Genomic DNA, 113,637 nt, shown 5'->3' with positions numbered 1-113,637 from the left:
AAGTCCGAAATTCAAACTCCAGATATAAGGTGTGATCTACAGGGTGTAACAATAAAATTTGTACAATTTTGAAAATAGAATGACACAAGTATGCCGCTTATTTTTTGGTTTGATATTTATATGGCTATCAAGATAATTTCTTTAGCCACCAGATAAGCTTTGCTCCAATAAAATCGATGGTATATAAGTGAAGATATGTCCAATTATGTAACGTAGTCTTAAAACCGCTTGGGCCACTTTTGTCTAAGTGTTACAAAAGTGACTGAATAGAGTTGAACCATGGACCAGTTGGACGGTGTTCTTATGATAGGTAGTTTTAAACAATGGGGTATTCGAAGTGGTAGAAATGATTACCTAATAGAATATCTCCTTGAGTTTTTGAAAGTCACAACTAAGCACTGACATAACAACCTCATTAGAAATCGTGGCTGCAGTTCACCAACTTCAACCCCAATTCACGTTGGAAGAGCGTATTTTCGCCAGCCCATTCGGGGCTGGTACCTGTTTCAGGTTTGGGGTCAGTTTACTCAAGAGATTATATTTTAGTGGTATTGGAATGATTTTTTTTTTTACTTTTTGTGGTTAAATTTTTTTTAAATATTTTAATTCGATTTGTTAGGAAAAGTAAGTATGTTTTGCCGTTTCAACGAACGAAAACGAGTGAGTATTACCAAAGTTATGTTTGAACTAATTAATTATGACTTTAAAAGTTTAAAGGCCTAAATGTAACAATAATAGTTAATATATATAGCATCATATGGTCAGCAGAAGAAAATCTGACATCACCTATGATGTCATATCAGTGTCCTTGACCGGGGGTCCTTACTCCTTGACCACTGAACAGCGTGATATCATGTTGATAACAGATCTATAGAATCAAAATCTTCATCATATCCCCGGATCATATCATAGATTCTCAACAATCTGTGATCATATGGACCATATTGATGTGAAAGTAGTTATCTATCATATCCTGTGTCGTTTTATGGATAAAAATGACTCAAAATGTTATTGATGAAATGGTTGCTATCATAAACATCAGTTTTGTCTTTTCAACGGGAAAAATCCGATGCAAAATAAAGTTTTTAGGGCCTAGCTATAATATGGGCATAATTTATGCATATAGTATTGAACAATGTACCCCATTTGACATGCACTTATAGATAAATAAATTGTCTTACTTTATTAATTTAATAACTTCTTTATTATAAATAAAATGACACATAACTATTTGATTCATAAAATTACATTCAACAAAATGATTGAAGAGAAAACACACAAGGCACTAGGCAGACTGTTATAGAATGGAGTATGTAAGATGCCATGTCCATAGCTTCGCAGGAGTTTCCGACTAGCAATCAACATGATCAGCACATTCAGAAAAACACAGTTTAAGAGTGAAGATTGTAGTGAGTAACCAGTCCTTTATAAATGTGCTGGCCACTATCTATTATAATATAGTAGGCTTAAACTATACATTGCGAATTAATTAAGTTATTTTAAAATAAAATGTACATGTAAGTTAACTCAAACCGGCAGTGTATATATCGAAAGCAGTGAAATCGGACATTCCTAAGCGAAGATATTGAGTTCGTAAGTTCTGGTATTACAAAATTGGAAATTGAGATATCGTGGGTAAAAAGCTGAAAAGACAAAAACCCAACGACAACAACAACAACAACAACAACAAAACAAACAGACCAGAACAATTTGGAGTACATGTAATGAATTAAAAGAGTTGACATGAGATTAGGAATTAATGTTTTCTGCTGTTTCAGTGTGCATGTTCTCATCGTTGATGGTTTGGTGGACTGTCATGTAGATGTAAGCGTGATCCTAAAAATGCCTTTCACATTGACCAAAACTAATTACAAGACCTCTTCTACATTGAGGCTGGCTTTCCCTTTTAAAGGGAATTTTTATTATGGTTGTTACATGGAGTCAAGCAGAAACCATAAGATTGTTAATAGCTCATTTTCCAAACTCACGTCTTCCATCAAGGCATACAATTACATATAACTATGAGAAGTATGTAGAATCTGTAAACAGAAATGCTGGCAATAGTGGTCGCCCCAGAACAGCTAGAAGCCCAGCTGAACTTAATTTCAAAATGTTATTGTTTTGTACTTATGGATGCAAAAACTGTTCTCAGTTTTACCAATGACATCTCAGGGATATGAGAAATTACTTTATTTATAAGATAATTTGAAAGAAATTTCATGAATTCAGTTATAGATTTTAAAGAAATATCATATTATTATTAAGTTCATGTAAATTATATGAAGACACACCACTTATAATTCTTTTGTGTCAGTTCTTTGATGTTTAATGCACGATAAGCATATCTACGCGGTTCAAACTTAATATGCGCAAACATGGCAAAAGTGGCCCAACACGTTTTCTGTACGATTTAATTAATCGGCCATAACTTTTGAACCCAAGCTCGTAAAGAAACCAACTAAACGTCTTCTTTTAGCTAAGATATTACTGATTGTATTGCATATACCATTTTTGCCATAACTCTTTTAGTTTTTCCATGAGAAGTCAAAATGCAATTGTATAAATTTTATTGTTACACCCTGTATTTTCTGGACTAGCCATAAAAGTGAAGAGAGGGTGCATGAAGAGGGGGTAAACAATGGAGCGTAGATGTGGACCGCTGATAAAACTACTTGTAGCCTATCTATTTTGGTCCATTTTCAACTCTGTCTATACATGACATTACCAATTAGGGCTTTGAACATCAAAAACACGATGACTGGCATATAATATTGACAGAGAAATTAATAATAATTGTCTGGGTCTATTAGTCTGTAATAAATTGCTTGCCACATGCCAGATTTCGTGACATAACAATGGGTCAACTACTGACAAGTTCAGGATAAGAAAAATATATCGGATAGTCACGACTGTATGTCCGGGGGAGATAATATGAATTTTGTTGGGTAACGAAAGGTTATAAAAGTGACCGTAGGCCATGCATATTGAGCTAATCCATTTTAAGTTCACATTCCCCCTGTGAAAGATATCTTCCACAGAGGGAGTGTGAATATCGAATGGAATTAGCACATTAACTATAGGCCTACTCTTTGAATAGTTCCCTCTGAAAAAGTTGAATCTTCAGCTCTCAGAGGGTGTATGAAATTAAAATGAAACCAGTAAAGGGAGACCCACAGAGTCCACATTTTCGTGTCATACCGTTTTGAAGCGGCTTTTTATCCCGGAGGGGGTTCTCCCTGGTTGAAGGTATACGGGGATGTGCCACGGTTTTGGGGTACCTTTTCAGCAATTTTGGTATATCAATGGGTGGTTTTTCAGTGGAGACCAATGCGCCCAATTGGGCGCATTTGGGCAAAATTGCCCCTAAAAGCGCCCAATTAATTAGGGAAAATTTGGGTGTTTTTTTTAAATAAAAATTGGTATACTGATGGGTGGCAAAAACAGCAAAAAGTAGGTATAGAGAAAGTCAGCATCCGAAAGTCTGCGTGGCACATCCCCGTAAAAATGTTTTCGAACCCCCCCCCGGGCTTTTTACAAGTCTTTAAGCTGTGAAACGCTGTGATCAGCAATTTTTGATTTTGAAAAACTTTGGCCTCTTTCATTTTTGAGACAATTCAGATTTACATGATTGCCCATTCCTCCTGTTTACCATGCAGCGCATGCTTCCAGTCGAGCTGATGTGCCGCTACCGGTACCCACCAAAATGCCAAGAACCCACCCCCGGATCAATGGTGTTGACCCGTTGCTATGAGACGAGGACATGAAAAGTGAAAATATTGACTCAAATAATGAGTGTGATCGTTTATAATATCACATCTCGTGTCATATAATAGGTCCTGTCAGAACAAATTGATCAGACAAATTTTGAGGAGAAAAGGCGCTAAAAATCATTTTGAGGGAAATGCATGGTGGATTTTGACTTTAAAACGAGTTGATGTTGACAGAATGATGGCGGTATACAGGTTTGGTGAATGGCTGGCGTCTGGATGGATGTCAGAGCTTGGATGCATAGCGAAGGATGAGTAATCAATCAATCAATCAATCAATCAATCAATCAATCAATCAATCAATCAATCAATCAATCAATCAATCAATCATTCAATCAATCAATCAAGCAAGCAAGCAAGCAATCAAGCAATCAAGCGAGCAATCAAGCAAGCAAACAAAGACAGACTGAAAGAAAGAGATAAATAAATGAAAGAAGAAAAGAAAGCAAGCAAGAAAGAAAGAAAGAAAGAAAGAAAGAAAGAAAGAAAGAAAGAACGAAAGAAAGAAAGAAAGAAAGGATATAAAGGAAAGAAAGGACGAAAGCAGACCCTGATGAGAAAGAGGGAGAGAAATAATGAATAAATGAATAAATTGTTGTTGTTGTCGTTCGAGTTGTTGCTTTGTTTTGTTGATATTTTTAACTTTTAATTCAGTTTCTCATTTTATGAAAGAAATTGAAAAATGTTTTGTACCCTTGAAATATGGAGAACGGTTTGCATGAATTTAATTTTATAAAGGGCTATGTGTGTTCATAACTGTTTATTGTTGCTGTTGTTGTTGATGTTCGTTCTGCTGTTATTATTATTGTTTAAATTAATAATTAGTTATCTCTATTTTCACCAATACAAAGTCGTGATAATCATGATAATACGAGTGACGAGATAGGCCTATCATAGGTAAAAAAATATCGTGTTTTTTTTTTCAATCACTTTTTTATAAGAAACCTTAAAATTTGGACAGTATCAAGGACACTTTATATTTTTTATTCACTCATTTTATTTATCAAATGCATATTTGATTGAAAACAAGAAGTATTTCCATTTAAATTCAGTCCAAAAATGCACATGATTTTTTCAAAATGTAGGAAAAGTGGAGGAACAGCCCATGAAAAAAAAAAGGATCGACGTACCGTCTTGGAAGGGCAACCAAACAATTTTTGACTTTTTTTGTAAATCATGATGATTCAAAACCTATTTGGAAAAATCTTCTTCTTTTTTTTATCTTCATGTACTTTTATTATCAAAACAAAGAAATCACATAGAAATCACAAGAAATCACATGGAAAAAGCAAAAAAAAAGCAGCATACAAAAATAGATTACAGTGGTACAACTAAAACATTATACAGTGTACAAGTGAAAAGTTATAGAGAGTTACAATTCAAATCTCCATTTTTTAAAATGCACAGATAATTTACCTTTCCTCTTAGCAATATAATATTCAGTATCTTTAAGAACATTCAGAAAAGTTTTAAATGAAACGAAAGTAGGTTTTTTGTCTTGAAATTTACACAGATAGATATGATATTTCAAACTATTTGGAAAAATCTTGACGCAACGCACAAGGAATAACGTGATGCATAAAACTCATTGGAAATAAATTGCTTTGGACTTTGAGCCTCTTTCCGAAAGAAATGAAAACACATTTTGTAGTATATTATTAATTTCGTTGACGTCTGAATGACGACGTGAAGTACATTTCAGCAAAGAGAAGAAAATAAATTAGTTCCGTATCTACTTCATCAAATGTCGTCAATATTACCAGAAACATACATCAAAAGCACGTTTTGAACAGTCACAAAGCATGCAAAGGCAGATGTACGGTACTGCCCCACCGCGACAATTTTTTGAAACTGCTTTTTTGGCTAAACTTCTTTTTCTTTAAATGTCTTATTGGATTTTTATTAAAAGAAAAAAACAATTATCAACAAATCACAAAAGAATCAACAACAACAGCTAGACATTTAACTTTCGAAACACCAATCTGTCCACGATTTCTAAACACTGTTTTTGCAGACTTCCTTTTGTGGTGGGTTTTCCTCAAATAATTTCAGCCAAAAAAGCAGTTTCAAAGCTGTACAATTTGACAAATTGTTATTTTATAAGGTGCACTGAATACCAGAACACCAAATAGTGTGAGTGTTGAGGTTTTACTAAAACCTTAAATATATCATGCAAAATCGTGTTTGCGCCATTATAATATAAAATAAGGGACCTTTCACAAACACTTGTTGGGGGGCTGATGAAAAAGGGTGGGGGCCTGAAAAATTTTGATCCTCCTGGGGGGGCTGAAAAAAATGACCACAAATTTTCCTGGAAAATTAAGTTTATATGCTTTTCTATGGGGTTGACACATAATTTTCATGTCAAAAAGGGGGGCTAAAATTTTTAAGATCTGCAAAGGGGGGCTCCGAAAAATTTTCGCGATGAATTTTTTTTGCATCAGCCCCCCCTTTACAAGTGTTTGTGAACGGTCCCCAACATCAATGTGTCTCATACTTCCTTTGTCGTGGCGTGTGACCGCGTGTCATTGTAAAGGGACATTCATAGATGTCATTTTGAAAGATAGGGTTGGTATAAAGAGGGAGAGGGGTTACTTCAGTTGATCATACACCCCTATGGAAGACACGACCTTAATCTTCCACACAGGCATGACAGAGGTGTATATTCTAAATGGATTCACCCATTCAGGAAATTAACACTCTCTGCATGCGTGGACGATTTAAGGTCATGTCTTCCATGGAACTCACCGGAATACCCATGATATGTACTCTGGAATAATTCCCTTCACGAATGAATATAAATTAATATCATTCTTGTAAACCTCTTATATTTAATTTCGCTTTTTTCCTTCTCACCACAATATATACAAATATAGAAATATTGACATAACTTAACAAAGGCATAGACTTTAGACTAATATACTTAATATTAACTCAACAATTCATTGCCCAATATATCATACCTGTTACAATATTGACTTACTCTCCCTCAATCGTGTGTTTTATGCTATAGTATTATCACTATTATGTCTATTTGAATATTTTGAAGTCAAACTTGGAAGTGTTCTCTATACTACTTAATGCTCTGCGTGCTAGCCATGCGCTTCAACTGAAAAAGTTCAAGTTTTGACATATTTTCTCAAAATATCAAGAGCTATCTTAAGAACTACTGAACCAATACTAGGATTGTTTGTACTCATTTTAATGCATCTTTCATACTGATTCCATATATGGTCATGAAAATATACATTTCTGAAATTTTTGAATTTGAAAAAAAAATTTGAAACATGTCGTCTGCAGTCGACACCCGCGTGAAGAGAATTAAGCTTACTTACCGTGATTTGCTATATCCTGGTTACACTGAACTATCCTTGGAATTTAAGCATCAGTATGGTGTCAAATAAATGGAGAAATTATGAATTTAACAGAAATCGAATAACAACAACAACAACAACAACAACCATTGACAACATAAATCATTATCGTCATTGTCATCACCCTCCTCCTTTTTCTCCTCCTCCTCCCCTTAACCATGGGCGTCAATCCCGGGGGGACAGGGGACGTGTCCCCTGCACCATTTCGCAAAATGCCACTTTTAAAATAATTTTGGCCGGTTGCCCCCCCACACACACACACATTTCAAGCCAGATTGGCGGTAATGCCCTTAACTCTCCTCCTCCTCCGCTCTTCTTCCTCATCTTCCTAATCATCATTAATCATCATCATTATCATCATCATCATCATCATCATCATCATCATCGTCATCATCATCGTCATCATCATCATCGTCATCATCATTGTCATCGTCATTGTCATCATCATCGTCATCATCATCTAACAAAAACATGATACTCAAATCCTGTGACTGATGTACAATAATCGAACGACGACAACATGCAACAACATTCCTCATCGTCGTCATCGTTCTCCTCCTCCTTTTCCTCCTCCTCATCATCTTTAATATCGCCATCTAAAAACATAATAGGTCTACTTAAACCACACTCTAAGAAATAAAGGTTCTAGATAGAATCCATTTTGTCCTCTCAGGAGAACCCTCCCTCTTGAACCTCTAAAAAGGTTCTTTACTTTTGGAGAACCCTTATAGATTCTCTAAAGAACCGAAAATGGTTCTGTAGCACATTTTTGGGGCCATTTTCGATGGTTTTGGAACCATTTGGTTAACCTCTAACCTCTGAGAGGAACCTTTTTAGAACTTTGTGATTGGATTTATTATCAATTATTGACTAATCAATTATGGACTGATTGATTGGTTACACGTTTGATTGCTTTCTTTTAAGAAACCGTACAAGAAAGCAATTAAAATTGCTTTCTTGTACGGTTGCTTACTTGCTTGTCGCGAAGTCCATGAAGCACGCATCCAACTTGAACTTATCGGCGCGACAAGCCCCATCTGGAGCAACTATACTTCCCAGCAGCATGTAATATGCAGTCTTGATATGCTTGTTTGTACAGTCATAATGATATCATTTATCATATTTCTACAATGTGTATATTTATCCAATGTCAAATGGCATGTCATAGATGAGGTGGGTATGATATGATAGTAGCTGATAGTATTTACATAGCGGGAAAGTAAACGACTTGTCTGTCTTGAACAGAAGACATGGGGTCATGCACATCCCCAGGGTGGGGCATGTAAATGTAAGTCACTTTTGTCTGGACGCTTCTATAATGCGGATGGTTTGATCGAATTTTGCCCGGGAAATTTTGTTGCTGTATAGGCCTACAGATGGACGAGAACTGGGAAAAGATAAATCAATGTTGTTCAATAGGCCTACAAACTAGAATAGGAAATTTAGACCAAGTTGGAATGTCTACAATTTTGATTTAGATACTAAGAGTAACTTTTCAGCTCTTTTACGCCTGGTCTAACTGTAGTCCAAATTACATTCAAAATCGCCTCCTGTGACGATTATGGAAAGCCATTGAGGTCATTACGTATGCAATTTAGATTTCCAGAAAATCCCTAAGTTTTCCGCCCATATAGCCGCTGAAAATTGGCTCAAGATCCAAAAATATCATCATAATCCACCCAATTTCGTGCGGCCTCGTAAATGCAGGATAAATCGTCACCCATTTCGGTGTTTAATATCTATGTCTCTCTTATTTTCATCGTTTATACTGGGTACATTTCAGGCCTGATTACTCGTGTACTGATAGATAGATGCAAAGGAATGCTATGCTTTTTGATGGAGGTGTTGATGGGACATGTTAGACACTTATAATGTCAATGTTACACGATACGATTTGTAATTCCACTGAACATGCTGAACTACACTGTAGTTTTGTCTTTGCAGTCTTTTTGGACTAGGCCTACTTCCAGGGCCTACTTGTGATAACCATGATCATGGGCGTGGCAATCTCGAGTGGGTGGGCAGGATCGGAGGGACGTGTCCCCCACCCACCTTTCGGTAAAATGACCCATTGTTTGTTCTTTTCAGTCACGATTGTTCCCCAACCAACGTTTAGTGCCAAAAGGGTTCTAATTTGTCCAGGTGAAACTTCCGCACTCAAAACAGGGTTCTTGAAAACTTTTTAAGGCAGAACCTTTCACGGATCACAAAATTATAATCACACCAATTATCTGTGCAGCTCCCCAAATTCCATTGGGTGAAGGAAGTTTTTGATAACCAAACAACTAATTACCGATTTTTTTTAAAGCAGGCGGAAACCGGAGATCCCGGAGAAAACCTGCGAGAGCGAGCATGGAATCGGGATAAACCAAGTGCACATGAGTCCTTGGGCCGCGCCGGGGCTTGAACCCGGGACCTCAGTGGTGCAAAGCGAGGGAACTATCGCTGCGCTAACTCGCCCTCCCCAAATATTTGAAAACATGATAAATCGAATGGGCTATTTCAGACACTCCAGTTCAAATCCACACACCCCGTATGAAAGACATGGTCTTAAAGGAGTATTTCGTGATCCTAGCCGTCCTCTTTTTATGACATTCTTCAGTAGATATCCACGAAAAAACCTTGTTCCCAAAATTTCAGTTAATTCCGATTTTGCGTTTAAGAGTTATTCCATGATTATGTGTATTACACTGCTCCATAGACAATGTGTTGTAATTTAGAAACGAAATTCAAATTTCACGATATCTTTGCTGAACGAATTAATCTGCAAGAATTTTTTTTGTACATAAACATTATGTAGCCAGAGGTTTCCAGTGATATAAAAATCTCAACTTTTTTAGCAAAAAGTGTTGGGATGATGCTGTGGATCACAAAATGCCCTTTTAACACGGATATTGGAACGCAATAATGTTCCAATATCTGTGGTCTTATCTTAATCTTCCACAGTACAATATGAATGGGTATATGAATGGGCGACTCCATTTGAAATCTACACCCTTCGGCCTCTTTATGGGAGATTAAGATCATGGCTTCCATAGGGCCTATGGATTTCAACTAGAATAGCCCAATATTTGTTATGATTTGAAAAGATTGGCCCATTTTATTTACACAAATGTGAAATTATCGCATTTTAGAGCAGCGTTGCTGATAAAAATGCAAATGAATGACATATCTACTCAACAGCTTTCTCCAAAGAAGTTCAGCTTTTTAGAGGGCGCTTAACCACATTTGTGTCTAGGCCGGCATAGTCCCCAACCACACCACTCTTCGTCATACATACATTCTCCCAGCCACATTTCCCTAACATAAAGGGAAATTTAGTTTGGCAGAGGTGGGGTTCGAACTCACGCCGCACCGCTATCGTGAATTCTGAATGAGCCTAGCGCCTTAGACCGCTCGGCCACATGAATAATTGTTGGTATCCATCTTGAAACTTTTTTGAAGATATAATCGCAACTTCAACAAAGGCTTACCACGTGACAAGCAAAGACAGAAAACGTACCATATTTTGGAATTTTATTTGCTTAGGGACTGTTCACAAACACTTGTTAGGGGGCCTGATGCAAAAAAGGGGGGTCTGAAATTTTTGACCCTTCTAAGGGGGGCCTGAAAAATGACCAAATTTTCCTGGGAAAATTGAGTTTATATGCTTTTCTATGGGGTTGACCCATAATTTTCATGTCAAAAGGGGACCCTGAAATTGTTGAGGTCTGTAAAGGGGGCGACACATTTTGCGATGAAATTATTTTGCATCAGGCCCCCCCTACAAGTGTTTGTGAACGGTCTCTTAAAAACATTAATGCGTATTAATAGCGCTAAATTGTTGATAACTGCGTGTTCTATATACAGAAATCCGACAATAAATGGGCCTCTCATACATGCACAATACAATTATTGATTTTGACTCGCCGGGCTAGCTGCACGTGCTACTCCTATATTATATACAGTATATGGAGCCTACCATTTTTCGTGTATACACGGTCTGGATTTTTGATTTATAGGAGAAGTCGACGTAGGTCCCCAAAAGTTTCTTACAGATATTGGAGATTAGATTCCCATAAAGACGAAACAGCAATTTTTAGTGGGGACCTACGTAAAATTTACATAAAATTTTCACCATCAATCCACTGTTCATTTCCACTAAATTCAGAAAATAATTTGGGGTGTATAAAATTGAAATAAAATTCTCTGCTTTCTAAACCACATAAACTGTAGCACCACTGGGTATCACGAATCGTCAAATATTTTTTTTATACATATGATGCTTCAGTTTTTAGACAAAAAATATTTCTTTGAAAACCCTCCCACTCGGCTATTTTGAAAAGGTAATCAGGCTTCCTCAGCATGTGCAAGAAAATAGCATTACAATTTTTCTTATTCTAGCAGCCTTTTAGAAATACTGGTGAACCGCGTCCACTGCTGGTCCCCAACCGGATCTCCCGTCCCCGGCTCCCGTCTTACCTACAGCAGTACTCGCCATACGCCAAGTGTTTCTAGAATGCTGCTAAGTGCTTAGTGCTAAAATAACTTACATTTTTAATGCTAATGTATTGCACATTCTAGGGAAGCGTGGTTACCTTTTTGAAATCGCCGAGTGGGAGGGTTTTCAATGAAATATTTTTGTGTTAAAACTGAAGCATCCTATGTATAAAAGAACATATGAATATTAACTGCACATCATATATAACGATTCATGATACACAATCGTGCTAAAATCTATGTGGTTTAGGAGGCATATGACAATCGGATCGATAAAATGGGTTTTTCGATTTGATAAACCTGGGTTTTTACAATAAAAAAAAACGTGTTTTTCGAATATGATTGTCATAGTTTTTGATAAACCAAGTTTATCGACCAAGAAACCTACTGTCAATTCGATTGTCACAGCTTTTTGTTGTTGATAAACCTGTTTTTTCAATCGAAAAACCATGTTTTTCGAATTTGATTGTCATAGTTTTTGATAAACCAAGTTTATCGACTTGTTATAGGCCTACTCTCTGAACCTTTTTGTAAATTGGCTGTGCGCTTATTCATGAGTGATGAGGTCGCCATCCATTTTTGAACTGGGTAATAAGAAGTTTATGAAGTGCACTCACTCCTAGTTCGTCCATCATTTTATTGTCTAAAGAGACAAAAGTGTATCCATCTATATTGTATTCTCTGAACTTCTTCACCACGGCATCGGGAATGTTCAATTTCTGAAGTATTTCGGCTATATCTTCTATACTCAAGTGACACAACTCGGTCGGGTATGCCTGTGAGAAAGGAAGTAGAAACAGAAGTGCTAGTCTCCTCAGCAGCCAGTTTGGTTCCGCTCTCTCCACTGGCTGCTGAAGATACTACAGAAGTGGTTACTTTCTTGGGACCAGGCTCGGCGCAAGGGTCAGGTAGGGGTATTAGGCAAACTTGGCCTTATCGTGCTTATAGCTACACTCATAGAAAAAAGAACCTTTTTCTTGGCTACAAATGCAAAACTTTTTTTGGTTCTACAAAGAACCCCATTGGCTTTCAATTGGGTTCTTTGTAGAACCAAAAAAAGTTCTGTAGCCAAGAAAAAGGTTCTTTGTAGAACCTTAAGCTTGAAGAACCTTTAAGGAATCTTTATGAAAGAACCCTCAAAAGTAGAACAGAAAAAAAAGTTCTTTATCCAAGAAAATGATTTTTAATACCAAAAAGGGTTAACACTACTTTTTACTTTTCTTAACTTTATGATGAGTCCCTGAATGAATAAATTAGAATGTCCCTAGGCCTATTTAAAGCTTTAAGGTTCTTTATAGAACTTTTTAAGGTTCTTTTTAGGACCTTACCACTGCTTAGGGTTCTACATATCAGGACAAAAAAATGTTCTAAGTTGAACCTTTTTTTCTAAGAGTGTAGGGCCTTCTTCTCCCCCAAATTAGTTAACGACAACCAGCAACATTGACCCGGGGAGATATACTCTAGCCTCAAGACCCCCTTAGTTTTGCCAACTTTTACGCAAACTTGCCGGTTGGATGGAACGCATTGTTTTTTTCAAAATAGAACTAGTCTAATACAGAACACACTTTGGGACTGTACAATTACAATTGAACCGCTCGGCAGTTTTTAAGGAAACGCATTTTTTCTGAGTCGAGTGCCCGAGAACAACTGCCTGACCCTCATACATTTTAACATTGAGCCGGTTGTGTATTCAAATAGTTAACGTCTGTACGGGATTTTAAATAGATATACGGGCGTACGATATGTAATGTAAATCGCAACCTCTTTATTTGATACAGAATGTCGCGGGTCTGGTAACACTTACCGGCGTCTTGGTATGTTGAACCATTGGCTGAACCACAAGTATTGGAGATGGTTGCTCTTTTTCAATGTTTGCAGACAGGTCAACGTGTGGGTTGCGATTAGAAGTATTTGGTCTAGTACGAGATACTGGTTTAAGTAGTGGCACGGGTGGTGGTCGATTACCAGATGGCCTTGGTATGTAAGGTTCAGTTGCACGAAGACTAGTGTGTGTTGTGGTGTCCGAAGTATTTTGTCTCATATGAGAGGGTGATTGAAACCCGGGTGGTGGTCGATTACCAGATGGTCTTGCGTTCTGAGGTTTAGTTGCAGGAAGACGAGTATGTGGTGTGTGATTCGAAGCATTTAGTCTCTTGGGAGAGGGTGGTTGGGGTGGTAGCTCGGGTGGTGGTCGATTAGATCTACCAGATGGCCTTGGGGTCTGAAAACTTGCTGCAGGATGACCAATCTGTAGTTTGGGATCGGAAACAGTTTGTTCAATAGATGGTAGTTGAGATGGTAACTTAGGTGGTGGTCGATTACCAGATGGCTTTGACTTAAAGAGAGGTCTTGCTGCAGGAGGAGCAGTGGATGCAATTGGAAAAGGAGTATTATGTCTGGTAGATGACGCTGATATGGGCGATGGAACAGGTGGTCGATTACCAGATGGCCTAGGATTTGGCGATGCGGTAGGCTGGTCTTGATGTTCATTTAAAGTTGGAGGCGGGTCATATTCATCGGAGTCGGAAGCAGAATTGTCAATATAAGTAGAAGGCGGGGGCAATTGTTTGCGGAGAGAAAAGGGCAACGGTGGCGTAGAAAAACTGATTCCAGGTCCTGTAGGTGTTGGAAGGCCTCCAGTTCGGTTTTGGCTGCGGTGTTGTGTGGAGGCTTCAACATCAGTGTCAGAGCCTTCGCTATCCGCGATTTCACCAGATAATATCATTTCCTTATTTGGCTTCGGTTTCTTTCCTTTCCAAGTCAGTCGACTTATGAGTGCCAATGACTCGTGTTTTATTTTCTGGACTGGAGTCAGAGGAGGCGTGTATGACTGAAAGTATTGACAAAAAATTAATACAAATTAATTTAGCAAGAAATTAGGCACATGACATGATTTGCGTTCGTCATCAAGCCGATGACATGTCGTTGGTGACATCATGAGGCTTCAATCCTCTTGATTCTTATAATATACCGTTCCGCCTATATTCCGACTTCCCCTGGAGCATAGCCTGAATATTAACTATATAGTAACAAACGCAGGGCGCATGCGCAAGCCGGGAAGTTCAAGCTTGCTGTAGACTCGGTCCTACACCACATTTCGCCAAACTGCATTTTAGAAACGCTTGCTGTTAGAATAAGAAAAATTTTAATTGTAATTATTGCACAGGTCACGGCGACCCTGTGACCTTTCCGGAAAAAGCCGAGTGGCAGGTTTTTCAAATAAATATTTTCTGTGTAAAAACTGTACCATCAGATAGGTAATGGAATATATGAATATTCAAGTTAACTGTACATCTAGCAGCATGTAGACTGATATTGGACTCTGTCATATTGACATAAGCTTAAAAAGTTACCTTTTCAGAGTCTGAGTTGAGCAAAGACGTAGCTTGCGACGCCATCACGGCGTCTTCATTCAGCGTAGTGATTACACTCCATCTATGACGATCTGCTGCCACTTGACCACCCAGCGGGTGGTCAGGTGACCGGAGGAGTGTAATCACTACGCTGAATGAAGACGCCGTGATGGCGTCGCAAGCTACGTCTTTGCTCAACTCAGACTCTGAAAAGGTAACTTTTTAAGCTTATATTATAACTGTACATCTATCACAACAATTTTTGATAACAACTTGCGTCACAATTGATCTAGTATAGAAGGTAGAGAATTTATTTCAATCTTATATAGCCTACGCCATTTTTTTTGGAATTAAGTGAAAATTAATTCTGTAAAAACTGTAATTTTTTTATGTAATTTTCACATTAGACCCGACAAAAGATTGCCGTTTTGTTGTTATGATAATCTAATCTTTTGATTTCGTAAATAAAATTAGGGGTCTAATGTGGATTTAGGATGCAAACTGGAACAATCCAATGCCTTGTCAAAAGCATTTGCTTCAAAATGGAGTTCGGATGCACTTCGTAATACAACTTCCGCCACTGCGGGAAACCACATGCACAGCAGAGCACGTGGCCGATATCAAAATCGATTTTATGTATTGTGTATGTAGGCCTATTCATAGGACCCTCGTATTAATTGTCTCTATGCGCTTGAGAATTCAACCGCAATATAAATAATGGTAGCTTTATTATAATACACATTAATGTTTTAAGCAGATAAAATTCCAAAATATGATGTAGTAATGAAGTTGCGATTTATTAATATTATATGTTTAAATTTTCACGATGACACTATGAAGTCCTTCGTGGTCGAGCGGTCTAAGGCGCTGGTTATATGGTATACATGATAGCGGCGCATTGCAGCGTGGGTTCGAGCCCCGCCTCTGCCTAATTAAATTTCCTTCTTTTTTTAAATTTCATATTATGTTAGGGAAATGTGGCTGGGAGAATGTATGTATGGCGAAGAGTGGTGTGACTCGGTCCTTACACATTGTACACACATACTCACCGTATATGATACGTTTGCAACGCCCCGACTCAGGTGTCAATTTGTGGATTAAATTAAATAAAATTAAATATCTTTTTTTCTATATGTCCGTCATTTGAATTTGGGGTTGGAAGATACCTTCCCCTAAATAACAGCTAATAACAGTATTGCGAACCATCAGCATCCATGGTTCGATGTAGAGAGTCTTTCCTATTCAGAGGAGATATTGCAATTACACACCTTATTACCTTTTAACATTAACCAATGACACTAGCACGTAATTCCAGTCAAGCACCAATCTTTAATCCTATTATTGAAGAGGATAATAAGCTTATACTTATGTATGTATAAGTCTTTGTTTGCTTTGGCTAAATCTTGTTCAAGAGAGGACATTCCTGAACCTCGTTCAGTTGGGGATGATTTGAAGTGACCGCCAATTATGACCATTTGATATTTAATACCATGTACCAGTAATGTGGAAAAAAGAAATAATGTAGTGCCAAAATAATGTACCCTTTTACGGAAGGAGCAAAGTTTAACAAGTTATAACTCCGCTTCTGCAGTACGAATGTCAGCGGCGAATGTCAAGTTATTATTTCCCAGTCTTTAAAAAAAAATGCAGGCAGCGGTGGGAATCGATCTCGGTACCTCGCGGTTAAAAAGCACTGTGCAAGACTACTAAGCTAACTAAATATCTGTTGTGCGATGCTTGACATTAATCTTTTAATTAGTAATAAAAGAAGTATATAGATTCTTATTTAGCGGTCAAATTGGATAAAAGGGGAAATATTTGTCCCTGCTCTAAAGAAAATATAGGTTAGAAAATTATCAAATAAATTTAAATTAAAAATTGAGATTTTATATTTCTTTCTTTCACGAGGCGGTATTATCACAGACAAACACTGTATAAGCTAAAAACTCGACCCTCATCACTAGATGCTGTCATGGCTCAATGGTAGAGCATCAGACTGCTAATGTCACTATCGTTGGTTCGAGTCCTCCTGCCAGCAATGGTGATATTTATGATTTTAATGTTACGCTGCAATTTGTTTTATTTTTTCGTTTATTTATTTATTTATTTATTTATTTATTTTTGTTTATTTATGTAAATAATTTGATATATTTGAAAGAGGTATTTGAGCAATTTTATAATCCTATGGGGTCATTTTGAACCCCCACCCCTCCCAACTTGCCAAACGCACAACACCTATGAGTTTGCATCATACATGTCATCATCATAAAAAAAAAAATTCTATCTATACACCAATCCGAGAAGCGTTTACTGTATTTGGCCCTCTATTGACGGCAACACAGATGTACCAGAGCGGGAGATTTAATTCGTAATTCAATACTCATGATTGTGTATTGAATATCACTATTGTGTACAATTCCGGGTACAATTCTGTATAGCACACAATAAATAATGGATGGAACCCCCGACCTCGGGACACCGCAGTTTTACATCGGGGACACCGCAGTAATGGCGAAGTCGGATAGGTGTATACCTGACGCCGGCAGCGTAATTTCTTTCTGCAACCATAATGGGCCGCAATATATCACTAACCGCATAGTCCGAGGCAAGGTTCATTATTGTCATGGTTAGGGTCTTAGGGTTAGGGTCTTATGGTTATGGTTAGGGGTTAGGGTTAGGGGTTATGGTTATGGTTAGGGTTTAGGGTTAGGAGTTAGGGTTAGTGTTAGGGTAAGGGTTAGGGTTAGGGATTAGGGTTAGGATTATATTCGTATTTATTATACTAGTAATAGTATATTGTGTGTATGCAGTTTTAACCAGTTTATTCCGTAATCAATAAGTATCATAAACAAACACCTTTCTGGCACAACGAATCATAGCATAGTCGTGTAGGCATTATACTATGGATACAAAGGTTGTGGGTTCGAACCCCAGGTAAACCGTTATAGAATTTTAATTATATCGATTTCTATATATTTTATTAAGTAAGAGGAAATAATAATGGTAATAAACTCGTGTTATATCTAGCCTCATAGGCCTATTAATTACATGTATGTACTATGTGTTATCGCATTGCGGCCCATTATGGTTGCAGAAAGAAATAACGCACGCCGGCAACTAGACTACTATACAAAAAAATAGTATCAACTCTTTCCTGCTCAATCAATATAATACTTGCAAATAGATCATAGTTTACTAATCTAATCCTGTAATATAGACCTGTTATATCACCTGTATTTGCATGTAGGGCCTAGAGTCTATACATGGTTTGTTATGGTAGGGATTAGTGTCCGATCTCTGTAATGTAATGTAAATGAAGCATATTGATATGCAGGAAGAATCGATCAGGGCGCTATCTATTAGGGAAAGATAAACACTATTCAAAATATCAATAGACAAGAAGAAAGGGATGTAGAGATTTGTAATTGAGTCATGCATGATTTAACAGAAGGTTCTTTCCAAAACCCAAACGTAATGGTTTCTCCGTCTCCCGGGGAATTGACTTGAAAACATTATGAGGATTACTGAGTTAATTTTTGAGGACAAAAATCATGAAATTGATGGTGTACGGGAATTTTGTTATGGCTAAGTTTTAGGCCAAAAAAATATGATTTTTTTCGAAATTTTTTTTGACCAAAAATTCGACCCTTTCTCGCTTATCTGATGAATTTTCAACTTCTTTTTGACATATGTGCTAGATATGACTTTGGTGTTTATATTCCCTGAAGTAATTGGTGTAATTTTGCTTAATTTTATAAAAAGAAGTGATTTTCTGCATGGAGTCGTTTTGATATTCGGCTTTGTTTACGTTTCATAACCAAAACTGAATTTCCCGGCTCGCGCATGAGCCGTGCGTTTGTTACTAGTTAACCTGAATATGGAAGTACCCCCTCTGTTTATTTGCTTTTGGGCTACTAGCTGCAATGAACCTTAAGGCTCATTGCAGCGAAAAAAATATGTCGGCCGTTGTTCTAGAATTTTAGAGCTAATTTTGTATGTTATGGCATGGCAGATTTAAAGGTCTGCAAACCTTGATTTTCAATGGAAAAACAACAATAACCGAGGTTTGCACACTTTCGGATCACACTTTCAAATAAATTGCTAAGTGGCATTTATATTAATCCAAAACAATAACCAGTAACAAATTAATATCAAATTAATTGTGTAAGGTTAATTTAAAGAATGTTAAAATGGTTTTCCTAGGGGGGGGGGGGAACAGACTATATATGACACACGGTATAGGTCTAATAATATCTCTTTATTATGTCTTGAACAGGTTGGATTAGCACAGATGGGTATAACGGGGGACATTCAGCATGTTAATGGGAAGTTAGCCCCGCAGCGCCGCTTTAAAAGACTACTGCACTGGGACAAATGCGCACATATGTTGCCAAAGTGATAATGAATTTTGTCAGCAATGCATGGGCATAACTTGAAAATCAAGATGCGTCAAACTTCTGCTTCATTTGTCCAGGTTTGGAGTCGGATGTGGAAAGCGCTACCCCCGTTATACGTCTGTACCCCCAAAGAGGGGAAGGCACTTAAAGTTAATTTTGGATGGGCTATTCCATTTAAAATCCACACTACCCCTGTGGAAGATTTTGAAAATATCTGCCACAGAGGGAGTATGGAATGAGCTCCATTTGGGAATAGGCAGCTCCATTTGAATTTCATATAGGGGAAGGTGGGGCATAACGGACCCCCGGGGCAAAACGGAACCACCTGGAAAAATAGGCCTTGGCAATACTGCCGTCTATGCAAATTATATTGAGGAACACAAGTATGGCTACGAGGATTTACAACAAAAATTTTATCTGAAACAATCCACTGACATTCGAGCAAGATCGAGTCAAAAAATTACTACCCGTCTGGTGTAAGATATGTAGATGTTTAATGCACTGAAAGTTTACTTCATTAATATCGGATTCCCAAATAATTGTGTATATTGTAAACACGAAGGTACTAGCCATGAGCTGTATTAAGTGCATGGCCTATATGCTACGATGTATTATGCATGCAACCAATTTCTAAAAAATCGGGTATGGGGCAAAACGGAACCCTAGGTGCGGGGCATAACAGGGTTCCGTATTGCCCCGGGCGTTTTGTCCCACAGATGGGTTCCGTTTTGCCCCAATTGGACATAACTTGTCTTCACTCAAGGAAATGTAGGCGTTATCTAGGGGCCTACTCGAACATGGTAAACACTTCGCTGAAACATAGACATACAGATAGAATTAATGATTAAAAGTTAACCACTTACTCCACAGAGATGGTAGGCCTACTGAATATTTCTTTCTAATCAAATATTGGTCATACATATTATAGGCCTACTAGGCCTATAAGAAGTTAACCACTCACTCCACAGAGATGGTAGGCCCACTTAATATTGTAACTGAATATAGGCCTACATTATAACTAGGACTAGGGCCTACCGATGGAACAACTAATATAAGTTTGCACCCAGGGTGCCGTTTTGCCCCATAGGGGGGTTCCGTTTTGCCCCGATAGTGGGGCAAAACGGATTTGTTTTTGTTGAAAATATTTCTTCATTTTTATAAAAAATTGTAAGATTCAAGTTATATTGGTTAATGGTATATTAGAGGTAAATACAAACTTCAACTGAATATATAATTTTTACAGTCATATTACTTATGGTGACGTCACAGAGCATCCTCAAAGTTAAGTGTTCCGTTATGCCCCACCTTCCCCTACCCTCTGAGAAAGAGTCAACCTGGATCTTCCCCTAAGGGAGAGTGAGAATGGAGCTGCTAATGCGTTAATTCCATTGGAAATTCATAAAGCCGGTAGAGTGTTTTTTAAATGGAATACCCCAATATGAATGCAATCCAAGACTTACCACGGGTTCATATTCATTACTGTCTGAGCTGTCTGAGTCGCTATCTTGGGGGAATGGATGAGGTCTTCGTGGTAGAAAAGGAGATGGAGGAGGGGAAAGGCGGATGCTGAAATCATTTCCATCTGTTCGTGAATTCAATGGTGTCGGCTTTGGTGGTCTTCTACTAGCATGACAAGGGCTATGCAACGCCCCACTACTTATGGTGTCCTCTGACGCCATCCATCGAATCAGTGGGGTTTTAACGTTTGCTACGAATATGTCGTACTTCAGATCATCCTTGTTAAAAAGAAGATGCTTCACATCATGGGTATTTACTTCCTTCGCGACAAAACTCATATTCACTTGCGTTGATAACAGCAGCACCGATCTTCCGTTCGGTGATTTTCCCAACAAATAATCATCTGTAACCTGTTCTGTAAGTGTTAAATTACAATCGCGTGTATGAAGTTTTTCTATCAAGTGCTTCCCGTGTAGATCAGGGTTACCAAGACGCACTTCGACTGGAAGATTATTGGATGATAGGATCTCTCTCAAAGTAAGCGCCTCTCCATTTGAAGTCTGTAAATTTGGCACTGGATAAAACTTTCCCTCATATTTGAGAGGAATCTTCAGATGGATTCGTTGATTTGGATCCTGAACTGTGCTTGCGATGACGCTTTTTATCTTAAGTCTATGTAGAATGTAGTATTCTTCATCGGGAGAAAAACATAGAGCTTCATCTTCATCGTAGTATCCTTCTACGGTTCTAACATGAAATGGCGGGTCAAAGGAGCGGTTAATTTCGGATACAGATAGTGCATGTTCTGCAGACTGGTCGTCTTCGGTGAAGTTGCAAGCCATGATGACGTACTATGATACTACATTGGACTTGGTGCGAAAGGCACAATTCCACCTATTGGTATTTTAAATCATTGAAAAACGTTGAGTTTGCATTGTCCGATTTCAAAATTCTTGAAGATTGAGTAGCTATTCATTGGTAGATCACCAGCGCTGTCACATTCGGAGCCTTTATGAAGAGCACTCCATTGTAATTTCCTCTTGTGAAGGTGGCTTGGGAAAAGTTCCTTGAACTGCGTTTTCTCTTTTTGCTTACTTAAAAAAATCAAAGCATATGAATCAGGCTTACACTAGCAAGTGCCACGCCGTTGCAACGGTCGACCCGTGGTGATAAGGCAACAGGCAGGACTAGTGCAAAACTATGAAGAGTGTCATCGAGGAATAGTTCAGTGGTAGAACATCAGCACTGTCACTATCAAAGCTTATTTTCACCTTACATTATGGATTATATCCAATTATTTTGGAAGAGTTAACTTAAGTCTACACGAGAACACTGGCACTTGACTTCATACGTGACTGCTTCCACTATGAGACAGGAATTTATTCTCATTCCCAGTGGCATAGTCTAATAACCTCCATTCAACAATCTTAATTCTCAGTTGACCTCAAGTTATGGAGTATGAGTTACCAACACATTCAAAGCTCATTCTATGAGTGAACAAATATATGTGACCAGCTCCAACAAAACCCGGAACAAGTCGCCACTAAGCATGTTTTTGAGTTATAGGCCTATGATATTCCCATAAAAAATGAAATTTTGGAATTCTTAATTTCATGGTATTTGACTGTGGACTTTCAAATCCTTGAAATTACTTATTGAAGGTCTATTTAATCACCCCTATTTAATCCTGTGTAAGGCAGGAAACTAATTGGCCCATTACTCAGAATAGCAATTTGGCAAAAATATCAAGATATAATTTACAAAATAATCCATATCTTGAAAAGTATTGATGCTATTAATTATATAATTTTGGTATCATTTTAAAGCTTATTGTCTACATGTAGTGCTTAAATTTTTATTCAAATCATGAAATGTCAAAAATCCGACTTGTTCTTGGTTTTGTCAGAGCGGGTCACATATTGGAGACGAAAGAAATCGTGTCCTGGCAGGCAATCGGAATGTCTGAATTCTGTAATTGTTATATTAATTCACGCATGGTTAGTTTTCATGTTTAGAACACATAACTTCCTCGTTGAACTTTGTATCTGTATCAAATGAGGCAAACATTTGTTTGTCATGAACTTGTTATTATTTCAGGCTTATTTACTACTTTAAAGGTGCAGTATCAAAGAAAAAAGTCCCCTTTGGAGTGTTACTAACTATATATTATCCGTATACATTCCACGAGCCAGTAAAGTAAAATCAAATTTGGGAAAAAGTGATCTACCTACAAAACATGGGGGGGCGAGGGCTAAGTGCAGGGACCTATCCATTGGTTAACTTGGTTTAGAATCTCTGCTGTCACCAACTACTCCATAAACAGATAGTGCTGATCATGGAACGGGGTCTGCTAACTTGCTTTTCGGGCAAACTTAATTGAAATAGTGTAGTGTCAGTAACAAAAATGTCATCCCGATAAACGACACGTCTGATATGCCCAGGTTTTTTTCTTTGGCAAAATGTCCCCATGCCTCCTGGTGCCATGCACCAATGGGGTAAGGGGCACCAGTGGAAAGCAATCTGACTAATTAGATCATGGCCACTATCCCTATGGTGCAATACCATGCAATTGTAGTTTAAAAGATTGTAAATTAAAAGCACTGGAACATTTTATTACATTTTAACCTTAATTCAACCTGATTTAATGGTGTTCAGTCACAACTAGTTGAAAATCACATTGGTGATGTGATATAGGCCTATAAACAATATTAAGTGTATATCTTTGTGATGTTTTTAAGGTGGTACTACACCCCTTGATAAATTTGTGACAATTTTTGCATTTTTCTCAAAAATGCGCGTCGGTCCTGTTGTTTGTCCCCTACAAGTTAAGTATATTGTAGGGGCAAGGAATCCAGTTACTACACTGTAATTTCCGTATCTCAAGACAAGCGGTACGTTATTTATGACAAGAAAAGAGGTACCGCTAGAATGTAACTCATTTCATAACACATAATTATAATGAACCACTTGTTTTGAATCACTGAAATTTCAGTGAAGTAATTGGATTCCTTGTCCCTATAATATACATAACTTTTGTTACCAGTGTGTAGTATTTTTTGAGAAAAATGCAAAATTAGTCACAAAATTTATCAGGTGTAGTACCACCTTAAAGCGAACAAATATGCAAATACACATATTTCATAAAATATATACTAGTGGGATTTTCCAGGTGGATTCCCTTCCCCCTATGGAAGACACAGGCTAAAACATATATAATCCAATAGATATATACTAAAATCTCAAGATAATACATTAGGTTTCACTACCTGAAGAGAGTTGATCAAAAATTAAATTCCCTCCTGAGGTTGGTATCTGTCAATGAGTTGACCAGATCATCAAGCTGTCATTATAGCTAGAGGCAGTGTATATAACACACATGGGTCAAGAGTTACAACAATGACCTTGTGTGGTATTTGGTTCTCAGGATGTGAGGTTTGCCGAGGCAATTTGTGGTTAAACTATAAGAGTTATTACCATCGATTTGGCTGAAAAAGTAGGCAAGACATGATCAATTCTGTTCGGGCAGTGAAACCTAATGAAAGGCTCAATTCCAGTAGGATTCCTGTTGAACATTCTGAAGGGTTTATCAATTCCCAATACCACAGATGTGTGTTGTTGTACCTAGCTCATTTCATGTAGCCTAGTACATACTGTGCCAGTGCATATAATCAACATTCTTAAGGGGTGGGGTATGAACGTTTGGACAGTATTTATTGTGGGACATTAGAGCACATCAGACATATCGAATTGCATTCTGATTTCTGAATATGAAGAATGTCCTTCTGATATCAAATAATTTTGGTTTTTTGAAATTCGCAATGTAATACACATTTTATGGCAAATGATTAAAAATTAATATTTTTGATATTTAACAGTACTCGAAGTAAACTTTATAAATCTGATGATTTATACTTAAAGTGTGTGTAGGTGGGATGAAAAGTCGACGATCAATTGAAAATTTTGACCTTTTGTCCCGGGCCTTTCGTATTGAATATAGGAATTTTTTTTCCCAAAACACCAACAAAAAAAAAAGGTCTTTTTGGGAAAAAGTCCATATCTTCAATATAAAAGGTCAAAATTTGCAATTGATCGTCAGCTTTTCCTCCCAGCTACATACACTTTAAGAATATATCATTACATTTATAGAATTTACTTCGAGGACTGTTATATATCAAAAATGTGAAAAATATCAAAATTTTAATAATTTGTCATCAAATTTGTATTATATTGTGAATTTCAAAAAATGACAATTATTTGATATCAGAAGTATATTCTTCGTACCGTATTCAGAATGCAATTCGATATGTCTGATGCTCTCATGTCCCACAAAAAATACTGTCGTAAACGCTCAAAACACTCATTCCAGATCCCTTAAGTTCTACAGACAGAAAAATATTTAAGCTACCAGTTATTTTCACCCCTGTATATCCTAAACAAAGACAGACATGTCAGACATAATTAGAACCAGCATCCAATAGCTGCATCTTTTAGCTCGGACTTGAGACCTCATTTGTTGCAATCGGTCAAGAAATAAAGACACTGTGGTCCAAAATCCCAAGGAAGATGCAAATTCAAAAGTTGTAGAGTGCTCCATTGGGCTATTCCATTTAAAATCCACACTACCCTGTGAAAGATTTTGGAAATATCTTCCACATGGGGAGTATGAATTTTAAATGGAATGAACACATTAGGCAGCTCCGTTTGAATTCCACACACCCTCTGAGAGATTCAACTTGAATCTTCCACAGAGGGAAGGTGGATTTCAAATAGAGCTGCAAATGTGTTCATTTCATTTGAAATTCATACTCCCTCTGTGTAAGATATTTCCAAAATCTTCTACAGGGGTAGTGTGGATTTTAAATGGAATAGCCCAATTTGAATGCCTTGTTGATTTGTACACAAAGTGTTCTCAAACAAAAGATCTAGCGCAATGCTTTCCATTAATTAGAATATTAAGGGTATACGATGTATTGTTGGTCGAAGCAGCAGAAAAAGGAGTTCACAGCATCTTGCGAATGGTAGTGAGCTTTAGCAAAAATTGCATTGCTCAATTCATAGCGAGCGTGTAGAAGAATTCAAATATCACAGATATACTTTTGTAGGTCCTGTGGTTCTTAAATTATGTTTAAAGAGGGCTGAAACAAAAACACTTTTGTAAAACGTACATAACTCATTAACAACAATAAATTAAGCAAGTTTTCAAAGTATATTATTTGTAGAATGAACTTTTGCAAAACACCAAAGTGTTATTTTTCAATAATATATTGATAATGAAAATCGATTATTTTGGCTGCTTCGACCAACAATACCTCGTATACCCTTAAAATGCAACTTTTGATTTTGTTCCTTCTTTTGATTTTTGATCACTGTTTCTTTAATTCTAAACCAATTTCAAAAAATGAGGTCTTAAATCAACCAAATTTCAACAAATGAGGTAATAAATCAGAGCTAAAGGGTACAGGTGGTTTTAATCTTTTGTTAAGGATATACAGAGGTGAACTTCATTGGTAGTTTAATTCTAAATTGCTCTCAATATATTGTATATTCAGTTGCCTTCCATGGGAGCAGGGAATATAAGGGAAGGCAATGAATTCACTTAGAAAAGACTATAAATTTTCTTTTTAAATATAGAATTCTTATCAACATGATCAAAGTAAAACAAAACTGTATTGCTTTTAAAAGCAAGCTTTCATCTAGTAATGAGTACAATATCATAAGATTAAAATCAAATTATGATTGTGGTCAGCAACAGCAAGTGAGATGCTGTGCATTCCTACCACACCTACTGTACATCCATCCATCCCACATGCCTAGTGAAACTATGATCAAAATATAAGTGAATTAAAATTAAAATTTCTTAAATCGTGTACATCATCTTCTTTCTTGTGATTGAATGAGAGTTGTATGCAAAGCTTTTTTTTTGGGGGGGGGGGGGGTCCCTCATGCCCTCTTTTCGTGATCAAGAGTACAAATTGAGCTGAAACTGTCGTCTCCACCCAGCACATGGATGCATTTTGGATTAACTCATGATAATAAGATTGTAAGAGTTACTTTGTGTTACAGCTGGCAAACATGTGTGACCAAGAGTACAAAATGTGCTGAAACTGTCATCAACCCATGATCAGGGAAGCAGTTCTGATTGATGGATGACATAAGATGGTAAGAGTTCCTTTGTGCTACTGCCAATTAACACATGTGACCAAGAGTACAAAATGTGCTGAAACGGTCATCTCAACCCATCACACAGAAGCAGTTCTGATAACCGATGACATAAGATGGCAGAGCTCCTTTGTGCTACCACCAGTAAACACATGTGACCAAGAGTACAAAATGTGCTGAAACGGTCATCTCAACCCATCACACAGAAGCAGTTCTGATAACTGATGACATAAGATGGCAGAGTTCCTTTGTGCTACCACCAGTAAACACATGTGACCAAGAGTACAAATTGTAAATTGTGCTGAAACTGTCATGTTGACCCAAACTGTTATGTTAACCCAACCACAACGGGAAGCATCTCTGATCAACTGATGATAGTTAGATGGTCAAAGAGCAACAGCCTTTGACCTCGATGGCTAATATTCATTCATAGCAGATGACAATGCAGTATTCCAGTTGAAATCCATACACCCCTATGGAAGACATGACCTTAATCTCCCACACAAGGGGTGTGAATTTCAAATGGGATAACCTGAATGGGTGACTCCACTTGAAATCTATACCCCCTGTGTGGGAGATTACAGGCATGTCTTCCACAGGGGTGTATGAATCTCAACTGGAATATCCCAAATGTTGAATATAATGTCTACAGATGTATGTACTGTACACATATCAAATGTGCATTAACAAAGTTTGTTTTCGTTATTGTTCAGTCCGCATGCGTAGTCTTCATAACGCCATATTGTTGCCTTGAGATCCGCCGTCTCTCTTGAGGTGGACCCATCTGCACACAGAAATAAAAAAAAAAAGAGATGACTTTTTAAAAGTAGTGTAGATGAGGATTTTGTGGCCCTAAGATGTGATATGATCAAGCAAAATCAGTCGGAAGTCGGAAATATTGAATTTGCGATATAAACCAAACAAAGGAAATATGTCCTTTTGTTGTCTATTGTTTTGGAAACACTTTAACTGCTTTATAATCTTTTGAACTGGTTGTCCAAATTCAAACGGGTTTCTGCAACATGTAGCTTTGCAAAATAATGCTGGTTAACAATCCTATAAGAAACTGAAAATTGAATATGTCCGACTTCAGACTGATTTTGCTTGATCACATCACACATTGTTGGGCAGGAAAAACCTTTTTTGTGTTTGTGGCCCCTGAACATGTTTAAAACAAAACTGCCAACTGGTTACATAGGAGGTTTTGCTTTAAACATGTTCAGGGGCCAATGACACATATGAAGTTTTTCCTGCCCAACGAAGATATGGTAAAAGTAGGGATGCCCACTCTCAATACAGTTTCCACTAGAACGATTTTTCATTTACTGTGTGCGTGCACTCACACACGTATTGTCTATGGAGAAACTGATCGATACAAGAAATCCCAGGCATGTTAAATGGCGTACATACTTGTTTTGATCCAAATGTAGGCCTATATCAGGGTGTTTCAAGAAATTCCTGATTCCACCAGAAAACATTCACCAAACTTTTTCCTGTTTGGTCAGTAAATAGAGAGGACCTTCCTGCATGAAGAGATCAACTTTTTTTAATGAAAAATTTAATGAGATGAGAACTACAACAGGTTGAAGTGACACCATTCCGTGCATCAGGTGTTCAAACGCAATTATCTCCAAATTTGGAGTGAATCAGACAAGCAAACTTACATACTCATAAAATTTAACTATTTATGAAGACAAAATGTGTAGGATGTTAAGAAATTTAAGAATGTTTAAGCCTACATGGCCCATCTCAAATCATGCACTTCCCGTGCACTTCTTACTACCATGTCCATTTCATAGGGAGTATAAAAACCGGGGACCATCATGGCTTCCATGCACACAGTGTATTGCTCAATGTAGTAAAGATAAACTTTGAGTTGGAGCAAATTTCTCAAAATTGGCAGTGATTAATGTTACCAAACTTATGCCATGATGAAATATAATAATTTTTGAAGATAAAATGTGCTGACCGTAAAAGATTGAACAATGTTTAAGACTACCGCCATTCATTTGAAATAATGCACTTATTGTTCATCTCCTCTATGGAGATATTTTCCATAATGCCATCTATGATCATGCTTATGGTTTCACCAAACAAACCATGGGTTTTGAGGTCTTATATTTTTGTTGTATGTCAACAAAATCGATTAAATTTTCAGGATGATCTTATTTTCATGTTGTTATAAGCAAATATAATGTTCCAGATAACGCTAGTTAATAAATACATTAAGAAAAAGTACCTTAAAATTGCATTTTCTGTTAGTAATCCTTTTTGGACTTTAACTTTTTAAAATGTTCTAGCAGCCCTATATAAAACCGTAACACTCAAAAGGCCATATCTCTGGAATGAAACGTCCGATTAAGATTATTTAAACGCCAAAATGTTTCTTTCATCAATTCCCAGCCAATAAGTTAGGTCTGAATCAATTTAAAAGTACTTCAATTTTTAGTGGACATGCCTAGTAAAAGGGTATGTTTTATATTTACTTTACTAACATGTTACTTCCTTTTTGCAACTTTGTGTCTGGAACCACCAGACTTCCATCGGGTAACTGACCTGCTGGACTAGTCACCTGACATACGGCTAGGTATCGTCTTGAATCTAATACAGAGATACCAGATACCAAGATTCTACCAATTTGCAACAGCTACATATGCAAGTACATTCTTATTTTTGACCTGCTCCCAGAAAATGAGTGTACAGTCGCAAGTTGGTAGTTTCGAGACCTTCTGGCTGCCGAGTTGATGTTCTTTGTTTATCTCGCACCTGTACAAGCCAATAGTATGTCCTTTGTGAATGCCCATATATTGTGCCCCATTCACAAAGCACATACTACTGGTTTGCAGAATGCCCCATTCACAGAGACATACTACTGGCTTGTACAGGTGTGCATCAATTAAAGAACATCAACTCAGCAGACAGGTCTCAAAATGATCAACTTGCAACTTTACACTCATTCCAAGGGAGCAAGTCACATTTACATGGTGCATTACCAGATGGACTTTTATTAGATAGTAAGGGAACAAACCAAAAATGTCATGACTTTGTATATAAACAAAAGTCCTGAAGTGGGGGGGTAATATATATTTTCTGAGGTTCAACATTCTAGGGCATGATATTAAGTAAAATATGCACAACTCAAATTTTTGGAAGGTCACTTCGGGGTCACCAGGAGTCATCTGAGGTCAAATTAGTAAAAACTGTCAGATGGACATGAAACTTGGTGGGTACAGTCACCATTTAGAGCCAAATTTTGGGAAGGTCATTTAGGGGACACCAGAGGTCATCTGAGGTCAAATTAGTAAAAACTGTCGAATGGGCATGAAACTTGGTGGGTAAATTCGCGTGACGGGTCGATATGCTGCTCAGCCCCTAAGGGCAGCACAAGTTCGACCTCAACGCTGAGTGTGACAGACAACAGGCCCGGGCTGATCCCCTGCACAACATACACAATGACCTGCAGTATGTTTTGATTGTTCAAGTTCAGTTTTCACATACATCCCCTCTTGTAAATGCTACCAAGTGTGGGGTGCACATCTATGCAGCAAAGGTTCCAAACTTTGATGCTTCAAAACATAAAATGAATTTAAGCATCCGAAGCTAAAATGTTGTATACAGATTGTAAGGCTTGTGAAGTTGATAAAAGCATATTTTTAAAATAGCATGCATGCTTGAATCAAGCAATTTCAACAAACATGACAAAATGTCAGTAAAATTCAATCAAGCAATTCATTCATACAAAAGTGGTGGAATCAGAGTTTTCTTTCAGGGGGAGATGGAGATAGAGGAGGAAGGGAGGTCAATTTGAATTTTTTTTGGGGGGGGGGCAAACATCTGAAAAATTGCCACAAAGAATATGAATATTTGCTGTTATTTGATTTAGCCTGTTATTGCAACAAAAGAATTGGTACAGTAACTACAAAATTCAACATTTAGTTTCCTGTCTCAGTAATATGCATGCATGCAATTCCATATCATACTAAGCATTTGCAACGAGTAGCATTTTTATTACGTTTTACCCCACTTGCTTGAACGGGAAAAGCAAAAAAGCAAATATCGATCAGAAATCGCTAGCATCCCTCAACATCAAATCACTGCTAGGTGACTACAAGGCAACTTTCTACCCCAGGGGGGTCACTCATATAAAAAGTTGTAAGCATGTGTGTGAACAAAAACACGGAATACACGGGCCCGCATTAAGGGTCTCAAAATCATTGATTATAGCAAATAAGGGTGTCATTTTTGACACCATGTGTCTGTGCTAAGGGTAGTTTAAAAATCTAATCACATTCCTATACCCCTACAATCGTCATAATAAAATATACTGCCCTAATAATAATAATGCAGGCGATAATTATGTTGAATAATGATAACTGAGTAGGTCTAAGCCTACCAAATCCAGTTAGGAAGTATCCAATTAGAGTATAATAATAAAGGAAATAAGAAACCTTGAAAGTTGATGTCTTTTACTTTTTTCTTCAAAATTGATCATGCATCCTTGCTAAGTGTTGGATTTAATCCACTTGTAACTTTGTCCTTGTTAAGGGTATGGTTAACAAACCATTATCCTTGTTAAGGGTCATTTTGAAGACACAATGGTTGTCCTTGTTATAGGGTGCTTTTCTGAAGTGTATTCACACGCATGCTTACAACTTTTATATATGAGTGGCCCCCCTGGGCTTTCTACCAATTCCCATGTAACGATTGAACACTGGTAGTATTGTACCGATGTCTGCTCACTAGCAATGTGCTATTCCAGTTGAACTCCATATACCCCCTATGTAGGTCATGACCTTATTCATCCACACAGGGAGTGTGAATTTCATATGGGATTGCAGGAAAGGGTGACTCCATTTGAAATCCACACCCTCTGTGTGGAAGATTTTAAAGGTCATGTCTTCAACTGGAACAGCCAGATGATTTCATCATTGCTTGTATGATATGGGGATAACAACTTGTGAAAGAAATGTTATGTCTGACAATAGATAAATGAACAAAGAAACTGAGAAAAAAGGAGAAACAATTATGTTTTTACACCACATGGCACATTTCACTATGTGAATGGTTCTTATGTCCTCATGCTATGACTTCATGCAATAAATTATCATAAGGCCCAAAAAAAATAATTGTTTGTTTCTCCTCCACAGCTTTGAAAGAGGATGTGTGGGCGGGCGGATTTTTTATTTTTTATTTTATTTTATTTTTTTTTGGATTTGGCACATTCCTGGACCTAGCTAGAGCTAAATGCTACAATCATTCATGGTGATTTAAAAAAAAAACCATGTTGTTTCTTTAATATGCAGTTAAAGCTATAATTTGTGTTCATGTCATAGTCTTTTACTGATTTCAAATCCAATGTATTTTGAAGTCACTAAAAATAATAGACTATGACATGAACACAAGTTATAACTTTGCATATTGAAGACACAAAATGTTTTTGGGTGGCTTTTTAAATTTTCAACCATGGAAGATCTTAGTATTTAGCTCTAACTAGGTCCAGAGATACTCCAAATCTGAAAAAAAAAAGTGAATTTTACTTATTTTTATTTAAAAAAAATGAAAAAAAAAAAAATATTGGTCAGGTCTTAATCTGAGGAGCGGGCGGTGGAGGACAAACAAGCTTTTTTTGGGGGGCCTAATCAGGGGCAGATCCTAGTGAGGCGCAGAGAGGGTGATCTACATCAAATCTACAAAATACGACTTCTCTGGGTACTAAACACCAATTTCAGGTTCTCAGCCCTTATAATAGATTCCATGTCGTCAGCCTGCTACGCTAAATGCCTAAGTCATTCTTACATGTTTCTCATTTGCAACTTTGATTTTCTGAGTAATAAACCCATCCAATGAAGAATGCGGCTGGAAATGTGAAGGATTATGGGTTCATTACTCAGAAAATCAAAATTGCAAATGAGAAACATGTAAAAATGACTTAGGCATTTAGCGTAGCAGGCTGACGATATAGTGTAAAAGTCAATATTTTCGCGATTTTGAAGATTTTGTCAATTGCGCGAGAATTAAATTTCGCGGTTTTGATATTGATACATGTTTCTCATTTGCAACTTTGATTTTCTGAGTAATAAACCCATCCAATGAAGAATGTGGCTGGAAATGTGAAGGATTATGGGTTCATTACTCAGAAAATCAAAATTGCAAATGAGAAACATGTAAAAATGACTTAGGCATTTAGCGTAGCAGGCTGACGATATAGTGTAAAAGTCAATATTTTCGCGATTTTGAAGATTTTGTCAATTGCGCGAGAATTAAATTTCGCGGTTTTGATATTGATACAATAGAAACCTAATGAAAAGGTTATTTTCGTGAGTTTTTATTTTCGCGATTTCGCGAAAATAAAAACCTCGTGAAAATTTCTACTTTTACAGTATTGGAGCATTGGGGAAAAGGTTAAAGCACATTATTGGACCTTGACCATTTTCCGAAAAAGGGTGCAACATTATTGATATCTTTCTAACTGCACAATAGAACTACAAGCATAGTTTATAGTCAATGAGAACCTCAATTGATAATTATACCTGTCAAAAATAGAGCTTACTCTAAATGAATTTATGAAATGTATCAGTAATTTTTGATATTTTGCAAATCTTGAATCTGCCCCTGAGAATAGCCACACCTTGACAAAGAAAAAATGAATAAATACACACACACAAAGGGCCAGAAAGTGGAAAGAATTTTTCAACATGATCAATGTGGCAATGAAATGGATGAAAGATGGTTCATGCATGCAAACAAAATCAATCATGAGATTGAGGGATCAGTGCAAGAAAGTTATATCGGCAATAGCTGCCCTATAGACATTTGACAATGTCTGCATTCTTCTATACTGTACACATCAACAGATGTGATCATGTGACACTTGGCAGCTATTGCAGTTAGGGCCTTCTTGGATTAACCACTCAATATACTTCAGGATACAAAGCAATAGTTCAATAGGTTTAGTTCTGAGCATTTCCTTTTTTGTATCTTGTTTATTTTCGATTTTACTGGTTTTAATGTTTTTTCCATGAGAATTTGTCACAGAATGTGTATTTGTTTTGGAGATAAGAACAGCAGAAAATACCTTTTGGATATATGAGTTAGATGATTTTTGCAAAATAGACAAAACCAAACAAAAGTTTTGTAGAAAAGGAAAATGTTCAAGACCCACTGAGATACCACATTGACCCTTGTATATTTCAACCATCCCAACATGCACAGGCAGTGAAAAGGGCTTTGCGTGTGCACTTACGCTACATGGCTACGGTACATGATAGAGGCGCCTCTCTTGTCACCAATTGGTAGAGTAGGGGTAATCGGCACACACCTGAGTTGAACCGCCGGCATCCCGAGCAAAGTAGCGCCTCTCAATCACCTGGCGAGAAAACAAACAAAGCAAAATAATTTGCAACATAATAATTATGACAAAGGGATAGGGTCGAAAAATGAATATATGGCATTAATACACAATATGGTGAGATGGAAAAACATCATACATCAGCAAACTATATATAGTAAATGATACTGATTAAACCAGTGGCATATCAGGGGTCTGTTGTCAAGGGGGTGGGGCAAGATAAAGAAGTTTCCCCCTGGGTCCCATTTGAAATTTAACATTGGGCTATTGCAGCAGTATTGCCATAACATTTCAGTGGCAAGGCACTGACCATTGGCTTGCCAGGCCACGGTAAAGGATTCTCAAGTAGCCCAATTTTTAAGCTTCCAAAAAAAGTGCCCAATACCATATATCTGGGCGGATTTATCACAATTTTGAACGCAAATCACTTGACTTGACTTAAAAACTTGCAGTATTTTAATGGGAAGTTACGGGCCGATCAATACATGGTCACAAAACCCATTGTAATTGTAATTTGGAGCTTCAGAGATCATAACCTTTATAAATCGGCTAAATTGAAAGGAAAAGTACTGCCTGGGTCTGACACTGGCAAAAGTAGCCCAATTTTAGGCAAGTAGCGGCATGCCTTTTTGAGTAGCGACAAGGGATCGCCAAGTAGTCCAATTATGTGCCTAATTGTGCGGTGTTAGCATCACTGTATTCCAGTTGAAATCCATACACCCCCTATGGTAGACATGAACTTAATCTTCCACTCAGGAAGTGTGAATTTTAAATGGGACCTAATATACCACTGAATCAGAAGTCTTATACAAGCAAGACATGATTGTATATAATGTTGGCAAGATAATATCATCTTAACCTCCGTTATAACATAAAACCTCGTCGACTTTGTAAAATTGTTGTAAATCTTTGCAACCTAATGAACATACCATACAACATGATCATGATGGTTTACACCAGTGTATGTTATATGCAAATATGTTATGGTAAATCTGCCACCTTGGTTAGTCACTCATGGAAGAAACTTATAATTTCACTATGGCCCCCCCCCCCATGGGATTCAAAGAGTATGGTTGTTTGCATTGTGTGTGTGACGCATTGTGCCAAAATGCATGCCAAGCGCTGTGTATAAAAACATTTACTAACACTCAAGCTTGTTATCATTCAATTAGCCTTTTCAAAATATGGTGTACACAGTAGGAGGGCAGTCTTCAATATGGGTAAAACCTGGCAAATTCAAAAGACTTTACCCATATCATGCAGCGCCATCCTATTGTGTCCGCCATATCTCAAAAAAGGCTAATTCAGGGCTCTTGCCCATGAATGCGGGAGGTACATTATTTGCCTTCCATGGGCAACAAACCAAGATGGTGGGTTTACCATATGTACGGTACCATTTTGAGTTGGTAATCTGTGGGTGTTATATCTTTGGTCAAGTCAGATATTGCGAGTCATCCAAGTAAGGGAGATCACTGGGCCTGACTGATGGAGCACTGAGTGCAAATGAACAGGGCCGGATTTACCTTTTTGGGGGCCCTGGGCCAGGCCAAATTTGGAGGCCCCAAACGCACCGTGAGGAAGGCATGTGCACTCAAGTAGCCAAGTTTTTAGATTTTACTGGGACATTTGCGTGCAAAGAGCGCAAAAAAATGTCAATTTTAGCCCGAATTGAAGCTCATTTTGCTATATAACAGGGCAGTGCGAGTGAAGCCCGCAACATTTTTATAGGCTATTTTGGCCCAAAACATGGTGTTTTTCGGCTAAAATGGAAGATGCACACTGTACAGAGCAATGGCTTTCCAAAACTTTGGGGGCCCCTATGGTAAATCCGGCCCTGCAAATGAATTAACACCTGGCACTGCGTTTTTTCCAACATACTACAAATCTGGTACATCGGAAGTACATAATACATCTTCAGACGACTTGCGTATTACTATCCGATTAAATATATTGAGGGCTCAGTGCCACACAGACTCATCTCCGTTTCTGGCAACAATGAGATTTTGGTGACAAACTGTTGAGAAAATGATTGGCTTTCCAGTAGCAACAAAGACTTATGTCCATTTTGAACCCCAATAGAGCTACAGACCAGTGAAGCATAGCCTTATAGACCACTTAACATCATTGTTTATCAACAAAGGTGAGGGACTGGTCTATCGATATGCTTGAACGAACTGCCACTGTTCAATGGCTTTCTTGTACTATATGAAATGTGGTGGGTAAATTAAAATCATGTGCCCTGAGCAAACTATGATGCGTATGCACACTGCAGGGCAAAGAACAATGGAAATTGCCATAATTCGCGCACATACTGCCGGGCAATGATGTCATATGTCAAGTGGTCTATAGTATAATAGGTCTATGAAGCCAAAATTCTCTTTAAATGCAATTTTCTCAAAATGGCCAAAAGTGGAGATGAAGTACTGTTACAGTCAGCCTTATGTTGTCAAACCCACGTTGGAATAATGTCTTTAAAGCTCTTCTAAAACTGACTCAGTCTTGGAAAGGGCTATTCCAGTTGACATCCATAAACCCCTATGGAAAACATGACCTTAATCTCCCACAGAGAGGGTGTAGATCTCAAATATGAAGTTGTTCATTCAGGTAACTCTGGACATTTGAAATTCAAACTCATTTAGGTAACTCCGTTTGAAATTCCTACTCCCTATGTGGAAGATTAAAGAAATGTCTTCTATAGGGCGTGTATGGATTTCAACTGGAATAGCCCAAATTCAGGGGAATTTGAAATATATATAATTATGTAGAGAAGTATTAGTATGGTGTTAGTAAATAATCACAATGCAAGAAAAAGTCATACATGTATCATGTCAACATGCTAAATATACACTCAACTGAAATGGAAGATATATTATATAAAATTATGATCCGAAATCATTTGGCACCAGATGACCATTGGGCATTTCCAGTAGTATTCATACACCCCCTATGGAAGACATTACCTTAATCTCCCACACAGGGAGAGCGAATTTCAAATGGGGTTACCTGAATAGGTAACTCCATTTGAAATCTATATCATAGGAGATTAAGTTCATGTCTTCCACACAGTGTGTCTACATGGATTTCAACTTAATAGCCCATTTACAACAAGAATGAATCATTAACCACAACATAACTGTATACTACAAAATACTAAGTGTCTCAACTCTCCTTTCAGTGGGTGGTGCGAGCAACACATACTCCCTATTCCAGAAAAATACAGCACTAATTTTTTGGGATTAAAAAAATATTATCAAGTTCTGCAAAATGAAACATAGTTCAATCCTAATCCTTTAGTTAGTCCTAACTGGCAATAAAAGAAAATAATCACTATTTTACTCATTTCTAGAAAAAAGAGCCAAAAACATGCATTTTCGGTGCATTTTCTGACAATTGAGTCAAAAAATCAAAGACTTGGAACAAGTCTAAGCATTCAAAATCTTGAGTATATGCTGAAATTTTGCTATAATTTTCACTTTTTTGTGTTTCTTTAATTAAATTATCGGTTATCAGAATGAAACATGTCTTTCCCAAAAATTAGACTGCATAAACTGAAATTAGTCTTGATACAAGTCTTTGTGCTTGATTGTTACAGCATACGAAAAGCACCCTAAAATGCATGTTTTTGGCCCTTATTTCAAAAAATTGACCAAACATTAAAATTTGACTTTTATTGCCAGTTAGGACTAACTAAAGGATTAGGATTTAGCTATGTTTCATTTGGCAAAACAGGATAATATTTTTTTAATCCCAGAAAATTAGTTCTGTATTTTTCTGGAATGGGAAGTAGGTCACCTCCGACCCAGAGGTGATATCTTACACTTCCACAATGCATTTCTTCCCTGTAATAACTTGTATTCAGTGCAACATGGGTCGATAGTGACAAAAAATACCTCTATTAACAGAGCTTATCCAGATCTTGCAATTAGGTATTTTTTGTTATATTGAGCCATGTTGCATTGAAGAGCAAATCAGTACAGGGAAGAAATGCATTGTGGGAAGTGCAAGATATCTCCTCTACCTCCAACCAAAGCACCCAGATGGCGTTACTAATGTTCCAATGCTGATATGACAGATCTGTTCTGATTGGACAAATTTCACTCCAGTTTTGCCTGCTTGTTCTAAAATAAAGCCACACAGTGAATAGTGCACATGACTTTTCCAGAGGAAGAACTTTTGAGCTAGTTCTAGTTCAGGTTAAATCACAGTATTGCGGTCAACTGTGCACAGCTGATCATGGGAGCTCATGGGGAGGGGTAAAAAGCCTAGTTGATGACAATTTTGTCCCAGTTGGGGAAAAACAGAGTCCAAAAAGGACTAAAGGACTTATATATTAACATCAACTTTCTTTTCTGTCCTGAGTTTGAATAGTTTTTGAGGGGTACCCCCTGGTTATGTCATTGACCTAGGTTCACTGTTGAAAAGAGGATTTCTCCCAAACAGGCCATAAATCTGGAATACCTTCTGCACCCTGTGATGGGGTTAGGATATGTTAGAGGCATCTTAGGGTAAGGATTATGGATTAGGGTTAGTATAGAGGCTTCTGGTTAGGATTAGGATAAGCTTGGTGTTCTTGATAGAGTGTGCAGTGTATCCCAGGGTTATTCCAAAAACTTCATTCTAAATTCACAATATTTTGCTTAAATACCATGAATATCCAAAAATGTTTGAAAAATGAATTATTAAGTCACAACATTTGGTTACTCCAATCACTAGATAGCTATAATCAAATTTTTCAACAAGTGTTTTCCAAGTGAATGAAAATAAAGTCTATATTGTTTGATCAGCTCGTAATTGTTAGGCTTTTAACAGTATGCCGAAAAGTGTGATCTAATTAACATATCGGATGTATGTTCTGCGTGTTAAAGAAAATAAACAATGTATAGGACTTCAATTGATTCATTTCATGATGCTTCTGTCCAGATGTCACAAGACAATTCTCGAAATAAAATATATAGATATTAATCCGCAATGTTATAAGGCCCGCCATTTATGAACTGATCAAACTATAGATAAAATTTTGTTTTGTGGATAAGCAGTTTCCAAAACTCCTCCTTTAACTATTTGAAAAAGTTTGGCAATATTCTATTTTGGGTGAAATGTTGCAAAAGTAAATCAAATAAAACAAAATGGCATTCCAATGTATGGTGCAAAATAAAATGCATTCTTTTAAGCAATCATCAAAATTCACGCCTGTAACGAACAGACAGACCAATAGACCAACCAACAGACCTTCTTGGGCGAATCTCTTGCGACGCCGGTATAGTATCTACGATAGATTACCTAAATGAAGAAGTTAAAGAAATTGGCTCTTCTTGTAAAAAAAATGTGAGTGAATTACTTGGACACATGAACATTATACCAAAAGGATTAAAATACCACTTATTTTCACCCCCTGTATGTCCTAAACAAAGACAGATATGTCATAATTAGAACCAGCACCCAATAGCTGCATCTTTTAGCTCGGATTTTATACTTCATTTGTTGAAATCGGTCAAGAAATAAAGACACAGTGATCCAAAATCCCAAGGAAGATGCAAATTCAAAAGTTGCAGATTGCTCCATTGGATACCCTATTGATTGTGCGTTCTTGAACAAGAGAACCAGCTTTTCCATTGATTAGAACATTAAAATAAAACTTTTGATTTTGTTCCTTCCTTGGGTTTTCAATAACCATGTCTTCAATTCTCAACCGATTTCAACAAATGAGGTATTGAATCAGAGCTAAAGGATACAGGTATTGGCTGCTGCATATTTGTCTTTGTAGGATATACAGGGGTGAACATAACTGGTACCTAATTATTTTGCTATCTGCATGTCACCGTCCACCACTAATGGGCTGAAATGTTGGTATTTTCACTTCTTGAGATATTAACCAGGTAAATCCTCCTTGAGTTAAGCTTTACAATGCTATATTACCTGTCCCTATTGCTTGTTAGCAAGGTAGTGAAAACTCAGTAAATTGGTTTTGAATTTCTTTCATTTTCTATGTTTTTTTGAGAAGTTCAATTTACCATATGTGACGTGTCATGTCAAAAGGAGACACTTTTGGGCAGTATCGTAAATGGAGAAATAGCCAAAAATCTGCCGGGTGTGATTTTTTCACAATTTGGGTTTGTTGCGAATTTGTGATGTTATCAATGTAAAAATATTGTCTGATAGTTTCAGACCGGAATATAACTGGCATCTTGTATTTTTTGAGACATTTCTCAAGGTAATTCCTACTCTCAACATTGTCAATAATATTTTTAAAGGTCGATATCTCAATTTCCAATTTTATAATACCATAACTTACGAACTCAATATCTTCGCTTAGGAATGTCCGATTTCATTGGGAGAAACGGCGCTGTGGAACAAAATATCTCTATATTTAAGATATGTAAAAACCTCAAAATTGATAACCTGCCCAAAAGTGTCTCCTTTTGACATGACACGTTACAAATATCTAAACATTATGGGCCATTTGTTGCGGATGGTGGATTTCACATTTCATGTTCCTGCACATACACCATGTGTTTCAAAATGCAAATACCTGCTGATGGTATCTCTTGAAATGCACTTCAGTTTCTAAAGAAGCAAAATTACCCCATAAATTTCTGTCACAGTTTGTCCACACTGAAGTACAAAGTGACAACTCGCACGTATACAGCGCGTAGCAGTGCGCAGTGCTGCATCTCTGCTGCAGGTATGCGTGCCTTCAAAGTCGGCACAATGTGTGCGTCCGCGTCGGTACTTTGTACCTCAGAGTATACTAACTGTAGGTAGTAGGTACCACCCTTTGACTTGTGTTGCATACTGGTGTTGATTATGACTGTGACGTCACGTCACAGGTCCACCATCTTGTGGGTATAGGTTGTTTTAGGTGCCTACAGCATTCGGTGCTTAACACACAAACACAAAACACTGCATCAACGCACGATCACAGTTAAGTGTGATGCCCTGTGTGTAGTGATTTGTACCCAAAAGTAGGGCACCCAAAAAAGGCCTATGAGTATGAATTTCAAATGGAATGAACACATTAGGCAACTCTCATTTGCAGTGATCAATTTTCGTATATTTTTTTGTGTAGCAAAAAATGCTACTCACTTTCAGATTTGAGTAGCAATTCTAAAATTGTGAGTAGCATTTTGCAATGCTAATCCAGGTAACTCAAACACTGTAACCATATACCAACTATTCAAAAAACACTTGGCCTGAATGTTCCATTTTTAGTTCAGGTTAGTGGCCAGTGATCAATTTTCATATATTTTTTTGTGTAGCAAAAAATGCTACTCACTTTCAGATTTGAGTAGCAATTAATTCCAAAATTGTGAGTAGCATTTTGCTATGCTAATCCAGGTAAATCGAACACTGCCCATTTGAATTTCATACACCCTCTGAGAAAGATTCAACCTGAATATTCCACAGGAGGGTGAGTTTCAAATAGAGCTGTTCAATGAGCTAATTCCATTTGAAATTCATACTCCCCCATGTGGAAGACATTTCCAAAATCTTGGGTATAGTATGGATTTTAAATGCAATCTGCCTGCTCTTACCTTGTCTAAAAATCTGCTAAGTTTGACTGCGTTTGTAGAGCCTGGTGCTAAATGCCTTGCTTGTGTGCAATCCTGAAATGAATACCAAGTAATATTAAAACAATGTATCAACTGTTTACATGTACCATATGTGGTGCCCCTAAAGTAACACAATGGTCCTCATTGGTAGTCAAGTTTGTGCAGTGTCACAGTGTCGACACCCTATACTATAAATATTAACTTAATACTCCGTTGGTGAGCGACGGGCGAAAGTGGTATAGTGTGTTGATATAGTACATTGTATAGACTTGTGCTTTAATATTCTGTACACGTGTTCCTTTATAGATCTCAAACAGTTTAATATATCACAATTTTGACGAACGATTTCAAAATCGTTACGGATATAATGCAGTAAAATATATCCACAGCAAACAGCAATCCCCCCTAATTAGTGTATTGCATTTCCAGTTAGTGTATTGGAAACAAAACCTGGGGTTTACCTGACAAAAATCGAATTTTCTTGTAATGGCAATATCATATGGGGTACTTGATCATGCGCAAATCGTAAAAACATAGAATAGAAACTCTGTTGCAGGCTATGTGGTATCTCATATCGTGTGCATATGGTATGCTTAGCCTGAGTCGCTCTGCCTATTTTGAACAAAATCGCCATGTGTAGCTTTTGAAAAATGAGAGGATTCACCGTACTATCACTGCAATTATTGACACGAAGATATAGGGATGATGACGCTGTGTGCAGTTGATAAGGCATCAGATTTCAGTGTGAGAGGTCTCGAGTACGAGCCCCGGTGTGGATGGAAAATGTTCTCATGAAAATATTTGCGCTAACTTGAAAATCCCCTAGCTGCCTAATTGTCTTGGTTTATATTCGGGGAGCTGCTCCTGGTTGTGACGGTTACATGTAGGTAGACTAGGAGACCGTGCCTATATTGAACTGCATCACTAAATGTTGCTTAATGATTTATAAGGTATATCTTTAATAATAGTCCACAGTGGTCAGCGAAAATCTGTAAAGTGTGCAGAGCCTGTGGGTTGATATTGTGCACTATAATCCCCGAATTTATTTATTTTATCTATTTATTTATTTATTGCAGAAGCTCTAAGAAATACAAATAAAGTGCTGTCAGCTCCAAAAGTCTTGTGGTTATCGAGATGTTACAAAATATGAAAAAATATGTTCACTTTGTTCTCATTAATAAAGGAACCACCAAACCTGCAGAAGTAAGAGAACTGTGAGTGTGATATTTAAAGTATACCATACGCAGAGTGTCATCTACAAACATTTACCTATTAAGATGCTTGGCCTCTTTCACTTTGTACCACATTCTTTCTTAGCCTTATTTTATCTAGCAAATATTTTACCCGTTATTGCTATGCCCCGCAAATATAGGTGACAGGAACCACCATAGAGGGCGTAATGAGTTGGTCAAAGATATTATTGACACCTTGGTCTGGGGCGGACATTTTAAAAATGAATTTAGAAGAGCAGCAACGACATCACTTGCATTACATTCCAGATGTTAAATCTACATCATATGCAAAATTTGAGGAAATTCACACGAGTCCGTTTTATTTTAGGGCCATTTGTCTATAGCTGGTCTTTACATGTAGCCCTATGGAGAGATTGCCCATTGAGGGCGCTAAATGTGATTTAAAAAAACGGACTCGTGCGAATTTTCTAAAATTTTCAGAGTATGTAGTATGAACATGTAGAAATATAATCAAGTAGTTACCCTACCTGCTCTTCTCCGAAAAAAATAAAAAGTCCTATACCTCAACGACAATGAAACCTAGGTGTTGACAGAAAAGGCCCCTCTTCCTTAGTCACATCACTCTCTCTAGGGTTCCTGTCGTCTATAAAACGAACACTAAGATGTAATGGGTTGCCAGTCTGATGAAACCACTAGTGCAGTGGTGAAATGTCATTAAATATGTGAGTCTAACACCTTCATTTTTCTTGGAATTGTACAAAAAGTTGAATCTAACATTCCAAATGAACTTGTTCAAGCACTTACTAAATTGATTTCATCAGCGCCGCATTCTTCTGCTATACTTGATATTTGTTTAATAGTTTGTCTGTTGCTGTCTAATTGGTCTTGTTTGGTTCCTATGACTAATACTGGTATATGACTTCCAGCAAATTGCTCAGGATCATAATCCCTGTAAAAATAACAAATGACAGAAGTTATGAGTGTGAAACAAAAAGAAGTTCTATTCTATTTAAAATCCACACTCCCCCTGTGGAAGATTTTGGAAATATCTTCCACAGGGGGAGTATGAATTTCAAATGGAATTAACACATTAGGCAGCTCCATTTAAATTTCATACACCCTCTGAAAAAGATTCAACTTGCATTGATATTGATCAAATTTTTGGACATTTTTAGTATTTTATTTGTTATAAAAAATAGCAGAAATTGCATGTATTCTGTGCTGTGTATGAAATAGGTTAAGAAATACAGATCCCTTGTTGCTTGAGAGATTGGCCACAAGAATGCACTTGTGCACCCCCCCAGCACTTGTGCATTGTACGCATCAACATCTCAGGGCGTGTGCATCATCAAGACCAGTGGCGTAGCCAGGATTTTGGAACTGAGGGGGCACAACTTTTAAATGTACCGACGGAAATATTTTTTGCCGACAGAAGTTGTGATTTGTTGACCCAAAATTTTTTTTTGCATGGTTTGAAAAAGTTAAGAGCAAAAAAAAAAAAGAAAAAAAAAAAGAAAAAAAAATGGGATTACAGGCACATAAAACACCAAATTTTTATGTAAAATTCAATTTCATTCACAATTTTCATCATTTTTTAAAATAATTTTCCCCATTTTTTCTTTCTCCCTGGGTATAAAATAGTCTATTGTTAACCCAATTTTTCTTTCACCAACGCCTTCCGTCTACCAATGGCCTTACATGAACCGACGGCCATGACGAGGGGGGGCACCAGCCCCCATGGTCCCCCCCCCACTGGCTATGCCACTGATCAAGACCCAATTTCTTTCTCAGCAAGCGATATGCATTTATTACCATATAAATATGTGGCAATCAAGCAACCACTTCTTTAATTCAAATTGTACTGGAAACATGGCAAAGTAATCCGGAGTAAAGACAAATAGGATGCATGGACTGCACTGGACAAGGGCCGCGGATGAGGACGCTATTTTGTTCTACTGTCCGTCCAGTGGGAATCCAGTAATGGGTTGGTAGGGTGAGGTTATTTTTTCTAAGTTGCGGAAAATTCAGTCTTGGTCCAGGGCAAAATCTCCCACCACCTGCTATAAAACAAACTTGCCTGAGTCTGTGAGGTACTTACCCAGAAGAATAATGCCTAGATGATCCGTTATTTGAATGGTCTTTGTTTAGTACTTCCCCTAGCCATCTCCTGAGATTACTATGTGATTTTCTATTGGTTAAATCATGAACTAAAATAATACCTGCAACAAGAAGAAGACAACAATAATCCATCAACAACTACATGCATCTAAAGAGTAATAAGCCAATTCTAATTGCAAAATAGTTCTCGTCTACACTGGGTTTCAGAGAAGAATGGCAGTCCCTTGCTCAGATTGACACTAAGCGCCCTGTTAATGAGCGACATACGCAGAGCTTTGTGTTCACTTCAAGGGTGCCGATCTGCGCCGACCAATGATTTCACACACAATTGGCCAATCAGATTATTGGTCTGTTGCTATGATTGTCCAACAATTGATTCAGCAAACAGAACCCCACTTCCCTGTATACGTTCCGCACGCTCTCAAAATGTAAAGTGCCGTTCTTCTCTGACAAAAACTGTACAAGTCCCCAATTGGTGCCCCTGGACATGTATGTACGTCATCCACCAGTGGAGCTCCTGCGCCCCTCCGCAGAACATCCGGTAGTGGATGTTCTGCGCCCGGGGCCGCAGAGAATCCACTGTCGGAGTTGCTGCGCTCGGAAGTAAAATAATAGATTTTCGTATTATAATAACGGTGGATCATTGCTGCGCTTGGGCGCAGAACATCCACTGTCGGAGTTGATGCGCCCGGCGCAGTCCCTTATATGTAATGGTGGATCATTGCTGCGCCGGGCGCAGAACATCCACTGTCGGAGTAACCGCGCCGGAAGTAAAATAATAGATTTTCGTATTATAATAACGGTGGATCATTTCTGCGCTCGGCGCAGAACATCCACTGTCGGAGTTCATGCGCCCGGGCGCAGTCCCTTATATGTAACGGTGGATCATTGCTGCGCCGGGCGCAGAGAATCCACTGTCGGAGTTGCTGCGCTCGGAAGTAAAATAATAGATTTTCGTATTATAATAACGGTGGATCATTTCTGCGCTCGGGCGCAGAACATCCACTGTTGGAGTAACTGCGCTCGGAAGTAAAATAATAGATTTTCTTATTATAATAACGGTGGATCATTGCTGCGCTTGGGCGCAGAACATCCACTGTCGGAGTTGATGCGCCCGGGCGCAGTCCCTTATATGTAATGGTGGATCATTGCTGCGCTCGGGCGCAGAACATCCACTGTCGGAGTAACTGCGCTCGGAAGTAAAATAATAGATTTTCGTATTATAATAACGGTGGATCATTTCTGCGCTCGGGCGCAGAACATCCACTGTCGGAGTTCATGCGCCCGGGCGCAGTCCCTTATATGTAACGGTGGATCATTGCTGCGCTCGGGCGCAGAGAATCCACTGTCGGAGTTGCTGCGCCCGGAATTAAAATAACAGATTTTCGTATTATAATAACGGTGGATCATTTCTGCGCTCGGGCGCAGAACATCCACTGTTGGAGTAGCTGCGCTCGGGCGCAGTCCCTTATATGTAACGGTGGATCATTGCTGCGCCAAGCGCAGAAAATCCATTACCGAGCTTCTGCCCTCGGAAGTCAAATAAATTATTTTATTATTTTATTAATAAAATACAATATGCATGCGTATAATAACTAATATTTTCTTATTATATTAATAAAAAATAATCAAAATAATAGATTTTCGTATTATAATAACGGTGGATCATTTCTGCGCTCGTATAATAACATCAGGCGCAGCAACTCCGGCAGTGGATTCTCTGCGCTCGAGCGCAAAAATGATCCACTGATATTATAATATTAAGAAAATATGTAATTTTATTTCGGATGCAGTTATTTCCAAAAACAACAACAACAAAATGGCTGACCCTACTTGAAAGGTCCGTCCGCCCGTAGAACAGGGTTTCTTTTTTCTGCCTTATCGGTTCCTTTTATCTATTAACCACAAAATGACACCTACTTATCTGGTGACTAACAAAGGCCGAATTGCAAGTGGTCATGTGTCAATCAGAATTAGGCTATATTTGAATAGGAATTATTTGCGGTTACATGAGAAGTACCGACAAGGAAAGCGTGAACGAAAAAAAAAAAGATGAAGAAAAAAGAATGAAGAAGAAAGAAAACAGTAAAGAAATGAAACTTGTAAGACCAATAGACCTAATAGTGCATGATAAACTTCTCCGTGGCGCTAATATAATAGTAAGTTTTATTATAATCTGAGCTTCTGAAAGCGCATTATATAGACCTAATAGTAAATATCAATAAACTTCTCTGAGTTATAGTTATTATTATACGCATGCATAGGCCTAATAGTAATAAACTTCTCCGTAGAGCTATTACAATAAAAAATATATTATTAATATAATAAGAAAATAATTTATTTAGCTTCCGAGCGCATCAACTCCGACAGTGGATTCTTTGCGCTCGAACGCATCAATAATCCACCGTTATTTTAATAAGAAAATCCATTATTTTGCTTTCGAGCGCAGACCTTATAGTAAATATCAATAGGGGCCTAAGCCTAAACTTCTCGGAGTTATAGTTATTATTATACGCATGCATAGGCCTAATAGAAATAATAAGAAAATACTTTATTTTGCTTCCGAGCGCATCAACTCCGACAGTGGATTATCTGCGCTCGAACGCAGAAATGATCCACCGTTATTTTAATAAGAAAATCCATTATTTTGCTTCCGAGCGCAGTTACTCCAACAGTGGATGTTCTGCGCCCGGCGCAGCAATGATCCACCGTTACATATAAGGGACTGCGCCGGCGCATCAACTCCGACAGTGGATGTTCTGCGCCCGGCGCAGCAATGATCCACCGTTATTATAATAAGAAAATCTATTATTTTGCTGTCAATTCGGTTATACTATAGCAATAAACTTCTCGGAGTTTAGTTATTATACGCATGCATAATTATATTTTATTAATAAAATAAGAAAATAATTTATTTGACTTCCGGCGCAGAAGCTCCGACAGTGGATTTTCTGCGCCCGAGCGCAGCAATGATCCGCCGTAATTTCAATAAGAAAATGTATTATTTTGCTTTCAATTTGGAGTTATAATAGGCCCAATACTAGTTATTATATGCATGTATATTTATTAATATAGGCCTAATAAGAAAATGTATTATTTTGCTTCGGCGCATCAACTCCGACAGTGGATGTTCTCGCCCCGAGCGCAGAAATGATCCACCGTTATTATAATAAGAAAATGTATTATATTGCTTCGGAAAGAAGTTACTCCGACAGTGGATGTTCTGCGCCGAGCGCAGCAATGATCCACCGTTATTATAATACGAAAATCTATTATTTTACTTCGGCGCAGCAACTCCGACAGTGGATTCTCTGCGCCCGGCGCAGCAATGATCCACCGTTATTATAATACGAAAATCTATTATTTTACTTCCGGCGCAGCAACTCCGACAGTGGATGTTCTGCGCCCGGCGCAGCAATGATCCACCGTTACATATAAGAGACTGCGCCCGGCGCAGCAACTCCAACAGTGGATGTTCTGCGCTGAGCGCAGCAATGATCCACCGTTATTATACGAAAATCTATTATTTTGCTTCCGGCGCAGCAACTCCGACAGTGGATTCTCTGCGCCCCGGCGCCAGAACATCCACTACCGGAAGTTCTGCGGAGGGGCGCAGGAGCTCCACTGGTGGATGACGTACATAACTCCCCTGGACTTCCAAGATCTTGGCTGTGCAAGGATCCACCTGTCTTATTATGAACTTGATGGACCTTAAACAAATGAAGTAGAGTTCTCATTTCTTTGCATAGGCCTGTATCTTGTATTTTCACTCTTTGATTGTGAAATGAGGCATGATAATTACCAGTATTTCTTTTCAGTTATTTACTCTCAACTCTTGTAATGCAGTCTTTCAATGAACAGGGTTTGCTCCAGAGCTTTTCAATTTAAAATTCCATACTCCAAGACATTTCAATGACCTAAATAATTATAGTATTCCAGACCGGCAGATATGCTAACATATTTAAAATCAGCTTCAAGCATATCCAAATCATCCAGTTATATATTATGCAGTTTATTTTCTTCAGTGTTTCCCTCTCACACATTTGCATAAGTTTGCACTATACGCTTTCTTCTTTCGGCAAACACTTCCATGATAATAGCAAATTTTTGATATACATGACTTTTAAAGACTCTACGGAAATCCTGATTTTTATTCCAAATAAACTATTTCTCTGTTGCGAATGCATTGAGCTATTTCAGTTGAAATCGATACACCCCCTATGGAAGACATGATCTTAATCTCCTACACAGGGAGTGTAGATTTCAAATGGAGTCAACCATTCAGGCAATCCCATTTGAAATTCACACTCCCTGTATGGATGATTAAGGTCATGTCTTTCATGGGATTTCAACTGGAATTGCCCATTGGAAACGGTTTGATTGCACACACATATGCATCTTGATGTCCATTATTTTGTGTTATGTGTGTGTATATGTCAGTAACTCACTTACCATGTACAGGATTATAGAATATATGCCTACTTGTAGCGTGGTCAACTGAACCTCCTATATCCCAAAACTCAGCAAAATAGCTTTTCTGTGATGGTGTACCCTCTTTGTAATCATGAATCTACAGTGGAAGAGAAGATTAGGATTTTGTGATATCAATCTGCTGTTACCATAGGATTCCTAGACTCATATCCTTTCGGAAAAAAAAATCAAGTTTTATATACTTAGGACATAAACTTTGAAAATATTGAAGTTATAAATAAAGTCCATACTCTCTTCCCTTGTGGTCATATCATATTAAACAATCGCTACAAGCGTAGCGTTTGTTTTTTATGATGTCACTTCCGTCGCTGTTCAGCAGAGCGACTGCCGATATTATCTAATCGACAAGTCGCAAACACCAGTTTACTTCAAGGCAACTTCGACATGACACTTGCAGCGATTGCACACTACCAGTGTTTGATGACTAGCGATTTTTGTATCACATGGTGTAACTGCTTGTATGCTATGCCCTTCTCTCCTTTTAAACATTATTGTAGAAATAACACTGTTCTGGTATCATAACCTTGGCTTACCTTAGGCCTGCTAAGAATACACAATTTTGGAGGCTAAAAAAACGCACCCGATTTTCCAAAAGCGCATAAAAATCTATGATTTCCGCCAAAAAGCATAAAACCAAAAAAGCGCCAAAAGCGCTACTAACCCTAACCTAACCCATACAGACTAAACGAATCAGCTCATTGCAGCATATGACGGCTTATTTGAATACTTGAAGAGATACCCGACAGGTATGAATAATTTCCAAATGTCATTTAATCTATTATTACAATGAACGATTTAAAAAAAATAGTAAACTTAAAATAATATGAAAAACAAATTATACTGCATGTATTATATTCATTTTACCAACAGAGTTCCGATTGGAGTTTGTTATCAGCTCCACCTTAAATGTGGAAATTAACATCGAAGCCCTGGTTAAAATGTGGGCAAAAGATAGAACCTTGCTTGAGTGTTCCCAGAAGGATGTTGACATTGACATTGCAGAAGCCATGCTCCATCTCTATAAGGACGACAGCCAATGCTTGCTCAGGAGATCGGCGGCAGAGGCTTATCTAGCCTATCATGTGGATGGTGGCGTCTTGCCGTGTTTGTACTCGCTTCTCAAAGTTGCACTTGGAAATAGGACACCGTATGAATGTTGGCAACAACCACCTTTCTACCAGGCTAGACCAAAGACAAATACTCTGGCCGAAATCAACCACAATGAAGTAGACGAAATATCACAGACAGATTACGGTAGTATTGCATACCACCTGGCTGTTCCAGATCATGTAGTGGAATGGTTTTTCAATTATCTTGACAGACATTGCTGCCAAGGAGACGCTAGCGACAGGGTTATCATCACCAATACCATCACCTTAATAATGCACATATACAATTAAGCGCTGGTACAACCTACGTAATGAAGCTCCTGGATGCTTTATGGACTGGCAAAACAAGAGCATTGTAGGAAGTATAGACAGCTCTCAATTAGTTAGCAGCCTGCGATACCTAGACCAGAAATCTCGTGGGTTTCACTCGCTTGCAAATATGATGTACGTGAATGCTCTTCCTCACATGGGGCAAAGGGAAAAGGACCAACTAGCTGAAGATGTTATCGTAGAGATGGCAATTCAAGTATGGCCATCTGTGGTTCCTTACGCCAAGAGAAATCGGAAGGATAGGTATTTCAGAGTGGTTCCTAAAGGCAGATCCCAGCGATTAGAAGACGCCATGGGCTTCCTTGCCACAGAATGTAAATTCAGTGCAAACAGATGGCCTTCCCTAGCTTATATCGGTCTCAATGACAGGGTGACCTTGAAAGTTATCGACTTGCTAGAGAGCATAGAAAGATCGGGAATTGGAGCTTTTCACGTTCGTTACATCCTTGTGGGCCGTGGCTATCTTGATCATAGTCACGTTAAAGGAGAGAATGAGATCCAACAGGCCTTTGTTATAGCATCCTTATTGCAGATGGAGTGATTTCCACCTCGCAATCGGATCTACTTACCTCTCAAGGATTCTGGAGCTTCTGCGCGCAAATGGATTACTAAGTAGAAATGAAGCGAATGTCCAGTTCTCTTTCGTTGGGGCACATGTAGTCCCCGAAGATATGAAGGCAAGGATAGACGAAATCTTGGCAGCTGAACAGAACCAAGAAGGGGAAGAACCGGATGATGACGAACTACAAGATGAACAGGAAGAGGAAGCCCAAGCGCAAGGTGAGGATCGGGATTTAGACAGTTGGAACATGCCAATTACAACACCAAGAACACGTCGAAGTGTCGATATACAAATAGCAATGCAAAACCCAGAGCATGAAGAACAAGGCGGTGTGCAAGTACAAAGCAGAAGTGGAAGAAAAAAACGTAAAGTGTCATACAAGGTATGACAACTGAAAAGCTCTGCAAAAAACTGTTTCAACTTCTTCAAGTTGAGCAATTGGAAAAGTGCATGTATTATGTAACAGGTACATTGTACACACCATACTAACTTAGACACCACATCTTATTTTGTCCTATAGCATTATCGGTGCCCGGTTAGGTACCGATGACTCTTTCTGTTATACGCTGGTGATGTAATAAATTGTATCAAGCATAATCATAAACATTTACATAGTGTTATTGTTTTTCATTTAGATAAAAAACAAAAACACTATGCAAATGTTCAGGGTACGATAGATAAGAGTCATCGGTACCTATTGGGGCTCCGATAGCGCTATAGATCCAAATATGACATGATCAAGGGGAATGCGTCGGATGTTGCTATTAATATTGTTTTTGAGATATTGGCAAAAACAGTGTTCAAATTCTTTTGTTTTATATCGTTTTCAGCCATTGGTAAATTGCTCATAACTCGTTAAGGGATGGGGTATGAGCGTTTGGACAGTATCTTTTGTGGGAGATGAGAGCACACCAGCGATATCAAATTGCATTCTGAATACGAAGAATATCCTTCTGATATCAAATAAATGAATAATTTTGATTTTTTGAAATTTAATGTAATATACATTTTATGGTAAATAATCAAAATTAATATTTTTGATATTTAACAGTCCTCGAAGTAAATTTCATAAATCTGATGATATGTACTTAAAGTGTATGTAGCTGGGATGAAAAGCCGACGATCAGGCGAAAATTTTAACCTTTCGTATTGGAAATAATTAGGTCTTTTGGGGAAAAAATGTATTATCTTCAATATGAAAGGTCAAAATTTTCAATTGATCATCGGCCTTTTCTCACAGCTACATACGCTTTAAGTACATATCATTAGATTTTAAAGTTTACTTCGAGGACTGTTATATATCAAAAAATGAAAACTATTTGATATCAGAAGGACTTTCTTCGTATTCAGAAAGCAATTCGGTATCTCTGATGGCTCTCATGTCCCACAAAAAATACTGTCGAAACGCTCATTCCACATCCCTTAACCAGATGTCTGATTTTTACGGGGTTCGCATCAAAATGTAGCATAAATGTGTAAAAAGTTACCATAGGTATTAAATAAAAGGCACTAAATTTAATGCCCACGTTACCCATTGGCGCCGCCATACCAAGACCACCAAGTGATCAGTAGATGTGCTACAATGCTAAGAGATAGGAATTTTTCAGACAAATATCATAACAATTGCTGAAAATTTATAGGCAACTTAATTATACATTGGGGGATTCTGTTTTTTTAGTATGTTTTCAAGAACTAAATTTTAAAAGTTTTTCTTGACGGAAAAAAAAAGTTAACGACGGAAACTCTTACAATAATACTACAAAGCTGCAAAAAAATGACAAATTTGCTAGAAAATTTGGACATACATCTCGCGTTTCCAATTGAAATACACAGGAAGACCACCTGCTGTGCCAAAGGTCACTTTTACATACATCCTGTCTAGACGCTGTAATGTCAGCGCTCATCTGGTCACGTGGGCATTAGATTAAGTTTGAAAAATGCCACTAGATTAAAAAGTATGAGGCATTTGGTAAAAAGGCTATAGTTGATAACTAAATCAACATCTTGTCCTCCCACAACTGTTAAATTAATAGTGTTAGTGTGTGACCATTAGTAAGGACTCAAAAAAAGAATTTTTCAAAATGTCAAAAAAAAACCCATAACTGTAGCCAAAATACGCACTTAAATTGCGGTGCAAATAACGCATAATTGGCGTATTCTTAGCAGCCCTAGCTTACCTTAACTTCTACTGAGGCTCCTATGGTCCATCCTGGATTCAATACAGGCAGACTGGCTTACCTTAACTTCTACTGAGGCTCCTATGGTCCATCCTGGATTCAATACAGGTTGACTGGCTTACCTTAACTTCTACTGAGGCTCCTATGGTCCATCCTGGATTCAATACAGGTTGACTGGCTTACCTTAACTTCTACTGAGGCTCCTATGGTCCATCCTGGATTCAATACAGGTTGACTGGCTTACCTTAACTTCTACTGAGGCTCCTATATGGTCCATCCTGGATTCAATACAGGCAGACTGGCTTACCTTAACTTCTACTGAGGCTCCTATGGTCCATCCTGGATTCAATACAGGCAGACTGGCTTACCTTAACTTCTACCGAGGCTCCTATGGTCCATCCTGGATTCAATACAGGTTGACTGTGACATACTAATTGCACTAAAGATGATTTACCAACCCCTGTGAGGAGAAAAAGAGAGATTTAATAATGCATGTAGTTCATGGTTTACCAGGAAATTTGACTTTATTTTCACTAAATTTCCTAAGTGTTCAGAGTTATGGGTCATGTGTCTAGCATCTAGGGGTGCAAATTAAGGGGGTACTACACCCCTGGCCAATTTTATGCCTATTTTTGCATTTTTTTTTGCAAAATTATAGCACATTGGTGACAAGTAAGATATGTATATTATAGGGGCAAGGACTACAACTACTGTACTGAAAATTCAGCAACTCAAGGCAAGTAGTTATTGATTTATTGATCAAATATTGGTATTCCCTCATTTTTGACTGTAACCCAACAACTAGCCCTGTTGTCTGTGATAAAATAAAATTTCCAGTGCAGAAGTTGTAGTTGTAGTCCTTGCCCCTATAATATACATTATCTTACTTGTCCCCAATGTGCTACAATTTTTAAGAAAAATGCAAAAATAGGCAAAAATTTGGGCAGGGGTGTTTGTAAGTATGTCCACTAAAAATTTAAGTACTTTTAAATTGATTCAGCTGGTTCATTTATTGGCTGGGAATTGATGAAAGAAACATTTCGGCGTTTAAATAGTCTTAATCGGACGTTTCATTCCAGAGATATGGCCTTTCGAGTGTCACAGTTTTATAGAGCTGCTAAAACATGTTAAAAAGTTTAAGTCCAAAAAGGAATACGAACAGAATGTGCAATTTGAAGGCGCTTTTTCTTAACATATTTATCATGTTTATTAACTAGCGTTATCTGGAACATTATATTTGAATATAACAACATGAAATAAGATCATCCTGAAAATTTAAGCGATTTTGTTGACATACAACAAAAAATATAAGACCTCAAAACCCATGGTTTGTTTGTTGGAACCTCAAGTATGATCATAGATGGCTGCCATGGAAAATATCTCCATAGAGGAGCTGAACAATAAGTGCATTATTTCAAATGAATAGCAGAAGTCTTAAACATTGTTCAATCTTTTAAGGTCAGCACATTTTATCTTCAAAATGATTATATTTCATCATGACATAAGTTTGGTAACATTAATCACTACCAATTTTGAGAAATTTGCTCCAACTCAAAGGTTATCTTTACTACATTGAGCAATATACTGTGTGTGCATGGAAGCTATGATGGGTAGCACATGATCTAAAATGGACATGGTGGTCAGAAGTGCATAATTTGAGATGGGATTTGGAAGGCTTAAACATTCTTTAATTTCTTGACATCCTGCACATTTTGTCTTTAAAAATAGTTAAAATTTCATGTAAGTTTGCTTGTCTGAATCAATCCAAATTCAGAGATAATTGCATTTCAACACCTGATGCACAGAATGGTGTCACTTCAACCTGTTGTAGTTCTCATCTCATTCAATTTTTCTTTAAAAGAAGTTGATCTCTGCATGAAGGAAGGTCCTCTCTAATTACTGACCAATCAGGAAAGAGTTTGGTTAATGTTTTTTGTTTTTGGTGGAATCAGGAATTTCTTGAAACAACCTGTTATAGGTCAAAATTTGGACCCCAACAAGTACTCTACACCATTTAACAAGTTTGGGACTAGACAATACATGGGTGAGTGCACACATACAGGACACAGTTCTAGCAGCAAATGTATTGACAGTGGCCTGCCTGCCAAAAATTGCTCCCCCCTCTCTCGGCCAACCAAAAAATCTTTGCTCCCCCTCTTTACACATGCCAAATTTTTGGGATCCCAATTTTCAAACCTTAAATGGTCTAGATATATGTTGCGAGCGCATCGAGTAGGAAAATTTGCATAAATAAAAGCGTTTCCATAATTCCTAAGCCTGGCTTAGAAACAAAATTTCTTTCCCCCCCCCCCCCCATTTTTAGGAACAGGCACATCTGAGCGAGGGCGCTATTTATTTTACTTGATAATAAAGCCCTGTGTAAATCTGTGCCATTTTGTGCCACTGTCACTGAAAACACCATTTTTGGAGAAAATGATGAATAAAACCAAAATTAATCTTTTTCAGATGCTCTAGTTTGCATTGACAACAAATTCAATGCTTTAGGAACCAGAATGCAACATTGACTTCACTTTTGAATATTTTTAAGCCTGGCCGCATGCTTTAAAGGGCATTTCGTGATCCACAGCCTCATCCCCCACTTTTCTCAAAAAAAGTTGAGATTTTATATCACTGGAATACTCTGGCTACATAATGTCTATGTACAAAATATTTCTTGCAGATTAATTCGTTTAGCAAAGATATCGCTAAATTTGCACTTCGTTCTGGTGCACCAGAACGAAATTACAACGTATTAATTGTCTATGGAGCAGTGTAATACACATGTCATAATCATGCATAACTCGCAAATGCAAAATCGGAATCAACTGAAATTTTGGGAATATGCTTTTTTCGTGGATATGTACTGAAAAATGTAATAAAAAGAGGATGCTAGAATCACAAAATACTCCTTTACGTTAATTTCTTGCTCCCCCTCCCCATTACGGGTCCTCCAGCTTCCCCGGGCTCATAATTATTGCAAAACCCTTTAAATCTCCGGCCCTGATACCAAAGTATTTATGATCACTCCCTTTTACCAATTCAGTCATATTATCATCAGAAATAAGCTATTATTCAATATTGCAGGATGACCCAAGGCCATTCTCTTCTGACATAGTTGCAGAATTTTGCTCCCGATGGATGACATGTCATCAACACAAACGTCATCTTCAAAATCACAACAAGCACAAACTTAAAAATTACACAGTCATATTATTTGATATCTTATATTACAATATATGTACAATAGCTGTCATGCGAGACACAACTTATCCAGGCAGTAGATGACTGGGCATATACCCTCAACATACGTGGCCAGTCGGATGTCCTTTTCCTAGACTTCAGCAAGGCATTCGACAAAGTGCCCCATGAATATCTCCTTCACAAGCTGCTCTACTATGGTGTGACTGGGAAAACAAATGGCTGGATTAAGAGCTTCCTGACAGGCAGGTCACAGTGCGTTGTGGTAGATGGAGAAGAGTCGGACTGGTGCCCAGTGGTATCTGGAGTCCCCCAGGGATCAGTATTGGGGCCAGTTTTGTTCCTTCTATTCATCAATGATATCGCCGATAATGTAACATCTAATATCAGGCTCTTCGCTGATGATAGCGTGATCTATCGAACAATCAAGACACCACAGGATCAGATTCTCCTTCATCAGGACTTGCTCACTGTGTTCTCCTGGGCCAAGACTTGGGGCATGAGTTTCAACGTCAAAAAGTGCGTCCATCTCACAATTACCAACAAGCGCCAACCTCTTGAACATGCCTATACCATTGATGAGGATGTTATCCCCAAGGAAAATTCCACCAAGTACTTGGGCGTCACCATTACATCAACCCTGTCGTGGACCAAGCACATAGAAACCATCAGAGCTAAAGCTTCTAGGACGCTGGGATTGATACGAAGAAATCTTGGGCCGTGTAGCGTCTCTGTCAAGGAGCGGCGTACCAGAGCCTTGTTAGACCACAACTCGAATATGCATCTACAGTGTGGAACCCTTACACCAAGAGTGACAAGACCAAGGTGGAGAGTGTGCAACGGCAAGCAGCTCGATTTGCAGTACGAGACTACAGAAGAACATCAAGTGTCTCTGCAATGCTGAACACACTCCAATGGGACACACTGGAGGACAGAAGACTCCTTGCCCAAGCGACCATGTTTCATAAGATCTTCAATGGCGCTGTCAACATCACCATACCCCAGCATTTCAAACCAAACCAGAGGCCAGCTAGAGGTCTGCATCATCTCCGTTTTCACCAGGTCATCACAAATCTCAACTCATACAAATACTCCTTTTACCCCCGGGTGATACTCATCTGGAATGTCCTACCATTGGAAGCAGTTACAGCAACAACACACCAGGGCTTCAGTTCGGCAGCTTTACCAGCCATCCGAAGACTGCAGCCTCCTGCTTCCATTAACAGGTGGTAAATCCCACATCAAGTTTTTAGCAGCACCCTATGTTTTTCATCAGCCTTTGTTGTTCACCGTTTTTGTATATAAGTTGCACTTGGACCGCACTGCACCATTCAACATCCGGGACAGCAAGATTTGCTTTTAAGGATGATAATGAATCAAGAATCAAGAAACTATGTCTAATAGGTTTACCAGAATCGCCTACAACGAGAATTCGAACTTTTTCTAGATCCATCGAAGCCATTTTATTTACCAATAAATTTACTAAAATTATAATGGATACATTTTGTGGAGGTGACGTGTGATTGGCGACCCGATTTAGGAGGGGGGGGGGAAGGTACGCTATAAAAAAATAAGAGAGAGGGATGGTATGAAAGGGAATTTCCCAGATGGGAATTTATTATATATATTTGATTGTTTGAACCATTTGTTTTTGCCTGGGGTTGTTTGTTGGTGTGTTTGTACTTTGTAGGCCTATTGGGGATAAATAGGCCTAAATATTCCGGGCCTGTTTGTTTGATTGATTGATTGATTGCTTGCGATATTTGTGATCTTTTGTGGTTGGGGTTTCTCTCGGTGTTTATAAGCCTTTGATTTATTGGGATTTTAAATTGTTTGTTTGTTTGTTTGGTTGTTTGGACCTAGGCCTACTGACATGATATAGGCCTACTGATGATGATATGATGATGATGATGATGCGGATGATGATGGGTCCAGCTCATAGTACAGTGCAATTGTATTTCATTCATTCATTCATTCATTCATTTATTTAATCCATTTCACCCCTTTTCACTGATTTCATTTTAATATGAAATTAAGTTTATTCATTCATTACATTCACTGAATGTGTGCTTATTGCATTTCATTGATCCATTAATGATTTGATGCATTTAATTCATTAATTCATTTTCTCATTTCACTCCTTTACTTATATGTTGTTCATTTTATTCATTTCAAATTTCTTCATTTCATTTCATTTCATTTCATTTCATTTCATTTCATTTCATTTCATTTCATTTCATTTCATTTCATTTCATTTCATTTCATTTTATTCGTTTCATTTCATTCATTTCGTTCATTTAATTTCACTCCTTCACTTCATTTTATTAATTTCTTTCATTTCAATTAATTTCATTTCACTGTTTCATCATTTCATTTCCATTTCCATTTCATTTCATTCCAGGATTTCATTTCATTTCATTTCATTTCATTTCATTTCATTTCATTTCATTTCATTTCATTTCATTTCATTTCAATAATTTTTGCTCCATTCTCAATTTTAAACTGCATTTCATCAATTTGATGCATTTTATTCATTTCACGTAGGCTTCATTTCATTTCATTTCATTTCATTTCATTTCATTTCATTTCATTTCATTTCATTTCATTTCATTTCATTTCATTTCATTCGTTTCATTTCATTCATTTCGTTCATTTAATTTCACTCCTTCACTTCATTTTATTAATTTCTTTCATTTCAATTAATTTCATTTCACTGTTTCATCATTTCATTTCCATTTCCATTTCCATTTCATTTCATTCCCGGGATTTCATTTCATTTCATTTCATTTCATTTCATTTCATTTCATTTCATTTCATTTCATTTCATTTCATTTCATTTCAATAATTTTTGCTCCATTCTCAATTTTAAACTGCATTTCATCAATTTGATGCATTTTATTCATTTCACTTAGGCTTAGGCCCATCGTTTTTGTTTTTCCATGATTTTATTCATTTCACTCATTTTCGTCCATTTCATTCAATTCATTTCATTCCATTCGTTCACTTCATTCACTTCATTCATTCCATTCATTGACAGTGTTCACTATAAAACCAGCAGATGACAAGGAATCAATCTGGCAACACCGCCCATTACGAAATCCGGAAGTAAACATTGTCGTCGTCATCTGATCAGCGACACGAGACACTGCCTGATTGATCATCCAGTTTCTGTATACTTGCGTGATATTTGGATCATTCTGACACGTAATACCATTTACTTACAACAATTTTGCAGCTAAGGAATAAATTAACAGGCATCATGAAGTTAGAGTGTGTTTGTAGACAAACTGTCATCGCTGTATTTGTGGTCTTTTCAGCCACATTAATCTTCACAGGTAAGCTTAAAAAAATAATGAAATGTACAGCGATATACCTGATCTCATGTACCAATACCTTGTGTATTGGTACATGATTCGGCGGGTATACTTCAGCAATAGCGAATAAGTGGTCGTTTTTACTCTTTTCAAAACGTCACATGTACACCAAATACAGCCCCCGAAATGGTCTACTTTTAGCGTGCCTTAAGGCTTAACTCCGAAGCAGTTTAGTCAAAGTTAAAAATGCGATCCCCAACCCTTTGGACGAATTTGCAGTATTTTCCGCTAGCTCCGTGTTGGAAAATGTCCGGTACTTGCCCGGTACAAACATAGAAATGGCCACATTTGCTTCAGTCCTGGTATGAATATTTCTTCCGTAATTCATAGGTCAAAAGGTCACACTGTGGCTAGCAGCAAAAAATTTCGCTCCGTCCATCGGTGGACAATTTTATCCAAATTTAGTTATTTATTTTCATCTTTCACGCGAGTTTTATCAACAATTCAGTTATTTTAACTATCTAGCATTCCGTGTTTCGTGATTTTTCGTCATTCTCGCATTTTTGGAAGATATATCTTCAGTTGAAAATTTTGATGTTCCGCGTCTGGAGAATTGCTAGCGGCCATATTGCCTTTGGCTATATCCTGAATACATCTTGGACCCACCCAGCGACTTTTTCAGCGTGGATATTACTTGTACTTTCGGTGTTTTTTATCAAACAGTGGCGCAGTTTTTAACTCTTTGAAATAAATTTGCAGTCTTTTATGAAATACCTTGTGTCTTCAGTGCGCATTTTAACATTTTGAAATAATTTTCCATGATTTTGATGTGTAAATTTTAATGACGCTTAATAAGGGTGTCGCCATCTTGCCACATCTTATCAGCCATCTCGTTACATTACTTCTCTGAATTACTCAACCGCATAGTGCAATAATGGGATTTATGAATGCATCACCATACTGTTCTTTGTTTCCTCGTTGTTTATCATGTTTTGGAGGATCCTAAACACGCCTGTAGAGTTGGATTTGCCTGACTACCATTGCGAGCATTGGTCGTCGACATTGACTAACGGTACAGATTTGGTCATTCGGGATTTATGGGTGAGTTCGTTCCATATTTCTTCTCAGTCACCATCTAGTACTCTTGTTAAAAAAGCATTTGCTGTCAAAAACCTGAACTTAAAAACTCAGTTATGCCTGCTCATTCTGCTTTGTGGAGACATAGAAAAAACCGGGCCCTACTTATGTGCCTAAGTACCCCTGTGCTATATGTACAAAAGCAGCAAAATGGGGCCAACAAGCCATTGAATGTGACAATTGTCAGGAGTGGTTCCATCGCGAATGTATCGGTTTGAGTGAGGATATTTACAATGTTTTGGCTCAACATGATTCATATTCATGGATTTGCTGCTCATGTGGAATTCCGCATTTTGAACAGTACACTTTTGGAAATTCTAGCATTGACCTTTCAAACAGTTTTGATCCACTATCAAATTTGGACTCGGAAAGCGACCTGTTAACTAGTCTTGATTGCCAAAATTCAAGCGTCAGCAGTATTGACTCTCTACCAAGCTCATCAAACCTTTGTGATAGCTTGCCTGCTCATTGTTCTAGCCCAAAGCCTGCAAAAAAGGCAAAGCAAAAAACTAGCCCAAGCATAAGCCGCTTAAGATTTTGAATGTAAACTGTCAAAGTGTTAAAGGTAAAGCAGCTAGTTTTCATTTGCTTCTGGAATCAGAGGATCCAGATGTCATTGTTGGGACTGAATCGTGGCTACATGATGGAATTTCATCGGGTGAAATTTTTCCGCCTCATTACCAAGTTTTCCGCAAGGATCATAAACTGATCCACACGGGGAGTGTTTTTAGCCATCAAAAATACTCTTATTGCTTCTGAAGAAAAGACTTAGCTACTCAGACTGAATCAATCTGGGCAAGCATCCACGTTAAGGGTGTCAGCCCAGTGTATATCGGGCTTTTACAGATCTCAAGCGACAAATGAAGATTATATCAAACAATTAGACATTGCTCTTAGCAAAATTCCTAAACAAGCGTCAATATGGTTGCTGGGAGACTTTAACCTGCCAGATGTAGACTGGGAAAAGTTTGCTTTTAAAAGTGGTGGCAGGTATCCAGCCCCTAGCAAGGCTATGATTGACATTGCAATGGACCATAACTTATTCCAAAAAGTCGACAAGCCAACAAGGGAAAAAAGTATTTTGGACTTGTGCTTTACAAACAGCCCATCGTTTGTCAAGAATGTTAGTGTTCAAGCAGGCATCAGCGATCACGATGTTGTTGTTATTGATGCTCATGCGCCCAGCTAAACGCAAAATCTTCTTGTATAAAAAGGCAAATTACCAAAATATCTCTGATGATGTTAGTGCTTTTGATCAGAAGTTATCGCCAGACTTTATCAGAAATCATAGTGTGGATGAAATCTGGTCGCTCTTCAGAGATACACTTTTGGCTTCAATGGACAAACATATCCCTTCTAAAATGAGTACCTCAAGGTTCAATTTGCCTTGGGTAAACCGCAACATTAAGAAAGACATTACAAGAAAAAGCGTTATTATAAACAAGCCAGGAAGAGTGGGACTTCCAAAAGTTGGGAGAAATTCAGAACTCAGCGTAGAAACACTGATAGGAAGATTCGTGAGGGCCTACAGAAATGATGTGAGAGATACGGTTGGGGGTAGCCTGAAAGAAAACAATACAAAGCCTTTCTGGAATTTCCTGAAAACCAAGAAACAGGAAGTGTTTGGTGTTTCCACCCTGAAGACAGCTGATGGAAAGTTTGCTTCATCGACAACAGAAAAGGCAAATGCACTTAACGATCAATTTTGCTCGGTATTTACAAAGGAGGACCACAGAAATGCCCCTAGTCATAAGACTCATGATATAACAGACATATCCGGCATCACTATAACCACTCCTGGTGTCGAAAAGCTGCTGAAAGAGATCAAGCCAAACAAAGCTGCGGGCCCAGATGAAATACCCGGCAGAGTTCTACGCGAATGTGCAGCGAGCGTGGCTCCTGTTTTAAGCAAGATCTTTAATAAGTCTCTGTCTTCCGGTGAGCTCCCAAGAGATTGGCTGAATGCAAAGCGTGGTGCCACTTTTCAAGAAGGAGATCGTTCAGACCCGGCGAACTATCGTCCTGTATCCCTTACATCTATCTCGTGTAAACTACTGGAGCACATTATCCACCATCACATAATGAATCATCTAGATTATCATAACATTCTGTATGACAAGCAGCATGGCTTCAGAAAAGGACTCTCTTGTGAAACCCAACTTGCAGGTTTAATTGATGATCTTGCAAAAATTGTGGACTCTAAAGGCCAAGCTGACTTAATAATAATGGATTTCAGTAAGGCCTTTGACACCGTGCCGCATATAAGCGCCTGCTTCTTAAACTTCACAATGTTGGGATACGAAATAATATCCTCACCTGGATTGAGAGCTTTCTGACTAAAAGACATCAAAAAGTTGTTCTGGAGGGGGCATCGTCATCAGAAGCCACAGTGACATCTGGTGTGCCCCAAGGGACGGTTCTCGGGCCATTGCTGTTTTTAATATACATTAACGATTTGCCAAATAACATCAAGTCCAGAGTTAGGTTGTTTGCTGACGACTGTATAGTATATAGAGAGATTAAGTCATCAAGCGACCAGCTTCAGCTTCAGGCAGACATAAATGAAGTCTCTGATTGGGAGAAAACATGGCAGATGAGCTTTAATAAAAACAAATGTTTTTCGATGGGAGTTACGCATAAAAGGAAACCTGAAATCCAAGCGTACAACATGGGCGACACTCCATTGGAGGACGTCAAAAGTTATCCTAGAGATATCTAAAGACTTGAACTGGGGTTCTCATATAAACAAGATCAGTAACAAAGCAAATAGAATGCTGGGATTGCTACGGAGAAATATATTCAGCTGCCCTGCAGATGTTAAATCAATTGCCTATAAGGCACTTGTTCGACCCAGGTTGGAGTACTGTAATACTATCTGGGACCCACACCACAAAACTCACAAATATAATGTCGAGAAAATTCAAAGAAGAGCAGCGCGTTTCGTCTCAAGAGACTACAGCAGAGAAACAAGTGCATCTGCTTTGGTTCAAGACCTAGGATGGGACACTCTGGAAGTTTGTCGCACTAAAGCCAGGCTAGCCCTGATTTACAAGGAGTCACGGGGACTGTTACCCAGTAACATAGAACAATTTATTCATAAAAACACTAACCACTCTCGCCCGTATGCATGGACAATATTCATATAAGACACCCAGTTTCAACAAGGATTGTTTAAAATATTCACTCTATCCAAGAACTTTACCTGAATGGACTCTTTTGCCTGCGCAAATAAAGTTGGCACCCAGCGTGGACAGTTTTAAAACTGCTTTAGATACTTTGGACATAAATAATTTAGTCATCCGCGCACACTTCAGGATTTAATTTGCTGCTACCCACATGACCAGACCTGTACCGAGATAACCCTACAGGGTGATGAGTACAGTACTTAAGCAGAAGCAGAAGCAGAAGCAATGGTTCCAACGTGGGCATCACGATGATAGTCTCCTACACAACCAGATTGTGTCGGCCTGACGCTCGTCGATCCTATTAGTGAGGACAGCGTGAGCTCTTACCTGCGTAAAAGTCTGTTCGACAAAGGCAATAAGGATGATTGACAGCGCCGTTCATTGGGCGGAGCCATTACGGCATGACAGCAGACAGGTTGCGCTGTTCTCTGACCTTGACTGTTCGTCACGTAGACATACCGTGACCTGGGTACACGCGATACAAAGCTGGGGGATGCGACTGCGGCCGCCATTTTGACACGCTGTATCTACTCTTCAGAAAAATTACTTTTGGTGACGTTTTATATCAAACAATTTTCGATAACGGATTTCTACTAGGATTTCAATTTTTTATTAATGAAGGTGCATGTAGTTTTGAGGAATAACACGGGATGTTTCGAGTTTTATTTCAACTGGTGGTGTAGGAAGGTGAGTGAATTCGTGAATGAGGCCGAGGATTGAGGTTTCGTTGCTTCAGCGATCCGATAGTAGGATCTGAAACGTGAGGCTAAAATGTCTAATGACGCCATGTTTACATGAAAACATTAGCTGTTGCGAGGTCAGTGTCGTTGAATTCGTTACCTAAATTCCTTTTAGGATATTCTGATTTCACTTATGATGTGTACGAAAATTCACCATATAAACTCAAAAGTGTGAATGCAAGCTGTTATTGCTGACAATAGAAACATTGTTGCAAAGTCATTAAAAACAGGTATGTATTACAGACGTTCTTTGGCCGAAACGAGATACAGGCCAGTTAGGCAGTCTAGCTCAGCGATCCTTCATGCAGTTTCTGTAGCCTTGCACCTGAGTGAAGTCCACGAATTTGCTCACCGATTCGCTTTAAAAGCATGAAACAGTGTAAAGCAATGGAAGTTTAGAAGTACAATGTATTAAAACACAGTCGATCACTAATTGAGTCATTCCATGCTCATGATGCTGTCATGTGACATTGTCGTTGATGATGATCAATTTAAATTGGGTCATGCTTTAATGTTCAGACTTTAATTTGTCAAGCTCAAGCTATATTTGTCAAGCATTTGCTTGCGCGATAATTGCGCCATTATTTTGCGTGGCTTTTCACTCGGCGTGAATGCAGTGACAGTGTCCAGCATGTCTAAGCTTGCACGAGACTAGCGGGCGAGACATTGGAATATATTATAAATTGTTTTGTTGGAAAGGCAATCGATCATTCTTTGATTCTGGGTTTGGAGAAGGCAGACAGTGGCGTGCGCAAAGGAGGGGAGCAGGGGGCACTTTTGTTGGTCATTCGGGGGAAATCAGTCATTTCCCACAAAATGACTGATTTCGCCCGCACCTTCCGACTCCATTCGGGGGAACTGAACAACCTTTCAATGTGCTGCATACGCCACTGAAGGCAGACATGTATTTTATGGACTGAATGTTGATGACTTATTCATGCATATATTTATATTAAATAAATGCTGATATAATATTATTATGAAGATAATCTGGAATTCTCTACAATCAGTATGATGTATTCATTCTAACGTGTGTCTTGACTCTCGGGCAAGGAAAGTTGATTTTGAGTTTTTTTACCCGCCCTCACTTCATTTTCTGACCCTCACTTGAATTCATTATTGTGATTTTCCAAAAAATACCGATTAATAACTGGTTATATTTGCAAAAAAAATGATGAATATCCATTTATTTTTTGTGGAAAAATCAAAATCAAAACATACATTTTGTTGTCAACTTTGCAGACTCTTTTTAATATACTTTTGAATCTCATTTGGGCTAAACATCTATCTTCAAGTGTGTGAGTGGCAAATAACAACACATTTTACATGCGTGTTGGTCATATGAAAGGCAGAAAAATAATGAATAATATTAATGAAAAAGTTACCTCACTTGTTTTCAGAAATTATGTGACGGAAACTAAAATTGACTGTTATAGTGGCCTTACTGGGTTAATTTTGATATAAACTTATGTGAAAGGATAGTACCTGATCTTCTCATAAATCTTCTCACCAATCAATAAACCCCGAATTGAAGACATCACACATGCCAACTTTATACATTTTGTAGAGCGGGCCTAGCCCTAGCATGCTAAGTGCGGGTGAACACCATATACCGGTACCTCATGGAATGTTTTTCTTAGTTTGGGTATTTATAGATATATCAATGAGAAATGAAAAACCTGAAAATTTGAGCCTCTAACCAGGGACCGCGCTAATCTAATAAAGGTGGCACAGTTGTGTTTGACCAAACACAAATATCTATGCCCATGACCCACCTATCCCTTTCCCGTGTCCACAAACGAAAAGCGCCCAATTGGGCACCATATCCAACAGTTGGTGATCACCCTTGTTATAAGCAGGGACAGGCGATTTGCGCGGAAAAAAATAGCAAATTGCGCGGAATTGCGCGGAACTCTTTTTTCAGTGCAAATCATGTATCCTTGCCCATAGGAAATAAAATTGCCAATTGCGCGGAATTGCGCGGAAAAAAAGTTCCGCGCAAATCGCCTGTCCCTGGTTATAAGCTAAAGTATTATCCTCATAGCACCTAAAATAAAAAAGTTGGTGACCACCATGTGGAAGCCCTTGCTTATAAGCTTTAAAAGGCATTAGACCTGGGATTGGGTGATAAAAATGTCATTTTCTGAGGTTTTTGTATGAAATTCCCCAAACCTTCAGCTTTCTTTTACTTTTTATTTGATCAAAAGTGAACATTCTGTTCAAATTTTACAAATGAAAAACTGTCAACAAAAAATGCGAAAATAATCCATAATGAGCGTTATCCCATTTTTAAAAATGGGATAACGCTCATTATGGATTATTTTCGCATTACATGCATTCTATTTCTTATGTATTGTATTGTTTTCAAGCAGTGAAATTTTAGAAATCATTGAATACAAATTAATTACGGATCCAAAATGCACCAGTTAACCAAACATATTGTTGCATTGAATATCAAAATGTAATTACAACAGTAAAAATAATCATTCTAATTATCAAAACTATGTTAATTAGCTAATTAATATTCATTATTGATTTTGTAAACTTTAAAGTCAATTTTCTCATATTTCATATTTTCACCAATATTGGAATTGCAAAAAAAATGTGGAAGCAAAACTACACCCCCTACTGGCCTGAAATTTGGAATGAATATGCTTTAATTCCTGATCTGTGCATTGAGCCTACTTTTGAAAATGTTAATTGCATACTTCAATGTGAAATGTCTGCCATACAAAAGTTGCCCATGACGAAAATTTTCACATGACATGATTCTTGGACACACTTGATAACCTTACCCCCCTAAGTCTGTACAAATAGGCTCAATGCACAGATCTTGTTGAGAGCTTTAATTTGATACCTTAGGCCGTGTAAAATTAATATTTTGGTTCTCGTTCCTCCCCCGCCTCAATTTCTGGGATTTGTCAGATTTTTTTTTTTATTATAGATTTTTCAATTTTTAAGACTTTGGAATGATTTATGAAATCTTCATACATATAAATAAGTTTATTAGAGAACAAGCATCACTTCCAAGTCTTTTGTGTGGTTCTCTAGGGGTTTATCCTCAGAATCTCACATTTGAAAAAAAAAAAGGGCCTCATCGTTTCCTCGAGCACTGTTGGAGAAGACCGCAAACTACTGACAATGCTAATTTTACATTGAAAAAAAAAAAAAAAAAAAAAAAAAAACCTCCCTCCCTCATCAATTCATGAAAATCCTCTGGACGAGAACCAAAACATTAATTTTATACGGCCTTAATGAGGTTCATACGATGTTTAGTTCTTGCTCCACATTTTTTGGCGTTTCTCGGTTTTCAAGCTAATTAATTATGCAAATTAGCTAATTAATATTCATAAAACTATGCACAAATGTATTTCTCCATGTGGTCATCATAATATGTATAACCTAACAATGATATGATCTTTAGTTACCAAAATAAGTCAATCCCAGGTCTAATACCTTAATTGATTAGTATTATCCTCATAGCACCTAAAATAAAATCCAAAAGTTAGTGACCATCATGTGGAAGCCCTTGTTAGGCTAATGAAAGTCAATTCCCAGTTTCCTGTTACCCTATTCCGCTCAAAACAATTTGCTGGCCAAATATTACATTATTTGGAATAAAATGTTGATTTCTAACAAACTTTTTACATACGGTATACAAATAAATAATTGTGGTTTTAAATATATCATAAATCTCTTTCTGTTGATTTTCAGGGATTTTCTTTGCAGTAGGAGCATGGTATATGGTTTTAAAATAATGAATTAACAATGAATACCTACTCAATTCTCTGTCCCACACCTTTTGATCTGCTCTGATATCATCCCATAAAAAAATATTGTGCAACTTTTGATATTTGTACAATCACCTTCATGTGGTTGTAAACTACGTAAACTACAAACAGTGATTTATCACATGTATTGGTAGTTATTGGTTTACACCTGTAACAGATGCAATAATTGAAACTCTAAAAGTGTCTGACATCCCCTGCTGATCATAATCAGCAGTTTTTCTTAGTTGTAGGGGTAGAGGATGTGGTAAATAATGATTCTAGTGATTACAAAAATTGCACATTTCTTTTTTAATTTAAAATAAAAACAAATTCAAATCTTTTCTCAATCTGTTGCAAAATGTCTGTAAAGATGATCTAAGCATTAATACCTGTTTTGATATGGTCTTTCATCAACAATAAGCTCTAAATAAATTTAACAATGTTTCTCTTATCTATGGAAAAGAAAAAATTGAAAGAGTTGAAAGGTTTAAATATTTAGGAGTTACCTTTGATTCCAATCTATCATGGAATGAACATGTTAATTATTTATCTTCTAACATATCCAAACGCATCTAGTCATTCGTAGAGTAAAGCAATACCTTCCATGGAAAACTGTCAAAATGCTTTCGCAAGCCCTCTTCTTTCCTCATTTTGACTACTGCAGTTCTGTTTGGTCCAATTTCAGTGCCTGTCACAATAATGAGCTCCAGATTTTGCACAATAGGCTGGCTCGTGTTTTGCTCTCTGCAGATATCAGAACTTCAGTGGACAATATGATATAAAGACCTGGACTGAGTTAAACTTGGCTGTAGATGGGAGCATCAATTACTTATTTTAACTTTTAAATGTCTCACACACATTGCTCCTGAGTATCTTTCTTCAAATTTTATTTTCACTCATTCTACTCATTCCAAATGCACAAGGGGTCAAGCGCTTAAAACAGTTTGGTTGTTCCAATATATGGAAAACCTCTTCTGGAAAGAAAACTTTCCTTTATAGATCTTCAGTTGCTTGGAACAAGCTTCCTCCCAATCTTCGTGTCAATTTCAATTCAATGAGTTTGGGTGAATTTAAAAATGCTATTGATCTGTATTCTGTAAGTTTTGTATAATAATTTGAGTTATATACATTTTTGCATTTTGTTTTGTATCATGCTTAATTCCTTCATTTTGTTAAATATATATTTCTTATTATCTTATTATCATGTTTATGTATATATAAAATCAGGTCTTCCAGGGAGACCAGTACATTTGTATTGATGGAATTACAATAGCCATGTAAATCAAAGTTTTGACAATAATGAAATTTTCCAAAATAATGAATAATGAAATCATGACCTCATATTTCACTGAAAAAATTTCATTTCATTAGCCTAATGGAGGTTATAAGTAAGTTAGCTGCCACCGATGGCGCCTTATAGGAGATTATCGTTCATTATATTAGCCTGAGAAGATATTCTATGGCTGCATAAATTTCCACAAGATGACATACGTGAAAAAAAAAATCTTTAATATCTAGCCAAGCACATGGTGCATCTTTAATTACTGGAATTCATCAGCTTATTTTATAAAAAATACTGTAGACTACCAGTATCACGCTGTATAAATGTCAGTAATTCCGTAAGGAATTAGTCACATTTACAAGGAACATTTACATGTTCTTTTTGCATGAATGCTTGAAAGGGATGATATTTTATGTTACATAAAAGTTTTTAAAAATTAATTTTCCAACTATATCTGGTCACCTTCCTTTAAACTGACATTTCATTGTAGCAGTCTTTACAGGCATGTAACAGTAAAATACAATGGGCCCGCATCGTACACTTAACACTCTGTAGTTCACCATTAGGCCTAATAATGAACCAGGAAACTGAAACCTGATTTAGTTTAAATTTATATTTTTTTAAAGTTGAAAGTAAACAGTAATTAAGATCAAATTATGCTTTAAAATTATAAACATACACACATGTCGTGATAATTCTTATCACAGATACCAGTACTCAGTGTGTTGAGTACCGGTATCTGTACGGTACTCGTACATGTAATTATGAATAACAATAAAATGGAGGCTGTACAGAAATCATCAAGCAATTGGGTCTAAAGTCGTGTTCACACAGTCAGATTTAAGTCACTTACTACCTGTAATTACCGGTTTTAAGTCGCTTATTACTGGTAATAACTTACTTATGTCCGACCGTGTGAACACAACTAAATACACTCTAGCGCAATAATATTTTATTCTCAAAATATTCCATACAATAAACACAGCTACCTGGGAATATCCATTGTCATTGCATGTGATAATGCTGAATTTAACATAATGACCTTGATGGATGAATGCATGCATAGAATTTTGCTGTTGCTCTACAATAAATAGTTTAATTTCAATTTTAAAGGGGCACTCCGAGATCACTAGCCTGAATTTACCTGTAGATAATTAATTTGTGGTGACACTGTTCAAAATGTCTTGATTGCTTCTGTACGCAGCCCGGGTATGCATTTTATCTACATGGGGGCTGGGCCGCTGGGGGTTGAAAGTGCACCCATCAATATATTCAGTGTTCAATAAATCCATGTTTACCCTATAGGTACCAGCTAGTCCTTCAAGAATGACTCTCAGCTGACAGAAGAACTATATATCGAGGCGAAGCTCGGCCTTCGGCCTCGCTACTCGGCTTTGCTGGGGTTTTGAAGCTTTTGCCCAAGTTAGGTTACAATCGGTCAAATAATGAAGTCCCAGCTAGAGCCAATTACATGTATGTCATGGTTGACAGAAGAATGAAGAAGAAGCAGAAACTGCCCAAAAACAAAAGTCCAGCTGTCGCTCGGCTGGACTAAAAAAAGGAAGTTGAGGAAGTTGAGGAATTAAATAATCCTTATTTCCATGTCTTTTTTTTAAATCCTGTTTTAAATACAATTGTATGACCATGGCCTGTACAGTATGAGTAAGCAAGGCAAAACACAGGTTCTACATGCCTAGATCAGTCAGTTCGCTCTTACATAATTAATATAATTTATAAATTGTAAACATGGTGTATGTAAGTTACTAAATATATCCAATTAAGGCAAGTGGGATGGCTGGAGGCATATTTTCCCCGTAAGCCAAAAACTGGAGCGTACTTCTTTATTTCCCCCTCCCCAAAAAAATCATGCACATGGGGCAGAAATGACACCTCTTTACTCCTTCATAGAACTCACATACCAAATGGTCATGTGTCGGCTTTTATTTACCTCAATATTTGACTGTAAACATTGCTAGGTCATGCTTCCCTCTGACCTGCCTTAATTAAAGTAATAATCATGTGCCAGTTACAAAACCTTGCATGCATTTATTTGTAAATAAGATTGAACTTTGACACAAATATTTGTAAATAAGATTTGAACTTTGAGTTGATTAGGAGTCGAGTGTAAATAGAAATTGAATTGAATTTGCTCGCTGCTGTTTAAAGGAACTCACTATTGGTGATCCCCAAAGGAGTAAAATTTTAACTTGTAAAGTTAACTTGTAATATAATGGGGAGTACAGAAATCATAATAGTATAGAACTGTGTGTTAAATGGCCAAAATAACCAGTGGGTTTTTTTTTCACTTTACCTTGTTATTTCAACCTAAAATGGACAGCAACCCTTCCCGTCAGTTATTACTAATATTATTTCAACATTTTGAATAAAGAATAACAAAATCAATCAAAATTTGACGGAAATCGTACATTAAGGCTTTAATAGCAATTCTAAAAATGTATATATATATGAAAATCATCGAAATTTGTTGCTTGTTGTCTTGAAACTGAGACCGGTGTCACATGATGTTTTTCTCTGTTGACTGTAACCATTTACATTTATACAATGTATTTCAATCTGAGACAAGAATACCAAAAGACTGAGATCGGAAGCATAGTCTGAGCTAGCTGCAGTCTGTGGCCCTCACGGACTTAGCGAGCGCGTAGCGCGAGACGTTCAATCGAGCGCGTCTGACGCAACCGCTCTGGATAGTATACTAAATAGCAACAGAGCCCGAAAGTAGTGCTAAGTTTGAGCCCATTCATCGCTGTGTGCAACGTCTGGTTAGGCATAAAAAAGTGACATTTTTGGTAAAAAAATACAAATTATTGCAAAAACTTAGGTAAATTTAAAGTTGCCCATAACATGGTGTATTATTTCCTTTAAAATGCATTGCAATGGTTAAAAATCATGATGTAGGTCTCAATAATATGTAGTTTGAAGCACAAGTTTGTTACATTTTTTGTCAAATTTCAATATTACAGTCATTTGTCTACATTTTAGCTGCAAATTGTGTATTTATTTTAACATTAAAATAAGAAAATCTTAAGCTTTAATGATATGAAATTATGAATGTGTAGGTAACCATGGTAACACAGATCAAACCTCAAATTTTGTAGTAAATCTTTACATGTACTACAGATATTTTGTCTCCAGCCCATGCTAAACAGACACTAGTTGGCACGGTTCAGTTGATTTCGCCGGTGCTTCCAATCTCTTTTGGTATTCTTGTCTCAGGTTACAATCATATTACATGTATAGCATGTGTCTATCGTGTTGATGTTGCATGTAGGATCATGACAATTGCCAATGTCACAGAGATCAAAGTCTAAATGAGTAATTATAACAAAAATGAGATAACGTAGGAAATAAAGAACAGTTAAGTCCAGTGGCGGTGCCACAGGGGGGGGGCATGGGGAAATGTCCCCCTCAGTCAGAACTCTTGCCTCCCCCTTTTGCCCCCCAGAAAAAACCCAAAATTATGAAAATTTCCACTTTTTTTGTGGTAATTTTGTGCAAAATTTGTTGATTTTGCCCCCCTGAAATTCACTTTTGCCCCCCCCCTAATGCCCCCCTCCCCCCAAAAAAAATTCCTGGTGCCACCACTGGTTAAGTCCACCCCCAAAGTGTTACAATTAAGCAATACAACAAATAAACACAAATCTGACCGGCACACAACCCAACATGAAAAAAATGCAAGGGATGTGCCAGCATAGGATATGAACCCACGACCTTCTGATCACTAGACGGACGCTCTATCCATTAGGCTACCAGCTTCCACTGATAAACGGTGGTTACTGCATACTGATGTAAGCAGTCGAGGTATACAATACACACAACAGATATTAGGGGCTGTGCAATAATTATGAGCCCCCCAAATTGCTCGCCAAAAATTGCTTGCCTCCCCCTCTCGGCCTGCCAAAAATCTCTTGCCCCCACCTCGGCCCGCCAAAAATTCTTTGCCCCCCCCCTTGCACATGCCAAATGTTTGGGATCCCAATTTCCAAATCTTAAATGGACTATATACATGTTGCGAGTGCAGCGAGCAGGAAAATTTGCATATTTAAACGTTTCTGTACCGTTTTCCTAAGCCTTTTTAGCACGTTTTATTTAAAAGGCGCCCCATGAATGTGTGCCAAAATCACTTGCCCCCCCCTCTCGGCTTGCCAAAATTGCTTGCCTCCCCTTTCGGCTCGTAAAAATTTCTTGCCCCCCCCAATTTTATCCTCCCCAGGGCTCATAATTATTGCACAGCCCTTATGCATATGCAGGAGATCATGATGCTTTTAAAATCATTTCCCCAGCATAATACAAGTAAAGTAGGTAATGGGGCCCATTGCCTACTTTATATGTGGATAATGTAGACTATTTCCAAAGTGTGGACCCTCTCCAAAATAAATGTACAATACACACAAACAGATATTATGCATGATATGCACAAGTACAGCCTGAGATCATTACTGTTGCTTAATTGTTTCCCAAGCATAATACAAGTAAAGTGGCCCATTACCTACTTTAAACATATATGGATAATGTAGACTATTTCCAATGGACCCTTTCCAAAATAAATGTACTTACATGCAAACAGTGGACTACCCCCCCAAATGAACCTGTACATAGAGCATGGAAAAGACTGGTCCATTTATAGCTTATTGTTTTTTTCGCCAGCCCATTCGGGCTGGTACCTGTTTCAGGTTTGGGGTCAGTTTACTCAAGAGATTATATTTTAGTGGTATTGGAATGATNTTTTTTTTANTTTTTGTGGTTAAATTTTTTTTAAAATATTTTAATTCGATTTGTTAGGAAAAGTAAGTATGTTTTGCCGTTTCAACGATAGAATACGAGTGATTATTACCAAAGTTATGTTTGAACTAATTAATTATGACTTTAAAAGTTTAAAGGCCTAAATGTAACAATAATAGTTAATATATATAGCATCATATGGTCAGCAGAAGAAAATCTGACATCACCTATGATGTCATATCACTGTCCTTGACCGGGGGTCCTTCCTCCTTGACCACTGAACAGCGTGATATCATGTTGATAACAGATCTATAGAATCAAAATCTTCATCATATCCTCGGATCATATCACAGATTCTCAACAATCTGTGATCATATGGACCATATTGATGTGAAAGTAGTTATCTATCATATCCTGTGTCGCTTTTATGGATAAAAATGACTCAAAATGTTATTGATGAAATGGTTGCTATCATAAACATCAGTTTTGTCTTTTCAACGGGAAAAATCCGATGCAAAATAAAGTTTTTAGGGCCTAGCTATAATATGGGCATAATTTATGATATAGTATTGAACAATGTACCCCATTTGACATGCACTTATAGATAAATAAATTGTCTTACTTTATTAATTTAATAACTTCTTTATTATAAATAAAATGACACATAACTTTTGATTCATAAAATTACATTCAACAAAATGATTGAAGAGAAAACACACAAGGCACTAGGCAGACTGTTATAGAATGGAGTATGTAAGATGCCATGTCCATAGCTTCGCAGGAGTTTCCGACTAGCAATCAACATGATCAGCACATTCAGAAAAACACAGTTTAAGAGTGAAGATTGTAGTGAGTAACCAGTCCTTTATAAATGTGCTGGCCACTATCTATTATAATATAGTAGGCTTAAACTATACATTGCGAATTAATTAAGTTATTTTAAAATAAAATGTACATGTAAGTTAACTCAAACCGGCAGTGTATATATCGAAAGCAGTGAAATCGGACATTCCTAAGCGAAGATATTGAGTTCGTAAGTTCTGGTATTACAAAATTGGAAATTGAGATATCGTGGGTAAAAAGCTGAAAAGACAAAAAAACCAACGACAACAACAACAACAACAACAACAACAAAACAAACAGACCAGAACAATTTGGAGTACATGTAATGAATTAAAAGAGTTGACATGAGATTAGGAATTAATGTTTTCTGCTGTTTCAGTGTGCATGTTCTCATCGTTGATGGTTTGGTGGACTGTCATGTAGATGTAAGCGTGATCCTAAAAATGCCTTTCACATTGACCAAAACTAATTACAAGACCTCTTCTACATTGAGGCTGGCTTTCCCTTTTAAAGGGAATTTTTATTCTAATATGGACCTTCTTTAAAAGAGGAAAGTGATGAATAGGTTGCTATGGTAACAGCATTTAGGTCATGAACAAATTTCTATTTTAAAATGTGATATCAACCAACTATAGATATCAATAAATGCATGTATTGCTGTTGAACAGTTGAAGGCCTATGCTGTAAATAATGTATGGTAACAATATACATTATCACACTAGTTATGAACATATACGAGGGGGTATCAAAAGGTTTTTGAAATCACCCAGAAGTGAAGGAGCTATATCGATGAAATTTTGTGTAATTACTGGTCCTTATGTACATTATGGTACAAAAATGTAAGTGTTAAACCTAAATGTTTGCCGCACGTCCTTGTATGGTCATTTGTACCGCTCTTCCGAGTACCCACCAGGAGTGTAGCCTACAAACTTTGTCAATCAGGTACATATTTAAACAGACCGTGATGGGAATAACCTTTACCTTGCCTATCTTTACCTACAAGCCCACATAGTTGTCTTGATCACAGATAATAGAAAATTATGATAAGAGATTAACATTTTGAAATGTTTTAAAATACATTGTGTACACAATATGTACATACATTTGTACAGCGCCATTAAAAAAAAAAAAAAAAAATACAGCGCCATTTAAAAAAAAAAAAAAAATCTAGTTTTGCCAAATGAAACAGCTATCCTAATCGTTTAGTTAGTTCTAACTGTTCATAAAATTCAACTTTCAATATTTTAGCAATTTGAGGGAAAATGGGCCAAAAAACATGCTTTTTATATTGCATGTTTTCTTACAATTGTGGTCATTAAATTGAAATTTTTGCACAAGTGTAAGCATTCATGAATTTAGCTATGTTTCATGTGGCAAGACTTGATAATACATGAGCTTCCCCGGGGGGTAAAATTTCAAAACGGCTCGCCAAAAATTGTTTGCCCCCTCTTGGCCCTCCAAAAATCACTTACCCGCCCCCTCCCATCGGCCCGCTAAAAATTCTTACCCCCCCCTTGAACATGCCAAATTTTTGCATATTTAAGGGTTTCTGTACTCCCCTCGGCTTGTCCCCCCCCTTCGGCTTGCCAAAATTTCTTCCCCCCAATTTTACCCTCCCCAGGGCATTAGTTAAAAACTGTCATATGAGCATGAAACTTGGTGGGTACAGTCAACATTTATAGCCAAATTTTTGGAAGGTCATTTTGGGGTCACCGGGGTCATCTGAGGTCAAATTAGTAAAAACTGTTGTATGGGCATGAAACTTGGTGGGTACAGTCACCATTTAGAGCTAAATTTTGGGAAGGTCATTTCAGGGTCACCAGGGGTCATCTGAGGTCAAATTAGTAAAAACTGTCGTATGGGCATGAAACTTGGTGGGTACAGTCACCATCAGCCAGGTAATTGCGACAGCCGAGAACCGCCAAATACGGGTGACCACCTAGTAATTAATATTGCTCTAGTCTAATCTACCTATTGCTACTTTTGTATCATACATTGTACATTGAATTTGGCATGTTGGGCAAGGGTTTTTGGTACATCAGGAGGGGGATTGTAGCTATTTTTAGCACATCATTTGGAAATTCACCCTCCTGCACAGGGCACATAATTATTGCACAGCCAGTATAATTTCATAAATTCTCTGGGCTAAATTCCAATACAATATGTACAATCAGAAAATTTGTATAGTAGTCATTACAATGTCATTGACCCGTTATTTACAAAGTACACATCCGCACCTCCCCACACCCACATGTACGTACATGCACATACAACTACCACACTATAAATATAGTTTAAACAGATATGAATAATTATGATAGACATATAGTCACATGTTTGTATTAATTTATTGATTTGACCAGTTTTTGTTCCGGAAAGTGAGATAAGTTGTTGGCATATATTTGTTCCATGCCAGCTGTTACACGGCAGTGACCTTTGAACCTTAGCTAACATTATTACTATTAATTAGAACTATTTTAATTGACTATTTAAACTGAAATTTTCATTATTACATGATGAAGAAAAAAAACCTATATGGGCTGACAGACTTTCAAAATAGGGTCGGTGAGGCAGGGTTTTTATTTTTATTTTTTTTGTGTTTGAAAGAGGCTAATCACAGAAATCGTGAAAAAAAAACCCCACATTTTTGCATAAAAAATAATATTTTGAAAAATGTTGAATTTGTTATTCACCCCCAAAACACAATCTGGGTACCAGTAGTAGAACATGTTTCTTTTGCCTTGCAGGTAATCAAGTCAAAGAACGAGCACATGATGTACATTGTAACTATACATAGCCATCCCTTTTAATTAGTGGTTTCCTAATTACCGTACAGCAATTACCAGCATATGCCAGCTTTCATGGCAAATGAAATAATATTTGATCCAGTGAAGCGAGTCAAAAACAATGTTGCAAATGTTGTAGTTTAAAAGTAATTGCAAATTCTCATGTCTTTTTTTCGTAGTCTTTATTGCCATCATACAATGTATAATACATATTAAACAGGCCACATTTTGAATCTAGAGCAATACTGTAAAAACTGGATGTTAGCATATGTGCTTTAAAGGTCCGTAACCCGATCGACAACATCATCCCCCCGATTTTTGTCATTGTTAATGAGTTTTTGGTATCACAAAATAGATCGTATTATTCTTATTCCTATTCTGAAATTTGACGGTCCAAGTCGATGTATTTCCGGAGAAATTGGAGAATTCATGCCAATATACCTCCCTTGGTGGCTACCAATTTCTCGAATTCTGGACAGGCTTATCGTAGATAATTATAATCTCCTCAACAGCTAGTTTGGTTTCGCATCATTCACATTGTATGAAAAGAGCGAACCGCAATAACTGCTGAAGAGACTTCAGATCGACAATGTTACTATAAAGCTTTAAAAATATCTTCCAAAATTAGAAGCTGCCCGTGTGGCACAGTTGGTTAGAGCGTTGTATTTTTGTACCAGAGGTCCCCGGTTCAAATCCCGGTAGTTAAAGGTTTTTTTCTGCTCCATTTTTTAAACCCAAAATTATTTACATTCATTTGAAATGTACATATTGCAAAGGGAAATATATTTGGTTTCTTTTTTTTTCTGAATCGGTACGAAAAAGAGTTTTTAAAAATCTAAATTTTCCGTTCAATACGGGCATTTCCAGCATTGTCGTCGGGGCATTTCTTCTTTGCTTTGTTATTGAGCTCTATTGCCATAATTTATATACAAAAATCATCATGAATTTGATATACAGATGAACAGGAAAAGACTGGTTGTGGGGAAATGTCACCGTAGTATTGTAATGTGTACCTAGTACAGTGGAGCTGTAAAATGTCAGTGCAACCACGCACGCATGGCACATGACGAACGGGAATTACGGCACATGTTATTGCTTGCCTTCCCAGAATGCAATTCACGCATACCAAGTATTGGGTTGCAAATTTTGCTATTTATTCACATTTACGCAGAAAATGCTCTCGTTTTTTTCACAAAGCTGCATAAAGGGGACAATATTTGATATTATATGTAATTTTAAAGACAATCCATATCCAAAACCAATAGGATTACCCCCCTTTAATACTATTGAGTGCTTTTGAAAACATGAAGTTGTACCAAAATCTGGTGCTTTATCAACTGAGCTAAACACCCATTTAGTGATCCCTGTAGTGATCCCAGCGCAAGTGTAAAACAATTAAATTGTTTATAAATTGCTTAAAAGTGAAGGATAAGTCATTCAAATTGTCATTTGGTATTTTTGAAATGACAAATTTGGCAAAAAAATGAAGAAAACAGCAGTACTGACGAAGTTGAAGCCCCATTCAAATACATAGCTAATTTAGATAAGTGAAATAATATTTGATCCAATGAAGCGAGTCAAAAACAATGTAACAAATGTTGTAGTTGAAAAGTAATTGCAAATTCTCATGTCTTTTTTTTTCGTAGTCTTTATTGCCATCATACAATGTATAATACATACGAGGGGTATCCAAAAGTTTTTGACATCACACAGAAGTGAAAGTGCTATACCGATGAAATTTTGTCAGTGTAATCACTGGTCCTTATGTACATTATGGTCCAAAAATGGTCTCATAAGTATGTTTACTTTCTTCACAGGTGGCGCTAGATGGGAAGTAGGCGATAACCTTTTCGTGATAAGATCCTCCACTTTCTTGAGTTTTTTCACTGTGGCGCATCATCCGTAAGTGATGGACGCCCACTTCTTGGCTCATCTGTGAGGGACATGTGGCCAGTTTGGAAATTCCTTTTTCAAAAAGCAATAGTGCCATATGATGGGCAATCATCACCATAGATTGCTTTAATTTCATCATAGATTTTCTGAGCATTGTAGGCCTAACCCTTCAAATGCAGGAACTTAATCATGATGCGTGCCTCAATGTTCACCATATTGCAGGTTATGCGCCTACTGCCCATCTACAATGTAGTGCCCCATGTACAGAAAGTAAACATACTTATGAGACCATTTTTGGACCATAATGTACATAAGGACCAGTGATTACACTGACATAATTTCATCAATATAGCTCTTTTCCTTCTGGGTGATGTCAAAAACTTTTGGATACCCCCTCGTATTAAACATGTAGGCCACATTTTGAATCTAGAGCAATATACCGTAAAAACTGGATGTTAGCATATGTGCTTTAATACTACTATTGAGTTCTTTTGAAAACATGAAGTTGTACCAAAATCTGGTGCTTTACCAACTGAGCTAAACACCCATTTTATAGTGATCCCTGTAGTGATCCCAGCACAAGTGTAAAAAAAATAAATTGTTTATAAATTGCTTAAAAGTGAAGGATAAGTCATTCAAATTGTCATTTGGTAAAAATGACAAATTTGGCAAAAAAAACAAAGAAAACAGCAGTACTGACGAAGTTGAAGCCCCATTCAAATACATTTGTACATGTAGCTAATTTAGATACTGTCAGTATCTAAATTACAGATTCGTGTAAAATGTCTTATTTTGTCTTTTAAATACACGGCTTTCGGCTGAACCACTCGCATGCTATGTTACATGTAGCACATCTACATGTATGATAATGACAAAGGTACCAAAATCTGAATTTTGATGATTTTTACGATCATCCGGATGAGCAAATCACTGAATGGGCCTCAATGGGGTTGAGACATGCATTTGCAGGTTTACTTGTTCGTATAATAACTATATGTGTATCAATGATTTGCTCAAAACCCTTTACACTTTTGTGGATATGGGGCTCTTCATCATGTTTGCATGTTTTAAAATCACTCGATAGTAAGCACATATATATATATGCTATACTATACAGCAAATTACTTCAGCGGTGTCTGTATGTTCCGTCTGATTATCGCGTAAAAAGAACGAGGTCATGCGATGCTACGCAGTTTCCGAAATACCCCGAACCAATTCGGACCAAAAGCAAATCGGATTGAAAATTGTTTGAAATTAACGAATCGGGGCATATATATCATCAGGTTAGGCCGGATCGGGGTGATATGAGTTCTCGCCGAGTTCAAACGGACCGGGTCATTTCTTTCGGTTCGAGTCAGGATCAGAACAAAAATAAGCGGCGTTGTGTTCACAAATTTCTTTATTCACAGTAAAGTTTCACTTCAGGTGATTATAAATCATAATTATTATGAATATGGGTGATTGCATACATCAGGCATTTGAATTTTCCTGCTTTTGCAGGATTTCCTGCTTTTTTATGGTCCAAATTTCCTCACTTTCTTTTAATTTCAACCCGATTTTGGCCTTTTTAGCCTCATTTCACACGCTTTTTCAGGCTTTTTCAAACTTTTCAGGGTTTTTTCATGGATGATCATTCTCATGCCTGATACATGTGCATAGGTCATTCTTAGGGGTGGTGCAATAATTGTGTGTACCCCGGGGTGGTGAATAATGGGGGGCGAAAGATTTTGGGGCAGGCCAAAAGGGAGGGGCAAGCATTGTTTTGCAGGTCGAAAGGGGGGTCAAGCGATTTAGGTCGAAAAAGGGGGGCAAGCAATTTTTGGCACAGATATTTTGGGCACCGTTTCTATATTATGCTCTAAAAAGGTGTAGGAAAACATCAGAAACACGTTCAAATATGCAAAATTTAATGCTCACTACGCTTGCATTGTATGATAAGACAATTTAAGGTTTTAAATTCAGGTTCCCCAAAATCTTAGTTTGTAAAGGGGGGTGGTGGCAAAGATTTTTTGGCACATCAAAAGGGGGCAAAGATTTTTTGGCACCGCCAAAGGGGGGGTAAAGCGATTTTTGGCAGACCACTTTGAGAATTCACCACCCTGGGGGTACACATAATTATTCCACAGCCCCTTAGTTTTCTTTTAACATTTATCGGATCTGATTTGAAACTTTGTATTGGATTTTGAAAAGCCAGAATGAGGTTAACAGAAGCTCGGATCTGTCCGAATCGGGTGAGTTTCAAAATTTTTTGGGATGGGTTGGATCGGGTTGGTATTATTCGGGTAATGCTCGGATCGGGGTGGAAAAAATCTTGCCCCTCAGGGCAACATCACATACATGTACATACCATGAGCTTTTATGATTATTAGCCTCCAATCCCTGAAGCTCCTTGAAATACCCCCCCCCGTGGCGTAGCTGGGATTTTTTTTCCAGGAGGGGCAAGCCCAGGGCGGGGCCCAAATCCACCAAATTTCCCTGCACTGGGGGGGGGCAGGGGCCCAAATAGACTATTTTTGCCAGGCTGCCCCTACTCTCCTCTCTCTCTCTCTTTTTCCTCTTTCTCCTCCTTTTTCCTCTTTCTCCTCCTTTTTCCTTGCCCTTGGGGGGGGGGCCCAAATAGACATTTTTTGCCAGGGAGGGCAATTGCCCCCTGCCCCCCATCAGCCACGCCACTGCCCCCCAAATACAAGGAAATTTGGCTAATTTGTATAAAATTTATTTGTTTTCAAATTTTGAACCCCCCTCCAAATTCATGAAAAAATTCAAAGTAAAGATATTATGATTTTGCAACTATTTGCGACATTTTTCACAAGCATGTATATATGCAATGAGATGGGACACAGTGTGGAATCAGATGTGATCTACCTCAAATAACCAGCACTAGCTTTGAAGTTCAGAGTGTGCTGCGTTGGCTTAGCATAGTTTCTTACGTGTACATGTATATGCAGCACGTTGGACGCACACATAAAAGTCCGGGGGGGGGCACTCCAACTTTGGAGGTGACGCGTATGTAGGGCTGTTAAGACCCCCTTTTTCAGCATCGCTGTCACCCAAAGACCCCATATTTTTTTACGATCCCATGCTCCCACCGCGCTCTGTCACCCGGAGACCCCCTATTTTCCCATTTGATCTTTCACCCAAAGACCCTTATAAGTTCAATTTGAACAGCAACTTTCATTTATCACTGATTTTGTTACTTATTTTGAAAAAATAAAGAAATTTGAAGCCATTAGAACTAGAAATTCGATTTTCGAGGTTTTTGGCGCTGCTTCGGCAATCACCCAAAGATTCCATTTAAAAAAAGGTCATGTTCTCACCCAATGACCCCATATTTTTTACATGTTGCTCTCACCGAATGCCCCTTAGTGCAAAAGCGCCAGCCCTACACCTATATCCATTTCAAATTGAAGTGCCCCCCCCCAGGATAAAAGTATGTACAAGCACAAGTAATGCTAAGCTAACGTAGAACACACGGAACTTCAAAGCTAGTGCCGGTGACTTGAGGTAGATATAGCTGATATACATGCAGACTATACATATATATATAAATAATTGTCAGAAAAAATAAAAATCAAATTTATTATTGAAGGCAATACTTTGCATGTACGATTATTACAGTACATGTGTTGCACATGATCTTAATGTTATTGTTAATAGCATTCACATGGCTTTATGCCAAATTCAACACATTAATTAAATGATATGACGTGCCACTGAATCGGGATCAATGTTTGCATTTAATATATGCCAGAAGGTCTTTATGTTTTGTACAGAAAAGCAGACAATTAGACATGTGTATATGTTATTGTTAATTAAAACCTTGTTCCAATGTTTTTAAAAAAAGCGGAACTTATTTTACAAAATCATTTTTTCAAGGACAACAGAATTTTGAAATGGAATATAATATTATACAAGATCTTACTGTTTATTTTATATACAAAAATGATGAAATCTCACAAAATTCATATAATATGGAATGACATTTTCAGCATTTTAGCAATATTGCATTTAATTTGAGGAGATCGAATAATATAAACAATACAATAGTAAAAATCTTAAATTCTGACTAGAAATTGAAACTGAATTTTATCTCACTAGTTCTACATGTATTTCCAGGGTGTACAGTGGTGGCACCAGGAATTATTTTTGTTTGGGGGGCGGGGGCAAATTGAATTTAACCGGGCAAAATCAACAAAATTGCAGCAAAATTTTTTCGTAATTTTGGGTTTTTACTGGGGGGGCAACAGAGCAAGAGCTCTGATGGGGTGGGGGCATTTGTCCCCATGCCCCCCCTGTGGTGCTGCCACTGAGGGTGTAGTGAAAGAAAGCCATATCGGCAAAAGCTGCCATGCGTCATATGTATATAAGGCAGCTATTGTAGACAGGGTTGTCACCAGGACCAAAAAAGTACTGGTTAAAATATTGAAGGCGAAACATAGTGAGCGAAGCTCTCGCGCCTCGCACTATCCTTTTAGGGAACGCTAGGATCGGGAATAGGCTTTAGGGTACCACCCCTAAAAAAAATTTCAGGCTCTTTTTATGATGAAATATCATCATCCATTTTCGAAATGTAAAAAAAATTTTAAAATTGTGAGTGCCGGACGACCCCGTCCAGCGCCGTCCGGCATAGTGACAACCCTGATTGTAGATATTCTTGCCCCAAATCTTGATTTGTTCTTAAGTATTTATGTCAAATTTTAATCTTTACCCCCTTCTCTGCTGTTTAAATTTCATTTCCAGATACTACATATGGGGCACCCGCAACAACAGATCCTCCTACAGAAGGTGAGTCATAGTTTTTTAATGGTTATTTTTTGTTTTTCGATCATCATGGTTTTCTTTGAACAAGGATATATATCACAAATTGTCATTAAAACTGTAGATATCTTTTTTTGGTGACATACCTTGTTACAGTTTCATGCTGCTATGCAGCACTTCATCAGACTGGCAACCCAGCTTCTTCTTCTTTTCTGAAGTTGCTGCCGGTGGCGGCGCTAGAAGCTGGTCGAAAATATTCGGTAAGAAATAATTCCCCTCGTCTCTGTTCATGGTGTATCGCCCTCGTTTTTTGTTCCTGTTGGCCTCCCTTGATATAATATTAGCATCCTCCCAACCTATGACGTGGTTGTTTTCTTACTGAATATTTTCGACCAGCTTCTAGCGCCGCCACCGGCAACAACTTCAGGAAAGAAGAAGAAGCTGGGTTGCCAGTCTGATGAAGTGCTGCATAGCAGCATGAAACTGTAACAAGGTATGTCACCAAAAATTGGATTTGATAGTATGAATTCCCATCAAACAGTTATAATTGACAATCCAGATAAACCTAATACAACATGTAGATAGCTTTGTTTTGAACAATTAAATATGTGGATATATTATTACTCACATTTTTCAACAATTGATCTGCACTCCACTATATAATAAAATTGAGACCCGGCAAAAATGCGAAATATTCAAATTTCCATGTTAATCCACTATATTTTATAGCGCGAGTCATCATATTGAGGGGGTCTGGACCAGGCTCAAATTGGGGGCCAGCCGCCACCTGGCTATCAGAATTCACATGCTTTACCCCACCTCGTCCCTGTCCAAACTTGTGCTTTACGCATGGCTTCACATATTTTTCCCACTTTCCTTTCTCTTTTTTGCTTCTCTTTTGTTAAGTCATTTTTCAGCAATTTTCCTATGGGATCTTCTCAATTTTTTCAACTCGCTTGGTGGGGGGGGGGGGCACATGCCCTGTGCCCCTATGATGCCACATATCACTGTAAACTCCCAATATAGACGAATCCAATTTCACGCATTCCTACACCTCAATGGCAGCTATAGCTGGGTCCCCGTCGGCTCAATCTCACCTAAAATGTGACATGATGCGGCCTTGGAGGGTATTTTAAACTGCATTATATCACCCGTGTTACACGTAGACAAAAGAATGATGACAGTTTACAACACAAAAGAATCTAACATCAATTTTTAAGCGGCTTTAATCCACCCAATTGGGCAGTTATAACACCAGTTTGGTGTTGCGGGGACCCAATAATGGCCGACCAAATCCTGACCATGACTTGGCTCGTTGGATTCGTCTATAAGTGAATAACCTAGCTATCTAAAAATTCTGCATGTTCCTTGTTTATAACTTACTGTTGATTTTTCTTCTTCCTGATTTCTACACATATAGTTGTGACTACTCTCATCACAGATGCTACTACAGCTATCCCTGATGGTAGGTTTCTTAACCCCATGAGAGCTACCTGCCGATTGGCCAAAAAGAAGTTTTCATTATTACCGTATTCGTTCGAGTGTAGTCCCACGTTCGAGTATAGTCCCACCCCCTTTTTTGAAAAATTCCAGAAATTGTAAAAAAAAAAAAAAAAAAAAATCGGTTTTGGAGTGTCCCTGGACCCTAGATGCTAGGATCATTCATGGTTGACCTAAAAAAAAAAAAGTTCAAGATGTTTTGTATTTTTAATATGAAAATTGATAATTTGTATTCATGTCATAGTCTATTAATGATTTCAAAATGCATTCAAATTCAATGCATTTTGAAATCATTAATAGAGTATGACATGAATACAAATTATCAATTTTCATATTAAAAATACAAAACATCTTGAAATTTTTTGTTGTTGAAATTCAAGTATAATCCCACCCATCAATTGTGAAAAATTTTCACCTAAAAAACGGGTGGGACTATACTCGGACCAATACGGTAATTGGACCAATCAGCAATATTGTTAGAACAATTTCACCAAGCAAAATAATTGGGGTGAATTATTTGCAAAGCTCCATTCGATTGGTGATTAAAGTGAAGATATCATGTAATTGACCAATCAGAGGCAATGTTAGATCGGCAGGTAGTGCTCAGGGGTTAACCAACCACCTGTCCACCCATCATTTTGGATGGGCAGTTTGGTTCTTGGGCAGGCAAGATTAATGCCTTAGACATATGCTAAATTCTAAATTAATGATGCTTGAATAAGTTCTGTGAACTCAAAGCAAGACCAGATTAATAAATCAATAACTGACTAAACCTCCAGAAGGTGCAGATGTCTGTTTTATGTTTTCAGGGTCAAATTTTGGACAGGGAGTTGTGGTGAAAATCTTGTCAAATCCTAACCAAAATATTTTTTAATAGATTCTATGAACACTTGTACATTTTGCCAATGGGGGCTTTTTTTTAATTTTGAGGTTAATTACCCTTAGCCCCAGGGTGTTAGCTAAGATTTGACAGACAAGTACCCGTCATTGTCACTAAAATTTGGTCAAAATTTGACTGAAAACATAGAAACCAGACCTCTGCACCTTCTGGGGCTTCAGTCCATTTAAACAGTTCAAAATAGGGTTATTCCATTTAAAATCCACACTACCCCTGTGGAAGATTTTGGAAATATTTTCCACAGGGGAGTATGAATTTCAAATGGAATTAACACATTAGCAGCTCCATTTGAGACTCATTCTCCCTCAGGGGAAGATGCAGGTTTGATCTTTCTCAGAGGGTGTATGAAATTCAAATGGAGCTGCCTATTTTAATGTGCTCATTCCATTTGAAATTCATACTTCCCCTGTGGAAGATATTTCCAAAATCTTCGACAGGGGTAGTGTGGATTTTAAATGGAATAGCCCAATAGCTATTGCTCTAGTCTTGATTTATTAGTCTGGTCTTGTTTGGAGTTCACAGAACTTATTCAAGCATTATTTTTAGAATTTAGCATATGTCACCAGCATTAATCTTGCCTGTGTTAGGGGCAAATTGCCTGTCCAAAATGACATGTGGATCGGTGGTTGGTTAACACCCTGCTTAGCCCTCAGTATTTGGAGCCCTGTTGTATGAGACAATATCAGTTCTCCTCAAAAAAATTTTGAAATTTTTTCAAGAAATTTATATCTCAGATTATTTGTGACATATGAATATAATCATGTTGCATATGGGATTCCATTGATATGCAACACAATAAAAACATGTCACAAATAATATAGAGATTTTTATACTACTTTCCTACACCAGAGCAAAGTGTCATTATAATTCACTTCATTGATTTCACTTTTTTCAGGGTCCTGGGCCAGGCTCAAATTGGGAGCCACCTGGCTATCAGGATTCACATGCTTTACCCCACTTCATCCCTGTCCAAACTTGTGCTTCACGCATGGCTTCACACATTTTCCCACTTTCCATTCTCCTCCCATTTTTTCCTTCTTATTTTTTTTTTAGGCTGAGAAATCCGACGCGAATTTGTAAATCGATTCGCGCAAAGATTCTAGTGAAAGTTGAACGGGGCAACTCCATGTGGATTTGCATATTAAACATTGACAGTGCTTACACATGTACAGAAAGAAAAAAGATGTACTTGTGAAACTCCCGGTTTGGCTACTTATACTTGATTTTTTTTAGCAACTGAACCCCTGCAAATGGCAAATTATGGTATAATTTACTTCAATCATTAATATATCTCACAATAATACTGATTTGAGGGTCCATTTTAACAGCAAAAACGGTGGTTCAAACTGACGGTGTTTCGGACTGTTGGGGAGACCCTGTTTTTATAAGCTTATTTGCTTTATCCTCTCAACTTTAGAGATTCTCAGGATCTTGGGCCCTTGGCCACTAGGGGGGCCTTGGCCCAAGCCCATCTTTGCCCTGTAGTAAAATCTGGCCCTGATATTAACTGTGCGTGACCTAAAGTGTAAATGGCTTAAAACATGACTCATGATTTGCTTGACTTAAGGTGGTACTACACCCCTTGATAAATTTGTGATTATTTTTGCATTTTTCTCAAAAACTAATAACACACTGGTAACAAAAGTTATGTATATTATAGGGGCAAGGAATCGAGTTACTACGCTGAAATTTCAGTGACTCAAGACAAGTAGTTATTGATTTATTGATCAAATAGTGGTTTTCCCTCATTTTTGACTGTATAAACTCCACAACAGTTGTCTGTGCTGAAATAAAATTTCCAGTGCAGTAGTTGTAGTCCTTGCCCCTATAATATGCATATCTTACTTGTCACCAATACGCTATAATTTTTGAGAAAAATGCAAAAATAGGTACAAATAAAAATTGGCCAGGGGTGTAGTACCACCTTAATCAGATTGAATTTGCTTTGTTTTGATAAGGCAGTAATTTCCTGTTTTATATATTCATACCTAATGCTTATTATATATAATATATATAGAAATATTATTTATATTTATACTAAACATTTACTAATTGCATCAAATGTACTTTTGAAAAATATGAATATTTGACTCGGACACATCATTGAGTATCAACATTCAGAGGCTACATTCACACTCATGTTGGAGTCTGGACATGTTGGAGTTTTTGTACCGGCCATTGTAAATCATCCTTTTGCCAGTACATCCCTTTTAAAGGGATTTTTATTATTACATGCCATGAACAATCTCATGGGTATCCAGGGTCATTCAAAAAGTTCTACCACCACCCTCATATCTCAACTTCTACAAATAGTGGCCCTTCCATATTTTCCATGATTGTAACATTTGGTCTTACCTTGCTTGTGAGAAAATTTTGTTGTAATATCCTTTTTCATTTGTTGTAAGTGAAGTAAAAATGAAATCAGAAACTTGATCCCATCAAAAACCCAATTAGTCCACAAATACAATAAAAACATGACTGGAGGGGTTCATTAGGTCTGTTGATTAAACAGCTACCGGTATTTAAAGTTCTTTGTCAAGACCAATGGAAAACTTGTGTTTTTCTGCTGTTAGTTTCACCAGAAACCTTCTGGCTTTTCATCATTGGGAGTGGCCTTCTCTCTTTTCTCTTTTTCCTAGCTATTTTCTTCCATTTCTTGCTTTGTTTATCAAAGCTATCTAGGCCAGCATGCATATATTAGCCTACACTGGCTATCCAGGCTTGTGCATTTGTATGAGCTTGGAACGGTCCATGGTTTTCCATGGATTAGCATGTGTTCCTCACGGACCAACCTGGGTAAACAAACAAACAAACAAACATTGATCCATCTGGTTGGAGCGGGAATCCTGGCCGGATGTTATTGTTTTACCGGAAGTACTCCTGTCTCTAACATTGGTCTTGAGCAGAGATCGAAGATGTGGCTTAGAAAGAATGTCCCCTCGTCTCTGTTCAGACTGGGACGGCTCACCAATCCTTGATAGGGAAGAAAATCGCAGAGCACGATGGATCAAGGAATCGGTATGGATACGTAATTAAACAATGAACAGAGCAGATGGATCAATAATAACACCGATCGCTTTGAGAAAGCCAGAAGGTTTCTGGTGAAACTGCAGTCAGCAGAAAAACATACGTTTTTATATTGGTCTTGATAAAGAACTTTAAATATCAATTAAAAATGGTTGGGTGGAGTTAGCATGTAGTGCATAGCCTTTAATAATAATATACCATAAGCCAAAGAATTAAGGTACCGGTACCAGTTAAATTTAGCCCTTGTATATCCTGATCAAAGACTGATATGTCGTAATTGGAAGCAGCACCCAATAGCTGCATCTTTTAGTTCAAATTTAAGACCTCATTCGTTGATTTGATCCAAAAACCCAAGGAAGATGCCAATTTAAAAGTTGAAGTTTGCTCCTTTGCATGCCCTAATGATTTGTACACAAAGCATTCGCAGACAAGAGAACTTCCATTGATTAGCATGTTAAATCTAGCGTTGTGCATTTTATTTATTAGAACACAAATGTGCAACAGTGTTTCTTTGATTCGCAAACAATTACAACAAATACGGTCTTAAATCAGAGATAAAGAGTACAGGTATTGGCTGCTTGTCTTAATTTTGACATATTGTCTTAATTTAGGATATACAGGGGTGAACACAACTAGTACCTTAATTCTTTTGCTTACTGTATGTACACTGCTATTTTTAACTTTTGCTCCTAAGAGAGACCTTTTGTTTTAATTTTGTCTAAGCTTTTTCATTTCCAAGAATGATGCATGCATGTTATCACCAGTCGCTTTCATTTTTCACCACATTTAGCTGTTACTAATGCCACTACCACCAATACCACTGCCATTACCAACGGCACCACTGCCATGAGGAACGGTACCACTGCCATTACCAACGGCACTACTGTCAATGTCAATACCACCACCGCTTCCCCTGTCACTGGCAATACCACTGCTAATGGTAAGTATGTTAACAACAAAAATCTTCATGGCTGAATGAAAAAGCAGAAAAGAAAAGCGATTTATAGTGTACTATGCACAGGCATAGCCCTCAAGCCTCGGTACACTTAACAGGAATTCGCTGACCGCTGTGGGCCAAGACACATATATAAACCATTTGGAGCAATTGCCGAATAGGGTGCAACTCTACTAGTCTTCTTACAAGACTGCCCTACCCCAACCCTAAACTCCGTAAACGAGGACTGGACTCAAGTCTAGCAAGGTGCACCCTATTCGGTAATAGCACACTTTAATCAAGGAATTCGCCGACTGCTGTGGCCCAAGACACATATATAAACCATTTGGAGCAATTGCCGAATAGGGTGCAACTCTACTAGTCTTCTTACAAGACTGCCCTACCCCAACCCTAAACTCCGTAAACGAGGACTGACTGAAAATGTGACCCATGTTTATGGCACATCCCCATATGGCCATTTATACTGAGCACCCCGGGAGAGATGATGGGCATTATTACAACTGGCAAAACTTCACCAATACATTTTCACTTCTGACCCTTTAAAAGTGGGGTTTCTCCATGCATGTGCTTAAGGGTAGACGAGGATTGTTGGTCGAAGCAACCTAAAAATCGATTTTCATTATCTATATCAATATATTATTGAAAATTAACACCTTAATGTGTTGCAAAATGTCATTCTACAAATCGTATGCTCTGCAAACTTGCTTAATTTATTGTAAGTTGTTAATTAGTTATGTACGTATTACAAAAGTGTTGTTGTTTCAGTCCTTTTACAACGTAACTCAAGAACCGCAGCACCTATAAAAGTATATCTGTGATATTTTAATTCTTCTACACACTCGCTATGAATTGAGCAATGCAGTTTTGCCAAAGCTCACTACCATTCAGTAAGATGCTGTGAACTACCAAATCACAACAGTTTAAAATAATTAATAACCTTAAGTGCTTTTTATGTGTGCATTGTCCTGCAAACATTCATGCTTAATACATGGATCCAGGCCTACATCCCCAAATTTACAAAAGTATAAGCCAAGTCGCAACAAATCTCAATTTGCAAGCATAGCGAGCAAAAAATATTAGTATTTTTATGCTTTTTTGGTCAAAAAATTTCGGAAAAGTACACAAAATTGCCCTCCCCCCTCCTCCTTGGAAAAAGGTCCACTTTTTCAATATCTGCACCCCCACAAAATAATTCATGTGTATGGACCTGTGTGGATTCTGAGTTTCACTTCTAGAAGTCAGTTTGATTGCAATTCCTTCCCACAATGCAATTTGCATATTGCATAACAAAGGAGATGAAATAACCTCCCAGCTGTAGCTATTGTTATGTAATATGCCTATTATTGGCATGTGGGAAGGAATTGTTAAATTAGATAATACAGAAATAAACCAATATTAGTTGACAGAAATAAAACGCTGTGCTATGGGCCTGACCAACCCAGATTTTGTATTTTGGAGATATGAAATTAGAAACAGCTATTTTTAGGGCAAAGTAGATTGATTTTACTGACATATTTTGAAAAAAACTTCAAAATATGTGTGCCCAAATATTTCAGGGTTTTTTTTCAGATTTTTTAAACTTTTATTAATTTTTTAGGGTCATTTAACTTCTTCCAGAAAAAAAAATTAAACAAAAAATCCCAACCAAATTAGCCCGACTTGGAAAATCCGCCAGTTGAACAGGTTTTTTTTTTCATCACCTTATTCAGTTATTCTGATATTTTATTTTTTCCCATCCACAGTGACAACAGCACCAACAGAAGCAACCAATGCAACTACAAAAGCTACAGGAGTTACGACAGGAAAACCTGGCACAGTAACACCCAAACCAAACACAGAAAATAAAAGTGGCAAATTCGATGCGGCAAGCTTTATCGGTGGTATGGTACTAGCTGCTGGAGTCATTGTCATCGCACTCTTTGGCTATAAATTTTACAAGTCTAAACAGGATAAAAATTACACACAGTTTTAAGCTAGATTTATTTTATTTTTGATCAGTTTGACAAAAGAGTTTTTCATCCACGCTCATTGCGTACTTTATTTTTCAAGCTGAATTTATTCTTGATCAGATTTCCAAAGGCGTTTTTCGCACACGCTCCATTGAATACGGTATTTGTCAAGAGTTTCAAACCAATAGAATGAGACAAAACGTTTACACGACATTTGTTTTAGCTTTGTGCTCCAGGAGCACTATACCCTACATTTGTTTAAGCTTAAAACAGTCCCAATTTTGGGTTGTTTATGCCAACTACTTCAGTTTTTTTTCAAGTAAAGCCAGTCTCAAACCTATGATACATACCCATTACTTTTGCAAAAACGATGTCGCTTTTACTAGTTGAACACATTTTCTACTAGCTTGCAAGCAATTTCACATATGAACATCACCACTTCTTGATATCCAACTTACGAAAGGAATTAATTTAAAACAATGAAAAACAACAAGATTTTCACAGGGTCACTGAGAAAAATACTCTCACCACAGATACCAAGTTCTAGTTTGTATGGAGTAAAGAGTGGGGCTATCTGCAACCTAGAGTTTGATTGGTTTAAACACAAACGTTGCAAGTTCCTGTTGCAAAGTAGCAAAATGCTCATCCAATGCGAGACATCCCAATGTGATCAAGAGTGAATTCAGCCTATCTAGGATTTTACGATCAAAAAAAAAAAAAAAAATTGAAAAAAAAAAATTGGATGTTACGCCTATTTCATCTTGGCTTTACAACCATTTTGCATTGTAAAATTGTGCTGAAACCCATTTCAGCCACAAATAAATTAAATTGACTTATGTTTTAACCTTGTGGGCACTACCGCCTTTCTTACAGTGCATCTGATTGGTTCATGAAATGAAATATTCATCTGAGTAACCAATCAAAAGTAGAGCTTTTAGATCTCGTAGCACTTATAAGCTTAATCCCTTTCAGCCCTACTGGCCTTTCTTACAATATCTCTGATTGGTTAAATACATGATTATACCTTCCTTGTAACCAATCAAAATGGCTCTTTGATTATTCAAGCGGTAGTACCCACAGGGCTAAATAGTAATGCATTTCTTAACTTGAGTTGATATTGTAAAGATATAATAATTATTTTAAATTTGAAATAAACAAGAAAATATTTTAGTATAAAATTAAACTTTATTATAGGACATGCTGCAATTTCACATTTGTTGTTGTTATGATGAAATGTTTTGATGTTGTACAAATTGAGAATATTCTTAAAGTTTACCTTTTGGAGTGTAGATGCAAGAGTTGCATACCACAACATGCTCATCTATCAGGGCACAGTTCCTTAACCCCAATACATTAAGTACATTCATTGCACGACCTTTAAAATTTTGAGTACAAAAACTCATACTCTGGAACTTGAGGTCAAATTTTGCTCTATGATTGTTTAATTGAGGTTATTGAACTATGCCATTAGAATGAGGCTATTGTGGTCCATAGAAAGCCTATCTGTAGTAGCTGCCCTATAGACATTTGATGATTTCAGTACTGTGTATTGTATGCAATCTAAAACTATATCACCTGGCAGCTATTGGAGGTAGAGCCTTTTTGCTTTAAAACGCAGCACATTGAAAGTGGGGGGCAGGTTGTTCAGTTCCCTCGAATGGAGTCTAATTTAGGTATGTAAGGTGCGGTTTTAGCATTTTCCCCGAATTACCCCCGAATGACCAACAAACGTGGGGGGCATGTGCCCCCCCCCCCCCCTGCGCACGTCACTGTTAAAACCTTGGCATAATAACAAAGGGACATGCCAAGGTGTACATGCCCGGGCAGAAAAGAAGAGAGTAAAACATGTGCCTCAGGGTTGATTTAAACCCTGGACCTCTTGCCTACTAGGTAAGTACTCTTCTTCTAGTTGTACAGGCAATGTAATGTAGTGAATGTAACTTTTGAAATTTTACTAAGCCATTGTAATCCTTGATTACTAAATTAGTTTGGTGCCAGTGAAAATAATCATGATTTTCTTGTTTCCTGTGATTACTTTAAATGAATCAATATTATCAATTATTACTTGAGATAAACATTTTGGATTTTTGCTGTTCGAAACCAAGTGAAATTTTACTCACTACAATATTTCGTCCTACAAGTCGGAGGACTTCATCAGGTATGACTGATTTTGGTCATCTGATCCATTTTCCTGGCAAACAAGTTTGAGTGGTATTACTTGAGATGTTGACACAGCCATATTCCACTTGCATGAGGTACCTAATAACTTTTGTACCTAGAGGTAACCCGGGAGAGGTTATTCCTCTTTTCGCCATCTTGTGGGTACATATCAATTTCTGTGTACATGCGTTGGGCACTATGTGCAGTGCATTTATTGTGTGCTGGCACAGTGTTTTGCATTGATCAAATGCTGAAAGCATCCAAAATAAGGCCTATACCTACAAGATGGTGGACCTGTCACATCATAACCTTTTTACCTAGGTACCAATAACCGAGTTATTGTACCTGATGTACCCATATTTATGTGGTAACCCTATAACTTGGGTACCTAATAAATAGGGTACTCAGTAACTGTGACTTGCCGAGGGATCCGGTGCCTGAGGTACCTTTGTGAAATCTTTCCTTGTCTTAAATTTGTTGATAAAAGCAGTGGTGTTGGTAACTATAATAGTCTTGTTTCTATATAGCAATTATATGATGCGAGTTCTGGTTGACCCAATGAGGTTGAACTAAAGAATATCGACTCTGCCATGTTTGTGTGTCGCTCATTTTGGGCAAAATAGTGCACCTCTGGATTATTTTGGCAAACTTTGATTCAAAATGCGTTATTGTTTGCATTCTGCATGTAACATGTTATGCCAAAAATTCATGCTAAGCACTGCATGTGCAAACTTTTGCAATGTTCAAGTTTAAAGATGCTAATTATCATTCTATTTTGAGCTTCAGCTGATAAAACTGGAGGTACACTATTTGCCCTTCATGAGTGAAAAACCAAAATGGCAGATTTACTACATCATAACACACACAAGGTAATGTTGAGTTGGCACTCTTTAGAACTAACCTCCATGGTGGATTTACCATAAAGTTACACATGGGGCAATGTTGAGTTGGTGCTCTTTGGGTATAATCTCTATGGTGGATTTACCATAGCAGTTCACACAGGGCAATTTTGAGCAGGTGCTCTTTGGGTATAATCTCTATGGTGGATTTACCATAGCTTTACACATGGGGCAATTTTGAGTCGGTGCTCATTGGGTATAATCTCTATGATGGATTTACCACAGCTTTACATATGGGGCAATTTTGAGTTGGTGCTCTTTGGGTATAATCTCCATGGTGGATTTACCATAGCGTTACACACAGGGCAATTTTGAGTCAGTGCTCGTTGGATATAATCTTTATGGTGGATTTACCATAGCATTACACATGGGGCAATGTTGAGTTGGTACTCTTTGGGTCTACTCTATTCTCTGTGGGATGACCAGAATTATATTTGATCTGATGGATAAATATGGATGTGTACATACAATATTGGTTGTAAAATATTATTCTGTGTACATTAGTCACATTATATCAGTGGCTTTTATTATCAGTACTTGATGCTTATAAGCGAATACTTATCCAAGATTGTAGTCACTGTACATGGGCAGGTCCAGGGGATGTAGAGAGGGGGTGGGGCTAGTCATAATCATGCCATAAGAATGGGTACTAAAAGCCCATTTTAACCCTGTGAGAACTACCTGCCTATTGGTCAAAAAGAAGTTTTCATTATCAATTGGACCAATCACCAACATTGTTTGCTTAATTTCACCACGCAAAAAAAATGTGGTGAATTATTTGTAAAGCTCCATTCTGATTGGTGATTAAAGTGAAAATATCATGCAATTGACCAATCAGAGGCAATGTTAGATTAGCAGGTAGTGCTCAAGGGGTTAATCTCCCTGTCCCTCTCAAATCCTGTATCTGCCCTTGAGAACAATGTTGTGGTGTATTACAGGGTCTTAGCTAGCCACCCGTCTGGCCCTCATTTTAGACGGCCAGTTTGCTCCTGGGACAGGCAAAATTAATGCCTTTGACAGATGCTATATTATAAATTGTATGTTTTGAGAAGCTAATTGCCCTTTTTAGTAGATCCAATTTGTAGAACAAGGCCATATCAGCACATATTTGAACTCTTTGAACCCCCAATGGGCTATAGATGTCTGGTAAATGTTTTAAAGGTCAAATTAGGACAGGCAATTTTATTCAAATGACGGGCAACCCTCAATTTCTAGCTAAGACCCTGGTGTATTATAAAGATGCAATTAAGCCTAAACCAAAAATTGAGTAAAGTGTTCTTAAAATATTATTAGTTTTTCAAAAGAGTATTTTAGATTCACAAGATCTATAGTCTTAATAAAAAGAAAATTTTAAATCCAGAATAGAAAACCTCCCAAAAACAGTTTAACAGTTATCAAGGATTGATGACTAAGCATAGATGTAGATATTTTTGGTGTCATGTAGTTTACATTCTTTTTCAAGAAAACTAAATATTTCTGTTTTTATGCAAGTATAGGCCTGTAACTTGGAGATGCAGCATGTGAAACTCCTTATCTACACACATGAAGTCTACTTTTCAGTCTTAATGTGCCTTAAAATGTCTCACTTTTGAAAGAATATTCACAAAAAGTAAAACTTTAGTGTTAAAATATTTGAACAAGTACTCAAAGTACAGTTTACAGTGTAAAGTCCACTTTTGTACATATGCATGGCATTTGTTTGTTTTTAAAGGTCAACAATCTAAAACTTTTTGCACACTTTCAAATAACCTCCTGGCTATGGGCCTGTGTAAGTGCCTTTGATTATTTAAAAGTGCTATTTTATGCCTTAAATTTGATACTCAGATACTGTTTATGTTCACTGTACAATGCCAGTGCACGGTAATTTGTGCCTATATGTGTACATCCATATCAAAACGATGCGCTTGCTTGCTTGTCGGCTGCTACATGTGCCTCATTTCACATAATAGCTAGGAATAAATACCAGACTCATCTCAAGTGGAGGTCACTTCAAATCATCCCCAAGTCACATGGTTATGGAATGTTCTCTGTGTTAATAAGCCATGTTACTTGGGGGTGATTTGAAGTGACCTCCACTTGAAATGAGCCTGGTATTTATTCCTAGCTATTATGTGAAATAAGACACATGTAGCAGCCGACAAGTGCATCCTTTTGATATGGATGTACACATATTATATATATTGTCATTTAGGTGTACCAAATTTCGTCCTGAAAGTTGTACATTGTAGTAGCTTTGTAAAATTATTAATGGAACAAATATATACAATAGCCTATATTCATCTTGGAAAAGTTTGTATGCTTTGCAGCAAGTATTATATTTTATGTGATGTGATCATTAGCGCCAATCCGGCTTGAAATGGGGGGGGGGGGCAATCGGCCTGACTTGTCAAAAAGTGTGCAAAGTGGCTGAAAAGAACAACCATGGGTCATTTTGCCGACAGGTGGAGGGGACACGACTCCCCTGTCCGCCCCCTCCTGATCGACACCCATGGATGTGATATGATCCGCTCAATCCAGCCAGCAATATTTTTTATACAACTACTTATGAACTCAATTAGGATATTCCATTTAAAATACACACTACCCCTGTGGAAGATTTAGGAAATATCTCCTACAGGGGGAGTATAAATTTCAAATGGAATTACACATTAACCAACTTTATTTGAAATCCACTCTCCTTCTGTGGAAGATTCAAGTTGAATCTTTGTCAGAGGGTGTATGCTATTCAAATGGAGCGGCCTAATGTGTTCATTCCATTTGAAATTCATACTCCCCTGTGGAAAATGTTTAAATTATCCACAGGGGTAGTGTGAATTTTAAATAGAACAGCCCAATGTGTATGTCAAATACCAGGTCTGGAAAACTAAACTGTGGAAATCGGGAAGCTCCTCTCGCGAGAAATGTTGGCATTTTGAAGTAAATTTTGCTTCCGTAGATAATCAAACAATATCTTATTTGGCCAAATGCTGAATGTTTTGTCTTGTGCATAGTGTAGCTAAAGTTGATACTCTTTAAAAAAATTATATTATATCTGTGTAAAAAAAAAAAAAAGGTTTAACAAAATTATATGTACAGTACTGATGATTTATAAATAAGATCTTATAAATTTGGGAATAAAAGATGATTTATTGCTCTATTTGCATTCCAGATATAGATAGATAGTTTTATTAAAAATAATATTTGTGCATTTTAATGACTTAAAAAGACAATGATTTACAGTAGTAGTGTTTGGTAACAACTCATAGGCTTTCTGATGAATAGTTTGTGTAACATAGTAATGGATTCTGTAAATGTTTAATAGAGAAACAGCTGAGACCACAACTTGTCAGGGGTATCACCAAACTTGTCAGTTGTATTTGCTACAGTACTGATATTTTTGTTCCTATCAGTGGCGTAGCGAGGGTTTCGGATGCCTGGACTGGAAGAGAGTTTTGGTATCCTGAAGTTGCCTCCGATAAAATGTAATGAGTTTGAAAAACTTGACTTAAAATATACCAGGGGTCAGTAACTTTGCTGTTGGGGCATGTACATGCCATAGACCTTTTCATATCAACACGGAAATGTTTGGAAAACCTGGCTATGTGTACCAAGTGTGTATGTGACATAATACTTACGTAAACTCACATAAGCACTCAGCTGTGACATGCATTATGCAAAGCGCAACTATGCCAACTATAGCTAAAATAATAGTTTCTCGATCATGAGAGCTCAATAGGCACGTAATGACAATTGCGTTGGCGTACAACGCCTACCACACACGCTTTGGGTAGCGCTGCATTTCCTGTGCGAAGTGCGTGCACAATCGATCGCGCTATCGTGTCATTCCACTAAACTTGCGACATTACGCAGTGCACGCAGTACATCATACTCTCATGATCGAGAAACTATTATTTTAGCTATAGCATAAGTACTGCACCCAGCAATTGCATGATGACCCAGAATTAGGAGTGAGCCGTCCTAAACAAACTGCTGTCTGAAAAGGGTCTATTCTTGCATGTATGTGGTTCATGTATGGTATAATACACAGAAGAGAGAGTGGATGTGCTTGAGTTGTAAATGTAATTGCATTGCACTTTGTGAGAGAACAGGTTTATTAGGCTATTTGATTTGAAATCCGCACCCCCTCTGTTGGGAGTAAATCATGCACTGTTGTTCAAAAATGTTCTGGATGAGGAAACATGGATCTGATAGAATTCCAGCTTATTGCTGCTGGAACTTTTAGTTTTCTGGTTCAAACGAATGAAGAATTCACCATTCTATCTAATTCTGGCCGGAGTGTCCCTACATAGAGAAATTATTTTGTTTGGTATGCCAAAATTTCCTATGACTATTCTCGAATCTGTTTCCAGGAATATGAATTGTCCCTTTTCTGAATGGGGATAAATATTAATCGAGTCAAAATTCCAAATTCTTTCACAAGGGCGGATGGATTCCAAATAGAATGGCCATTATGGGGTCAATGTATTTTACATGTAGAATTTTATCAAAAACTATAAATAAAATGTAATTTACACAGAAACATTAGTTGCATATGTTGGTTACCCATTAGCTATGCCAAACAGGTACATGTATTTAATATGCCAACCATGCCAAAACATAAAAAAACAACATATGCTGTTCTGTAGTCTTTGACATTGTATAGTGTGCCATCAGTGCCATAACATGAACATTAAAAACTGACATGTTGCTTTGTGTATGGCAGTGATAGGTCATGTCATACATGTCAATCATATGTGACACGATCTGCTCCATGGGGGCCAAAGGAGGCATTTTTGAAAATTGAGTTACTATAATTATTACCTTATACAAACATTAGGCTATCATATGCTGAAAACACGTAAGGTCTAGCTTACCTTGTTCTAAAGTTATGAAGTTTTGTGATGTGTATTTTCTAATGTATTTTATTGTTTTTTACTCCATATTTTTGCCTTTATCTCAATTTCAAATTTGCCGCCTTTGGCCCCCATGGACTAGATCATGTCACATATTCAACACAAAGGGGAAAAATAACTGTTTCAAATGGAAAATGTGGAACTATTTAATGTATTCAATTAAATCAGAGAAGCAGTTTTAATTGTTTTACTGAAACAGGCTTGTTATAATAATATCAAGAAAGGAAGTATGTTTGCAACACATTTTCCATGACATCTGGTACCCCCTGGCTGCACCAGTCATTATGAAGCTTGTTACCCAATTTGAATAATGTTGATACGATTTTAACTCATGTATTCAATTTCTAAATTCTTAAATAGAAAACCTGTTAATTCGGAGTAACTACAGAATACCCCTCTCGGGGGTATAGTTGTATAAAGTTGTAACATGTTTGTATGTATTGGAATAGGGTGTTTTGTGCTTGAGTGGGGTATTCTGTTTTAATGATTTGTGTATGGTAATGTTGTGAGTGTGTTATTCTGGAGACTAAGTATAGGTCTTGGTTTTTTTTTTGGGCGCAGTTGGCGCAGACGTAGTCGAAAAACCGACAGAGTTGTAACATGTTTGTATGTATTGGAATAGGGTGTTTTGTGCTTGAGTGGGGTATTCTGTTTTAATGATTTGTGTATGGTAATGTTGTGAGTGTGTTATTCTGGAGACTAAGTATAGGTCTTGGTTTTTTGTGGGCGCAGTTGGCGCATGAGACGTAGTCGAAAAACCGACAGAGTTGGCGTTTGACGTGGACGCAGTTTAAATTGGCGGGTTGATCAATGCAGCGTAGATGCATTATTTAAGTTGCAGATGAAACAAAGGAAGTATGTTTGCTGGTACTACTCGGGAGTAGGCCTATAGGCCCTAGGTGTCGGTTTTTAACAAGGCGCAGTCGGCGCAGACGTAGTTGAAAATTGACAGGTTTTTAAAAATGGGGCGTGGACGTAGTATTGCGGGGGGATTTGTCCCCGTTATACCGTTGAAGGAGTTCAAGATGTGGTATTTTTTTGTGTGATTGTATTTGAATTAGTTGTTGGTACATGTATAGGCCTACTAGGACAAATTCTATGTCTAGTTTTTATGTCGGCGTAGTCGGCGCAGACGTAGCTGAAAATTAACAGGTTTGGGCTTTGGGCTTGGACGTGGATAAAATTGGTGATTTTATGAATGGGACATAGTGTTTGGGAGGTTTGTGCCCATGATGTTGAATTAGTATAAGATGTTAAATTGTGTGTGAATGTGGTGGCAGACTGGCAGTACATGAACAGTATGTTGGACATAGGTCTTGGTTTTTAAGTCGGCGCAGTCGGCGCAGCCGTAGTTGAAAATGGCAGATTTTGCGTTTGGGCGTGGACGTAGTTAAAATTGGTGATTTTAAAAATGGAGCGTGGACGCAGTATTGCGGGGGGATTTGTCCCCCAATGGCGTTGAAGATGTAGGCCTACAAGATGTTGTTTTGTGTTTGATAGTGTTTGAATTTGTTGTTGGTACATGTAAATTGGACAAAGGTCCTGGTTTAATGTCGGCGCAGACGTAGTCGAAATTTAGCATGTTTGGGCTTTGGGTGTGGTCGTAATTAAAATGGGTGATCATTGGGGCATGGACGCAGTGTTGGAGGGGGATTTGTCCCCGTTGAAGTTGAATTGGGATGGTATGTTGTTTTGTGTTTGATACCAGAAGTGTTTGAGTGTTTTGCTGCTACATGCAGTGTTTGGACCGTAGGTCTTGGTTTTTATGTCGGCGCAGTCGGCGCAGACGTAGTTCAAAAATAGCAGGTTTTGCGTTTAGGCGTGGACGTAGTTAAATTATGTTAACTGTATCAAATAAATACCCTTATCTGGAATGAACTTTTGTTTTGGTTTTTAATACTGGAACATTTACGAAAATATTGCAGGCTATTCTTTATTTTTTTGCTTCAGGACTAATGTTGCTAAAGTTTTTACAGCCCCCCCCTCTAAGTGCACAAAAACTTTTTAACCTCCCTCTTCATACACCCAAAACTTTTGAATCCCCCTATATTCAGAACTCCAAAATTTTATAACCCCCCCTACATATTTTTCAGCCCCCCTAATAATTGAAGATTCAGTATGTTTTGAAAGTGATATTAGTTCTTTAAGGATGACTTTGGCTATAGGGGTGGGCTTTGGCACGATTTTATGGCACATGATTATTTTGTTCATTGCAATTTTTTCGCGCGCATTTGTCCTGGTAATTAATGTTTTTTAGTTGAACGATGCGATGTGGAAATTTTGGCCCCTGGCTCCGGTACCCCCTTCGCATTTTAGCATTGATAGCAAATTTTCACGGGAAAAGAGATTTTTGGGACAGCTTGGAAAAGTTAGGTTACAGATCTGAAGGGCCAAAGCTGAATCATGTTGCCTTGCACAGGGCACCCCGAGAAAATGGTCTCTGGCAGGAGTGATGATGAGTTCACTGACCTTTTAACAAGTTCAACCATGGTTCAACAAAAGTCAATACGATTACGTAATTGTTCATGTGATGACACACACAGAGGGAAAGTCAATATTTACATTTCTTGGTCATAAACCTCACCTCCATGCAGTAGCCTTTATTATACGCATTATAGCTGATCTGGGTAATCAAAACAAATCTACCCATCGTGGCTTAGGGTTTTAATAACATGCTTAATTTCCGGGATTGATTGAATTTAAATAATGGATACACATTTTAAGTTTAGCATCAGTTTTTGTTATTTAGTTAAGTTGTGTTTTGAAAAAAAAAAAAAAAAATATTTTGCTTAAATCATTAGAAAATATGTACCATATTGGCTGAAATTTTTAGGTTGAAAAGTCGGGTGTGAGAAGTTAGGGTCACAAATTGTACCAACCCGAAATTTTTATCACTTTGTAATATTTTCATTTGGTATGTTTCTTATTAATATTTTTTGAGGAAAAAAGTGAGGATTTTTTACTACTTTTATATTTTTGATTTTTAATGTTTTCTATCATTTTGTGATGACAAAAGTGAGGATTTTTTCATCACTTCGCAAATTTTTCATTTGTTACGTTTCACATTATTTTGTATGGAAAAAAGATTTTGAAATTACTTCGGATTTTTTTAAAATTTTCTGTATAATGTACAATGTTGCTTTAAGCCCATGGATTGAGAAATTTAATAGTATTATTCCATGCCTTGATATTGTTTGATTGCATTTTGTAATATTGTTTTCAAAGTGATGAAAAAAGTAATGAATTATTATGATGTCCAAAAAATAGGTGCCAAAATTTCTCCCCCATATCGTGCCATATCTAATTATATTTCGAATGTGATAGAAATCCTCACGTATCTCATCACAAAATAATTTTAAAAATGAATGAAAAATTGGCGTCGTAATGAACAACTTTTTTCATCACAAAATAATAAGAAATATAACAAATGAAAACATTCCAAAGTGATAAAAAATTCCTCACTTTTTCCTCACAAAATAATAAGAAACGTTAAACATAACAAATGAGAAGTTGGCGAAATGATGAAAATAATTCTCACTGTTGTCATCACAAAACATGATGATAACAAGTGAAAAATTTCCAAAGTAATACAAAAATTCCTTACTTTTCCTCACAAAGTAATAAGAAACATAACAAACGAGAAATTTCTAAAGTGTTAAAATATCCTTACTTTTATCATCACAAAATAATAAGAAACATAAAAAACTGCAAAGTGAGGATTCTTTCTCATTTTTAACTTTCCTTATAGTATTATTTCTGGCCAATTTGTGCCTATTTTTGCATTTTTCTCCAAAATTATAGCGCATTGGTGACAGTAAGATATGTATATTACAGGGCAAGGACTACAACTACTGCACTGGAAATTTTATTTCAGCACAGACAACAGTTGTGGAGTTACAGTCAAAAATGAGGGAAACCCAATATTTGATCAATAAATCAATAACTACTTGGCTTGAGTTGCTGAATTTTCAGTGCAGTAGTTGTAATCCTTGCCCCTATAATATACATGTCTTACTTTTCACCAATACGCTATAATTTTTGAGAAAATGCAAAAATAGGCACAAAATTGGCCAGGGTGTAGTACCCCTTAAATCGGGCCTCAATTGTCTGAAATTGATAACATTTTATTTTTAAAGAGGGACTATGAATTTAATTCCAATATCATATTATTGAAATTCTCATCAATATTAACTGTATAGTTACTACTAGCTAAAACTACTGTTCTTTGAATGGTACAAAATGCAGATGTTCAATCGAAATACATATTATGCAATATAGGACTGTCCGCATTTTTTTAGGTGGGTAATGTGTATAAAACAAATGAATATCTACGTCATTATCATTTGTTTCCCAATTTTAAAACAAGATGTTTTAGAAAAGGACAACAAATCATACATACAAAAAAAAATAACAATTTTGACCAAAAACACCTTCCAACCCAAAAATCACATTAATTTTGACCAAAAGTCACATTTTTGATTTTTGACCAACAAAAAATCAAATTATTGATCAAAAGCACATTTTAGACCAAAAACTAATTTTTGATCAAAAATCACATTTTAAACCAAAATATCACAATGTAAACCAAAAATCACATTATAAACCAAACATCACATGAATTGAGTAAAATTACCCGGTGTTGAGTAAGGGAAAGATTTTACTCTGCTGTTTAGTAAAATTTTGCACAATACCGTACCTGGGCAAATGATAGCATTTTTGCAAATCATTTATTAGACGAGTGGATTCTATAGCCATTTTGGGTGCTGAAACCGAATCCGGAAAGCTTTTTTGCCGGGTTTTTTGCATAAAATGTATCTACATTGGTTCAGTGGACTTTTTCAAAATGGCCGGCAGTATATTGTGGTAGGGTTAGGGTTAGGGTTAACCGGCCAATATTAAAAGTACATGACCTAAAATTACAGCTATAGGTTAGATGTTCAGAAATTTGGTACTTTGGTAAAATAGTGAGTGAGGGCAAGGCATAGCTAGCCAACTCCCGTGTTAATTGAATGGAGATTTGACCGAAAATTTTGGTAAACGGACCGCTCACTTCTGAAGAATGCCACACGAAAACGGTACAAGCTACATTTAAAGTACTCTCTGTTCGATCATCATGATGTGTTTCTTATATAGTATGCCGAAATGGGGTACTGAAGGTGATTGACAAAGGGTCGTACTTCGCTGATGAGTAAGTGACAGTGAACATGAAAATCAGCGCCCATAACCCAAGTTAGTAGCTAGTTAGCGGAGACCGTCGCGGACTGATTATTGATTATTGAAGTGCCTTATTTTATAGATATACGCACGATTTAGGGCAAGAAAAAAACCCGGGACACTTTTGGAGACATCATCATCATCATCATCATCATCATCATCATCATCATCATCATCATCATCATCATCATCATCATCATCATCACTTTCTACATTTTTTCTAAACAACATACTGTTTTAATAAGATTTTTTCTTAAAATGCATGTAACTATAATTATTGTTTAGAGCGTGATGAAATAAAACATCACGATTTTCATCACAAAACAAATATAATGCATAAGAAATCGTTTGTTTTAGAGCGTGATGATGAAATAAAACATCACGGTTTTCATCACGAAACAAAGTAATACATAAGAAATCAATTTTTCGTGAGTGATGAAATAAAACATCACGATTTTCATCACGAAACAAAGTAATACATAAGAAATCGTTTGTTTTAGAGCGTGATGAAATGAAAATTGAAAGTGTTATACAACTCCCGGATACATCTTAAAAAACAAATTTCCATCTCATGATTGAATAGGAAGTTTGGTCAAACAGAGTATAAGGCATGATATTGATAATAAATACATAGTCTTAGGAAGCAAAAACATTTAATATTTCAACCATTTACTAGAAACATTTTACCTTCATTTGTAAATATTTATAAAACGAAATATTTGGAGCAAACATGAATAGAAATTTACAGATCTGAAACATACTTATGAGACCTACCTAGAAACAAAAATTCAGCTTTGGTACTCAACTCCATCATAGTTAGATGGCTCTTGAAAATAGGGAGAAAAACCTGTTATTTCTTGTTTAAGGGTGTTGAATTCGGCAACCATGGCAACAAAATATGCAAAATTTTACTTAGTATATGTGCATATTTTTGGGTCGTACATTACAGACCACTCTAGATGTGTTTATTAGCCTCTAAAACACACCCAGAACAAATTTCATATGACACTTGTGAAAAAACTTGGTCAAATTTTGCTGATTTTGTTGTCATGGTTGCTGAATTCAACACCCTTAGACAAGAAATAGTAGGTTTTCCACCCTATTTTCAAGCTGCCATCTAACTATGATGGAGTTGAGTACCAAAGCTAATTTTTTGTTTCTAGGTAGGTCTCATAAGTATGTTTCAGGGCTGTAAATTTCAATTCATGTTTCAACTGTCAACATGGTCAACCATTGGTCTGAAAGAGGGGGGGGTCTCCAGCAAATTTTCACCTGAACCCAACTTCGTATACCGCCCATTCCTCCATTAATGGTTTGATTTGCTCAAACTTGCTTGTGGGCTTAGATATGTACCTATAGACAATGTATCTATGACATTTGAGTCATATAACCACATATTTTGGACACCAGGGACCCCCAAAATGACAAAATCACACTTGTGGTTGAATAAATGACCAACTTTGGGTGCTCATAACTTTAAAAGGAAAGCAGATATCTGAAATTTAGAGCCAGATTCTGAACATATGACATAAGGTTAGCTAGAATCCAAGATTGCGGCTTTATATCTGTTCAGAACAAGAAGTTATGAGCCACCAAAGTTGGTAAAAATCACCAATGACACTCGCGAGTGCCAAAAAGGGGGGGGGGGTGGTCCGGGCCAAAATTCAAAGGGCCATTTCTCAAAAACGACATGGCCTATGAAGCCAAATTTTTGTATGGGTTCATTGTGGCCACAAAAGAATATTCTGATGGAATCTGAGAGGGTCACCTGGGAACTTTTTTCAGAAATTGGTTGATTTGATATGGACTGACCCTGTTTAAAATTTCAACCATTTACTAGAAACATTTTACCTTCATTTGTAAATATTTATAAAAACGAAATATTTGGAGCAAACATCGTTTTCAAAATATTTTTCAACTCCAAAATAACATTATGTTTAGAATGATTTGTACAAAGTTTTCAAAAATGTTTTTGGAATGTTATAAGAACGTAAAACATTTTAATAACATTTAAATGTCGCGTTATATAAAGGTCGTGAAAACATTTTAAAAACGTGATTGTAAATACTTGGACAAACATGTTTTTCAAAATATTTTGCAACTCCAAAATAACATTCTGTTTAGAATGATTTGTACCAAGTTTTCAAAAATGTTTTAGGAATGTTACAAAAACGTTTTTACATTGTTGAGCAACGATAATGCTGTAGGATGTAAAACATATAGCCCTTAAGTTAGGCCAAATAAACAAAATTAACATGTTTCACGTCTTCTTTGTTTCCTTTGTTGAGGTTTCTTCAATTAAATTTGTATTTTGTGAAAGTCAGTTATTTTAACAAAACAATATATGCCTTGCTAATAAACTAGAAACACTTTAGGAATGTTTTGAGAATAATATATGTCAGTATAACAAATAAAAAGATTTCTCCTCTTTTGTGCAGACATAGTGTATGCTAGAATAACTATAATTATGGGTATTCACGATTCTGCTCTAAAAAAGAAAATGCCCTTTCCTCCACCTTGTTTTGAATAAGTCGGATGTAAAACATGTTGTTTATTATTGAACTTGGCCTTCACTATATATAATACATTAAAACATATTAGAAACACTTTGACCAAGTTTCAGGGCAAATTTATGCAAAATAAAAGTACCCCGAACATTTATGCATGGATTTTAGCAAAATATTGGCAAAAATTATATGTTAATGAGCTTCTCCAGTCATTTTAGCTTATTGACTTGATTGATTATTGATAAAGACAATACGATACAAAGAAAATATAAATTGATGTATTTTGAAAACCGTAGGCCTATGTCCGATTGATTCCAAAGAAAAGGCATATTGATCAGTGTAGGCCTACTTTGGTCTACTCAATTAATCTGTTTAGAGCACTTTTATAATGCCTGCATAACCACCTTAAACAGCTCAAGACACAAAATGTTAGGCAGTAAGTAGTCCAGTTTAAATATTATTTTCTTCATGTATTAATTTGTAAGTATTTAGTGGTGGAGGGTTTTATGTAATGTTATTCTTCTATTTTGTACAGAGCGCAGTAAACATACGAACACATTGTTCACCCAATTGTAATTAGGTAATGTAAAACAAAGTTTTAACATAGAACTTATTATGTGTTACAATCAACAATATCATTCGGAATCCGGCAATCGTACTTTCGTTTAATATAAGACATCAAGAATGTAGCAATGGAAACAGGCCTTCCTGTTGAATTGTCAAAATGACAATGGGCTGAGATTGAACGTACCAGCCCAGAGGATGATTTAAGGAAGCCCCATCATGCACTGTAAAAGTGTTATCACTAGAGTTTCAACCAGAGGATGATTTAAGGAAGCCCCATGATGCATTGTAAAAGTGTTATCACTAGAGTTTCAACTGCCACTTTACTTTTCAAATCCCATTGAACTCTGTGCAAAAGATGTTGTTTTAGAATTGCCCGTGTGTCATTATTACTTGGTCGATTTCAGATCTAAAGTGATGTATGCATGAAGGATAATTCACACCTTCTGTAGATAACATAAAATGTGAAATCGACCAACTTTTTGAAGGTGTTTTTATTGTAAATATATCTGTCCAAATCAGTGGCGTAGCCAGCTTTTTTGGTCAGAGGGGGCAAAATAAAATTTTTGGGGCACAGACGAAAAAAATGACAATTGCATCATATAATACATAGAGACAAAAAGCTTTATTGGGACGGTGTGCGCGTGTACCAAAAAATTGGTATTTTACACTATTTATGCCCATTATCAGGATGGAAAGGGCTTAAACCTTGCAATATGCGCGAGTAGCGCGGAAAAATTGTGTATTTTCGGACTGAATTTTGGTAGAAAAGGGCTCCTTGCCCCTTTTCTTTTCCTTTGCCCTCCTGATTTGACCTTTTATTTTTTGTCAGAGGGGCACTTTTTTCTTTCATTTTTTGTCAGGGGGGGCACTCTGCCCCCCTGCACCCCCGCTGGCTACGCTACTGGTCCAAATTCAAATTTAACCATGCACATGTGTATGCAGTGGGCGGGCAGTGGTGTCATGTTCACTCACACAGCTGTGCTAACCGCAAGACTTGCTGGGAAGTGCTTTTAAAAAATCATCCTCTGAGTTTCAACTGCCACTATATTTTTCAAATCCCATTGAACTCTGTGCAAAAGATGTTGTTTAAGAATTGTCCGTGTGTCATTATTACTTGGTCGATTTCAGATGTAAAGTGATGTATGCACGAAGGATAAATCACACCTTCTGTAGATAAGATAACATAAAATGTGAAATCGGCCAACTTTTTGAAGGTGTTTTTATTGTAAATATATCTGTCCAAATTCAAATTTAACCATGCACGTGTACGTGTGTATGCAGTGGGCGGGCAGTGGTGTCATGTTCAACCCCACAGCTATGCTAACCGCGACTTGCTTGGAAGTGCTTAACATCATCCTCTGGTACCAGCCGTGGGACGTGCAATATACAGCCTCCCGTTTTGGGCCCGTGCTCCATAGCCAAAATTATCAAAAAGTATCATTATCACCTTCAAAACATGCGGAATCTTCAATTACATGCTTATGAAGCTTGCATATTTTCAAAAGAATGACACATAGCCATGATTACCATTATCAACTCTATTGTACACCTTTCTGTATTTCTTAATAAGGCAAACAAATTCGTGTACATTCTAATCTTGTTATAACTGTATGACTACAATCATCTCACTTATATTTGCATCCAATTTTGTAAGTATATTTTGTTATTACTATCAATAAACCATCAAGAATTAAACAATAATTGTGTAGGGGGCCTATATGGTATATCTCTGTCTTTGAGTCACATTTGTATACCATATCCAACTTGAACCTCGGGGGAGGGGGGGGCACTCAATTTTGGAAGTGACGGGTATGTGCCTACCGGAGTCGCGAAGTAGGGGCATATCGGGTACAAAGCGTTATTTTTAAAACTAAGGGGGTCATTGGGTACAAACAAAATAAAAAAGGGGGTCATCGAGTATAAGATTTAAAGAAACGGACATCGGGTAGAAAATTGTGACGAAATGTAGCAAAATATTGAAACTTTAGGCATAATTGTGAAAAAATGAAGCAAAATTGGACAGGTTTCTGCATTGTTTAGTTGCATTTAGATGATGCTATTATAGAAAAAGGGGTTATGGGTAGCCGCAACCAAAGAAAGGGGTTCATTGGGTAGCCGCAACTAAAAAAAAAAAAAAGGGGGAGGGGTCATCGGGTATGGATTGTAAAGTCCATTTTATCACGTTAAAATTGGGAAAATTCTCCCGCGAATTGATGGCTGAACTACATTCTAAAAAATAATAGAATCCAAATTATATGACTTTGGTCTTGTTGCGATGCATTGCACTTACTATTACATATTTTCTTATATCAACAAACAGCAAAATACATAAAAATTAATGAGACTGATTGAGACTGTTTTTATGGTTTTTACAACTCAAGTAAAAATTTGATACGATTGATTCTAAATATACTACAAAAAATAAGGTCTCTCGTCCCAACGCGCAGTCGGGCTTTCTTGTTAGAACGAGGCATTCCCTCATACATTATGTTTAGTCGTGCATTGTGTTTACGCAAGTGTGTCTATGTCCTGTTAAGAAGCATGCTGTTTTCAAAGCCCCATATCGAATTCAGAACTACGTCTACGCCGACTGCGCCAACATAAAAGCAAGACTATAAGCCCTCTATCGAATTGAGAACTACGTCTGCGCCGACTGCGCCAACATAAAACCAAGACCTACACGCAAGTGTGTCTATGCCCTGTTAAGAAGCATGTTGTTTTCAAAGCCCCATATCGAATTCAGAACTACGTCTACGCCGACTGCGCCAACATAAAACCAAGACCTATAAGCCCTCTATCGAATTCAGAACTACGTCTGCGCCGACTGCGCCAACATAAAACCAAGAATTGCGTGCATATCCTATTTGGACATGGACGCACTTGGTTAATGGCCCATGGTGTGGAACCTTGGACGTACTCAAATAATGAGTTTTCAATTGAGTCTACGCCGACCAACACCTTCGGGCTGTTTTCAACCAACACGCCCTCTCTGTCTGAAATTATTTGTCCAAATACCAGAATCCAAAAAGCCATGTCGTGACTGTAGGGGGATTATTTGTCCAACTACTAGATAGATGGCGCTTCGTTGAAGACATTTGTCCAAGAACCAAAATGTAAAAGAAATTATGATGTGACTATAGGGGATTATTTGTCAAAATACAAGAAAATATCAAATTGAGGGGGCTATTCCCTTTGAAGCAGCTCAGGGCTGTGCCCATGGTGTGGTGGGTATTGTGTAGTTATGCCGTTAATTCTAACAAGTAGCAATATCAAGACACATTTTCTTTATTTATCATTATCTTAAAATTTGATTAAGTTTGGCAATAAACATTTAAGACTAGATTAGGGAACACATCAAAATATTGATGAAGCCTTATAAGTCAGTGTTAAGATATTACAAAGCTGACCCCAAGGCTTATATTAAGCAGGCACCCAGGCTTTTTTTACCCCATGGTTGCCCAGTTTTGGCTCCTGGTGTGTCCAATATTTTACACTACAAACTTTAGGCCAGGAGCCATCTTTTGGACCAGGAGCTCATTAGCTCCGGGTCTAGGCATA

General features: G+C 37.4%; 3 protein-coding genes across 7 annotated transcripts; 1 reads left to right on the top strand and 2 right to left on the bottom strand.

Moving 5' to 3' along the window:
* Window positions 1-10,864: 10,864 nt before the first annotated feature.
* LOC140141320 (uncharacterized) lies at window positions 10,865-22,287 on the bottom strand. Its single transcript, XM_072163156.1, has 3 exons — window positions 20,831-22,287; window positions 13,425-14,450; window positions 10,865-12,396 (listed from the first exon to the last, which is right to left on the bottom strand). Exons 1-3 carry the CDS (start codon window positions 21,668-21,670, stop codon window positions 12,172-12,174), a joined length of 2,091 nt encoding a protein of 696 aa, XP_072019257.1. The 5' UTR covers window positions 21,671-22,287; the 3' UTR covers window positions 10,865-12,171.
* Window positions 22,288-25,178: 2,891 nt separating this feature from the next.
* On the bottom strand, window positions 25,179-58,547 carry LOC140141319 (rab-like protein 3). Of its 4 annotated transcripts, none has more exons than XM_072163153.1 (9): window positions 58,474-58,547; window positions 54,234-54,325; window positions 49,649-49,766; window positions 45,177-45,297; window positions 43,883-44,027; window positions 41,868-41,939; window positions 39,565-39,615; window positions 34,236-34,353; window positions 25,179-27,771 (listed from the first exon to the last, which is right to left on the bottom strand). In XM_072163153.1, the coding sequence occupies exons 1-8, from the start codon at window positions 58,523-58,525 to the stop codon at window positions 34,270-34,272; spliced, it is 735 nt and encodes a 244-aa protein (XP_072019254.1). In that variant the 5' UTR covers window positions 58,526-58,547; the 3' UTR covers window positions 25,179-27,771; window positions 34,236-34,269. The 4 variants fall into 4 exon arrangements, with proteins under 4 accessions (XP_072019254.1, XP_072019253.1, XP_072019256.1 ...); XM_072163152.1 differs by having other exon boundaries at window positions 25,180-27,771; window positions 34,306-34,353; XM_072163155.1 differs by lacking the exon at window positions 39,565-39,615 and having other exon boundaries at window positions 25,180-27,771.
* A 1,628-nt stretch (window positions 58,548-60,175) lies between these two features.
* Window positions 60,176-101,651, top strand: LOC140141318 (uncharacterized). Of its 2 annotated transcripts, XM_072163150.1 has the most exons (5): window positions 60,177-60,398; window positions 85,494-85,538; window positions 86,932-86,976; window positions 91,727-91,876; window positions 93,634-101,651. In XM_072163150.1, exons 1-5 carry the CDS (start codon window positions 60,323-60,325, stop codon window positions 93,861-93,863), a joined length of 546 nt encoding a protein of 181 aa, XP_072019251.1. In that variant the 5' UTR covers window positions 60,177-60,322; the 3' UTR covers window positions 93,864-101,651. The 2 variants fall into 2 exon arrangements, with proteins under 2 accessions (XP_072019252.1, XP_072019251.1); XM_072163151.1 differs by lacking the exon at window positions 86,932-86,976 and having other exon boundaries at window positions 60,176-60,398.
* The last annotated feature ends 11,986 nt before the right edge of the window (window positions 101,652-113,637 follow it).

Source organism: Amphiura filiformis, chromosome 19 (assembly GCF_039555335.1).
Source record: "Amphiura filiformis chromosome 19, Afil_fr2py, whole genome shotgun sequence".
In the NCBI taxonomy this organism is placed as follows: Eukaryota; Metazoa; Echinodermata; class Ophiuroidea; order Amphilepidida; family Amphiuridae; genus Amphiura; species Amphiura filiformis.
This window is presented reverse-complemented; position numbering and strand designations above follow the sequence as displayed.

Coding starts and splice junctions, on each gene's coding strand:
- LOC140141320 (XM_072163156.1), bottom strand. CDS start 21,670: ATGGCTTGCAACTTCACCGAAGACGACCAGTCTGCAGAACATGCACTA. Junction 14,451..20,830: donor GTAATGAATATGAACCCGTG/GTAAGTCTTGGA, acceptor CAATACTTTCAG/TCATACACGCCTCCTCTGAC. Junction 12,397..13,424: donor TTCAACATACCAAGACGCCG/GTAAGTGTTACC, acceptor CCTTTCTCACAG/GCATACCCGACCGAGTTGTG.
- LOC140141319 (XM_072163152.1), bottom strand. CDS start 58,525: ATGGCTTCGATGGATCTAGAAAAAGTTCGAATTCTCGTTGTAGGCGAT. Junction 39,616..41,867: donor TTAGCAGATTTTTAGACAAG/GTAAGAGCAGGC, acceptor TTCTTCATTTAG/GTAATCTATCGTAGATACTA. Junction 34,354..39,564: donor CAAGAGATTCGCCCAAGAAG/GTCTGTTGGTTG, acceptor TTTTCTCGCCAG/GTGATTGAGAGGCGCTACTT.
- LOC140141318 (XM_072163150.1), top strand. CDS start 60,323: ATGAAGTTAGAGTGTGTTTGTAGACAAACTGTCATCGCTGTATTTGTG. Junction 85,539..86,931: donor AACAGATCCTCCTACAGAAG/GTGAGTCATAGT, acceptor CTACACATATAG/TTGTGACTACTCTCATCACA. Junction 86,977..91,726: donor TACTACAGCTATCCCTGATG/GTAGGTTTCTTA, acceptor CACCACATTTAG/CTGTTACTAATGCCACTACC.